The 144179-nt window shown below is 32.6% G+C and overlaps 2 protein-coding genes across 3 annotated transcripts; both read right to left on the bottom strand.

Annotated features, from left to right (window-relative positions):
* Nucleotides 1-23162: 23162 nt before the first annotated feature.
* On the bottom strand, nt 23163-33402 carry LOC118185227 (nucleoside diphosphate kinase 6, mitochondrial-like). The gene is made up of 6 exons (XM_035355054.2): nt 32960-33402; nt 30463-30565; nt 30246-30285; nt 27294-27377; nt 27139-27215; nt 23163-25113 (listed from the first exon to the last, which is right to left on the bottom strand). Exons 1-6 carry the CDS (start codon nt 33038-33040, stop codon nt 24950-24952), a joined length of 549 nt encoding a protein of 182 aa, XP_035210945.1. The 5' UTR covers nt 33041-33402; the 3' UTR covers nt 23163-24949.
* Nucleotides 33403-50432: 17030 nt separating this feature from the next.
* On the bottom strand, nt 50433-114602 carry Tgs1 (Trimethylguanosine synthase 1). Of its 2 annotated transcripts, XM_035355052.2 has the most exons (11): nt 114437-114602; nt 114179-114268; nt 110096-110270; nt 103353-104548; nt 98311-98400; nt 88673-88784; nt 85937-86147; nt 70108-70239; nt 59660-59873; nt 54527-54605; nt 50433-50670 (listed from the first exon to the last, which is right to left on the bottom strand). In XM_035355052.2, the coding sequence occupies exons 2-11, from the start codon at nt 114265-114267 to the stop codon at nt 50560-50562; spliced, it is 2409 nt and encodes an 802-aa protein (XP_035210943.1). In that variant the 5' UTR covers nt 114268; nt 114437-114602; the 3' UTR covers nt 50433-50559. The 2 variants fall into 2 exon arrangements, with proteins under 2 accessions (XP_035210943.1, XP_035210944.1); XM_035355053.1 differs by lacking the exon at nt 98311-98400.
* Between the last annotated feature and the right edge of the window lie 29577 nt (nt 114603-144179).

The raw sequence follows: 144179 nt of genomic DNA, 5'->3' as shown, positions 1-144179 counted from the left end.
ATTTCGTTATGGCATTTTGCGTTGATTCACTACAAGCGTTATTTCACTTTTCAAATTGTTGCCACCAAATATTACCGCGCTGCATAATATTTAAAGTAATCAAATAATGAAGAATCTGCATAAATATATGTATGTTTCTCGCATTGTGATAAAAGGACGGTACCTATAGCCACCCATTTTTGAATAACATAATCCTCCTGCGAATATGGGCATCAGGAAGCATAAATTTGGAATTCGGAATTTGTTTTATTATCTATTTCATATTTTGTAAAACTTTAAAGAATTTTTGATTAACAAACTCAGCAATTCAAATGCGAGCAATAGCAACACTCTACGGAAAAAAAAAAAAAGAAAAAGAAAAAGAAAAAAAAAAAAAACTTTTTATCTCCAGGGCGCGGAACTGTGTATCGGAAATTCTAAAGATATGCTAATTTTAAAATTATTTTGCGATATTGCTCTTGAACTTAATTTTAATATTTCAGTGCGAAGAACATGATATTGAATAAATAAAGGTAACACAAAAATGTTAAAAAAGCGCCCTGTAATTTAAAACCTTTCACATTTATTTTTTTTAAAGCAGGTGCCCTCGCCGGGATTCGAACCCTGAAACTCTCGAATACTCACCGAATATGTTTCCAATTACGCCACGGAGGTACGTAGAAAAGACGGAGAAAATACCTTATATATTCACCGTTTTAAAGCGCGACTGGGAATGAGGAGAGCCAATCGTTAAATACTTGTGGTGACGAATTATCGTCCACCACCTCTTAGTTCGGGTGTCAATGTAGAGACATCAGATTATTTTCAGCAGGAGATGTGAAAAATGTGCAGTGCTCTAGCCGGGACTCGAACCCTGCACCTCTCGAATATGCATCGAGTGTGCTACCATTATACCACGAAGGCATGTTGATAGGAGGAAGAAAATATCTTATAACATTAAATCCAATTCATAAACAAATTTTGCATTTTCCTAATCAACATGCTGTGAAAATACTTATTTATATGTTTCTTGTTGAATTTATATTGAATTAGTTGAAATCCATTGCTGTTCTGAAGAATAATTATTTCTAATCGTTTAATGCAATAATTTGGTCAATATTATCAAAAGAGCCGTGGATAAATGGGATCACATTAAGCAGCACCTATTATACCTCAAGACATATTACGAATCATCAGTTTTCGCTGTTTTCAAATTCTGACATAACAGAAAATAAAAATTTGGACTTTGGAATTTGTTGTGCATTAATAATTATTAACTAATAATAATTGTTAATAATAATTATAAATTATTGCTAATAATTATTATTATAAATAATAATTACTAAGGACTATTAGTCTCAAAACATTTTGCGTTGAATCACTAAAAGCTTTATATCACTTTTCAGACTGTTGACACCAAATGTTATCGCCCTGTATTATCTTTAAAGAAATTAAATGATGAAGAATCTGCGTGAATGTATGTATGTGTCTCGCATGTGAAAAATCAACAGTACCTAGAGCCAGTAAATTTTGAACAACGTAGTCCTCCACCCACATATGAGCCCCCTGGAAGCCCGAATCTTGAATTCGGATTTTTTTTTATTATTATTCATATCATATTTTTTAAGCTTTAACGTATTTTTGAGTAAGAAACACAATTTCAAAGAGAGCAATGGCAACACTCTGTGGAAAAAACATTATCCCCAGCGCGCGAAGATATCTATCTGAAATTCTAAAGATATGCTCTTTTTAAATATTTTCAGTCCAATGGGACAATAATCCAAATGGTCTCGAAACGTGTATATGTGCAAATGAAAAAATAGTAAATCTGAGATTCTTTTTTTTTTAATTTTTCCCCATTGTTTTCTTATTTATATCGAATTAATTTACTATAAAATTAGTTATTATCTTAACAAAATTTTGTTCATTATTATACTTACCGTTACCATTGTTTGGCAAACTGCCCGTAAAACTCCATTTTCTTTTAACTTTTAAAGTTTTTCTTCTTTAACTTTTACAGGTCTTTTTTTTAACCTTAAATAATTTAATACACTAGAGGTTCGTATAACAAATGTCCCCCATATCAAATACACTTATGGTTTAAAAAATATTTGACTTAAAAGACTTAGTGTTGTATAAACTCGGTGCTGCATTACGAATAGCATACGAATATTATCATAAATTATTAATACTTTAAAATTGTGCAGTCAAATTTTTTTTTTTTTTTTTTTTAAGTCCAAAGGGACTTGAGTCCCGAAGGACTATTGCTTTCGTTTTGGCATTTCGCGTCGGACTCATAAATGTCGGTTCACTTTTCAAACTGTTGCCACAAAATGTTAGAGTCCTGCATTATATTTGAAGAAATTAAATAATGAAAAATCTGCATAAATATATGTATATTTCTCGTATTGTGATAAAACAACGGTACATACAACAATCGAATTTTGAATGACGTAATCCTACTACGAATATGGGCATCTGGAATCCCAAATTTGAAATTTGGAATTTGTTTTATTATCGATTTCATATTTTGTAAAACTTTAACGAATTTTTGAGTAACAAACTCAACTATTTAAAAGCGAGCAATGGCAACGTTGTGCAGAAAAAACATTTATATCTCCAGCGCGTGAGTCTCTGTATCGGAAATTCTAAAGATATGTTCGTTTTAAAACTATTTTGCGATATTGGTGTTGCACTGGATCTTATGGTTTAAGTGCGAAGAACATGATATTTAATAAAGAAAGGTAACACACAAAATGTTAAAAAACGCCCCTTTGGACGTAATTTAAAATCTGAAACATTTCAGATTTTTTTTTTTTTTTTTTTTTTTTTTTTTTTTTTGTGTGTGTGTGTGTGTGTCTGATAAACATGACATAACGACACACTCATAATATCTGCACGTGAGTTTGATGCAATCAGGACTGATTCCTGATTAGAGACTTTTGTTTTTTATGAACAAAGATAGCAATTAAATGTTACTGCTATATTATTTCTTTCATTCTGGAAGTAAAAATTATTAAAATTTGTGACTTTCGTCCTTTATTTTCAAAGTTCTGGGATCCTAACATCCAAAAGAAATTCCGTGTTAATACTTATGATATGGTCAGCTAAATACGGCCAATAAAATAATAATAGACTGTAACAATTGGGAAGTTTTGCACATAGCCTTCTAGACATTACTTTCGGTAGAATGAGGGCTTAACATTATAGTTAAGAACAAGCAGAACGTAACAATAGTTGAAATAACACAGTAATCGAAAGTCTTCCACGAAGGCATCCCTTCCTTAGGCAGATAGCCCTCGAAACTTCTGAAGGTTTAGAAATGATACACACCAAACCAAACTTTCAGAATTCAACACGAATGATTCATGCAACTTTGGTGCGATCTCCACCAACTTTCATGGTTCGATGTTAGCCAAATTTTGCGGTTTGGTTTATGTGATTATGACAAAGCTTTGAGGGCTATCTGCCTAAGCAGAAGGATGCCTTTGTGGAGTACTTTCTAGGTGAAACTGTCTCGTATACACGTTACATATGGGGAAAACCACGAAAACGCCCATGCAGCCAGCCCGTTCGCGGGATTTGAACCTAGGACCGAACTACCAGTGTTCAGCGACTTTATCGCTCGGTCGCTGGTTGAGCCCAACTTTTACGATCAATGGAATAGTAAGTAAGTACCATCGACACTGCTTCCGAAAATTCGAAATCATTCTTATATAGGCAAGGCTGCTAATATCCTATGCATCTGTTGCAATATTCTCCATAATAAAATTTGCTACAAACAAACAAAACATTTGAGAACTCTTACTGTATTTGTGTATACTATCACCTGCTTTGAACATACAATTTAATTCTAATAATTAGATTTTATAGTGATTTATTGTAACTCTTTATTTGCATCTCTTTTTTTTATTTTATTGAAATGGTAAAATAATTTTTATTATTTTAATATATTCTTTTATATGTGATTTTACATTTTATTAAGAAATACAAAATCAAACGAAGCTTTTAAATTGAAATTCTTCTTCCCAGCTGAGTTTTAATTTTATTTGACAGTAGAGATTTAGTTTTATAAATTGTCAATTTCTATTATTTCTACTCAGTTTATGGCTTAATTGAAATTTTCAAAATGATTCCCCGAGTGCTGAAAGGAAAAAAAAAAAATTTGAAAGCTGTCAAATTTTTATATTACGTCCAAAGGGACTTTTTTTTTTTTTTTTTTTTTCCATTTACACCCACACATACACGTTTCGAAAGCATTTCTGCTAACGCCACATTGTGTTAAAAATATTTAAAAACAGCATATCTTTAGAATTTCCGATAGACAGTCTCAAGCGGTGGAGATAAAAAATGTTTTATTACCTACAGTGTTGCCATTTCTCGCTTTGAAATCGTTGAGTTTTTTTAATAAAAAAATTTTTAAAGTTTTACAAAATCTGAAGAGAAAACAAAACAAATTCAAAATTCAAAGGTCGAGCTTCTGGGTTCCCATATTCGGGTGGACGACTACGCTATTCAAAATTTGATGGCTCTAGATACTCTTGATTTTTCACAATACGAGAAACATACATACATTCATGTAGATTCTTCATTACTTAATTTCTTTAAATGTAATACAGGGCGATAATATTTGTTGGCAACAATATGAAAAGTCATTCAACGCTTTTCATAATTCAAAGCAAAATGCCAAATTCGAGACTAATTTTTGCAGTAAAATTTCAATAAAAGTATAAAAATATATTTTGCTTTAAACGTGGGTTTCATATTTTGACGAAAGCATAAATTCCAGTACAGAAGTTTCCTCATCTAGGTAAATGGCAGTCCTCATGTACCTAAGCGACTTCTTTAGTAGAGATAAAAGAACTGCGCCAGTATGTTACCTTGAGAATTAACCAAAACAGATTTCAGATGTCCAGCTTAAAACATAAAGAATCAGGTTAAAAGTTACTTTTTTTCGTCCTTCTGTCAAAGATTAAATTACTGGCAAATAATCCGGGTCAAGGAACTGCGTTAAACCATAGATAAATTTGATACTGACAAATCAGCTTATCTCAAAGAATTAATACACCATGCTATCAAAACTCTTAAAAGTACATGAAAGGTATTGAGATTTTTATCAATAATATTGTCAACAACTGAATTCAGAAATTCCTGTTGTGATAACACGGAAGTAGATACAGTAAACGTAAAATTAAGCTAACAAGACCACTTGAAATAGGAATACAAATGAATATTATCTAGACACAGAGATAAGTAAGTGAAGAACACATTATTTTCGATAAACAATCGCATCTGATAAATAAATAAAAGTTACTTTCCAAAAGCCTTTAACTTTTAGCAGATTTGCAACGACAAGCGTGTTTACTTAACTTTTTTAAGTTACCACACCCACTAGGGACCCACCAGTTGCTGAGCGGTAAAGTCACTGTACACTGGTTCAATCATGGATTCGATTCCAGGCGAACGGGCTGACTGCATGAGCGTTTTCGTGGTTTTCCGCATGTGTATCGAGTCAGTTGCCTTTAGAAAATTCTCCGCGAAGGCACCCTCCTCTTAGGCAGATAGCCCTCGCATGCTTTTCTATAATTAAATAAACCAAACCACACCCACTAGGGTTACAAATTACTAAGAAACAATGGTCAGCGGATTCGATACTCCACTGATTACAGCACCAAGTTGTGAAATGAAATGTGTGAATGCGTCCTGAGTTTGAACGCTTCTTGAAGAAATTCATTATAAGCTTTTGTGAACTGCAATAGAAGCACAATCAGTAACAAAAGGAATGAAAAACTTTAAATTTTTTTTATCTCATAATTGAACTTTTGCAGCTGTTTCAAAACGTGGGGAAAAAATAAATGAAATTTTTATGAAAATGTAACTTTCCATTTATTTACCTTATTAAAAAACATAAATTAGATATATGACGTCATCGAAAGTCATCAGAGGAGAACTGTTTAAAAGCAGTTACCTTTTGAATTTAATTTTTTTTTTTTTTTTTTTTTTTTTTTTTAAATGTCTTTGGAGGCTTAAAATGGGGCTTTGTCCCTGAGGGACTATTGTTTTTCTGTACTTTTCCGTTTCACCGCCGTTCGCAAATCTCGCCAAGCAGATTGGCGACAACATAAGAGTATACACATAAAAAATGTTGACAAATGTTAGTTCTTAAGAAATTTTTATTTTGAAGGCATAAACATTTTAAAATCGTTTAAAATTTAGTAAAAAATTCAATAAATAAAGACAATAAATTTGCAAAAAGATATTAATTTAAAAATTTACTATGCTTTTATGGTTCAACATCCTGATTCGCCGGTTCTTATCACATGACCCCCAAGTAATCTCAACTGACATAAACTACGCTACAAAAATCTAATTCTCTCAGTAATTATCTGCATTAATTTCAAGTTAAATCTCAATTTGGAATACAAGTTTAAATGAAAGAATTATTTCAATTCGTACGAATAGCTTACTCAGAAATTATGTAAAACCGCAGTGCTTTACTTCGCTAGTGTATTCTCATTAGAATTGATGAATTTAACCTTTGACTTTTTTATATTTTCGGCTTCGGGTGAACAGTGTGATTGCATCCTAATTGACTTAATTACCGCGAATGGCTTTAGGGCATAAAATTGAAATATCTGGTTAAAATTCTATGTAATTGTATACCAGTAGTGAAAGAAACAATCAGATGAAAAATGGCTGTGACTTGTTTTGAAAATGAGGCGTAAAAGGTTACTAGCGAGGACATTCCGTTTGGCATCAGTTGTACCATTATTGGCGACATTATCGCTTGCGCCGACAAAACGGAAAAGTACCTTGTTTTCGTCTTGCGATTTTGCACCGAATCACTCTGAATGTCCGTTTAACTAAATATTATCGTACTGCATTATATTCGAAGAAATTAAATAATGAAGAAGCTGCATAAATGTATGTATGTTTCTCGCACTGTGATAAAACAACGGTACTTAGGGCCATCCAATTTTGAATGATGTAATCCTACTGCGAATATGGGCATCTGGAAGCCCAAATTTGAGATTTGGAATTTTTTTATGATCGATTTCGTATTTTGTAGAACTTTAACGAATTTTTGATTAAAGAACTCAAGGATTTCAAAGCGAGCAATGGCAACGTTGTACAGAAAAAACATTTTTATCTCCAGCGTGCGAGACTCTGTATCGGAAATTCTACAGATATGCTCAATTTAAAACTATTTTGCGATATATTGCTCTTGAACTGAATTTTGTAGTTTAAGTGCGAAGAACGTGAGATTTAATAAATAAAGGTAACAGACAAAATGTTAAATAAACGCCCCTTTGGACGTAATTTAAAATCGGAAACCTTCCAGAGTTTTATCTTTTTTTTTTTTTTCAACGGTGAGTTCTGGCCTTTCGTAAGCGTTTGCCACTAGTGAGGGCGGAAGCGGTGGCCTCTTTATTATGGAGGCACCTGACAGTGGGCCATAATTGCCTCCTATGAAAGGATGGAAAAACTGCATCCGTGCATTCCCCGAGATTCGAACCCTGGCCCTTCGGTACGACAGTCAGAGTCACTAACAACTTTCTTATGTCAGCAGCTATCGTACTTATTTTCTAATTAGGAATTATACTGCTTTTCGAAGTGATTCAGCATTCTAAGTTATACTTATTTTTAAACAATAACTGCGTAACTCATTTTCCCTTACCTTTTAATTAAAAAAAGAGCTTAACTCTTTTAGTAAATTTCAAAAATACGTACACATAGAATGATTTACTTTTCTACTATAATCAAACAATCTAAAACTGCAGTTCTCAACCTTTTGTCTAACGCGAACCATCTAAACAAAATTCGAAAATCTTTAGTACCACTACTACGTTCTACATAATTACTTTTCAATTTCTCAATAGAAATATTAAAAATATATATATACTGGCATTTGCACAATCTGTTGGATAATTGCATTGAATATGCACACATAAAAGATATTAGATTAAAAATTGGTTACCATTTTAACTATCAAAATTTAAGTTATAATACTTTATTCTAAAATTTATTGTGAAATATGGGCCTGTTTAAGAGAGATCAATTTCTTCATGCCTGGTCATATTTTACTTAGCTTTAACCGTAAATTAAAATCCACTTTTAATTTTGTTCTGTATTTTTTTAATATAATATGGAAGAAAATCCTTGTTCAACAAATAGGTTGTGCAAAAATGGAATAAAAATTTAATAGCTTCATTTGAAATGCCTTTAAATTCTTTTTTTCAGTTCAGCCTAAAATAAACAAGTGTGTTATTTTTTAAATCTTCAGTTAGAGTTCAGTACGAAAAATTTCTATCAATTGTTCTTTTTCTTCACGAGATTTTTTAATTTTAACGGTTAAAAATTCTTTGTTTCTTTTGCTTATCACCTATTTCTCTCTTGCGTACCGCCGGTTGAGAATCGTTTGATATAAGCCATTAAAGACTTCTCTGAAAGCAGTTATTAAATGAAGACGACTTAAGTTCATGAAACGTTGCAAGCAAATGACGTTTTTGGTTTTTGAAGTTCTGCCTTTTGCTATGCATGTCCTTGAAAACGAAAACTTCCAAATTGAAGTAAACAAAGCAATGAAAGCGAATTATGCTATGTTTTCCCCTAACTGCTTACAACGAAAAAACATTTTTCCCGTGCATACGAACGAAGAACTGTTTTCTTACTCTGATTTATGTTATGCGACAGCTGTCCTATTATTAGCTTGCTGGCAATGACATAATGTTTTTCGCAATTTCAATGCCGTCTGGCAAACACTGAGTACATTCAGGTGAAATGATTCCAATTACAGAATTCAGAATCTTGTTTACAATCCTTTTGAGGAGTGATTCCAATAATTAAGTTGTCTAGATGGTATTTGTTTTGGTCTCAGAATTTTAGTCATCAGCAAGAACACGCATTCCCCGCGTGTTTCCTTCATCTCATACACACAATTTTCTCCATGTAACTGCAAGCAGAAAACACAAGTAAATCATTTGCATTTAATATTGTGTATCTAAATTTTATATTACACGTTTTCCCATTTTTAAAGATGACAACAAAAATGATGTAATATTTAGTTTAAAAGGTGACAAAAATAACATTTTCAGAGCAGTTTCAAACATTTTTTACGAATAAATTTTCTAAATTTTATAAATACTTTTTACATTATAAATTATTTTTACATTATTATTAAAATTTTAATTTTAATAATTTTTACTCCTATTTTCAGATGTCTTACAACATCTTTTTTGCTCGTCTTCAAGAAGTCAAGCAGTGTACGGATAATGATTTTTAAAAATAAAAGTTCCATTCTGTGAATTCTTAACAGATATTCTAATTTCTAAATTTAAAACTTTCATAAAATATCTTTTGTTATCACAATCCTTTTCAGAAGAAACATAAAATTTTCCAAAGATATGATATGTCTGCATTCACTCCTTTAAAGTTAATTATAATCAAATTTTTTTAACTTTATTTTGATTTTATCTTATATACAATGATAAGTGAAGGCACACTTCGCATTTTCTCAAAAAATGAAGGAAGAAATTATAAAATACTTTATTTTTATCAAAACGTGTATTATTTATATAATCTTCAGAATAAGATAACTACTATATGTTAAATTAAAATTAAAATTAATAAACTTGTAAAGATAAATAAATCTTTTCATCCTATCAAAATAAAAGGCAAAAGCGAAATCAAAGTGTTGAGTTTTATACAAAACTTAAGTTATACTGCCCCATTCAGTACGTACCAATCACAGTGATAGTTTAAGAGTGACAAGTAGTTGTTTTATTTATCTGAAGCAGAGCTGAAAACTTGACTATTTCTGTTTAGTTTGTCGAAATTTTGAAATGGCTAATAAGCCCATGATAACTACAACTGAAGAAAGAAAAATAATCATTTGTTAATATAATCAGAATAAATCACTTAAAAAGTGCTGAAATAGTGAATAGGAGTCAATATATAGTAAGAATTGTTATAAAAGAGTTTAAATTATATGTTAGGGTAGTAAATGCGCCAAGAAGTGGCTGCCCAAAAACGCTCACTCGTAGAAAAAAAGATAAAAGTTGTCAATATTGTTAAAGTGAATCCAAAAATTTTCTTCAAGTGCTTTTGCAACAACACTCAAAGAAGACTTCCAAGATTTCTGAGGATAATGTCCTCAGAAATCTTCATATGACTGGTCACAAATCTAATGTAAGCAGAAAAAAGCCATATATCAACCAAAATTAACAGAAAGGAAAGGCTTGCTTTTGCAAGGGACCATTTGAATAAAGTAGTGTATTTTGATCGAAGATACCGCCTTCCGTTGAAAGTAAATTCTTAATAATTCGTTGCAATGGAAGAAATTTTGTTTGGAGACAACCGAAAACTGAACTACAAGGAAAACATGTTCAAGCAGCAGTAAAACACTGGGCAAAAGTATAATGGTTATGGGGCTGCCTTGTTGGGTATATGTTTCAGCAATCTTGAATTCCTTGATGATACAATGGACCAACATGACTATCTGAATATCCTTGAACTTCAGCAAAGAAGCCATAAGTTTCATTTATGCAACAACTCCAAGAAGGCGTTGTCAGTAGATCAGAGGTTGTCACACTCGTTTTTCCCATGCACCTCTTCCATCATTGCTAGATGATCATCCCCCCTCTTTCTTTACAAACTTGAAAAATACATATATGTCTGTTTAAATTTATATGATTTTTTAATGCGTTTTGTAAATTAAACAAGAAAGCATACAAAATACTGACGAATACCAAAAACTTGGATAAAAGTAATTGTTTATATTGATAAACTAAATCTAAACATCTAAACTGAACAAATTTCCCCACCCCACCCTGAACTATAAATTTCCCCTCTAGGGTGGAATATCCCCTTAGTTCAGATAGTGGAGAACGAGGGATATAATACTTGCTTATAACTGATATCCACCAGGTATCCCCGCCCTTCGTTACCTGCCTATCTACTTCCGACGGGGCAATGATCTCAAACGTATGGCATATATTGTCGGTCTTTGGTTGGTTTTATCATAAACCAAACACTCTCAGTATTCCAGATTAATCCCTTGATTTAAAGCTCCTCGAACATTTACAGAAAGAATTCGCTACAACAGAGTAAGGAAACGCGATACACTGAATGTGGTCCTTCAGTACTTAACAACATTTATTGCAGGATATGGTCCCTTTCCCGAATAGGTACAGCGTCAGCAACACCGACCTCTGTGTCTGTGGAGGAATTGGTTACACTAATCTTACCAGACCACTATCTGTTCATTTACCAGAGAACACCATCTTAAAATCCCCAGTAATAATGCACAAGTTAATGGTAAAACATCTGTAAGTTAATGGCAAAACAACGCCACCTGGTGGCAAGATAGCCTAGATTATCGACAAGCTTGCAAAACCCGGAGCCTACCTATGCCTCGTTATGACTTTTTTTTTTTTTTTTTTTTATTATTATTTTTTATTTTTTATTTTACTCTTCTTTGTGGAAGGGGGTATAAAAAGAATAGTGCCTAGACTAAGGATATAATATTTACTCAGTTTGTTTCTAGAAGTTTGTTTCTCCGTACTACTACTGTATCTGATTGTCCCACGCTATACGTTTGTAAATTTCTGTAAAGTTTAAATTAGGAACAAACTCGAGGATTTGAAAGGGAGCAATGTCAACGTTGTACAGAAAAAAACATTTTTATCTCCAGCGCGCGAGACTCTCTATCGACAATTCTAAAGATATTCTCAATTTAAAACTATTTCACGACATTGTTCTTGAACTGAGTTTTATGGTTTAAGTGCGAAGAACGTGATATTTAATAAATAAAGGTAACAGACAAAATGTTTAAAAAACGCTCCTTTGGACGTAATTTAAAATCTGGAACCTTTCAGATTTTTTTCGTTGTTCTTTTTAGTCCAAAGGGGCGTTGTCCCTGAAGGACTATTGTTTTCGTTTTGCGATTTTGCGTTGAATCACTATAAACGGCGAATCATTTTCAAACTGTTCCCACCAATGTTAGAGTCCTGCATCATATTTAAAGAAGTTAAATAATGAAAAATCTGCATAAATGTGTATTTCTCGCATAGTGACAAAACAACGGTACATAGAGCCATCGAATATTCAATGACGTAATCCACCTACGAATATGGGCATGTGGAAGACCAAATTTGAAATTTGGAATTTGTTTTATTATCGATTTCATATTCTGTAAAACTTTAACGAATTTTTGAGTAACAAACTCCACGATTTAAAAGCGAGCAATGGCAACACTCTACGGAGGCGGGTGGGGGGGGACATTTTTACTTCCGGCGCGCGGAAATCGGAAATTCTAAAGATACGCTCATTTTAAAATTATTTTGCGACATTGCTATTGAACTGAATTTTATGGTTTATGTGCAAGGAACATGATATTTAATAAATAAAGGTAACACACAAAACGTTAAAAAAACGCCTCTTTGGATGTAATTTAAAATCTGAAACCTTTCAGATTTTTTTTTCCCCCATTTACAGACACACACATCTTTCGAGAACATTTGGACTAAAGATATTTATTAAAAACAGCACATCTTTACAATTTCCGCTAGACAGTTTCGCGCGCTGGAGACAAAAATATTTTATTCCGTACTGTGTGTTGCCTCTGCTTGCTTTGAAAATGTTGAGATTCTTAATAAATAATTTGTTAAAGTTTAAAAAATATGAAATGGATAATAAGACAAATTCGGAATTCAAGATTCGGGCTTCCAGGTGCCCATATTCGGGTGCAGGACTACGTTATTCAAAACTGGATAGTTCTAGGGATAGTTTTTTTTTTTTTTTTTTTTTTTTTTTTTTTTTTTTTTTTTTTATACAATGCGAGAAAAATATATATATTCTTCATTGTTTAGTTCCTTTAAATATAATACAGGACGATAATAATAATTTGAAAAGTGATTCGATGAAAAATGCTGTTTTGAGACTATAGCCTTTCTGGGCTAACGCCCAATTGGGCTAAAAAAAAAAAAAAAAAAAGAGTGAAAAGAGGAATTGTACTGTAATAATAAACGGCATTACGTAACATATTTTTTGTAAAATAAATAAACGCTTTAAATGCAATTAGTAACGGGTTTAATCTCAAAATCAAGATTTATTCTAAAACAGAAGTACTATTACATGGTTATCTTACTTCTACAATTACATCAGGTAATTATTTTCAGTTTTCGCTGAACACTGAATGTTTATCGCCAAAGAAATGGTCAAAAATAATGTGTAATAAATATTCGTGTTATGTATGTGTGTGTTATTGTCGTGTGGTGTTTTACAGGAACTTTTATGTATAAAATCTCTTTTATATATATACAAATAGCTCTTTGGATATTCGATAACGGTTTGTGTAATTTGGCGCTACGCAGATAAACTGGAGATTTTTCAGAAGTTAATGTATTTCAGATTTTTCACATCAGCTTGAACATTCAATAAGGTATAACTTGTATTTCATTTGCCATTTTCTAGAATCACATAAAACAATGCGCTCCATTTTGCGCCCAGTATATATTTCAGTCAAGTTTGTCTGCGCGAGGCCAGTGACCTCCTGAAAAAGAAAAGGGAAAGCTTCTTTCAGAGCGTATTAGTTTACAGCATTCACTTTCATAGCCTGCTTGAATTATTTTCAACATGTATTTTTTTGGGTATACTTCCCCTTGAGTAGATGAATCATAGTGCGCGCCGTGGAGCAAAAACAGCAACGTTACAATTTTCGGAGGGTTTCTCAACGACGGATGAAAACTTCAGTAATTGAAGGGCTAGCCGCTATATCTGCGTGCCAATAGTTTTAAGGATATACTCATTCATATATCTTTACATACTACACGATTTTACAAATTCAAATAAAAGTCAGCGTTCATATACAAGTCACGAGTTTACAAATGCCTACACTGTGATACAAAATAAGCTAACTTAAGTATAGTACAATCGCTGAGGATTGCGAAAGAGATACGTTTCCTGGTTATACGTTTATCTCGTTAGAATTTACACTAAAGTTAAGCATTCAGTTCAAATCTGAGCTTCGAAATTCACGTGTCAGATTTTGTGTGTGGAAATTATTGCGGTTAGAAAACAAAACATACTAACGTCATACTAAGGGACCAATTAAGATTTATTCTTCACAAATATGTAAATGGGGTAACTGGTTAAAGATGACGCTTGAATGTGTGAGGACTTGGGCAGAAGAAGAAATATAGAACAAGCCCATTAATATCATTGAACACCACGCCACAGAACTGGCAATTCAATCATGACTGTAGTTTAGTTAATCTGTAACACCAACCTACTTGTCTTTATTGGAGGTATTATTGCGGCTGTACGGTATTGTTTAGTCTTATGGACTAATATTCCATGTACAGTGTGAAAATATCACTCACATGAAGCCACATGTACAGTTTGTCTACCATAAGAAAAGCTCTCACCAGTTAGTCTGCAACTGTCTGTTGCCGCGGAAAAGAGTCTTAGCCTATTTTCCGTAGGGGTGTCTTGAAGACGAATGATAGCTCTTTTTCTTTCAGCCAACAGTCGCCAGATACAAAATAACAATAAAGCAACTCTTGGTTACCAACGAAACGAACGACGAAAACTTCAGTAATTGAAGGGCTAGCCGCTATATCTGCGTGCCAATAAATTTTAAGGATATATTCATTCATATATTTTTACATACTACACGATTTTACAAATTCAAATAAAAGTCAACGTTAATATTTCTATGTATGGCTAGTATATTTCAAATAGGGACGAACCCTTGGTTCATCCCTATTTGAAATATACTAGCCCTGTTGCTATAGCGACCGCCACCCGCGAGACACTGTTCTCGTAGACAGACAGTATGGCCACATGCTCACTATATTCGGCCGATCTCAATCCCATCGAACATCATTGGGATGGCCTTTTACATCTTTTACATCTTTGCTCGTAACTGTTTCGTGAGAGGAATGGCAGTTATTATCTTCTGGTGCTCTTGACCGTTTAATTAGAACGTCGTTACGGAGCTTGTATGAAGTCAGATGTGCTTACATCACTTATTAAGATTAGTTTGTTTGCATAAGTTTTATTTTGTTATTTTAAACAACATTAAAGTGAATTAAACACATTAAAGTGACAGAACATATATTCTATTCTCCTAATCTTGCTATGAATGACTTTTGGCTATTTTTTAACCTGAAACAAAATTTACGTGACAGTCGTTTTCATTCCGAAGATGATATTGATAAGAGTATAAAAGCATGAAGCACTTAATCTTCGGAAAATTAGCCTACAAAAATGCACTGATATTCTAGGGAAAAATTTGGTAAGTTTAAAATGTATCATCTAACTGTGTCTCAAAAATTTCAGAGTAAACCCTCCTATTAATGAATATAGCCTTAGATTGGCAGGTTTAAGACAGTGATAGTTTGATAGCCATGAAGAGCTTTACAACTGAGAAGCAGGGAATAAACAGTTTAACAGTTTAGCCAATTCAAAATCCATCACATTGCAACCACCTCGACTTTTGACAGTGGCGACAGACAAAAACTTTGTATGCAGTGACCATACGAATGAATTATGTACACATTTAATAAATAATCTATTATTTAGCTCTTCTGCATCTCAGTCTCCTAAAGTATTTCATTACCAAGTCTTCGATAACTGAACTTAAGTCTATTTAAGAGGTTAGATATTTAAACACATTTTATTTTTATTGTAATTTGGTATGATTTGTGATAGGTATCCTTTTAAATGCTGGGAAAATTAAAACTTTTCAGAAGTAAACAACGAGAACTGATACTTCGCTCTAAGCTATTTCGTCTTGCCAAATGTTTCACAGGAAAATTAATCTTTCGTAACGAAGAGGGTACCTGTATCGCTTCGTTTTACGTCTACTTTTCCTTAACATTTCATTGAAATAACATTTGCATTTTAAAACTGACACTTTGGGTGCAGTTTTCATGTCCAGCTCGTAATTTTTAAATTGCCGTATAATAAAAACATTTGCCATTTTATCAGCAAAATTCAGATACTTCATAATAAGTGTTCCAAAGCTAAAGCTTTGATCATTCACTGTACATGATGGCAACAGTCTGCGGTCGCACGATCAAAATAACTTCTTTAATGTAAAAAATAAATAAATAAAACTACAGTAAACTCAAGATTAACCAGAGACGACGTCCACGATTAACCTAAAACCACAGTTAATGCTACAGCTTTTAAAACACACACACACACACAGGAAAGTGGGTTGGTGTACTTAATTATGGCAAAGCACACTAGGGCTATCTGCCTAAGCGGAGGGATGCCTTCGTGGAGGACTTTCTATGGGAAACTGGCTCGTATACACGTTACACATGGGAAAACCACGAAAACACCCATGCAGCCAGCCCGTTCGCGGGATTCGAACCGAACTACCAGTGTTCAGCGACGTTACCGCTCGGCCGCTGGTGGGCCCACAGGAAAGTGGGAATAACTTGTATTATAATTAACATAAAATAATCATATTTATAATTTACCTGTAATTTTAATATTTGGAGAATATATTCCTTTTGTTATGAAAATTATATCAGCGCTTAAAAGAAGAATATATCTTTTTTAGTCCAAAGGGGCTTTGTCACTGAAGGACTATTGTTTTCGTTTTGCGATTTTGCGTTGAATCACTATAAATGCCCGTTTCACTTTTCAAACTGTTGCCACAAAATGTTAGAGTCCTGCAATTATATTTGAAGAAATTAAATAATGAAAAATCTGCATAAATGCATGTATATTTCTGACATTGTGATAAAACAACGGTACATACAGCCATCGAATTTTGAATGACGTAACCCTACTGCGAATATGGGCATGTGGAAGCCCATATTTAGTCCAAAGGGGCTTTGTCCCTGAAGGACTATTGTTTTCGTTTTGCGATTTTGCGTCGGACTCATAAACGTCGGTTCACTTTTCAAACTGTTGCCACAAAATGTTAGAGTCCTGCATTATATTTGAAGAAATTAAATAATGAAAAATCTGCATAAATGATTGTCTATTTCTCGCATTGTGATAAAACAATGGTACATAGAGCCATCGAATTTTGAATGACGAAATCCTACTGCGAATATGGGCATCTGAAATCCCAAATTTGGAATTTGTTTTATTATAGATTTTATATTTTGTAAAACTTTAACGAATTTTTGATTTACAAACTCAATGCTTTAAAAGCGAGAAATGGCAACGTTATATAGAAAAAAAATACTTTTATCTCCAGCTCGCGAGACTGTGTATATCGGAAATTCTAAAGATATGCTTAATTTAACATTATTTTGCGATATTGCTCTTGAACTGAATTTTATGGTTTAAGTGCAAAGAACATGATATTTAATAAATAAAGGTAACACTCAAAACGTTAAAAAAACGCCCCTTTGGACGTAATTTAAAATCTAAAACATTTCAGATTTTTTTTTTTTTTTTTTTCTTTTTTTGAATTTTTTTTTATTATCGATTTCATATTTTGTAAAACTTTAACGAATTTTTGAGTAACAAACTCAACGATTTGAAAGCGAGCAATGGCAACAATCTACGGGGGGGGGAGGGGAAGAAAAAAACTTTTTTATCTCCTGCGCGCGGAAATGTGTATCGGAAATTCTAAAGATAGGCTCATTTTAAAATTATTTTGCGACATTGCTATTGAAGTGATTTTTATGGTTTAAGTGCGAAGAACATGGTATTTAATAAATAAAAGTAACACACAAAACGTTAAAAAAAAAACGCCCCTTTGGACGTAATTTAAAATGTGAAACTTCTCAGACCTTTTTTTCTTGCGTGTGTGTTACTCTTGTATTTCAACAGTAAACAATAAGAAACAGAAGATCAATGGCTGTACGCTTCAATTTATCAACTTGTAAGTTTGCTATTATTTTTCACTAACCCGTTATTTTATATCTTGGATCTTTACAGTCACTTCTCCCTTCCGTTTCCTCCCCAGAATGCAAATTAGATGGACTATAGCTGATGTTGTTAGATTCTAAGACAGAGTGTGCTTTTGCCTCTCGAACCCACGTTACTAGGTTTCCGCTATCTCAGATAAGATTTTTTTTTTATTAACCTTTTGAAGACGGGATGGCCATTATAGTGGCTATAGAGTCCTCTCTTTGTAAAGACGGGGTTGTCCACTTTAGTGGCAATGTCTTTTCCCTCCATTTTCCAGGCTGAAAAGTGGGGTGAAATGTCAAATTTGACGTCCCTAGGATTTTAACCACTTATCTCTTTCAAAGGTCTTCCTTTTGCGACATAGATGCACCTCTCTGAGAATCCACTAAAATACACACAAGAATCTTTGTTGCAAATAGGAGGTGATTTCTCAAAGCGAGAAAGCATTCGGTTCAAGATTCCCCGTCATTTGGTAGCTTTTACTGCTACCAAAGCCCCGGCCTCAAAAGGTTAATCGGCTTTGCATTATAGTTGCCGACAGTTACATTGTTAAGCTGGTGAGAAGTTTGAGGGAACTTCGCGTTGAAACAATTGTGTAGCCTTCGGCTATTAGTCTTAGTTTTAATTTGAATTTTCAGTTTACTGTTAAGTTACAACACCACGAGCGTGAGAAGAGTCATTTATGTTCTTGGTTCTAATTAAATAAAAAGGTTTGTTAAACCTTCTCGAGACTCTGTAGTTCTGTCCAAACACAGAGATAATTCGCGTAACTTCTAGTACGAATTTGATATTTATGCTACCAAATCAAGTCAAAACTTTTATATTAATCTGATATTTATGCTACCAAATCAAGTCAAAACTTTATAAACTTATTTTTTAGCGGATGATTTAACAACGTTTATATAGTCGAGATTACGCACAATTAAATAATATACCTTTGCGGATAAAAAAATTTTAAAATATCGTGAAATCATCTGATTTCGCTGCTTTTATCCTAAGCATTTTTTTTTTACCATTTCCAATAGAAATTTTGTTTATTCTAATAGTAGTTTTTGCATCATTCCACAGTAAACAAACTTCCTTAAAAAAAAAAAAAAAAAAAAAAAAGGCTCGATTAATCCACCATCAGATAATCAAAAGTTAATTCTATAATTTATTCACTCTACTTCCCCCTCCCTCCTCAGAAAATACTAAGAGAAACCGATGAAAGCAATATACGCAACGAAATCCAGCTGCCAACTAAACAAATGTTCCTCAACTTATCAGTGCACTTAAACCGCAGCCATGAGAGGCCCCGTAAGGTTGTTCAGTTTAGCTCAAGGCTGGTGTTCTAAGCGAAATGATTACCACAGCCGTTTCCTTCTCTGTTTCTTGAACTTTGTTCTCTACTACACATCAACATTTTCCCGCCACAAAACGTTTGCCGTATCAATCGAAGACAGCGTGGTCGCCGAATGGATTTTTGCTAGAACCACTGCAATTGTATCTATCATAATAAAAAAAAATGTTAACGAAGTAAAAATTAATAGTTTCATTGTCAATCACAAAATCTTAAAATTTCACTCATGTATTAACTGTCCTCAAAGTTTTATAATTACCTTATGTTAAAAGGAGTTCTGAAAAGAAAATTACGTAAATGACGGTGATTCAGATGAAACTAATTTATAAATGAAACAGGAAAGTTTAGAAAGCAAGGAACTAAATAAATATTAATTTTTATTCCACTAGAAAATTAAACACTTGTCTATTTTATCGGCAGATTAAAAGCAAAAATGAGCAGGAAAGTGTATCTGTCTCAAAAATAAAACAAATAGGAATAACATAATCTAATTAACGTTAAAAAAATAAACTTGAAACGATCTTCTTTTAAAGAAGCTATTACATAACAGATATATTCTAATCTTTTGCTATAAATAAAGGGGAAACTTTCTACTTTAAAAATTAGAAAGAAACGTGCATTAGTGCTATAAAATGCATTCCTTTTGTCATCCACTCTTTTATTGCTTTAGAACTTCTGCCGTATAAATCCCCGTCTATCATCTATAACATTTCCTGATTTATCTTTCTTGATTTATCAAAGTAATAATTTCCTTTCTTTGAAAATTTTATGTAATCATAAATCATCAATACACCAGCAAAAGTTTAATAATTCATGCAAAACTTTTCATCATTCTAATACCTCAGTATGGGAGATAAATTACTGAAAAAATGCTTTAGAACAATGAGTTTACTGAAGCAAAAATCTGAACAATATTTGCTTTTTAAATCATAACTAAGTTATAATATGAATATACATAATCAGCATGTCTACTGAAGGTATATATTCAGTATGAATTCCAACTACCAAAGTAGTGCTTTTGTGAAAAAGATAAAAAAACTTGAAAATCATTTAAGCTCTGGATCAACCATCTGTAACTGATAATGTCATTTTTATATGCTAATTGCATCAGCCCTTCACTGTCTTCAACTCTTAATTCAAAAGTAATTGAATGTAATTATCACCATAAAAGAAATAATAAGGAAAGATAAAGAAATAAAGGGGGAAAATAAATAGATAAGACAAATGAAAACTGAAAATAAATTTATACAAGTCCCAAGTTATCAGTAGTTATCAAGAGGAGAATCTCCTGCAGCCAAGGAGATTAGTTGAATATGGCAAATCACTACTTTCTCAAAACAAAATTGTCTTGTATCCGTATTGCACTTGGGAAAAGTCAAGAAAACACCATGCAGCCACTTGTTTGCCGAAATTTCAAACTACCAGCACTCAGCAGTCTTAGTTAGTCACTTGCCTACTGGTGTGCCTCTTATCGCCAGAGTTGTTTCGGCTAGCTGTTTGTTTAGAAAGTGCCTGATATAGTGTATTATGAGCTAGCCATTAGACTGCAAAATCATTACCTCCGTGTAGAGTGTTCCAAAATATCAGACATACACCAAATTATGCAACAACAACTTGCATCAATGAATCTGAACTTCCTTCTAATGGACCATATCTCTAATCAAGGCAAAGAGCAACTTCTCACAGGACACAAGAACTGCATAAAAATATAGCAATCTACCAGGAAGGCTTTGTAGTGTAGTGGCCAAATCCACTACACAAAACCCCGGTTGTCATACTGGGTTGAAATAAACTTTTCTAACAAATAACATAAATTTTAATAAAATAAAAAAAAAAAACTTTAACAGGTGCAGTTTGAAGATGTGGGACTTAGATAAATTCAGTCACATAATTTCAGAAAATTGTTAAGCAAGAATGTGTGCGATCAACAGCATACACGAGGAGTCATAGTTCTAGCAGGCCAAAATGGCCATAGCCCGAGCAGGAAGGACCTAGCAGCTTTCAACAAACCACCTTCCTTTCTCGTTGCCAAAACTTTACTAACACACAGTGTCGTTACCTCCGCTGAATCTGGGGAAGGAGGAAATTTTCCACTGGTACATAACAAAGATGCCCATATTCCGATCCCGGTGAAAGATTTCTTTTAACCCTGGAACCCTTGGCGTGACCTTCAAGAGCGAAACCAGAATAATTAATAAAGGGACCTTGTTGTAGCAGGATGCCTCTACTCATGCGAAAGAGGCACCATTGCATTCGGAATTCTCCCCCCCCCCTCTATACAAGGTTGTATAGATGTTGTTTGGTTTCCGAACAAAACCAAAGAACATCTATACAACTTTGTCGCAGCTTTGTCCAATCCATCTTATTCTGTTAATGTTCTAACAAATTACCTCTTGTGCTCATTAAGTACCTATGTGCATGACACACAATTCTTTAACTATCAGATTCTTGAAAGAAAATTGGTCTTTCTCTAAACTAATTAATTCTGTAGTTTTTAATTAATTCAACTGAATTTTAATTAATTTTTAAATTAAGCTTTTAATTCAATTTAATTAGAATTTTTATGATTTTGGTATGATAAAAGGGGGATAAGCTATAAATTTGCAAGATCACATCATCATATATAAAGAATAAAACCAGAAGGAAAATAGGTAAGAAATCATATCTTATTAAAAAGAAAACAAATTCTACACAGCAGACATCCTAAAGAATTTGGCAGTATCTGTAACAAATGCTTTAAAGTATACCTTCTATAAATCATCTGGGAACTTTTATTCACATGATGGAAATTCTAAGCCAGCTTTTAAGAAATCACACCAATAAACACAATTTCACTTCATACATCTTCTTTCAATAGGCAGCAATGCTCTGAAATTCAAAATCTTCCTTACATACATTAGTTTACAACTCTGAATGCATAAAGATACATCTCCTTGAATATACAGTAATTTTAAGAAACAAGACTCATTTATTTTTAATCTGTGGATGCCTACATACTGTGCAAATGTAGAAGCTACCTGTGTGAAAATAACCTTTATCCTCCTCCAGAAATCATTTAACACCAATGGCTTTTCACTAATCGAAGTTCATGATTAATGCAAATGAAAGCTTTCAAATTAAAAGCCCTTCTACGTCTTCAAAGGAGAAGTTTTGAATATATTTTGACAAGAATATCACTGTCATCCCACACTTTCTCTCTAACAATGTAGCTACCAGTTCTCGGCTTCTGGTTGTCATTTCAAATCTGCTTCATCAAATAAAATAGACTGGTTCATCTCAGAATATTTTATACGGATGTGATCAACCATTTATGGTTAAAAACAATGACATAAAATTTTTTTAATGTATTTATTACAAAATAACAGAAATATCATTAATTAGTATTAAATAGATTTAACTAGTATATGAGCTAAAATGTCTAGCATTCGACAAAATAGTAAACAATTTTCTACTGCAGAATAAATAACTTTAACAAATCTCAAGTTATTAACAAGGAAGTATTTAAAAACTTGTTTTATCATAAAATTTTTTCTTGGCTACACCACCCCCATGATAATGCAATTCTCCTTGAAGGCCTATCTACTTGCATGAACTAAAGCAAATCCAGATCATCCTATCGATATTCGACAGTAAGAAAATCTGCAGATGCAAGAACAAATGCATTGGCTAATTACTGTAGTTACTTGTAATTTTTCCACTTGTTTTTTCAGCATGTGATTTAGAAATACCTGATTTATGGTAGCAGTGTAAAGCATATGCATAAATTGAAAAGTATTTTGTGTAAGTAAGAAGAATGTTATTGAAATTGATACGCCCTTTGAAATACAAAATAATATACACAGTGTATTTTCCTCCCTCTCGACTTTCATGCAATAAAATCAGTAAGAAAGGGGAGGGAATTTGCAAATAAATACATTTCCTTGTAAATTATATGTTTTGAGTCAGCAAATAATTCAGCTTTAGTAAACATAAATATATGATCCTTTATTTCATATATTAAAATAATAAAGATAATGAAGCAAAAATTTTATTTTCAAACATTAAGTACCTACATAAACTTGTCAACAAAGTGTCATATGAAAATGAATTAAATATACTCAACATGAATGAAAAATAAAATTCAAATATAGTACATCATCAGAGACTGAAATACTTATGAATGCAGATACTAAAAATAAGTCACAACTAGCAAATCAAAGAAGCTCATACACATACATACATATATATATATATTGAAATAAAAATAATAAATAAAAATGAAAACACACATGTTTTGGAAATCATAAAACTAGTATACAAATAGGAACTTCTTCTGTTTAATCCTACAAATACATTCTCCATAACATTATATACAACTCTTTACAAACTATCAGTTACAGGGCAAATATTTTAGCACAAATGAAAGTTTGACTGAACCTTTCATTGGGGTTTTAAAATTAAAAATAAATTTCACTTTATGTATAACCCTATTTTAAGAAATAGGAAAGAAACCAAAATATAAAGCCATAATAGATTTTCTTGTGATTTGAGATAAACCAAAATCAAATATACATATCATTTACATATACAACTCAGTACTTTTTCAGATCTTTTACTACAAATAAAAAACTTAATAGTAAAAATTTTTTGAAAAAGCAAAAGACACAAACAGAATATAATAAAACTAAATTTACAATGCAATTCTAAAAGCACAACTACACATAAATCAAAAACTTAAAAATGTGCATAAGGATTTAGATGGAAGTCCTTAATAGTTAAACAGGTAGTAAAAAGTCTCACTTTTAAAATTATTTTATATATAAAGGAAATGCAGAAAAACACTTTTAGAAAAAATATGATAAATAATAAATTTTTAACTTAGTAATGATTTTTTTTAATTCATTTCTAGGACGGAAGTGAATAGCTTTGTTTCCATGTCAATCCAAGGTAAATGTAAAGGCTGTTTTTTAATTAAATTCCAAAAGACATGAAAAATAAAAAAAAGAATGAAAAGAAGTGTAATATATACAAAAGTTAGATACATACTATGAAATATTATGAGCCCAGCAATTTTTGATTTAATTTATTACATTTAAGTAGCAGGCATATGAATATAAAACTGGCACTCCTGCCAAGTGCTATAATTGCTTTGTAATTAATTTATTCTAACTGAAGGGGTGAATGCAGTTAAAATTCATTGCAGATAGTGTGATATCTATCAAATAGACGTGATAATGCTATTCATAAATGAGGTTAAATGTTTCAAGATATAAAAAGAGATATCCATGATATAGAACACTAGGAAAAAAATCTCTGATGAATGGCAATATTATTGAAGTAGTTTGCAAAGCAGTTAGAATATGACAGTTTAGTTTCTGATCTGTCACCTGATGGCTGGCTCAGTGTTATACAGTACACATTTGTGACGTAAGGGCATTTGCATGTAGAAATGCCTTACACAGCTAATTTTTGAGTATATTAAGACATTTTTCTGAATTCATATTTTTATTTTCAAGCACTTAAGAATCTAATTAAGAAACAGGCCTTGTTTTTTTATATTCCAATGCATACTTTCTTGTACACCAAGCATTAATTACCAATACTAATTTACAGTTAACAAACATGAACATTTTAAAACCATCTTCTTTAGCTAAAATAAAAGTTGCCAAGTCCTACAATAATCTAACACTTGAGAAGAAATTAAAAGCTGAAATGAAAATATTAAAAATCTGACTATCATTTAAAGAAATAAGTGAACATATTATTTTATATTTTCTGAGCTTTAGCATCTTTAATCTTATGAACCCATCTTTCAGGATCAAAAACCACTTCATTATTACGAAAAGCTTCTTCATGATACTTGTAAAAATCATCCATGTTGAAATCTGGGAAAAAGAATGATATTTCTCGTCTTGCAGTATCAGGAGAATCTGAATTGGAAAATATTTAAAAAGAAATTTTGACATTTTTCACTTCAAAATGTAAACAATGTGAAAATTAAATAAAAAATATTAGAATGGGTTAAATAATGAAAATAATAGGAATGTAACAGATTTTAGTTTATTACATGCATAAAGTTACTTCATATTATAAAAAAAAATTTCCATTCCTAAATATTGATTAACTATAAAAATGTTTAGTTTTGTAAGAGTAATTTACAGATTTATATTTTAAATATTTTTAAACAGTATTTAAGACAACATATGTAATTAAAAATTCTATAAATAAATTATTTAAATGCTCATAATCTAAAAAATATAAATATTGTAAAATGATATGCTAACATCAAACTTAATCTTTTTTTTTTTTTTAATGTTCTTTTTCATAAGAAATACAAAATAAATAAAATTTATGTTAAGAAATAGCTTTAGATGCTACTAGTCATTCAAGATTAAGCAATACAGTTTAATTTTTTTTTTGGGGGGGGGGCATTATAACTTAAAAAAGAAAGAGGCTAATATTAAAACATATTTTTCACAGCACATAATGATAATATGCTTTCCTTATCTCTAAAGAAATGGCATAAGAAGTCCATTTATGCATCAAAAATTAATACAAATATATTATAAAGCAATTATTATACTAACACTGTTAAACTGTTTTAGAAATTGCTATTACATGTTTCTGATTATGATAAAATAACACACCGAACAAGTATTAATTTAGAAGTCAAACAACAAAAAACAGCATTATATTTGCAAATTTTCACAGGACTAGTTTCGATGGTTTTACCGAACCATCATCCTCAGCTGCTAAAATGCAAATGAATGAGATAACATATAATGATTATATAAGTTTAAAATCACTATCTTATCTAATCAGTATATATCATCTCATTCATTTGCACTTTGGCAGTTGAGGTTGATGGTTCGGTAAAACCATCAAAACTAGTCCTGTGAAAATTTGCAAATATAATGCTGATTTTTGCTATTTGACTTCTAAATTAATACATGTTCCTGATATTTAAATATATGAAACAATCATCTGTCATCATACTTTTTCAAAAAGTGTTGATTAAGTGACATTTTAAATAGATGCTAGTACATGACTACATAATATCTAGAATACATAACATCTAGAATACATAATCAGTACATAACATCTAGAAACATTTATAAAACATAAGAGTTTTGATCTTAAGCCTTCAGAAATTAAAATTTCCTACAAAACTGAAAATTTTAAAGAAAAATTAAATAAATTACATAGCTGCCAACTTATGCCTATAAATAAATAAAATTTACATGAACAGCAACATATCCCTTTAATTGTACAGTAAATCCACTGTGTTGGTACTTTATTTCTTACTGAAAATAATCTCAAAAGCAATAAATCCCATCTTTATTATGGTAAAAAAGTAAAATATACGCACAAATAGAAAATTATTTTGTGTAAATAAAAAGAATATTATTGAAATAAATCTTTCGAAATGCATAAATATAATAATACCAGTGTGTTTTTTATACGTGCATTTTAAATGTAATATGTTATAATTTATGCCACCTCTTTAGAAAGAATATAAACCACACATTTTCCCCGTCTTGGTTTTCAAGAGGTAAAATTAGTAGGAAAAGTCGGGAAATATGCGAGTAAATACAGCATATTTCTAAAAATATTGAAAGTTTACTTATTACATGTAACAGAATTTAAAAACTTGAGCAATAGTTATATGTTTTGATTTTATAAACACTTTTAGAAAATTGAAAGCAATTCAGTTTCATAGCATCATTCATCTTTAGTAGATGCATTATTTACCAGACCCAAATGAATATCATCCACAAGTCCATGCAAAATACAGTGTAGGATTTACAACCATATAATAGTTATCCAAAGCTTTATTAATTAACATTTCAGCTGAAGTAAACAGATTGAATATTGGTACTTCACATCATCTCAACAACACATCTTTTATCAACATATTTATTTCAAGTGAAGTTTTTCACAAATAAATCAATTACCTGAACCATGAGTAGCATTCCTAGTATCAGTAAGCCCAAAACGAGCTCTCAGTGAGTTAGGTGCTTCATATTGTGCCCTAAATGGAAACAAAACATTTAACTTTATGTTATAGTTTTGAGAAAATGCATCTACACTAATGTACAAAACAACTTACTTATAAACATGTGTTGGACCCATAAGCTCTCGCCAAGCTTTAATAGAATTTTCTCTTCCCAAAATATGTACAGACATTAAACCACTGAAAAAAATTTTTTTAATTACTTTTTTAAACCAGAAAGCATTAGTTTTCAGAATAGTTATCACAACAATTAGAATATTATAGAATGTTTTTTAATAAAAAAAAATTTTAACTTACTCAGCAACATGTAGATTAAAACGACTCCAGGAAACTTCATCAAATTTAATTTCTGACAGGACTTTTGATTATAATAATTTATTTATAAATATTAGGGAAATAAAAAGAAATGGTAAAATATTAGAACCACTTTAATATGCAGCCATAGCTGCATATTAAAGTGGTTCTAATATATAGCTGCTAGAATGCATTATGAGGTTTTCATAGAGTCTTGTAAGTTGCCAATCGGGTTTAAATACAGAAAATTTTGGGTTTTGTGGTGGCCACCTCAGCGCCCATTAAATCAGTTTTCAGCATTACTCATACACAATGGGGATGAACTGCACTTTCTGCTCTCATATAAATTATTACCTCTATGAAGCATTATATTCTTGAAATGATGCAAATGACTGATAATGAGAACTGTATGCCATTCCTGTCAAGAAAGACTCCACTGTATTAATACTCGCAAAAAGCATATTGTGCATAACAGAGTCACTAGTTAACTTACATACTCCTTTGTTGACAGAATAACTTAATTTTCATACTCTCTCGTTCTAAAATACAGGATAATTTATATGTAAGAAAATAAAGAATATGTAAAAGATTAAATTAGAAGAGGAAATTAATCCCCTTCTGTATTCTAAAAATAGTAACCTCTATTTGCACTGCTTCATTTCGAGAAAAATCTGTGTCATATAATTCTGATGATAGATTTCACTCTGAACATAATGCACTTGCTTTCAAGTATATTTATTTTGCTTTCACCCTTTTAGCTTAGCTGGAATGTTGTCTGTCTGCTCCTCTTTTTTACTGCAAATCTATCAAAAATGTAAGCTTTTTGGAATAGGCACAATAAATGTGCCAACTTGGTTGTGGCCACAACATGTTCACTGAAATAAAAGTTAAATTAAATATACTTTGACTGCCAAATTTATTATTCCTTGTGGATCGGCAACAAAATTCTAGCTGTTCATTGTGGATCCAACCACCTGCGTTCTACTATAGAAACTATTACATATATATATATATAAGATTTAAGAAAATATGATAGCTGCTTTAAAAATAATTGCAGACCTCAAAATTAACGATTCTAGATTTAGTGCTCTCCCCCTAAATTCATCCGTTCTCCAAAATTTGAGATCTCTCTATGTTATATAATGCTACTGGAAAAGGGCAACTAAAACTAATATTAATCATCACAGATTAGCTCTAATACCTCAGACTTGGTATAAATACCCTTGGCACAATAAACTACATCATTCTTCTCTTTCCTCATTGCTGCTCTGTCAACATCGTGTCGCTTTACCTTTGCTTAACTATGTCATTTCTTGTTAAAAACCAATATACATAGAAATTTATCATATTTAATTATGACTGAATAAGTGTCAGCCCAAGTAATTTGGATATGTGTGAAAATAAAGACTGGTAGTTTGTCGAAATTCAGTCTGTTGCCTTCATCTATATGCCTTAACCACAGCCATGACAGAAACTGAACGCTGTTGAGAGTTCCATCATGAGACTGTGCTTTGAAATTATGGCATATATATATATTCCTCATCTACATTTATTACTATTCGTATCTTTATCAACAATTTCATATAACGCTAGAATTTTAATTGTTTCTTGTAGTTTCAAATTATGTACAATATGACACATGTGATTTTAGCAGGCATAATTTGCAAGACATGAACATATATTTGTTTTTAGATCAATTTAATTTTTAACACAATTTTTTAACACAACACATTTATTTTTAGATCAATTTTATTTTCTGTTTTACTGCAAAATTTTACAGAAATGTTTTGAAAATTATTTTTGTCAAGGACAACAAAGCTGATTAAATTAAAAACTTTAAAATTTTACAGAAATTTTGTAGTAAAACAGAAAATATAAAATTTTAAAAAAATAAAAATTGGTCTTTCTTTATACTAAATTACATAAATATCAAAAAGAGAAATATTTAAAATGACAAAGCATTTTTAGTTATTTGTAAATATTACAAATTGTGTATATTGACCTTAGAAATAAAGCTAGCCCTGTTATTTTTACTCACTCATTATTATGCAAAGTTTTTATGTTGATAATATCTAAAGTATGGCTGCAAATATAATCCAACTTGACACTCTTCATACCTAATGCTCTTCATATATTTTCTTTCTATTTTTATCTTTCTCTGAGTAAAACATATTCATATTGAAATGAATCAAGGAAAAAATCTTCTTTTGCGATTTTCACGTGAACTGTAGAAGTGTAGCAACTTCATAATCCCACTCAAATCATGGGAGCTATACGTAGGGAGTTAAATGTCATGAAAACAATAAATATATTTAATCGGTATGATTTCTATAGAATTATCCTTAACTAGAAACAGTATGAATAATTGTTCAGAACAATCAGTGGCCTGAAAAAAGAAAACTTAAGAAATTTTTAATTTTGAAATAAAAGTAATTTGGCATTTTTTCGAAACTCAAAAAAGGTCAAGGACAACAAAGCTGATTAAAGGACTGTCCTTTCCAAAAAAAAGGCTGGAACTCTAATTACATATTACCAACAATAATTTTCTGATTTTTTTTCCCTTATTTGAACCTGAAAATTCAGAAGTAATTTTTATTCCAGTAATTTTAGACTTAGTAAATCCACCACAAGTGCAAAATAAAGAAAAATTCATTGAAGATAAAAGGTGAAAAGATTTAAAATTCAAACAAGGCAAATTTTGAGAATGATATTAAAAATAATTAAAGGAAAAGAAAAACACTAAATAAGACTTACCTTGACATAAATGTCACAAGTCGATTGAAGAAAAATTTATCTGAAAAATAAATTGATATACACTAAGATAAAGTACTTCAAAAATGCAATTAAGAACTTTAAAAAATGAAGCACAAATAAAGTAGATGGAAAGATACTTATACACATACATATATGTTATTTATATGAGAATTAGTTTTGATATTTTTGTAAACAAATAATATACAACATAAATTACTTTTGTGCTCAACATAAAACTTCTCAGCTTCAAGTTTGTTGAGTCGTGTGATTCTGGTATCGACGAAGTAGAAATTATTCTCCAAAATAATCTGTCTTATCAACTAAAACAAAAGCAAATAAATTAAAATATAACTAAAGAAACAATACAGAAAATTCTGCTATTGTTTCAATATTATGAATATGTTAAAAACCTTGAATGCTTAGATAGGAAGTATGACAGAGTATTATAATATTTTCTTATCTAGGTCATAAACATGGAGGGGGAAGAAAAGTCTGCAATCGAATGATATGAATTGGAACACTTTATCAAAGCTAAATGTAGATAACATTAAAAATACAAACACAAGATTATCTGAAAGATAATTCTACTACTCAAAAGATTCTCACGACTAAAGTACATGTGATATGCAAAAAATTTTCACCTAAAAATACATGAATTCAAGGCTTAGATCAAAAGTAATCTTTTACTGCATAAAGCTAGTTGGTAAGGTAACATGTTACTCAGTATCCTATGCTTTTCAACTAATTTGAGCTTTCTGATATGATAAAAAATTTCTGCATTTGTAATAATAAATTTATTCACATTTTGTGATGTTTAAAGCACAAAATATAAGAGACAAGACATCTCATTTAAAAAGACTACCTAATTTATTTTCATAATTTTCATTGCATAGCTGAGACTTTTAATTTTCATAATGAAGGTGAGGTGGATGGCATTAACATTAGTAACTGGTCAAAATATTTAAGACAGGGAACAATAAAAATTAATAGCAAAGCTATTATACATACTTACAAGCAAAATTGTAAGCAGTCATATGCATTTCAGGAAATCTCATCAGATCATCAACAATTAATGTGAAAAGCAGAGAAATTCAAATCTTCAAAGATTTGAAATAATCTTTTGGCAAAATTTTTATTTCAATAATTTTTTTAATTTATAATCACTGTACAAAATCATAAGCCATAATGTTAAAATCTGCAGGGCTTTATTACTGAACAAGCTGAATAATTTTTAAAAAATAAATTAAATAAGTAAATAATCTCCCTTTAAAAACGAAATACCATTGTGAATTACAAACTTGAGTCACTCTTTAATTAAAATCTGAAGAGCATGCAAATAATGAGTTAAACTAAATACTAATATAACAACAGGAGAAAAAATAGTTCTCACACAAGAAATTTATGTTAAATATTTAGTAAATGACAAATATAAGTATTAAGAACACATAGTTCCTACTTTCTTAATCCAGTATCATTTTGTTGCATGGATCATGTTAAAATATTACTTCAGTGCACAGAAATATCAATTAAATAAATAAGTAAATAATTTTAATGCATACTCTAACTAAACAATAAAAATTACGTTAATTAAACGCTTAGCTTAAAAGTACGTAATTACAATATTGTTATGCTAATATTAAATGATATGTGGAATATGGAAAATAACAAATGCGACAGGAGTTCTAAAGAAACATGTATTGTTACACTACTTCATAGTCATAACTAAACTTGCTTTAAAAAATTACAACTGTAAAATATATTACACTCTACTATCTTAGTATAAAACAGGCAGCATTACAATTATGATAAACATGTAGTAAGTTTGTACTATAAAATACTAACTTACATATATACATGTACAAAATAAACATGTAGTTAGTTTTCAGCATTTTACTAGAAAAAATGAGCTTGCATATAAGATGGCTTAACATACAAGAACTTCATACGTTAAATATATTTTAAAAGAAAATTAAATACCACAATGTTAAGTATGCTTGCTTTTAATGTAAAAGTTACAGAATAACACAACAAATTACCTTACCACATTTTTTACATACTACACTACACATATGAGCATAATTTTCGAACGGATATTTTAAATTAAAAATATAATCCAATTAGACATTAATGAAATCCTATAAAAAGGTTTCAAATACAACAAGCATAGTAGCTAAATTGCAGCGTATATTTGATTAACAAACATAAAACTGGAGAGGAAAAAGTGTTTGAAACACTAATTTCAAACATTCAGTTTTATATCTATGACTATGAATGAGAGTAATAAAACAAAATAATCTACCCTAATCACTATTATAGTCGATTCAAATTCTATTCGATGCCATAGTTAAACTTAGCTAACTAAAACACTCTCAAACATTTAGAGCCTAAAATCAAATGCCTTGCACTGCATAATACATTAAGCACTGTTTAAAGGAAGGATTATATATTATTGAATAAAGAAATAATTGACAATATGAAGCAAAAGAGGTTAACTAATCGGACATGTTAAATATACCTAAATATTAAGTTTGTTATTTATTGGTAAAGTCTATCGTTGTATTGTTTACTAATCATTACATATTACATCGAATGCTGAATGAAATTAAACTACGAAAATAGTTTCAATTTAATTAGAATATTTTCATTGTAAGAAATATTAATTGTTATACTTTCAAAATATAATTAAAGTAAATAAAAAATAACTGAAATCTTACTTGCAGACTGCACGGATTTCTGCAGACATCGGGTTTGATAATAGCAAGAGTAAGTTCAAAAGGTGCCAAAAACTTCGACATATTAAATATTTAAATGTAGATTGCTAAGTAAATTTACGTTTCGATATTCGTTGTAACATTTAACTCACTCGTTTTGGTTACCTAGAGAACGTTCGCGCACGTTTTATTCCCAGGACCAAACCATTATCTGTTCACATGGTTGCATCGTGAAATGTTTATCAACACATTGACCTGGCGCTGCAGGACTGATTCAAGAAAAGAAAAGACTGCGCGGCAAGCATGCTTATCACAATTTAAGCTCGGAAAATGATTTCAAATACTGTGCGAAGAAATAATAAATGCGTACATCCATAGATCAAATATGATTACAAATTAAAGATCTCATATTTATTGAAGTACAAAAAAAGCGCCATATTTAAAATTGACATATCTAAAAAAAAGAAAACGGAATTCAATGCGAGTGCATCTTCTTCTAATCTTGTTTACCGTTTGAGTATGGCTTGATTGCAGTGGATACGATTATATTATTATTTCTGAATAGTTAAAAAAAAAAGTCAGGCATTTTGTAGATTTTTATTTATAAATTCATATTTAAATTAAAGACAAGTAAAACATTCATTTTTAACACTTTCTAAATAAAAACAAAAATTACCATACTTCGAAAGGCCTCTTGAAAGCAACGACATCGCATGACACGTTTCTAACCTCTTTGACTTTACTGACCTTGATTCTCTTCTAAAATCTCTTGAAGAACAGATAAAAATATATTTTAACATAATTTGGTGCTCTTCAATGAATTCTATACTTCGTTAAAGAATGCAAATACTAGTTCACACACACAGATCTCTCGAATGTCAAGATGTAGAAATATCATTTTACTCAGCTTCTGATAACAATCTGGAAGAAAAAGAAAGAAGAATAGTGTAGTGGAAGGGGAAAGAGATAGTCAGGTCCGCGTAACGGCGGCGAATGAATGCGCAGTGGCTAATCGCACCGACGGTGCGAATAGCCAAAAGGCTATTCACACCACCTACGTTCGTGCCAGACCAGAGCCAGAGCGAAGTTAGTTCGTGCCAGACCAGAGCTACGTTCGGGCCAGAGCGAAGGTTGATAACTCTAACTCAGCAATAGAAAAGGTTGTTAATAGTTCACCAGCAAGAGAATAATTTGCGAGTAATAATTATCAATTACAAAGACGAGTTCAATCTATATACATGATAATGTTCGACGTGTAATTAGTTAAAAAATCTTTAATGTATTGACAAAAAAGCTACAGAAATTACTCAAATTCTTTTACTTAAAAAAGAAATTTTTATGTAAACTTAGACCCTAGTCTGTCAGAATTTATTGTTCAATAAGAAAACTTACTGAAAATTATGATATTCTTATATATTCATCACTTCTTCAGTATCCACACATGTTTATAGGTTCAAATGCCATATTTCAAAATCATTATTAAATATTTGATTTTTTCTTTTCAAAGCAGAGGATTATCAGTGAGAAATCTCTCTGAATATCTGAGCTACTTAAAGAAAGAATCAACAACAATAAAAAAATGTTATTGCAAAATAGTCTAGGAAAATCTAAGCCTTTTTTTTTTTTTTTTTTTTGTCTTTTTAGCTTTTTTATTAAGTATCATTTTCTACGCACTTATGCCATACACAATTCAACAAAAGTATTTACAAAAATTTTTAAATCAGCAGAGCAGTATACGTTAGAATTCCAGATGCAGCGTTAAGTGTTAGCATACATTTTCCTGCTTTTTTTTTCCTGCTTACTTCCTTTACGCTTATTCCTACTAAGTCTTTTTACTTCCTTGTACGAAGTAAAAAGGAATTACTGTAATCTCGAAAAGTTTCAGGCAGCATATTTCAACGAAAATATCCATTTTGACCGCTATCGAATGCATTTTTATAAACTAGAAGGTAAACGAGATCTTGGAGAGCTTATTATTTTTACTTCCCAAAAACGAATGGAGACTTTAGAGGGATTATGTCTAATTTCTTCGCAAATATTGCATCCTTTGACTGCATCTGTAATGTCACTCTCAATATTTAACTACCGTATGAAAGAATGTGAAAGTATTTTCATATCTTCGATCTCTGGATGAACTAAATACAATTCATTTAAAACAGGCTGAAAAGGAGACAGAATAATGACTCTCGTTCCCATAATAGATAAATTTTGTGTACAGATAAATGCTTTGTATAATATAAGTTCTGATAAAGTATTATTATTTTCATGTGATTACCTTAATACCTGGTTCAGCATACAAGATAATATAGATTTCAGCAAAGTTGATTCAGTTATTTCATCAGCATATACTGGAGGACCTTCAGGATTTTCTAGGAAGAGAGCTGTAACAAGGAGAAGAAGTTTCAAGGCTGGCTAAAATCTCGCTAATCTATTTAACACACAAATATTTTAATATTTTTTTACCAGGACAATGTAGCAGTATAAAACCATAAGCATTGTATAATATTATCTAGATCAGGCTTTCTTAAACTTTTTTCAGTCGCGACCCCTTTTTATCACTGAGATATTTTTGTGACCTCCAAGACCCCATAACAAAATTTACCCATTACACAAATTTTGTGGGACTCCATAAGTATCCCTTGAGTATTTTGTAGGACCCCATTGTACAAATCCGACACACGCGTGAGTGAAACTGTCAGTTTTTTCACTTGTACTGTAATATACTATTGCAGTTTTAGGTCATTAATATTCATAGAACAATGTGAACATTTTAAATAAGTAACAGACGAAATAAAAGTGTCACATACAAAGCAAGGAAAATGAACGTTTATATTATTAAAAAAAAAAATGTGCCGAAACTTTTTTTTTTCTTTGTCTGTATCGTCTTATCTTTTTCTATTTTCCGATACATTATGTAAAAATATTTGGTAATTGTAAAATTAATATAAGTTAAAGAAATTTCAAAACTGCTAAAATTTTTGGCGAATTCCTTGGAGTCGCCACCCACAGTTTAAGAAACCCTGATCTAGATTAATAAGCGAAATCATAACATCTGGATCTATCTCTAGTACAGAACGAAATTCCAAAGGAGGTTTATAATTAGTCACAATTTTGAATATGAGATCATATAAGAAACGGAGGAAATTTTTTATTTTATAAGAAATGAGGGAATTTTTTAATGAAGTGGAATCTCGGTTCACGAACATAATTCGCTCCCCAAAACCATTTGTGATCTGAAAAATCATTAATCGACACTATTTTCTCCATCTAAATTCTTGTTAAATAAATTACCGTATATACCCGCGTATAAGTCGATACCGCGTATAAGTCGACCCTCCCACTTCGACATAAAAAATTCGTAGAAAATAAGAAACCGGCGTATAAGTCGATCCCCCACTTCCGAAATCGATCGAGAAACTTCGAAAAAATTTTTTTAAGTACTACATTTATTCAAAATCATCTGAGGAAAAAAAGTAAATATACGATAAAAAATACCTTGGTAAATAAACAAAATCAAAATCCTTCAACATCCGATTCATGGTCAGATTCGCCAAACATTTCATAGAACTCTTCTGTCGTCATTGGCTCGTCATACATATTTTCAGTCTCGAACTCTGTATTGTTACAATCACTACTAGAGCCTTCGTCGTCATTTTCACTTTCAAAAATAGCATCCTCTTCCATGCCGTCTAGTTCGTTGCTAATACAACATCTTTTAAATGATTTTATAATCATTTCAGAGGGTATTTCGTTCCAAGCATCTTTAACCCACTGAGCAATTAATGTAATATCGGGCTTTTCAATGTTGCCTCCCTTTGTAAATGTTGGTCGACCGGAACTAATCCACTCTGCCCAATATTTTCTAACATTCACTTTGAAGGGCTTATTGAGGCAGACATCTAGGGGTTGAATGACGGATGTCAATCCTCCCGGAATTACGGCCACAGTCGTTTTTAGGTGTTTTGTCACTTCTTCAGAAAAGTGTTCACGAAAAATGATCGTATATAGTAACCTTCTAGAATTTGTTCCGGAAAAGATTCGCGTACGTAAAATCTATCTGCATTTTCCCTTTTTAAAAGTTAAAAGAAATATTCAAAACTGTTCAGTTATTGCGTGGGCTATTTTTTAAATTTTGACATGTACGCCTGTTAAGAAAAGTATTTTATGAATGAACAATAACTATTATAAAGACTTATACGTACGTAAAAACTATCTGCATTTCTCTTTTATTGGCGTGTTGGCGAAACTTTTTTATTGCTCGATATTGATCGGTTGTTCGGAGGCCGAAAATTCTTTGGTTTAATCGAAACTTATTCTAGTTAAAGTATGAAACTCTGTGATTAGTTCGTCACATAATTTAATTCATGAAATTACTTCAAGTAAGTGACTTATTTGATAAGTCGTCCAATTTGAGTGCGGGAAGAAAACAACTGCATTATATAAAGAAATTTTTGAACTTCCGATTCTTTTAATTTTTTATGGCCCCGCATATAAGTCGACCCCCCTACTTTGAAGTCTTTTTTTTTTTTTTTGTCCGAAATATCTGGACTTATACGCGGGTATATACGGTAGTTCTTTCTTGGCCACAGATAACTGCTTATTTAAACTTATCTATAGTACTCTGTATGCAAGTTCATAACACAAAATCAACGGAAATCCTTAAATCTAGCACAAAAAAGTTAACCCCAATATTAAAACAGATCAAATAGACAGGTACATAAATTTAGTTTTACAATATCTGTTAGAAGTGAAAAACATAAGTAAAAACAGATGAAGAAGAGATTGTCTAAGTTTATTTCTAAAGCGAGACTATCATTGAAAAGGCTTATGCTACTGCTTTGTTAGTATGATATGCTAAATGAAAGCTTTGCACATTTTCCCTTTTTCAAAATTTTCTCAAATCGACCACTTGGAATCAGCTTTTCTTTTTTCTTTTTCCGCTAAAGATACTGCATAATATTCATTATTAATTCCCAAACCCAAGCCTAGAAACACGTTACAGTAAGTAAAATAATAAAATGAAAATTAGAAAGGTTTTAGATTTTAGCAGTCGCTCAAAAGGATTTGTTAAGGTGTTTTTATGTTCTTGCTGAGCTAGCAGTCTACCAGTCTACTGTTCCGCTCACTCCTACTAAACCTTTTTTTTTTTTTTTTTTTTTTTTTGTCTTTTTAGCTTTTTTACTAAGTATCATTTTCTACGCACTTATGCCATACACAATTCAACAAAAATATTTACAAAAATTTTAAAATCAGCAGAGCAGTATACGTTTGAATTCCAGATGCAACATTAAGTGTTAGCATACATTTTTCTGCTTTTTATAGTCTCTCTTTTTTTTTTTTCAATTCATCATATCAATGCTCAGTTTTCTTACTAAGAAGGCTTTAATTTTTTTTAAATCTTTTTATTACTGACGTTTTGTGTGTTTACTTTATTTATTAAAAATTACATTCTTGAAGCTTACGCCACATAAAATTCGATTCAACAGCAAAATCACACAATATTTACAAAGAGCATATCTTTAGAATTTCCGATAGACAGACTCGAAAAAATGCTGGAGATATTTTTTCCCCCGTAAGTTCATTTTGAAATGTTTGAGTTTGTTAATGAAAAATTCGTTAAAGTTTAACAAAAAGTTAAATAAATAATAAAATAATTTCGAAATTCAAAATTCGGGTTTTCAGGTTCAAATGTTCAGGTGAAGGGCTGCATTATTAAAAATTCGATGCTTCTAGGTACCGTTGTTTTTTCACAAGGCGAGAAACATGCATACATTTATGCAGGTTCTTCATTATTTAATTTTTTTGAATACAATAGTGGGCGATAATATTTGGTGGCAAATAAGGATGTGAAGCTTTACAAACATCCATGCCTTATCCGAGATTTCAAATCCGCGCGCATCGATACGGCATTCTATGTGACTAACCATTACATAGTGATTTTGTAGTACGATTTACTTTGGAACATTTTTGAAAACCTTTTATTGCCCTCTGGATTGTTCATAACTCGAGACACGGTTCATTAACTGAAGACATTATCGTTCCGATAATTTGTTGTTCGTGATTCGAGGTCCTACAGGACCTGACATTAAATATGTAACATTTCCTTAGCCACTAAAGTGTGTAACGTGTATGCGAGCCAGTTCCCTTAGAAAGTCCTCCACGAAGGCATCCCTCTCTTTAGGCAAATAGCCCTTGAGGCTTTGCCATAATCATACACACACCTTAGCCACTAAAGCAAAGTGTTTAGCTTCGAATTGGTGTTAAATGGATGAATGCTAGACGCATCGTTTGATATTCGAATAATTTTATTTCTTTTACACCGAAAGAATACTTTTCGGTGTAAAAGAAACAAAATTTCGGTGTAAACAAACAAAGAATACTTTTCTTTCTCTGCATGCTAAGCTGTCTTTCTAAGGCACGGCAGAATTATTTGTAATCTAACTACTCATAAGATTTTTTTCAAAGATACAGCTTTCATAAGAATGTCGTCAAACTACGTAATAGCCTCTTTTAGTTTGACTATGCTAGCAATGAAATTTTTACATAATCTGAGAATAACTTTACTCCACATTACAAACGTTTATACCACCTCTGCGCATCACAATGGTTCAAGCGACTTTAATATCTACTAAAAGCAAAAGTTAGGCTTGAATTAAGTCAATGTTTGCAAACAAAACTCATTTTAAATTAGATAATAATTGATTTATACTGGGAACACGATAGGAAAGATCTTTTTTGCATTTGAAGTGATTTTAAATAAGTTACCGCTAAATAGTCACCACATAAAAGAATTTCACCCAGAAGTTTAAATATGGGAATAATCAGTATTGATCAAGGAGGGTTTTTCGATGAGTTTAATATGTCTTGCGAGAATGAATTTATAGAATACTTAAATATGTATATCATAAAAATCAGCAGCTAATATGCTTTGAATTATGAGAAAAGTCTTTTGATCAGTATTGATCTTAGAGTATCAATTCTTCATGATATGATCCTTTTTAACACTATTAACGAACAGAAATTTAAAATGTTCGAGCGATTACATCGGCGCCTGTGCGAAACGGGATCCTTTATCACCGGCATGCATGATACAGGGCGTGGCAGGAGTGTTAGGACCCCACGAGTTGTAGAGGACATTCTGTAAAGAGTGGAAGATCGTTCGGATATTAGCACGCGAGAGGATTTCCGCGCGCATAATTCAGAAGTGCACATCAGTATCGCCACTGAGGGAGGGGGTTTTTAAAATGGACCAATGAGCTTCTACTGTTCTTGTGAAGCTGAATCTTCGAAACTGTCCATATGAGCGCATTTTGTTGTTTACATTTTATTTTGCATTTGTTTCGCAGTTATAAATGCATGGTGTACAAAATGCTGCGAGAATTTTAGTAGAAAATCTCGTAGTGCTTTCATTTTATAAGTTCATTTAACTGTGAACATTTCACTTTCGTGAAACTTATCACGCACTGATATTCGGATTAAAGTTCGTGGCATATAATCGCTCTTTACATCGAGAAAATGACTCGAGTTACAATTAGCCTCGAATATTATGCATTTACTAACACCTGTGGATTAAGGGAATTCAAGTGCATAATTTTTTTTTATTAAGCTTAGAATTTACAATGAATTTTGTATTTTCTTATCTCAATGTTTACATTTCTTTGGTTTTGAAATGTAAGGCTCAGCATGTATATTGTGAATGATCTGATTATACCAACTGTTGACATTAAAAGTTATATATAAATAAATTAAATATATTCACTGAGAATAATACAAATTCAGTTTGTTTGAAGTCTTACGTAAAAGTCTTACGCAGGCAATGCATTAATGTGAAATTTAACATACTAAATGTATAGGAATGCAAATTAGAAAAGTTCACTTTGAATAAAACTATGCATTGGCTATTATTATAGTACATCTTTTTCATACGGACTGCAATAAAAAAATGCTAAGACTTCTACTATTTACACATATAATTATGCTTATATTTAATCTAACTTCGCACAGAAAATTTTCACAAGAAATCCCCGATGCATTATCTTGCCCAGGAAATTGCATGGAAAAACATTTTCAACCATATTGCTTAAAGCGTGGAAAAGGTCATGTGAATGATAGAAATATTATTGTGAATAATCCCATTGGACATTTACAAGTCAATTGGACCATTTTAGAAGCCACTCCCTCGGTGGCGATACAGATGTGCACTTATGAAATATACTTCCCGTGCTGTAAATGTGCCCCATTCAATTGTTTGGCGAGTATTACGGGACGAAGGCTTACACGCGTACAATGTACAGAAAGTGCAAGCCTTAATACCTGCAGATTATGTGCCACGTGTTTAGTTTGCACGTTGGTTTTTGCTACAGCTAGCAACGCAGCCTGATTTTAGTGCATATTTGTTATTCACGGATAAATACACCTTTACTCGTGAAGGCATTTCGGATACGGATCTTTATCACTCCTTAAATTTTTGCCCATGAGTTTCGAAACATCCTGTATACATGTGGGAAGGAAAGAATTCGACAAGAAAACCGTGCTTCCAAAGTCGCGATAACATTCAGTAATTCATGAAAACACATTCAAGTTTGAGTTTCCAGCATTTCTATCAGAATAAAACATGCTTGTTTTTTCCATTTTCTTAATTTCAGTATGAAATAATGACAAAAAAACGAAAGACACGCTACTCTGTAACTTGAGCTGGCTTTTGTTATAAGAAAAACATTTTTCTTTTTATTTTATTTATTTATTTATTTGTCTTACAACATGTCTAAATAGATTTAAATAATTTTCATAAATATTATCTAGTACCAGAATTAGAAATTTATTTTACTAATCAATTTGACCATAATTAACTTCAGTCAAGGAAACAAGAACGTAATACACAAATTCGATGGGACTCCACTCGTCCAAAAGTTGGGGGGGGGGAAGGCAGAAAAATGTAAAAGCTTTAAGAGGAAAAAGTGAAAAGAATTTTTGAAAAATTTCAAAGGCTAGAATGTACTAAAGAACCTCTTCCTATAAAAATTATGTCTCTGCAATGTGTTCCTTCAAAACAAAAGAACGATTTTCTTTATTACAAGAATGATTTTTGATCATTAGAGATAATTTTCAAATTTTTGAGAGTAATTTTAATACGTAGCATCTTTGAGAATGAAGGCTCAATGTGAAAACAAAAGTGAATTCTTAAAATGATACCATAGCAACTACTATCAGTGTAATTCTAATACAAGACAATCTTCTTATTTCTCAGTGTTTATAGTATTTTAAAAATATTAATGTTCCGTCTGCTTTTTCCATTGCAAAATATTTTTCTAGTTTTAATAGATAAAATATTTAAGGAAGAAGTATCTGAATCTCGCTTAAAGCCCATTCAAATGATATCTAAAACATCGATTTAAGGAATAAATATATGAATCTGAATCTTACTTTAATATTTTATAATTAATATTTTTTATATTTATTTGTTTAATTTGTAATTAATTTAATATTCATTCTTTGAAACAATCACGAAAATGATGATCAAATTCTTGATACATTTGTTAATTTCGGTCATCCTATATAAAAATTAATTTTATATAATGAATTTATTATATAAAATCATTATAAAGGTTTGTAATTAAGGTCATAGTGTAGCTTTAGCGTCAAAATACTCAAAATACATTTTTATTATATGACAGCTGGAGCACGATAGAAACTACGATTGAAAAATGTGTCGCAAATACTGAAAGTTGTGTCGCAAATACCAAAATATTAAATTCATATTTAACAGCTTTTTAAAAAATATTTCAATTGTAATTATTGTGCAAGGCAGTTGAAAGCATTAAAAGTGATTTTACATTTTATGCAAATATATATTAGCGTATGTATATAATACTACTTTAAAGAAGAATCAACATTTGTGAGTTTTACGCTCTCTGGACCCCCCTCCCCCCCATCGAAATAAAATCCTGTATATGCCGATGTAAGGGCATATGCAGGTAGGATACACTTTCAGAACATCACTTATACACAAACATTACAGTAAGACCCCGCTTAACGCGGGGGATACGTTCCATCAAAGTAGAGCGTAATGCGAAACAGCGCTAAACGAGGCTATCTTTACATGTAAATATTGGGGTTAGGGGAAGATGGCTAGGAAATTGGTTAGGTATTAAATTTAAAAAGTATGTTTTTTTAATAAAAATAAAACCAAACATTTATTTCTTAAAGCCCAAATTAATACCACATTATTATTTCTTGCAAAAATAAAAACAAAATATAAATAACAAAACGAATATTCTTAAAAAAAAAAAAAAACAAATAAAATTCTCAGTCATATTTAGTTAGCCTTCCGCGTTTTCAGTGTTCTGCCTTTTTGTGACAAAAGCATCTAATGTTGTTTGCCTTTTTCTTTTGCGTTGTTCTCTTAAAAGTTCTTCATAAACGGATAGAGCATCTCTAACACCACGCCTTACTTTTGAGCTCCTGTCAAAATTCGGATCATTTTCAATGAATTGATCCATTATTTCAGTTATGGTAGACAAACTCCTTTTTACAAACGCCATCGAAAGTTCTTTTTGCTCTTCTTCTGAATCACTGCTGTCAACATTTTTGTTTTCTTCTTGTTCAGTTAATTCCTTGAACTCATCATTAGAAAGACTAGCCGCTGCTTCTTGAATTATTTCTTCGACATCTTCCACATTTACCCCTACAAAATATGTCTGTACAATACCGCACCAAACAAGAAATACAAGTACACTCTTTCGGATATGTATTTGAAACCTATCGCTGCATAATATTTCGGGAAATCCCCGTATGCTGCGAGCGATTTCGTGGAATCCCCGGGTTGAAATAAAAGAGCGCTAAACCGAAACAGCGCTAAACGAAACAGCGTTAAGCGGGGTCTTACTGTACTTATTTTTTGAGGACAAAAATACCCATCGGTCTTCAGTTTCACTACTCTTAAACGTCAGCTTTGCCAGACCCAATTTATCTTCTTAGAGAGATTGTACTGTAGTCTAAAAGCAATTTACTTTATGCACTGAAGACTAAGAATCTTAGTTAAATGTATTCCGTAACAAATTTCCAATTTTCCCTTATATCCATCATTTAGTAAACTAATTATTTCATAGCATATCAATTTATCTAATACAATTAGTTCGAAAATTAAATTTGCAATTTAATATATTTTTTAAAGTTTTTTCAATTAGAATTATTCCACAAATGACTTGTAAACATTCAAAAAGAATTTTGCTTTCACAATATTTAAATATATCTGTATTAAATGTATATTAACATAATTCTGCTCAAAAGATGGACCATCATTTGTACGTTTTCCAGCTCACATCGAAAATAAATTCTATACATGTTCCATATGCAGTGAAGCAAGATTAAACTGGCGGAACACTATCAATACATATGCAAAAAATAATGCTGTGATGAGATTAATAATATCTCATTCCAAGGTCAGGATAAAAAATGTGTCAGTTTTATCTCACAATTCTGAATGAAGAGACTTAAATCAGAATTTTTAAATTTTAATCTGCTGTTTGCATAAGAGAAACATAAATGGAATAAAATGCGGAAATCAAGATAAAGGTAGCAAAAAATTTCATCATGCTATTTTAAAAAAAGTTTGCACACCAGAAATCAGATTGTTACTTGAGCATCAAGGTCACATTTAAAGCACGTGCTGTCAGTAAAAGCATCACATGTAAATTTTTTATCACTTTCTTTTCGTTTTCTATTTTAATATTTCTATTACAACTGTTATGCTGCCTTTTACTTTGTTCGAAATGCAAAATTTTTATCGGTACATTACTGGGCCATTAGCCGCAACATTCAACAGAATTGCGTTCCATTATATTATCAATAATATTGCTGCTATAATTAATCTATGTTAGTCACGTGGCGCACTGAGTACGCAACTTAGGGTAATTTTTTACATAATACGCTAAAAACAAGCATTAGTAATTGACTTACTGATCATTATTTGTAACATCCTATACATCATTCCTGAGCACATAACAGCAGGTAGCGTACATCCGACAGGTTGCAAACAAATTATTTCAGAACTTCGGACACAGACAGTTGTACGAAGGCCCGTAGCCAGTCGCCCAAGGGTTACAACCCCCGCTGAAGATCGATATATTGCTATTGTAGAAGCGGAATCTCAGAGCGACCTCCACAAGTGTGACATCTATGGTTACAACGTCCATTGGTAAGGCGATATCTGCAGCTACTGTACGTCGAAGATTACACATGAGTGGACTGTACACCCGGGTACCTCGAGTTTGTGTTCCTCTATCCGTCCAATCAAGAGGGGCACGATTACAGTGGTGCCGGGAACATGTCAATTGGAATGTGTCTGACTGGGGCAATGTCATGTTTACTGATGAGTCAAGATTTGCTTTGGAGCCAGATGATAAGCTTATAAGGATATGGCGTGAACAACGAACACGCAATCAGTCCCAAAACATCACTGAACATCATGCATTCCGAGGCGGAAGCATTATGGTATGGGCAGGGATTTCATTAGGATACCGCACCGACCAGCACATCTTTAAACGGGGTTCTTTTGACGGCTGTCCGGTATCGAGATGAAGTCCTAGAACCCATTGTGAGATTGTACGCTGCAACAGTTGGCCCTACTTTTGTTTTAATGGACGATAACGCACGTCCCCATAGAGCTGACATCGTCGATGACTACCTGGAGAGTGAAGGGATAGCGCGTATGGCCTGGCCAGCATATTCGCCCGACCTTAATAATCCCATTGAAAATCTTTGGGATGCTCTCGGCCGTGTTGTATCTTCACGTTTTCCACTTCCAGCCACTCTTATTGAGCTGGAAACTGCTCTACAAGAAGAATGGCGATTGTTTAATTATGCGGTGGTTGACCACCTAAATGAAAGCATAGTCACAAGGTGTAAACTTTGTATACAGATGAGGGGGGGGATCACGTACCCTATTAATGTTTTTTTTTTCATTTTATATCATTATTTGACAACTTACAAAAATTTAATATTGTTTTCATTTCTGTATATAATTATTGATTTTATTTCATGCATAAATATATATGCTACTTTCCTGCCAAACTGTGTGTCAATCAAAACAGTATTTGTTGATTTTTTTGCATTTTACATCTTTGTGCTTAACTTTTGAAAGTGAGTGTATATTTTTTCTAATTAATTATATAAAAAAACAAAGTGAATTAAAATTTTTAATTATATAAGCCAAGTGTAACCTATGACTTTTCTTCTTCTTGAAGCTTGGATTCCCTTTGGCGCCTTATGCTCCAACTCAATATGACTTTTTCTCTTTTGACAAAAATTACCTAAAAAATTTTGAACACTCCGTTTCCTTTTTCCTCCAAACTTTTCCTTACAGCCGTTCAGTGCATTATCAATCATACAGTGAACTCCAATACTTCTTTCAAAATGCGGATCAATAATTTGTGTTTTTAACACTTCAACAGTGCAAAATATTTTGTATAATTGCCCCAAATTCATTTTACTTATGGCAAGATTTTTTTCATCAATAATTATCCAAGGGCTCTGAGTTAAGAGTTCTCTCTTCTCTACTGTTATGGGAATATTTTTGGCATATTTGTGTTAGTAAATCTTCTCTTGTGCTCCCTGCAACTTATTTCACACAGACATATGAGCAGACATTTCCAAGACATAGAACTTGGAAAATATCTGTTGTTCAGTTGTAATTGTAACATCTAGAGAAATAAAATCCAAATCGTATTAAAAGATATCCTCTCTCCCCCGCCAATATAGAACATGTTATACTTATAAACAAATCAATCTAAAAATCATTTTTAAAGGAACAGAATAATATATACATAGGATTTTCTGGCTTCAGTTTGAGTTGTTTATTTATTATGAACCTATGTACCCTAAAATCATTTATTCAGCTTGTGTTTTCTTCAGCGCATGAAAAGCATACGAAACTTCACATTATCGCATTTTCATTTCATCTTCATAAAATTACTGTTTTAAAATATTTTTTTTTAATTGGCAGACTATGTGTCCCATGTGACTGTGACTACATCACTGTTTAAGAGTGCCGCTCAACCGGGATAGTGGTTCACAACGTTGACTGCCATACTGAAGGGCCCAGGTTCAAATTCCGGAGAAAGCATGGATATTTGTAAATGTACAGTGTCTGTGCGGCATGGAGGTACTCTAAATGTGTGGTGAGCCGAAAGTCCTCTCGAGAGGTTGGTGGTAGGGGAAGAGAGCTGCTGGGTGTCAGCACATATTGAGATTCAGGACAATGAGCAAGCAGACGAATTAGTTAAACAAACTGGGAACAATATCTCACAACAGGAATACCCGATAAAAATAACTGTGTCTTACCTGAAAAAAAATCACATCTGTAAAACTCAAAAGAATGTGGCAGAACAGGTGACACCACAACAGGACGTAGACCATTTAAGTTTTGCCCAAAAGTTAACTTCAAGCTTAATACTCGCAACTGCTACATAACTCAATTTCTTATGGGGAACAGCCCTTTTCCGAGGTAATTTAAAAGATTTAACCTCCGTACCTCGGATAACTGCAGCTGCGGGGAAGTGGGAGATCCAGAATTTTTTTTTTTTTTTTCTGTTTCATTGCAGAAATACTTCTCGCCCTCATTTGGGAGAAAAAAAAAAGGGGGAAATAACTAGAACATGTTGACTGAAATTTTATTAGAAAATAAAACCACACTTAACAAACTATCCCAGACCATTAAGTATTTGTGCAGCATAATATGCGGGTTAAGACTAAACTTTTTCTACCTTACTTTTCTTCGTCAAATCTGTAACGTACATATCTAATTGGAAATTCTGTTGTAGCATCTTGCGGTCCTGAGGAAGTATTATTTTAATGTACCTATATAATATATTCTAAATAATGTTTACAGTACTGTGATTGTGTTACATTGTGATTGATGTTACAATACTGTAATAGTATCATTGTATTTTTGTTTCTCTAAACAAATACATCTAGTTTTATTTATTTGTAATCTTGCATTTCGTAGCTTCTTTGGGCATATTTATTTCTATGCAATCAGTAATATACATGTTGTATTAATTAGATTATATTGTGATATTTTTTTAGCTTATATTAATTTTTAAATTAAATAGAATGGTTATCCTCTGCAAGTCCTGTAGGTAAAATTGCTATTCTCTCTTCAACAATTATGCATATAGTAACAGTATATTGAATCTAGATACATTTTCGTACTAGATACATTAGTGTAGAAAATACTATAATATGCAAAATACATTTAATCAATCTTATCATTTTATATTTTGTTTCTCTAGCATCCAATATATATATATTAATATCGTATCTAGTTTATAACTAGTAAATAATTTGTACCATATTTAACTATTGGAGTCATAGCTTCCTTGTGTGCATTTATTTCTATGTAATCAATAGTATATTTTTTGTATTATGGGAAATATATTGTAATATTTCCAACTATATTATTTGTTTTAAAGAAAGTAGACATGTTATCTTCTACAAACCCTGCAGAGAGTTTATTATTCTCTATTCAATAATTATGTAGCCTCTAATGTATGTAGCTATAGTTTTATAATAAGTACATTTACTTTGGTCATTTGATTATATTGAATTTAATCGATTCTATTGTAACTATTTGTTTGTATAAAAGTGTGAATTTTGTATTTAATTCAGAACGGATGATAACAGTAACATGCTCTGTTAACCTTTTTATCTCTTGAAACTATTTAATAAAATGAATCTTCAGTAATATCCAACAAATAGAATTACAACTGTTAAGCTAAGTACGTCTTAATATACAGCTGAATTTAATATCCTAGCTTTGAAAATGTATAGTATTATATGTAAAACTGTATGTATACATGGCAATGTAACCTTCTGGAGAATTGTTAAAAATGCCATCCTGCCCGCTGGCTGTAACCACGCAAAAAGCATGCATCAGGAAGATAAAAATGTGCCTGTCTAATTTTGATCTTTGACAAAATTCACATGATTTCAGCCAGTGTTTGGTATGACACTTCATTTCGGGCCATACATAATGTGAACAAATGAGTTTTATAGTAGTTGCAATTTCTGGATGTGAAAAGATTATATAAATGATTAAAGATGAGTCTGCAAACGAATTTGGACAGAGATGTCACAAAGAACATCACCATCAGAACTTTGGCAAATTCTAGCTTCAATGAATGATGTATTGTTTTGGAGAAGGTTTTTTTTTTTTTTTTAATTCCAGATCATGTTGCTGAGCTATGTAAAATTCTTTAAAATCCAAAAATGGATATTTTGTTATAGAGTATCAATTTCTATTCTCGAAGTGTATCGACTATTGACATTTCTTAAATCCTGCGTATGCCTAATGTCATTGGTAAAATCTATATGGTTTAAGTGAAGTGAGCATTTGGAAAGAGACCTGCATAAAAGTGTACATTAATAGTTTATAATCTGCACAAACTTGAAAATCTAACTCCCTAACATATACGGAATTTGTTAATCATGGAATGAACAGAAAATACATCCGGCACATGCGGACCATTTCCTTTGACTTTCATAGTGAAAAGTGCCATAGGTATCCATGTTTTCTGAAATTATTGCATAACAGTGTCACTGACTGCAACATCTGAAGTATTTAACCACATAAGATGTTTTATTGATATATCCTAACAATTCTATTAAAGGAGAAATAATGTGTGCTGCTTTAGGTATAAAAACATCTGTACAAGTATTAAACATGCTTAAAAATTGATAAAATTAAGTAAGGGTTTGGTTGAGGGAAATCTAAAATATGAAGAGGTCAATTCTGTTTTCCGTAAGATGAAAATCTACGAAATCAAATGATATTTGACCAAAGGTGCATTTTAAAACATTTACGCAAGCTCTGCATACAATCTTTTAAATCTCACATGACAAAAAGTCTAAAAGTTGCAATTGCACTGCAAAAGCCAAATTGCATATGGGTACTCTCAAATGAACCAAATGGCCTCCATACAGCCATCCTATGAATATCATCAGGGTTGATTTGATAGTACACCCTAATAACATGAACATACCTAAAAATTTTAGAACCATGTAATACAGTATTAATATCAGCTACTCCAATGGTTTTCTCTAAGTTCAGAAACAAGCTGCAACATCTATACCACAACTCTACTCCCATAAACTCTGTTGTGTGTCTGGTGGAATATTTCAGGCATAGTTACTTTTGAGATATTGAAACCTGTTTAGACTACCACTGAAGACTTCTAGCGTCAACAGCTTGAATCAAATTCTTTTAGCTATATATCCTACGCTAGCAACAGAATAGGTACTATCCTACACTAAGACAATGCAAAGTTTTAGACATTTTTATGAGTTATTTTCCAAGCTGCCAGAGTTGATAGCCACAAGGTGATGAAAGAAAAAAAAAAAAATTTTTTTTAAATGATTTACAAGTTGGCATCAGGGACATATTATTCAGTATGGTGAATTTCTAAAGTGAAAAGCAGTATTAAAAGCTTTTAAACATTTATTTGAATGAAATCAATACAAATTCAAACAATTACATTATTTTAAAACCTTGCATATGTACATGGGATTCAGATGAAAATATCATGAGAACAGTATGGATGCTAGATTCATTCATTTTGCACTAACTCTCCATAATAAGCTGTTATAGTTTTAACTTTCTTGTTCAAAACATTTTGCTCTATCTCAACATTATTGCCATCTCCAGCTAATCGAGCCAACTAAAAAATAAAATCTTATATTTAAACAAATAATAATACACAAGTGAAAATAAAAATATATGAGCACAGGTTTTTATAAAACAAATGAACATGCAAAAACATAAAAACAGACATGCCAAAAATTCAAAATCTTCAATTGCATTAAAATTACAATTGAAATATTTAAAATATATATTTTTAACCATCTGACTGGCAAGGGGTTTCACTAAGACAGCTCAAATTTCCAAAAACTGCCACGAGAAATTGGTTTTTTCTTGATTTCAATGCCAAAATGTTCCTGGTAGGTTATACCTGGATTTATGCATTTTTAACTCACTGTCTTAATTTCTTGAACATATACATACACTCTCACAGACATCACAAAAAATATTCTAGGGTGTATATATTATGGCTTTGCCAGTCAAAGGGTTGAACCCTTTTTGACACATTAAAATAATAAAATATTATGCATTTTTAACACACTGTCTTAATTTCTTGGACATATACATACGCTCTCACAGAGATCACAAAAAATATTCTAGGGTGTATATATTATGGATTTGCCAGTCAAAGGGTTGAACCCTTTCTGACACATGAAAATAATAAAACATTATACAATAAATATACAATGTATTATTTAGATAAAAATACATGAAAAAATATGATTCATGTTTCATTAAATCCCAAGATTATAAAATAGTAACTACATTAACAGTTTCTTTTTGATATGTTGTCATCATTAATTCAAGTATCATAATGATGCACTGGATGGGGGGGGGGAGAACTGAGCTTATAAGCTTTTGGAGAAAGGGGGTTAATAGTTTAGAATTAGTAATAATTTTTTTAATTTAAGTAATGAATAAACAATAAAGATAAAACATAATACATTTCTTAAAATAATCACCCTTTTGCAAAATCATATAGATTTAGTTGTGCCTGTCACAAGCTCTGAATAAATAAATGATCTTTCCGAAAAATTACAATTAAACCTATTTTTAAAACCTAGTATGATCGGTACATAAATTTCAATGCAATTACCAATAAGTATTTAAATCAAAATAATAAAATGCTTTGGTAACATACTCATTGATGTATGCCTACATTTATTCATTATAACAGTCTTCAGACAAAATCTTTATTCTACACTGCTGACCATTAAAATTATAATCATCTGATGAGTAAAAATCACATGAAAGGAAGAAGAGTTTGGGATATGCAAATGACTAGTATTTCAATGCATTTAGATGATGCAGAAGGGAGAAATGACATGTAAAAAATTGCATAAAAGAAGAGTTGTGTAGTGGATTTCTCATTCGGACAGTGCTTTAGAAGGTCAGAGTTTGCTCAGAATATTGTGTTATACCTTGAATAAGAAGAAACGCTTACCAGCAAATGTCAGAATTCGAAAGAGGCAGGATCATTGCCTATCAAGTGTGTGGATATCGCTCGTTGCACTGGTTGACATCCAGTCACTGTCACGCGAATATGGAACCAGTGGGTTGCTAAGGGTGATCATGTTGAACTGCACAAAGGATCTCAGTGCCCTCCCGTGACTATCACTAGAGAAGACATATTGTGAGGTTAGCCCTGAAAAACCGTGCAACCACATAATGGACCATTAGTCAGGAAATGGGCATCTTTACAGCTCGCTGAGTATCCATTCATTAGGTTGCCCGTTGCACTGGTCGACATTTGCAGAAGCATGGATTATCAGCAGACCGACAATTACTTCGGCTTCCCTTAACAATGCAGCATAGAGAGAGACAGCGACTCTGGTGGACCAAATTGACATAGCTGGATACAGGAGTGGCACAATGTCATCTTTACAAATGAGTCCCAGTTCTGCGTGAAGTATTCTAATTGCTGTATATGTGTCTGGAGACTCTGAGGAGATAGCACATCGTCTGCTTGTATTCGATATCAGCACAGCAACCCTGCACCTCATGTGATGGTTTGGGCAGCCATTCGGTACATGACACACACATCTCTAGTCCAGATCAATGGTAATTTGAAAACAGATCGGTACATTTCTGACATCTTACATCCAGTGGTTGCCCTATCTTCGAGGCCTGCCAAACACCATCTTCCAAAAAGATAATGCAAGACCACATGTTGCACGTCTTATTCTGATCTTACTTGATCCACAGGGTATTCATTTGCTGCCCTGGCCAGCACAGTCTCCAAATCTGTCTTCCATTGAAAACATCTGGCCATGGGTTGCTCAGAGACTGACCCGCCATTCCTCTCCAGCTAATATGGTTGATGAAGTGTGGCATAAATTTGAAGCAGCATGGAATGAGTTGCCTGTTTCTGCCATCAAAGCTCAGTTCGACTCCATGCCTAACCGGGTTAAGGTCTGTTTTAGCTGGGGTGGTAGCTGTTTCTACTGATCTCACACCCCTGTAAACTCCAAAACTGCTTACAAATTTAATCATTTTGTCTTTATGCCATACTGTTTACATACAATAAATATATTTTTTGTATTTGCTTTCCTTCATGGTGTTGCAATTTTAATGGACAGCAGTGTATTAATAAATGCAGCATTATTTCAATTAAAATTTCTTGCAAATTGACCATATACAAAGCAAATTATAAGCCATTTACATTATGTACTTAAAAGTATTTTGCGTCTTCACTACTTCTTGAAATACACTTCAAATTTGAAAAACATTTTGCATTCATTTTAAGTCTTTTGCTTCCTTGACAATAAAAGCAATGCAAGCAGAATTTAGAACATGCAATCAAACTGATTTATTTGCACAATTTTTTTTAATGCCGCTCATAATAAGTATGTGGAAATTTAAACTTTTTTATACATATAAATTCATAATTTTTCATCAAATACAATTTCTCTTGGAAAAACTGACTACTGATTATACAAAACATTTGTCTCAGAAATTTTCTCACGTTTTTATCCCAGACATGTTTGTATATTCAATTACAAGGTTTTAAAAATAAGATGCACTATTTTACAGAAACAGTTTCAACATCGCAAAAGGATACCTAGTAGAAAAAATAACTTTCATGTGCAAAAATTCCAATTAGCAAATAATCCTTATATTTGAATTAATTCACATCTTTATGTGCAAAACTTATTAAGATACAATGCAAACTTTTGACTCCCCCCCCCAAAAAAACTGTTGTTTATAAACCCCTTCAGATCTGAGTTATCGTCCATTCTGAATTGAACTTTTTTATGTTAGTAAGTGTGTAAGGCTTCCCACTTACTTTAAAATACAGACTGATCGAATAAATTTGCAGACACATACCAAACAATAAGACAACAGCACACAGTAAAGAATATTTCCACCACAATGAAGGCCTCTTTAGCAGTCATAAAACTGAAAGTGTGGTAAAATGATTGCAATGATAGCTCAGTGTTACAGTGGAATGTCTACATGAAAAATTACTACATTTATTACACTGAAAATGATGCACAACAGCTATTATATACCAGCATATTGAAATAAGACAACAACAAAACACTGACAAAAACAGAATAGTTACTCAAAGAAGAATACAGAAGATTATGTTGCATGAAATATTGCAAATCACATCAATGCTCTCTGCCTAAGAGGAAAGATGTTTTTATGAAAGACTTTCAATAAAAAATAGCTTGTTTTTATATTACACCTGTGGAAAACCATTAAAAACACCTATGCAGTCAACTAGTTCATCTGGGTTTGAATTACCAGTATTTAGCAGTTTTAACTACTCGGTCACTGATGGCATCTGAGAAACACAAAAGAGAATATACTTATCATAATAATAATAAAAAAATATTTTAATTTAAAATAGGAGGGGGCAATACACCTTTCTTACAAAAATTATTCAATATTTATGTGCAAAATTAGCTTCAAGGTAAAATGCTACATACCTGATTAACGATTGTGTTCCTTGGCACAAAAAGGGCAACATTTTTAGTAATCTTCTGAGCTGCTTCTATAGTTTTATATGTATGAAAAGTCAAGGAAAAGTAAACAAATATATAATGAGAAAATTTCTAAGTTTTATGATTGAAGATATTTTTATCTAACATATCGTTTAAAAATTTATTAATGGCAGTTTTAAGGATTTCAGATATTCTATTTTTAAATTTCACCCATTTCCTGTTCTTTCTTTCTAATGACCTAACAGCTGGCCAACAAACAGGAATTAAAAAAATTAAAGTAATTAATTACCTACACCCGTACTTCACTTTTGTAATATCATCTTAGAATTAGATAGATCTGTAAGTGGGATGTATTATTATTAAACATAAACTAACATTTAACTTAATTATAAAATAAATTCAAGAATAAAATCAAATTCATAAAAATTTTCAGGCAATTAGCATTAAACTATAAAATGTCTTGAAACTTTTATATCTTACACTTATAACAGTCACACATATTGTAAAGAAGATCAGTGACTTCTTTTTTTCACATACCATTATAAGTTTTACTAACAATAAGTTTAAAACTAATTCTTTCTTTTACGCCTCATTTTGTCATGCACATTATTTAGTTCAGAGGATTTATGCAGATTATATGTCAAAGGCATAGGTTAAACAGAGAAGTAAAATAACAATCAGCAGGATTTGCATCAGAAGCTTGGTTCTTGCCACTGCAACTGCTTGCTTAGAGAGAAAGCTGATGATCAGAAAAGAATAGAATGTCTGACAATGGCAAGTGCTGAAAGTTAGTTGCACTTTGTCTGCCTGACCCAGTTAGTGTTGTAGCAATTAACATACAGAATTTAATATCCAATAAACTACTGAAGCACCAAAAGTGATAAGTTGTTATCTATTGAATAGGTTTGTAAGAAACAAAATTTTATGTTATTTTTTACATTTTTGTGTTCTATCTTGCACCTACTGTAAAGATTACGGAAGGTGATCACTCACCTTAACACAAAAAGATAATGCCTAAGAGTGAGCAGTTAGTTATACAAAATTATATTATGTCAGTAGATAACCTGTAGTCATTATAGATGTACATGGTTACTATTACATTTTATTACTTTTAAAAAATATCCCTTTAAAAGCACTATTAAACCCACAATACAAGAACATGTTACAGTAGTTATAATTCATGATATTGGTTTTAAAATATTAGGAAAATCACATATTATCAGCTATAAAACATGCATGTTTTGTAGCAACAATACATAATAAAATACTTTTTATCTTTTTTAATTTGAAAATTTCCAAATATTTTTGTTACTTTACATAAATTTCCTTCTCTTAATTTTTTTTTAATTAAAGTTTATTTGGTTCAATAAGCAAATTAATGTTTCTACTATTCTCTGCTTCATCTCCTAATCTGTTAATGTTTTAGCAATACCTTTAATGATCAGTTGTCTTCTGCTTCATGTAATCAATTTTTCCTTCAATACGTTTCCTCTTCATTTCAGAATTTTCAGATTAAAGTAAAGATTTCTGTTACTATTTAATTAAAGAAATGCTTGTATTTAGAATGTATAGATGAAGCTGATAATTTTGTTTCTTTATTTAGAATAAATACAAAATGATACAAGGTCAGGGTCAGCAGAGCCTATTGAAAAAATATATGAAATGGTATAAGGTCAGGGACACAGCCATCATAGTATATCATAAGAGCAATTATGGCAGAATTTTTATAGCACCAAGTGAAGTGACCAAGTGAAGCACCAAGCAACAAAATCTAGGGGTGGAAAAATTTTTAGAATTTATGACAGGCACTGGACAACAGAATTTAGGACACCCAGAGACTACACCAGGTGACAAAATGGTTAGTGCTAGCTCTGTATATGGTGCACTAAGACATATAACATGAATCTTTTAAACTGTCAGTTTTCAGTTTCTTTATTAACAGAAAATTTTCCTTTCTACAGATACCAACCCATGTGACAAGATTAGAACAATTTTTGCAATTTTCTATGCTTTAGTGAAGAGAGACTTCTAGGGTTAAATGCAAAATAAAAATCAAATAATTTTGCTTTCATTAGATTTCTACAAATTGTGTAAAGGTTAAGAAATGCATCGCATAAAACTTGTCATTATGTGCTAGTATCATGAAGACACTTTTAATTTTGTCACATTTGTTTAGAATTGTAAGTCTATAAATCTTGCCTTAAAATCCTTCTAAATTTACTAAAGTGCAAGGTCTAAAATTTGAAAGAAAAGTTATACCTACCAACTTTGTAAGAACAAAAAGCCAAAAAAAAATTTCCAAAAAGAAAAACATAAAGTGAATTTTCAAAAGAAGCATATACTAATACATATTTGAATATTCTGATACGATTACAAGGGGAAAAAAATATGAAAGACGATAAATGAAATTAATTTAAAAATAATTACAGCAGCTTTTTTTGCTTTTTCTAAAAATTATTTCGAAAACTGAGCTCTACAGCATTCATCATCTTGTTTATTTTTCAGAATAAAAATATTCATAAGCAATAGAAATGGAAAGCAATGTCACTAATATAATTTTAATAAATTATCATTTTTATTATGTATCAATGTCATTATGATGGTTAAAAAAATCGTCAAAAGATTTGCTAATGACTGAATAAAAAATTGTGTGTGCAAACTGATCCTTGAAACCGACAAAATGTTGATAAGTCACCAAATTTAATGCTGCAAAAAAAAAAAAAAAAAAAAAAAACTTATATCCTAAAAAGGGGAAAAGTTGTTTTTTATTGTAATATTTTATGAACTCTTCATTAGGAAGGGGGGGGGAATTTTCAATACATTTTTGTTTCAGTTTACGCAGGGCTTAGTGTCCAAAAAATCGAGTATTCACCATTTAAATTAAATAGGAAAAAATTCAAAAGGTGACCCATCAAATATAAGTTCTTCAATGAATCGACAGAAAATATTGCACTAAAATGTTAATTTACACTCAAAATGGCAGTCGGGAGGAGAAAAAAAAAAGAACTGTTAGATGAGTAAAGTCGAGAACCTTTTGCCAATTTTGGCTGAAATTAAGCATTTCAAAAAAAAAAAAAAAAAAAAAAAAAAAAAAAAAAAAAAAAACCTAAGGACTTATAAGGACTGTATGAATCCTGAACAAAATATTAAAAATAAAATAAAATATACTTTGTAATGTATGGGAAACAATTTCTTTGCCGTTCTCAGTGCTAGACGTATTAATCCATACACAAGGAAAATTGCTACAGGTGAAGTGGCAGCCTTATGTTCTGGGATTATTTTTCCTGGGATGTCCCGCATACCATTCATTATAAGTAGAATTGTGAACAATGAGGTGTATTTGCATATCTTAGAGAACACAATGTTACCATGGGCAAGAGAACATGCCACTGAAGTAGTACTATCCACAAGATAGCTATCAGAAGTATTCAGAAAACTGGTAATAGGGCTGTTTCGAATGAAAAGGCTTGATGTTCTGCATGACCCTCTAAGTCACTGGACCTAAACCCAATTGAGAACTTATACAATAAACTAAAAAATAGAGATGAAGGCTATCACCCACCAAACTTGAAGGAACTTTGGAAAACTGTGCAAGATGCATAGATTTCTATTTCTGCTGAAAGATATGCAACAATCATAGTTGATTTTGCTAAACAGAATTAGTGCAGTCATTAAAAACAAAGGTTTTGCAACAAAATAAAGAAGTTTAAAATGTTTGTAACAAAGAAATCTCTTTATTCTCAATAATCAAGTACTTTTATTTTATTTATTTTTTGGGTTAAATGAATTTTTAAGATAGTTCAGAGAAAAATATTATGATATGATTACAGTTCAATAATCAAATAGAATATTTACAGAATCAATCAACTTTAAAACAGTTTCCTAACAATACACTGTGAATTAAAAAAGTTAAACAGACATTACTCATAAATGTGCAGAAAAGCAAAAGATGTTTCTTTCCTTTCTTCCCCCTTTTCTTTAATGGAAAACCCCTTGGTATTCCTATTAAAGAATGTAATTTGTAATAATCTGGTAGCATGCCTTACTTGTTGCTCAAACAACTGACGATATATATGTAGTAAACATAATGCATACTTTCAACATTTATTCATAAATCATTGAATTTTTTTTTAAAAAGGGATTTTAAACTATGCAAAACTGTTGCTATGATGGCAAGTTTTTTAAAATATGCTTTATATAAATTATTTGAAGGCTGTAATTTGTTCCCATTGCCTTTTATAAACAATACATTTAAAAAACTTATGTTATAATAAAATTGAATTTAAGATAATATTATATGCCAGAAGGTAATGATACAATTCTGAATCTTTTATTAATTAACTGAAGGTATTACCAAATGCTAGCAAGTCTGATTCAATTGGGGGGGGGTGAAAAATAAGTAAAATATTTTTTCACAGATATTACAGAAATTTTACAAAACAGTAAGTCTCATTGAACAGTCAACTCCTGTTCAATGAGAAATTACTGCTAATTAATGTATTGTTTAAAATAAGGAATTATATATCAAATTAATGATTCACATAAGAAGTAAAATTATTACAATTAAGGAATAATGGAGATGGAAAACATATATGTCTAAATTATAGTATTTTATTATTAAATGGTAGACATTTTTTAATCATTACAGATTTTTATTTAGACTTAATGTTACAGAAAATCAGAGAAAAACCTTGTAATTAATTATTTCCAGCTACTAAAATTCCCTGAGAAAAATTACTTGATAGAGAGAAATGGAATATCGTAAGCAGACCAATGCCTGAAACAGCTGTTACAACAGCTTATATTTTTACATATATGCTGAATAATTAATGCTTTGCAAAAAATTTCTTTTTTAAAATTATCTGTTAAAATAATGGTAAAAGGTGAAATAGATGCACTACTGTTATAATAAAATACAATTTCCAGAGATAAAGTATTTTGCAAAAGAACTTTAAGATTCTTTGAAAATTATGTAGTTCGAAGTGTGTATGTATACTGCTTGCAAATTTGGTGATAAAGGTTAAAAAAAATTAACAGATATTATAATTTAGAGTAAATATGAAAAAGTAGCACAAAAAATCCTACTTCAGTTAAAAACTAAAAAAATTAAAAGGATATATATCAGGCTCAATTCTGGAAATGTCATATTCTTGTTCATTTAAATATTCAGGGCCACCCCATGGTGGACTAAGGAATACAACATCAGCTTTCAAAGATGGTGCAATGCTGAAGAAATCTCCAACAATGAAATCAATATATTGATCAACTCCATAAACTTTAGCATTGTTCTTTGCCATCTCAACTTTCTTTGGATCGATATCAATGGCTATAACTGAAAAACATAATAGATATTCCCATATTAGTACACAATAGAATTCACACACACATAAAATATTATATACACATATAAAATTTAATTCTTATTTGCAATAGCCCCTAAATTCTACTTTTTAATTTAATTATTTCTCCTTTCCATCTTAAAAAATGATAAAATGCTTATGTCAAAAGTCTTTTTTAAAAGTATCATTCCAGAATTTAATGCTCTCATATGGTTTTTATAAAATACAAGTAACTCACATATTTACATAACAGCAAAAATTAATGTAAAATCATTTATCTAATGGCATTCAAATCAAAATTTTTAATTGATAATAACAAAGTAATACTAAACTGAAAGATAAAGCAACTTCATTTCTTAATCTACCACAGTAAGATAACCTTCCAATTAAAGAAATTTTTTTTGAAGTGTTTGTTTTTGTCTGACAAACAAATAATCTGCCAGCTGTAAAAATTGAAATAAGTACCTGTTTTGCTTTTTGGGCTAATCATTGTGATTCTTGTATGATCCTGATTTAATATGCTTTCTATAACAATTGGTCTGATAGAATGAAACACTTAAAAGGGGATTTGGATAGCATTATTTCTTGTTTGTAAAAAAGTGCCAGCTGTAAAAAATGAAATAAATACCTGTTTTGCCTTTTGGGCTAATCAATGTATGATCATGCCTAATATGCTTTCTATAACAATTGTTCTGATAGGATGAAACATAAAAAGGGATTTGGATCGCATTATCTTTTGTTGGGAAAAAATTGTCTCTTCAACACGATTCAAATCAAATCACTCTTCTTAAATACCTTTGCCATAACTATATTAGGAAGGGGGCCATAGAATGAATCTATCTGCAGATGTTTGGCTCTTGTATGATCATAAAAATAATTTATTTCAGTTGAATAAATGCTTCCAAAGATGCTGTGTTAGTGTGTCATTTCAATCAATTCAATATCTTTATTACAGTGTTTACACACATCAGAAATCATTTCTATCAAGTGATTCAATAGATCTAAATGGATCAATAATCAGTGCAACAGACACTGAATGATGTGTTTATTTATGCTCTAAAGTTTGCTTTTGCAGTTTTAAGTTGCGAAGTATACTCAGGGTACAGAACTCATCGAGTACTTCATTTTGATATAAAAACCTTACATGATGGAAATATTGAACTTTAAAAGATTAGTGGATTTAATAGTATCAACAGTGTACTACAATACATAATCCAGGTATAACTTTTGAATATCTTAGACATATTAATTTTGATAAATTTTTTGAACGAATTTTATGAAAACAGCTTTATTTTATGATATATGAATGTAGTAAAACTATATCTCCAGAACAGTATTAATTTTAAAACTTTCAAACTTTCAGCCACTATTATTTTATTGTCAAGCAAATAGTTTTTATATATTAGCACATTAATACATTGTCAGGTTCAGCAAATTACTCATTTCTAATAGCTAAATATATATATAATATATAATATTTTTCATTAATTGCAAACTAAATAAATAAGAATTTTAATTGCATACCAATATAAAGGCACAAAAAAACTTAAAACAGATTAATACCTCAAAAGACTTCCTTTCACAAGCAACCAAACGTATGGATTATTTAAATGCTTATTTAACAGAAGAAAGCATTTCTAAAGACTGTGATATTAAAATACATCACTTGCTCACTCATCTTCTCAATTTAATGGCTGAACAATACCTACAAATGGCTACTTTAGAAGAAAAGGCCAAACTTTCTAAAAACGTAGATGAGAAACTTCTAAATATAGCTCAGATGAGTAAGAAAGAGACTTATGCTGAAAAGGTAGCAAAACCAGTGTAAAAAGGAGCTAGATCCAAATCTATATTTTCTCATACTGTATAAAAGGTGAAGAAGAACATTTAGTTCTAGTTTACCCAAAGAATCAAAAATAAACTTTAGAAAACGTGAAAAATCACTTAGTTCAAAATATTGATCCGATGAAAATAAAAGGCAGTATTATGAGAGTAAGGAAAATGAAAAAGAGTGGAGTACTAATAAAAGTGGCCCGAAAGGGGATGATATGACACTTATTGAACAGGCAATTCAAGAAAATGAAAAGTTTGAGGAAACTGTGAAGGTTAAAAGGCATGCAAAAATTAATCCCAAAATTATAATATACAGTACAAAGTCTCTAATCCCGACGTCCACTATCCGGAATGATCTATAATCCTGACCTCAAAGCCACAAGTTTTTTTTTTTTTTTTAGATTTATGTATGCGTGTTTAATGTTTACGCATGCGTGTTTAGCACAAAAAATGAAGCAACTTAAACAACTTACATTGAAAGAAATGTTTAATATAGTAAACAAATAAATATTAAGCTTTTTTTTTTTTTGTAAATTTTGATACCCTTTAGATCATAATTGCTCTTTATTTCGTAAATTACAGTTTCATATTTTTAATTGCATAATTTCTGCATGCCATCTTATCAGATTTAAATTTATGATCTATAATCCGGAAAAACCCTTAATCCGGAATCACCGAAGTCCCGACAAGTGAGGATTACGGACTTTGTACTGTATAATGTAAATGAAGAACTTGTAAAACAGGTTTGTAGAACTTATAGATACTATACAGACACAAAATGATGTATATGGATTCTGTGTTGGATGTAAAATTTTCAATAAATGGAAAACTTGGTAATAGCTGCGTGCAGAGGGTAGATTCTGATTCTTTCAAACTTATGGTTCAGAATCAACATGTAAATCACAAATGCAGAAGGAATACAGTATGAGAATTCCTTAGAGTGACTCAGTATCAAATGCATCAATTACAGGCATACTAAAAAATATTCCAATGTTGAGTAAAGATGCTCTAAATGTGGAGACACCGGACACAGTGAGTACACTGTCCAACTGTGGAATCTTGTTGTATCAATTGTAAACAAGAAAATTAAAAGAAATCTCAGAACTATTTATGATGCTAAAGCCAAATAGTGTGGTTGTCTAAAATGAGAATTAGAATTATATGAAAGAAAAATAAATTATGGACAAATTCTGTATTGCTTAGTTGAATGTACAGAACAGCAATAGTGTGTGTCCACAATTTAGTGCAAATTTAGTGCAAATTTAGATTTAGAAAAATCCCTAATACCGGCTTGTATTCAAGAACCATATAGTATATATAAAGGGAAACTTTCAGGTTTCCCACTCAAATACAGACAGTACAAAAAAAGACTAAACCAAAAGCAGCAAAAAGTATATACTCCCGGTCTCTTGGTTTTGTACTATTGTACAGAGCACATTGTTGCCGTTCCAATAGCAGGACCCAATCCATTTATAGTCTGCTCTGTTCAGCAGCAGTCTTATAGCAGTCTATTATAATTCTGCAGAGTAATTAACAGAGAATGAAACTGTGTTGGACTGATTGTATACCTTTAAGAGAAAGTCTATTTACTAACTTTCAATACACAGAAGATTTAAATACAGAAAATAAAAAAAATAAAAAATAATAATAATTATACAGACTACAGAGGAGCTACATAATCTGTATAATAATACAAAAATTACAAATAAAATTGCCAAAACCCTTTTTTTAGTTCCATCCCTGGTAAATAAAAGAATAAACTATTCAAAGGAAAAGTTAAGGGCATTGAGAAGTAGATATCAGAGTGAGATTTGGAACAAGTTGGACAGAGACTACTATGCATCATTTACAGAAAAGAGGAAGCCCTTTATAAATGCATAAAAGTAAGCCAAGGTTAATTCTTGGAATAATTTTTGAGAAAATCTTTCTCCTAAGTTGGCATTTCGAACTTATTACAACTTGGCAAAAGGAAAAAGCATATCTCCTTTGCAACTTTATTAAATAAAGAAGGTGGTTCATATATAATGAATATCCAAGAAACAGTAGAATACATTATTTCCTATCCCTTTCCTCAGCAGATATTATAGAACAGATTCGATTAGAGAAAGAGTTGAGTCTACTAATAGAAATCAAAATGATCTCTACTTTACACATAATGAGAATAAAGATATCTTCAAATAAAGGTGGAACACCAGGTATCGATGGAATTACTTTAGAATTAGTTGAAGAACTTTATTTGGTAAATAGCAAACTTTTCTTACATACCATGAACTCTTGCCACAAATTAAGTTATTTTCCAGAGTCATGAAAAGTTGCTAATTTAGTGCTATTTCCCCAAAAAGCAAAAGCTAAAACAGATCCCAGTGCCTACCAACCAATCTGCTTTCTTTCTACCTGAGGAAAGGCTTCAGATAAACTACTAGCACAAAGACTCACATACTTCCTATTGAATAATAAACTATTACATCAGTAATTAAGACACAATAACACGCCGAATAAATACTAATTCAGAAGTCAAACAACAAAAATCAGCGTTAATTTACAAAATTTTCACAGGACTAATTTCGATGGTTTTACCGAACCATCATCTTCAGCTGCAAAACCGCAAATGAACAAGATAGGAAATAATGTTTAGATAAGATAAGAAAGCCTGGACAAGAATAAGCAAGTGGCGCCATCTGTTGGCGAAACCAGAACTAAAACATAATTTCTCAAAAAGCCGAAGGTAAATTTGGATTGGAATTAGGATCGTTAACTAGAACAGAAAGATTTTTATGAATGTGAAATGCCTCTAGAAAATCCAGTTCTCCAATGGAAGATGTTTTTTGAATAATTTTGGCAGCAGAAAAATTGAAAGTGTGATTTTCGGACCAACAATCTTGCGCATCAGAAGACTTCTGTGTTTCCTTTTTTCTAACATATGCCTCATGTTCCTTGACGCGAAATTTTAAGGCTCTCTTAGTTTGGCCAATGTAAATTAAACCGCACTGGCAAGGAATCTTATAAATACCCCAGGAATTCATATCCGGAATGGGGTCCTTGAGTATAGAAGTTGGAATTTTATTGATGGGAGAGTAAACAACCCGAAAGTTAAATTTCTGCAAAATATGTGCAACTTTATAACTAATTGATGGAAAGAAGGGAATGACAACAGAATTTTTATAATCTCCTAAAATAAGAGTGTGGCTTTTAGTGTGTTGAGATGAGAATTTTTTAACTGCTTGATTAATAATGTTGGGTGAAAAGCCCCTGTCAATAGCTATTGCTTTTAAATTATTTAGTTCTTCATCAAGGGCTAGTTTGGAGGAGCAAACTTGAAGAGCACGGAAAACATAGGAATAAAATGAAGCTAACTTTTGTTTAGTCGGATGACATGATTTAAAGTGTGGTGGAAGGCAAACCGATGAAGGTTTACGGTAAACTGTAGTACTGAAGTTGGATGTGTTACATGTGACCAGAATGTCGAGAAACGGAAGAGAATTGCAAGTCTCAAGTTCAAAAGTGAACTGAATAGCAGGATCAATAGAATTCATTGTTGAAAGAACTCTATTTAAATCATCTTTATTACCTTCAAACAGGGTAAAAGTATCGTCTACGTAGCGGAACCATGCCGGGAAGTTTAAAGTTTCAAACAATTTTGATTCATAATAATGCATGTAGATATCAGCCAGGATGGGACTGAGGGGGCTTCCCATGGCTAATCCCTCAGTTTGCTTGTAATATTTATTTTGGAAAACAAAATGTGTTTGTTTCAAACAGAGTTGAGTGAGAGAAATTAGCTCATCAATTTCGATGCAAGAGAAATGAAATTCGCGAAGTCTGGTTTCTAGACATCTTAATGCACCCTCCACTGGGACATTGGTGAATAATTATTTTACATCAAAAGAAACCATGAGTAAATTACGAGAAGAAATGTTTTTAACCTTTTTTACAAACTCTAAACTTTAATTTTTTATGGTGTAAATGTTATTGTCTAATAGAGTGGAAAATCTAGAAACTAAATATTTAGCTAATGGATACGAGGCAGTACCTAAATTTGATACAATAGGGCAGAAAGGAATACCACTTTTATGAATTTTGGGAAGAGCATATAATCTGGCACAATTCGCAACAGATGGGATAAGCGAATGTTTTAAGTTGCTTGAAATGATTTGCGAAGATTTGATCAGTACCAATATGGATTTACACCAAATAAAGGAACAGTGGATGCACAGGACAATCTAATAACTACCAGCAAAAACAATTATACTTGAAAACTTGTGTAATTTTTCTATATATGATGTCTGCCTTTAATAATCTCTGATGGCTAAGTCTACTCGCCACACTCAAAGTCCAGCAAACCTCTAAATGTATTCAAGAATTATTTTCATAATAGAAAAGTAAGCTATAAAAGAGACGGTGTCAAAGTCTTCAAAAATTGTTACAAAGGTACACCTCAAAAATCTTATTTTGGCCCAGTTTTTGTGAAATATTAAGGCTAATACGTCATTACAAATAGACTTAGGAAATGATCTCACTCTTCAAGCATATGCCAATATTTTCAGCATCATTGTTGGCAGCAGAAATCAAACAGACTTAGAAAGAAAAGCACAGCAATCATTAGAGAATACAGAAAAATGGAGTGCTAAATACATACAGTAAGACCCCGCTTAACGTGGGGGATACGTTCCATCAAAGTAGAGCGTAATGCGAAACAGCGCTAAACGAGGCTATCTTTACATGTAAATATTGGGGTTAGGGGAAGATGGCTAGGAAATTGGTTAGGTATTAAATTTAAAAAGTATGTTTTTTTAATAAAAATAAAACCAAACATTTATTTCTTAAAGCCCAAATTAATACCACATTATTATTTCTTGCAAAAATAAAAACAAAATATAAATAACAAAACGAATATTCTTAAAAAAAAAAAAACAAATAAAATTCTCAGTCATATTTAGTTAGCCTTCCGCGTTTTCAGTGTTCTGCCTTTTTGTGACAAAAGCATCTAATGTTGTTTGCCTTTTTCTTTTGCGTTGTTCTCTTAAAAGTTCTTCATAAACGGATAGAGCATCTCTAACACCACGCCTTACTTTTGAGCTCCTGTCAAAATTCGGATCATTTTCAATGAATTGATCCATTATTTCAGTTATGGTAGACAAACTCCTTTTTACAAACGCCATCGAAAGTTCTTTTTGCTCTTCTTCTGAATCACTGCTGTCAACATTTTTGTTTTCTTCTTGTTCAGTTAATTCCTTGAGCTCATCATTAGAAAGACTAGCCGCTACTTCTTGAATTATTTCTTCAACATCTTCCACATTTACCCCTTCAAAATATGTCTGTACAATACCGCACCAAACAAGAAATACAAGTATACTCTTTTGGATATGTATTTGAAACCTATCGCTGCATAATATTTCGGGGAATCCCCGTATGCTGCGAGCGATTTCGTGGAATCCCCGGGTTGAAATAAAAGAGCGCTAAAATGAAACAGCGCTAAACGAAACAGTGTTAAGCGGGGTCTTACTGGACTTTTAATACAAAAATTACAAATAAAATTGGTAACTAATTAATTAAAACTTAGTTTCAACAGCACTAAAAAATAGAAAGAAAGGAGGAGGGAAAAGAAAAAAAAAAAAAAAAAAAAAGAAAGAAAGAAAGAAAGAAAGAAAGAAAGAAAAACAACATATCTTTGAGTACAAAACTAGTTATATATATATATATATATATATATATAAAACCCCACCTCAAGATTATGATGGTAGAATGTCCCCATTTGAAATAGTAATACATTAAAATAGCTAGGGTTCATTCTTGGTAAAAAAATAATCTGGATTCTGCAACTCTCAGAATTGCAAGATCGAACAAATGTAATTATCAATTATTCAAATTGTCTTATGATCCACATATGGGGACTTAGATGGAAACTATGGAAATAATTGTATTTAAGAGCATTTGAAAGATTATGTTATATGGTTGTCCTACATGGTGGCATTACAGTGGTACGGTAACAGCAACAACTAGGTTGCTCAAATTCAGTGAATTGCACTACTACATTTAACTAAAGTTCTTGGTACTACAACAACAACTTCAATTTATAATAGTACTTTTCAAATTATATCCACAAACTTTTATTTGTTTTTTAAGAATTCATTTTTCAAACCAGTCATAATATTTCAAATACATTAGTGTGAAAACCTTAAGCTACTTTTCTGATGTTGGCTGTAATTCCATAAAAAATCAACTGAGAGACATGAAATTCATAAATTACAGAGGCATAATGTAGTATTTAAAGGATGAAGAAAGTAGAATAGGTAAAAAAAATTGAACAGGATGCATATAGTATAGAATGAACAGAAAAAGGCTTTATTAACTGAATGGTGTTGGCACCAAAAATTATCTGCCAAGAAGCAAAACAACAAACCAAAGAGGCTTAAGGAATATGACCTCCCCTAACTGCAATGGTTGCATTGCACCGTCTACTGATATTCAATACCAGATTATATCTAACAATTCTTGGGGTAAGCATTCCCATACTTAGAGAAGAATCTGTTCCAGTTGCCTGATGTTCTCCAGAGGGTAATATCGTGCTGCCAGGATTCTTTCTAAAGCAGTGTTTTTCAAAGTTTGGTACGCGTACCCTAGGGGTACGGGAAAAGTTTGGTGGAAGTATGCGTTGCACCAAAGTTTGGTGGAGATATGCACTGCACCGTGTTTGGCTGCATCTAATTCTATGTTCTCATGAGTCAAGACAGTCTTGTGAGGCATGAGATGGTCCGGTATGACATGGCGGGAATATATCACGTTTCGTTACAGAGACAATTTACTTTGTTAATAGGATGGCTTCTCCATGTGTCTGTATATTTTTCGATTTTGTGCAATTTTCCTTATAGGAAATGTTTGTTATGTGCTTTGGTAAGTCCCACTGATTTTGATTATTTTTATTCCTAACGTAGGTTATGGATCACTGTTTGAAATCTTTTATTATTATGTGTATGTCACAAAAAAGAAAAATAAATATATTTTCAAATATATTTTGTTATTAAAATAAATCCATTTTTTTACAAGGGGCATTCAGCATTACAAAAATTATAGAAGGGGTACACATATGTCAAAAGTTTGGGAAATACTGCTCTAAAGTATCTCACACACTTTATTGAGATTTAATCAGGGAAGTACACTGCCCAAATCATTCTGTGGATATCTTCACTTGCCAGCAGCTCTTCAACAGCGTGAGTCCTGTGTGGCCACACACTGTCATCCATAAAATCAAAGTTGGGACTAACAGTACTCCTGAAAAGATGAAAGCGGGAAAAGATAACTTCATCACAGTAATAATCTCCATAAGTGAACATCTGTAAAAAATGTGGTACTCTATCTGCTTGTCTATTATTGTGCCTTCCTATACAAGCACACTAGGACCACCCCAGTGGACTCTTTCCCAGATGTTAGTGGAATGAAAAAGTGTCTCTACCTCTCTTCACACTGACTGGTGCTGAGAGCTGTTTGTCAGACTGAAATGACTCTCATCAGACTCCATTGATGAGATTTCCAGTCTTTTTGTTCTCTACATCATTGTAAACAGTGTTGCATCATTGTAAACAGTGTTGCTTTTAATGGTATGTAGTGTTCATGATGGTCGGCATATAAACCGTCTTTATGAAATTGTCTGGCCACAGTAAACAGGACACTTATCATCTGGTTGTTGTGTGTAACTGCTGAACAATGCTGCCTGTTATCTGGTTTTGATCTCTTTTCACTTGCAGGGCGATATATCAGTCATCAATGTGTTCCTTGGTTCACCTACAGCCGTACCTGCCATTCGGAAGGCTTTCCAAGCTCGTGAAACAAGTTTTATCAATTCCAAACTCTTGGGAAAAGATGTCAAACTATACCTCTACTCATTCTATCTTTTCTTGTAGTCATAGTGCACATATCATCTTCCCTTTTACTTGCAAAAGAATACCTGGAAATAAGCATTTCTTCTTTTTAAATTGTCTTGCACAGTGTGCCCTGACTCCTCATGTTCTGCATTCCCTGATGCATTTTCTGATGTCATGGTGCTGATATTTGCATCACCTTTCTACTGACTTTACATTGTACTGATTATAAAAAGCCCATTTCAGCAGCTGCATGGTTGTACGTTGAAAAATGAATTTGTTGCTTAAGTTTTGCACACTAATGTGTATGGCAGCACTGGAACAACTCTTAAAATCAAAAATAAATTACTGCTTTACATAGACCAAAATTCATTTATTTAGCTAATTTAATTATGATACAGCATATTTTTATTATATGGTTTAAAAGGGATACCTTTAATGAAAGAAAATATTTTTTATGCTTTGGGAGGAGGGGGGGGCTCGTGCTATCCCACGTACTGCCAAGAAAAAACTAAATGTACACAATACTTAAACATACCATGATTACATGTATGAGCAAACTGAATTGTGTTGCCTCCAGCTCCACAGAAAGCATCTACTATAATACCACAGGCACACCTCTCAGCAATATGTTGAGCTATTTTTTCTGGGGTTACGGAAAACCATGACTCTGAAACGAAAAGAAAAGAAAAATTGTCATACAAACTAACTAGCAAAAGTGGTACAGCAAAATTTCGATCATCCACACACTTTGGTACCAAGGGTTGTGTGGATTAGAGAGTTTTTCAATTTCTAAGTTTTGTTTACATTTTCTCATATCTGATTTTTAAATTATATTTGGATGGATTACAAATAACTAACCAACTAAAGCATACTTATATCTTGATATATATATATATATATACAGTCAAACGTCATTAAATTCGGATACCCATAATCCGGAATGATCTATAATCCGGACCTCAAAGCTAAAAACTTTTTGCGCATGCACCGCATTGACACATGCGCATAGGTGTTTACGCGTGCGCGTAAGACCTTTACGACTGCGCATATGCGTGTGCACAAGTGCAGAATACGTTTTCGCTTGCGTGTTTAATGCATAACGGACGGTATAATCTAAAATTATCTAATTATCTATTTCAGTTAATGTTGATGATTGTGTTGTTCCTTAATCTTCGAATTGGATGCGGCTTATTATTTTTTGCAGACTGTAAGAGCAATTTTATAAAAGTAAACTTGCGATTATGTCAAATAGAATTCCCGATGCTGGAGCTCCCAAAGGATCTACAAAACGAAAGTATGTTTCAATGTCCATCAAACAAAAAGTGGAATTGCTGCAAAAAATGGATAAAGACATCAAGAAGGTGACAGAGAGGTTAGTGAGTGAGTGAGTGAGAGATTATGGCGCAAAACCAAAGTTGATTATAGTGCGCCAAACGCGAGATGGGGTGAGTACAATTGATGAAATTAAAATACAATAAATAAAAACAAGTAGACAAATGTGTCAAATCCAGAGGATGAAGTCATATAAAAACAAGTTAAAACCACACATTTAAAATTCAAGACACAATTTTCAAAACAAATTACATTAGGTGATAAAAGCCAGTCTCTTTTAAATAATAAAATAAATTACAATTCACCTCCTTTCCGATTAAACGGTCGAGAGGTAAGTCACAGCTATTAAAATACTTCTGACGAAGATTATTAAAATATGGACACTCAATTAAAATATGACGGACAGATAGACAAACATTACAATTTGAACAAACAGGCTCATTCTCTGCTTTTAAAAGGTAGCCATGTGTCACTCTTGTGTGACCAATTCTGAGGCGAGTCAAAAGAACTTCTTCTTTACGATTTCCAGCAAAATCCCAATGCTCAATTCTAGGCTTTACTTGTCTTAACTTGTTTTGACGCTGAACATCCCAAAATTGCTGCCATTTTTTTCGTATCTTCTTTTTCACAACACAACAGATGTCTCCAAAAGGGATGAGGCGATTGGACAGTTCAACAGCAGATTTGGCTGTGATATCTGCCAGCTCATTCCCTTTAATTCCCACATGACCGGGAACCCAGCAGTACAGAATTTCATATCCACGACTCGTTAGGTTTATATGTATCTTGAGAACATCCACTATGACTGGGTTTTGAGTGTTAGAAAAAGCTTCTAAAGATTTCAGTGCACTATAGGAGTCTGTATAAACTATAAACTTTTTGTGGCAGAGCCTAGAGATGTACAAAAGACAATAATATATTGCAGTTAATTCCAATGTTAAGACAGAGGAGGCATGGTGCAAGCGTCTGCCCTCCATGTAGTCTTCAATTACGAATGCCATCCCGACATGATCTGTTGACTTGGATCCATCTGTATAAACTGGAAGATAACTGCTATATTTGTGCCTGTGCTCAGCAAAGAGTTGTCTATAAATGATGTCATTGGTGCTTGCCTTGACGTGATGCTTGAAAACATCAAGAAGCTGAATCCGTGCATTTTCCCAAGGTGGGAATTCAAAATTCTGTACTGCTTGGGGACGCATATCAGAGAGGGAATATTCCTCAATGATAGGGCGAAGTCTTAAAGGAAAGGTAGGAATACAGGATGGACGTGTTTCAAATAATGTATTACACTCATTATCAAGTAAGCATAGCTTATTGGGATGTTCAGGTTGTGATAGAATATTAAAATATTGCAAAAGGGACAATTGCTCACGCCTCAGATAAAGTGATGGTTCGTTAGAGTCAACATACAGGCTCTGGACAGGAGAAGTCCTGAAAGCTCCTGAACAAATCCGCAAACCCTGATGGTGAACAGGATCCAGTTTTAACAAAACAGATGAGCGAGCGGATCCATAAACAGCTGAGCCATAGTCCAGTCTAGAGCGGATAAGCGCTCTGTAAATGCAAAGCATGGAGCAACGCTCTGCACCCCAGGAGGTGTTCGCCAACACTTTTAAAATATTTAGTGTTTTGAGACACTTCTTTCTCAGGTTTAAAACATGAGAAAGGAAAGTCAATTTCTGGTCGAACGTCACTCCTAAAAATTTTACTTCGGGCGCTACTGGAATAATTGTACCATTTAGATATAACTCAGGTTCAGCATGGAGACCTCGCTTCCTACAAAAGTGCACGCACACAGTTTTCTGTTTCGAAAAAGTAAATCCCTGTTTGTCTGACCATTCTTGGATCTTATTCAGAGCCATCTGCAATTGCCTCTCTATGTATCTCATGTCTGCTCCTCGACAGCTAATCTGTAAATCATCTACATATAGTGATCCCAAGATGGTAGGAGGAAGTTCTTTTAATACAGAATTTATTTTTAAACTGAACAGCGTTACACTAAGCACACAGCCTTGAGGCACACCCTCTTCCTGTTGAAAAACATCCGAAAAAACAGAGCCAATCCTTACTTGAAAAGTTCTAGCGTTCAAGAAATTCTGTATGAAAATTGGTAGGTTGCCGCGCAAGCCACTCTCGTGAAGATCCCGGAGTATACCGTATCTCCATGCCTTATCATAAGCTTTCTCAATGTCGAAGAATATTGAGACAAGGTGACTTCTTCTGACAAAGGCTTTTCGAATAGATGTCTCTAATAGAAGCATATTGTCTACGGTCGTTCTCCCCTTTCGAAAACCGCTCTGATAAGGCGACATAATATTATTCTTTTCCAAGAAGTAGACTAGGCGGCTGTTTACCATCTTTTCAAACAGTTTGCAAACACAACTGGTAAGGGCAATTGGCCGATAGTTCGAGGGATTCCTCGGGTCTTTCCCTGGCTTCGCAATAGGAATGACAACAGCTCTCCTCCATGCACTGGGAAATGTACGCTCCTTCCACACTCTATTGTAAAGTGTGAGAAGGGCACTCAGTGACTTATAGGACAGATGCTTTAGCATTTCATAATACACACCATCCAGACCCGGACAAGACCTATGTGTCTGCAACAAAGCTCTCTTTAATTCAACCATAGTAAAGTCTCTATTGTACGGCTCAAAGTTGGAAGAGTTGAAAGCGATGGGATTTTTCTCAGAGCGTTGCTTGATAGAAAGAAATGCAGGTGAGTAATTTCGGCTGGAAGAAACGGCAGCAAATGTCTCACCAATTGTATTTGCAATTTCTTCTATGGAGCTAATCACTCGGCCATCTTTTTCCAGAAAGGAAAGTGAGTGGTCTTTATACATTCCACATGCTTTTCGAACTCTTTCCCAAACCCGCTTACTAGGCGTAGAGGATGTTATTGAGGACACATATGAAATCCAGGAATCCCTCTGGCTCTGCCTTCTTACTTTCCGTGCATTTGCTTTGGCTCTTTTAAAAGCTATGAGGTTTCGCAGAGTAGGATATCTACGAAAAATACCCCATGCTTTTTTCTGTTTTTTCAGTGCTTCATGACAGTCGCGATTCCACCACGGTTTCGAATATTTTAGTGTTTTTCCTGATGTTTTAGGAATCGAAAGCATAGCTGCCTGAATAATAGTATTAATAACAGCTTCCACAGCGTCATCGATATGCACATCTTCTACCATTTCCTCTGTGAGGTCTGCGGAGGAAGAGAAGAGTTCCCAGTCTGCCCTGTCCAGGATAAAACGAGGGACTCTCGACACGGGGTTTGCTCCTCTTCGTGCAAGAGACACAAAAATAGGATAATGATCGCTGTTGTACAGGTCATTTCCGACACTAAAAGTGCAAAATGGCAACAGAGATGGTGAACAGATGGCAAGATCGAGAGCGTGGAATGTCCTTGAAGCCTCATGGAAGTACGTATCTTGCCCATTATTTAGGAGACAAAGGCTGTGATCTTCGATCATCTGCTCAATTTGTCTTCCTCGGCAATTTGTATCTTTGCAACCCCAGAGTGGACTATGGCCGTTAAAATCTCCTATTATGATAAAAGGCTCAGGCAGCTGCTCTATTAGATTATTTAAATCTTGCTGATAAATGTGCTCATTTGGAGGCAAATACAAAGAAACAAATGAAAGAACAATATCAAAATTTACTTGAGTAGCGACAACTTGGAGGGATGTCGTCAAAGGAAGTACATTTGAGGGATAATCCAGTGAGGAGAGGAGACCTACTCCTCCACTGGCACACTCACCTGCAAGGTTATCCTTCCTGACGAAAGAAAACCTCCGAAGTTTTGCATGGTGTTCTGGTTTCAGATTTGTTTCCTGTATTGCTAAGCACACAGGATGGTACACATTTATTATAGATTTGATGTCAAGCAAATTTCGGTGGAAACCGCGACAGTTCCATGACACGAGGGTGGCCATTATGAATGGTTTTTGTTTTTCCTGTGCTGTTCTTTTGTTTTTCGTGGAAGTAGATGCCTGGGAAATTCCAGACCCTCTTCCACTTCCATAAAGTCTGAATCCGCAGATTCAGAAATCATGTCATCAAGAGAGCTATTGCTGCGACTTCTACTTTTATTTGATATTTTTTGTGTGGCAGTTTTCGGCTTACTTTGAATAACTGTTTCTTTCTTTTGTACTATATGGGTTGCATTTTCTTTTTTCTTGTTGGATGTAGACGGTTGGGTTTTATTTGGTAGGGTCTGTGTGCCTATTGATGTTTGGGTGGCAACTGTACGATATGATTTAACAGCACTGGCGTATGATGAATTTGGTCGAAGCTGTGTGCTCTGGACTAGTCTTCTGGCTTCGGCGTAAGAGATGTTCCTAGTAACTTTTGTAGTCTGGATTTCTTTTTCCGATTTCCATTTTGGGCACAAGCGAGAAAATGCTGGGTGGTCACCCTTGCAATTTATACACAAAGGCGCAGCGGTACAATTATCAGAATCGTGGCCAATCTGTGAGCATCGGGCGCACGTGAGGCTGCCACGACAAGACGTCTTAGAATGGCCGAAACGCTGGCATTGGAAACATCGCATAGGGTTTGGAATATAAGGTCTTACAGGAATATTTAGATATCCGGTCTTAATATTCTTAGGCAGATCAGGCGTGTTGAAGGTAAGGATCACATGTTTCGTGTCTATCAACTTACCTTCTTTACGCATCTTGATCCGCCTTACACCGCAGACATTTTGTTCGGATAACTCAGAAGCGATCTCTTCTTCAGAAACATACAGAAGGTCGAATTCTGAGATTACACCATGACAATAGTTCAGTGACTTATGGGGTGTTACAGTGACATTCGCTTGCCCAAGTTGAGTAATCTGAAGTAAAGAAGCAGACTGGGTGGCTGAGTTTGTATCAATAAGCAAGTCTCCGGAGCAGAGACGCTTTATGTTTCTCGGCTCACCAATACAAGACTGGATGTATTTATTTATTACGAAAGGAGACATCTTATGCATTTCGCCAGAAGGACTAGAGATGACTAGGAAACGGGGACTATTGTGATGATTTTTTTATTTGCATCTGTCCGTAATTTTTTTGCAGAATTTTCAGAACTAGGTTGAGTGACAGGTTGAGTGACTGTTTTAGTAGTAGACGTTTCAGAACTAGGTTGAATGATTGGTTTATTAGTAGATGTTTCAGAACTAGGTTGAGTGACTGGTTTAGTAGTAGATGTTTCAGAGCTAGGTTGAGAGACTGGAGTGACTTGAGTAACTGGAGTGATCTCGAAATCTTTAATTAAATATATGTGTGAAGAAGCCATATTGAAGAGAAGAAAGATTCGGGTCCGACGGCCCCGCCCACCACGGAGCCCTACAAGGGAACACAGATTCCTGTGTTAGGGCTAGCCGGACCTATACGCAAACTGAAGCCCCACAGTCGGCTTTTCCGAAAGCAGGTACTCCCGAGAGCTTGACCCCAAGCCACTGACACAAGGACTAGTGACCAGCCGATTGACACCCGTGAGGACGACTAAGGTGCCTCCCGTTTAGCTGAAGCAGAGGCCAAAGTAGTGTGTTGGGGACAGTACCTCGCCCCTCAACTACCAGGACCCTCCTTTCCAGCGACACGGGTCTCCACGCACGGCAAACACGTGGGCAGTTTTCTCGCCATTTGAAAATTGGACGCAAGGGTTGTTCCAGTTTCTCGTGACGAGCCCCAAACTCCGTAGAGAGAAACCACAAGGGAGAAGGGAAGGGAAAAAGTTCCAGTTAAGAGGAGAGGAGACGGATAAGAGGATAGATCACTGGGGCTCCAGGATCGTGACACCCGTCTCATCAAGAAGATGATCCCCTGAAGGGCTAGGGTACCTCGGGATTGCCACACCCGTACTCACAGAAGTGAGCCCCCTGAGGGGGACAGAGAGGTTAGTGAAAACGAAAAAATTTTGATTGACAAGTTAGTCGGTATTCTCGGCACAGCAATTACGGGACTTGAACAACGGAACAAGAAAGTATGTCTGTTTATAGAATTAAAGAGAAAGTATTATCACATAAAACGAAGCAACTTAAACAACTTACATTGAAAGAAATGTTTAATAAAGTAAACAAATAAATATTAAGCTTTTTTTTTTTTTTTTTTTTTTTTTGTAAATTTTGATACCCTTTAGATCATAATTGTTCTTTATTTCATAAATTACGGTTTCATATTTTTAATTTTAGAATTTCTGCATGCCATTTACGAGATTTAAACTGATGATCTATAATCCGGAATTGCCGAAGTCCCGACGAGTCCGGATTAACGACTTTTGACTGTATATAAAAAGTAATTACATTTGGATGGATTACACCAATCACTACTCATACCTTGAGATATATATAGAGAGAGAGACAAATACAAATAAATAACTGACTAAAGCACACACTTATCCTGAGATATATATATACATACAAAAAGTAAGAAGTTTAAAACCAATTCCACAGAACCAAAAGAAGTGAAATTCAATATCAGTAAATTTTGAAATTTCCTATAAATACACTGCTCAACATTGAAAATGCAATACCATGAAGGAGTGGTCAGAAAGTGATGAAATTTGGAAAAAAGACAGAGACAGCAAGCAGCAATAAGTGATCTTTATTTCAAAATTATAGTCAGAATACAAAGCGAGAATGGCGTCGGCTCAGTAGGATGTAGAACCAACGCGGACAGCGATGTACGAAGAAACACGTCTAAGCATAGAGTAAATAAGCGTGCGGATGGTGTCCTGAAAGATGGCTCTCCATTCCCTTTCAACCATTTGCCACAGTTCGTCGTCTGAAGGAGGCAGAGGCAGAGTCTGCAAATGGCGTCTAATCACATCCCACACATGTTCGATTGTGACAGGTCAGGAGAGTACGGTGGCCAGGGAAGCATCTGTATACCTTGCAGAGCATGTTGGCAGATGCGAACACTGTGTGGTCGGGCGTTATCCTGCTGAAAAATTGCAATAGGCAGCCTCTGTAGGTAGGAGATTGCCACCGGTCGCAGTACATTATCCAAGTATCGTTGGGCCGTCGTAGTGCCCTGAATACGAACTAGAGGTGACGTGGAATTGTAGGCAATAGCGCCCCAAACCATTATGCCATGTTGTTGCATGGTGGGGCGTTCCACAGTTGCTGCCGCATTACATCTGTCTCCACAAATATATATGGCGACTGTCACTGGATAAACAGAAGCGTGACTCATCTGAGAACATGACGTTTTGCCATTCTGTAATCCACATTGCACCAGTCCGGCACCATTCTAAACGTTGGCGTCTATGCTGTGAGGTCAATGGCAATCTTCTTAATAGACGCCGTGAGTGCAGGCCACGTTCAACCAATCAACGGGAACTGGTTCTGGTCAACACGGGAACATCTAGGGTATCTTGCACATGCTGCAGAATCGCAGTACGACTTGCGGGACCACCACAGCTTGTCAGGGGATGCATCGATCCAAACATACTGACGTCACTCTAGCTGCACCTGCACCCCTCCTTCTTCCCACATTTCCTTGTTCCAACCATGCTCGCCATAGCCGATGCACCGTGCTCCCATCCATGTGGGTATCAGCTGCGATTTGATGTAAGGACAAACCTGCCTTCTCAGTCCGACCACTATGCTCCTCATAAAATCGTATATCTGCTGGAAGGGCCTTCATTGATGGCGGCCTGGCATTCTCTCCTATTACACGTATCCTGCGGGAGATAAACCAACTTTCTTTGATAATTCGTCTGGCAGAAATAACGACATGAATATTGCCCATTCTGCACGTTTCTTCCCTTATATCTTACTTCACGTGCGTCGGACAGCTGCGCATTTCAGGTCATTCGCATAACTCAGTGACGTGCGTCTACTCTAAAATTTGCATAAATTTCTGACCACTCCTCCTTGGTGTTGCATTTTCAATGTCGAGCAGTGTATGTAAAATGAACCAAAATCAGAAGAATTAAAGACGTGAAGTACTAAAACCTCAAAAAATACTAAAGCCAAAAATAAATAAATAAATAAAAATTCAAACAAAGGAAGACGAATATAATCAAATCTGATATCATGTTATCAACAGGAGGTACAACAGATTCAATTGAAAACCCCTCCTCTTTGAAAACCACTGCATTCCTGTTATCCAAAATTAGCTGATGAACCATTCTAAATTATTTAATTATAACATTTCACCTAAAAATTTTGAAAATCAGATCTGATTGCATTCCTTTTCCTTTGTTTGTATTTCTAATTATTTTTTGTGGTTTTTATATATTTTGAGGTTTTAGTATTTCACATTTCTTTAATTCTGATTTTCATTTATTTTAGATATTTATATGGAATTATGAAATTTACTGATATTAAATTTCACTTTTGGGTCTTTGTAGAATCGATTCTAAATTTCTCACTTTTTGTCTATACTGAGTAATTTTCAGCAGCATATTGCACAGAAATAATTTGGAATAATTTTGTTCTTAAATAAAAAAAATTGTGTTTATACACACACACACATATATATATAACATTTATTGAATAAAAACTGCTCATTTTTTCAATACAGTTACATTAAAAAAAAATCAGTACAAGGAAAAATCACTGTCAGTAAGAAGAAAACAACATAGAGGAGATAAAAGGGAATAAATGATAAGGAATTTTTCTCAGAAATAAAGAAACTTTTTGTATAAATATGTTAAAGTATTTCATGTAAAAAAAAAAAATGCATATCCAACAATGAAATTATTTTCAAAGTAATTTTATGTCAAATGAAAGAATAAACAAATACGTTTAGAAATACTGCAACAGCATCTTTTTTTTTTTTTTTTTTTCCTAAATTGAATCTCTATACAAATTTGATTATGTTTGGCTATATACAGTGGGATCAATAAATACTAAGAGTAGTTAAAAAATTCTAGCATTGAAATTTCTGTGCTCTTTAAGTACTTTTCTTTACCCTGTTTTCCATTTTCAATGAAAAAAAATCTCCAGAACTCGTATTTTTAAAAATTTACCCTATTTCACTTTTGATGCAAACAAGCACACTTGCTCACTTCACAGAACATATACAAAGTAGCTGGGATGCATTACAATTGGATTTCAGTATTTGAAAAACTGCAAATAAATAAATTCTTTATAGATGTTAACATTAACATTCTTTATGATGCTTGTACATAAAATTAATTTTAGAAGACAATGGAATATACATCCAAGAGTATGACTAATGAAAAGCGGAAAGAAAATGTGTAAAAATTCACAATTTATGTCTTCCATCAAAAGACAATAGACATGCACAGAAAATGCTAAATAATTGCAATGGTTACATAAACTGGATTCTACAATAAAGCTATGCAATAAATTTAATGCATTTTTGTTAAAAAATTATTCTCATACACGAAAAAAGAGTAATTAAATTTGCTATGTTAAAAAAAATGTGAATTAAACATTCACAAATTAAAAGAATTATATTTTAGGTTTTTGCAAAAATATTCAGACAGCTTTGCGATTACTTTTTAAAATAAGTTTTTGAAAAAGACATTTTATGATTAAAATACTCATTTAGAGTTTAAAGAGTTATAAATGAACATTTCAAACTTAAAATATATTTTACAAGTTAGCAAACTAAAGGAAATGAATGATAAATGCTCACAACCTCTGATCCTTCTCTTTGTAATTTCTTCCGCACAAAAAGCAAAACGAGCTCTAATGAAGGGGGGTGGAGGAAAAAAAGGGGAGGGAGAGACACAATACAGAACGAAACACTAGACTGGCACACTTTCATAAAAAATTATTGATTTCATAGGTGATTGACTTAGATACTCTCACTCAAGAATAATAATAAAAAAAAAAATAAATAAATAAATAAAAAACTGCAACTACTATAAAAATATTTACATACACATCTTCCTGGCAATGGCTAAACAGTTATACTTCGTATACGTTATTAACCATTCCAGTTATATGGACTTACTCCAAACTAGATGTGTATCGAATTATCTTTTTCCAGTAAGTAATAACAGGAAACAATATATTCTTATAAAAACAGACCTATCATTATTATTATCACATAACAGTTCCATACAAATTGAAAAACGGGACACCACCACATAAAAGAAACATTCATTGTGTGATGGATGACAGCAATTTGTACAGTTTAATGAGATTTATGCAAAAATCACAACTTTGTTATTTTTCTATAACTAATAACAGTGATTTTGATTTTGAATTTGTTTTATAAAATTCTAAGTTGCTGAACTACAAAAACACAGATTTTAGCAAAAATGTTATGCTTAAAGAATGAAAAATACCTTATGGTACCTTTAAAATTGTATACATCTCTCGATACCCCTGACAGAGTACTTTTATTTTATGTTCCAAATGCCAAAATGTTTTAAATAAAATTAATTTTTCTTGTCATCCACATATCATTGTAAAATTTACTTTTTAAAAATTTTTAGAGGAGAGGCTTTATAGTTGCTCATTTTAAACTCATCATTTTATTTTTATATAATTGAAAAATAATCACTTTTGGTTTGGAAAAAAAAACTTACCTTTGAGTGGTTACTAAAAGTAATGCATGTAAGTTTCATTCAAATTATATTTATACATATTTCTTACGTAAAAATTCCGGATATATGCTAAATTATTGTAAATTACTTTACTTGAAAAATATAATGAATGCACAGAAATTAAAGATTTGCATATGCCGGAAATGAAAATGTGAAATATGTATGGGTATTTATGCATATGCTTGCCAAAAAGCATGTATCTGACATTAACAAAATATGTAAATATTTATTAAATTATTTATAAATGTAGTTGAAATGAAGGATTTATTTATTCATAAAATCCTGTGAAAGTTACTGTGAAGAAATCTAATTATTAAATGTATCTAAATTTATAATGATTATAAATATTACCTAAATATACAATAATTTTAACATTGAATTGTAAACATAAGTTGAAATCCTGTTGACAAATACGTTTATAAAAGTATTTAAGCAAGAATAGTTTGTACTAGAAAGCAATTGGTTAAAAGGAGTTCAAAAGCAAATACTATGAGATGCATACTTAAGTAATAAAGATGAGTTTTAAAATATGTATTGGTGAAATTAAGGGTAAAAAAAAATCAGATATATATAATTAAAGGAATTATTCCCTTACATTTTATAATAACTCAGTTACAAGTTTTGAATAATATATTACAAAAAATCCTCTTTTTCTTCCCTTTCAGAAATATTCAGAGAAAGTTAAGTACATGGAAATGAGCATCAATATTTAATGTATTTCACGATTAACATAAAAGGTCCATTTCAAATATAATCTAATTTGAAATGGACCAAATAGAGCATTAATTATAAATTGACTTAGATGTTTCGATTTAAAAGATGCCTCAGAAGCTAAAAAATCATGTCATATTTGAGAAAGTATTTTACGAAAAAGCTCTATAAATAGAAAAGAAATAATGCTAACTTTAATATTAATAAAACAATAAACTTTGATCTTAATTTTTGTAATCCTTAACTGAATAAAATCAAATTACCTTAAAATTTCTTTCTAATGTAATTAACGAAAACTTGCGAAAATATTTCATTCAAATTAAACTGTTCTGAGCAAACTCTTCTGTGAAAAGTGTAACATTTAATTCCATTCAGAATGAAATTATGTTTAAAAATTTATTCTTTTCACATACTTAGGACTCTGAAATATTGTAGAAAAAGAAAATATATACATTTATATGTATATTTACGACGTAATTACAAAATGTTAACATCCGATAGTGTCAAAACCCATTGATCTCACCGGTAAGACACTGAATGTTTTGGTCACCACAAAGGGATGCCAGTGCTTCAAAGCAGTGTATGGGGAAAAATCTTTAGGGCCTCTCTTTCTTACTTCCTACCTCCATAGGTGACATGTCACAGGACTTTGCACGAATAAGTTGAAAATGTATATATGCAATTACTGTCTTCATTTTTACAAGGAATGCAATAGTACTTTTCAAAGTATGATTTGAAGTATCAGTTCTCCAGAACTAACTTGATATAGTCCCTTTTGTGAACACTTTAATAGGCATGGTGTCAGCAAAATCAACCTCTATGCCTTTAGAGAAATTAGTATCCCTTACAATTATCTTACCATCTGCCCACTTACCAGAGACCACCACCTTAAAATCTTCGATAACAACATACAAACCTTCTACACATTTACAGCAAAAAATCACCTGGTGGCAAGGATTGACAGATTATCAACAAGCTTAGGTTCTGAGCTAACCTATGCCTCATTATAAAATTGTTTCCAATTTTTTTTCTTAATTTGTTAACAGGAACAACGCCAAGAGAATTAATATTCACTCAATTTGTTCCTAAAAGTTTAACTCTCTATATTATTACTGAATTTGGATGTCCCACAATATACATTTGTAAAATTCTGTAAAGTGTATTTCTATTTGCACTATTCTAATTGTATGTTTATGCTGTTTTAATATATTGCCTTAAGTTCTTGGACATATTTCAAGATGCATAAACTGCTAGAACTGGTCATCACTAATTTTAGAAATTCTATCAGTAATATATATTGTATATTGTTTGTCAAAGAAATTTTTAAAATTTTATTCTCATATTTACAATTGCCTGTAAAGTATTTCTACCATTTTATTCACAACAGGTAATATGAGATTTTCTACTTTACGATGGTACTTTATTGTCTGTAAAGTATTTCTACCATTTTATTCACAACAGGATCTTCTCCATTGGTATACAGCTTTTATTTCAGCAAAAGATATGAAACGCATGACACTAATAAATATTTTTTGCTAACAGAAATTTCTCAAAATACTGTTTTTCTTTATTCAAAGATTTTAATAATCATTCGAAATAGTCTTTTCATTAATTGACACATGAAGGATGATGCTTGGATTATATATGACTTTTTTCTTATTTTACTGGTTTCATACTCTCCATAGCCAAATTATTATTGCAAATTAAATAAAGAGATTATTTACTACCATCACAGTTGTTAAAAGTAAAACTAAACTGGAGAAATGACTCGCTGTATTTTCCTTTTTGCATAATATATGCCTCTTTCTTTCCGATTACTAGATCTTGCTCGAAGAGACTCTGTTGCATTGCTCGAAGAGACTTCATTACCTTTGCTAATCAAGTTCAACCACTTAACCATGGGTTAAAAAATATTTTTACCTCAAATAATATCTTTTTATCAAATACTAACTTAACTCAAACACTAACTTTAGTTTAGTAAAACATTAAAATACAATATAGTATTGTTCTTGCAAATGTATTTGTTGTGATGAAACAGAAACAAGTAATTATACTGGAAAACTGTATTTATTATACTAGTTGCAGCAGCACTGATTTTACTCACAGCATGCCTGTGTGGTTTAGCATGTCACCTGCATTTGTGGTATTTTTTTGAGTCTGGAATAACTCATATGACAATAACTTATGAAACTGCAATGCCACGCAGCTATTATGCTGCATTTAATAATATTTTTTTATATGTTAATATAATTTACAGCTGAATTTGCACAAGTATTATCCAGTATTATGATTTTATAACTGCACTTTATAGAAACTATAATTAAGCTAAAGAGAATGAAAGGACTGGGATTAATATTTCTTTAAATTGCTATATCTGAATTAATTTTTTACAATGCCAAAGTGTACATCATACATATATTCAAATACCAAAAATCAAGGGAAAGCAGTTTGCAAATTTTCAAATATGATGAGCATTGTGTAAAAGTTTTATAAATAACAACAGTATATAAGTTTTGGTCTTGTAAGCCTATTAGGAAGGCACACATGGGGAAGTGCAATAATTCCTTATATTCTCCCTTCTTAAAAGGTGGCTGAGGAGTGATGAAATTCAGTCAGCCAAATCCACGTCGTGATGAATTATTGCATACCACATTTTAGTTGAGCACTATTGTAAAGTTCATTACATTATTAGGAGTAGAAGAACTGAGAAAAGGGCTCTTCGATCACTGGGATTTGAAACAAGGATTCTTCGAATGCCAGCTTGACGTGTTATCGCTTACACCAGAAAGCAATAACTGATTATAAACTGATATGAATTATCTGATTTTATTGTGGAATGATTGCTGAACCCCTAATGAATAGGATATTCAATTTCTAAAATTGTTTGAACATTTAACATTATCAACCATATCATCACAACTGTTATATATCTTGTGGTACCTGCTTTGCTCATGAAAACATTAACTGAACTCCAAAGAGGTAGAACACAATCAGATTTGCTGAGCCACACTAATTGCTATGATCTGATGCAAGATTCAGACATGAACCCATTGACCTAAATTATAAAAATGGCATTCTTCAACCTGCTAGTAGCTTCATAATTGTATAAAATATGTTTTTAGGATGTAATCTGAAAGCTTCGATCCTGCTAAATATGTGATGAAATGAGAACTCAGCTGCCTGGTGATCATTTTTAGCCATTCATAAACTTAACCTATCTGAAGAACAATAGAATTTACCACATATACGGCCAAGATTGCTAATGATTGGTTTCAGAAGGATACCAAACAATTCTGATGAATTATTTGGCCATCATTGTTCACTAAACAATCCCAATGGAATGCTTACATAATTGAAAGATCCATCTGTGCATACGATTCAGAAACTACAATAACATGTCAATTAGGGATAGCCATTCAGATAGTCCAAAGTCATTCCACATGACATCACCTGGCTAGATGCAAGCCTTGCACAATAGTAAACGTGTATCCCATGATTTTTTTTATCACTTGAATATATATGAAAAGCAAAGGCAAATAATATTTATTGATACCTGTAAGTATGTACATGTCTATAACTAACTTTAACCAAGAAATGGTAATCTTAAACCTATATCTAAAAAAAAAATATTCATATATAACACACTGATAATGAATCTATAAAAAATTGCATATTAAAAAGAAATTTTTTGCATAAAATATTAAACAATCAGGTATCTACTGAACAGAATACCTACTTGAAAAAAAAAATAATAATAATAGAGTACCTCCAAATAACATCTATAAAAAGAAAAATGGAATTATTACCTTCATCTAACTGTATTCCTTCATCATATAGGCTAAACAAACGGTATCGTTGATGCCAGTATTTATTAAGGGCCTTGTTACTGCTATCAGGCATACATTCTTCATTTTCACATGCTTCAGGCATGGGACCTTGAAGCTGCTCTTTTTCATCCTGAGATGAGCTGATGTCTTCATTCACATACCTTTTCATCTCTTCTGATTCATGTTCATCCTAAACATAGTACAGTTTAAAAGCAAAAGGAACAGATAAACTGCAAAAATCACTATATATATACAAAACAAATAGAATACTCGCTATAAATTGGAGGAAAACATCATTAGCAATGCTTAAATAAAACACTGGTAACACACGAAAAGTTAAAACACATAATAAGTTAGATTCATTATTCTAACAAAACAAAAAATTAAATAAAACCAGAAAAAATAAGGTGAAAACTTCAAAATTACAATTTCACAGAGTAAAAGCTTGACAATTCGGAAAGCTCAAGAAATGTCGAATTCTGGATAGTTGATTGTGTATATAAAAATAGGAATTTGCATTAGAAAAGTCAAATCAGTGGGGAAATTTTCCATTGTAAAATTATAAAAACTGTCATCTGATTTGATAACCACCTGAATATCAAAACACTATATTTAAAACACGATTTTTTTGAGGGGAACACAAATTGCCTTTTAGACATCAAAGCCAATACATTCAAAGGTCTTAAACATAACGTAAAACAGCTGATCCAATTTGCAAAATCCTGCTGAACATGAAAGTTGGCAAAGATGTCATTAAGCATTCCAGCAGAAGTTTAAACAAGCAAATTATTCTTTATTTAGTTAGATAATAAAGATATACAAATTACAGATATAGCATATAAAAAAAACTTAAATCACTTCGGAATTTTCATATTCCACTGCCACTATTTATTTGTTTTCAAACGCGCATATATATTTTTTATTGATGCCCAGATTCTGTAACTTTGAAATTACTTATGCATACTAAAACACTTTCAAAATGTGAGGATAAAATAGAACTTATATTCATCTTTACAAAAATTAATTCGGCTTGTCAAGAATTTACATTAAACCAAAACGAACTTCTTACAATTGTGTTTTGATGTTCTGCTTATTCATTACTGGCTCGAAATCACACTGTTTGATGACAATGTATATGTGTTAATACTTTTGCGAGCTCTATGATGGGGTTACTAATCTCTCATTTACTAATTTATTTATTTATTTATTTATTTATTTATTTACATTTCCTCAACTTCTACAAGTAATTTTTTTTTCATATATATATATATATAGCCTTGGCTACTAATGTTCAAAATTAAATTATGATTAGCAACAGCATGAATTATAAACAAATAGCTAAGGTTATTGCTTTTTATTTTCCAGCTATAGAAATATGACGCTACTAGAATAGCAACGTTTGGAAACCAAAATCAAGCAATCATGAATCAGAACTCATTGCCATTCAGCATTAAGAAATGTAAATATAAATATGAAATACATATTGTTGCCATTTTATAAAATAATTAAACACATGAAAAAATATAAAATACTTGTAATAAAAAATAATTATTTCTCATGTAATAACTGGGCCACTACAGTCTGAGCATTCTAGTTAGTTGAATGCTGGATAGTTGGGCTTTTACTGAACTATTACGTTTGTGAACTATTACGTTTGTGATCATCTTGAAGAGGATAAGGTGAAAAAATTCCAATTGCTGGTGATTTATTATGACAAAATATTTGGAACATGTAAGTCACTAAAAACATTGCAACAGCCAATCTAGAGCAAGTATGAAACCCGGCTGTCCACCATTACTTCAAGGAATGACAAGAGCACTTCAGGAAAATTTTGATGGGTATGACAAGTGTCCTATCAAAATTATATATTATTGTTACATATATTTAATTTTATATTTATATATATATTATATATATATTTTAGATACATCAAAATTATATCTAACAAAGAGTTTCCATGAACATTTCCAAATTAGAAAACAAAGGCTAAATTCGTAAACTTTGAAGAATGTGATAAACAGATCATCACTTATTGTAAAACAGAGATTAATGAAATTCTACATAATAAAAGTGCATAAAGAATGATTGAAATGATGGAAAACAGGTGCAGAAAGTATTTTTCTCACACTTACATTTAACAATGGGAGCAGCAACTTTATCTTCAGTTATTTAACGCATTTCGTAATTTTTGTTAAAACTCAGCTCTAGAAGTATTTATTGTTTTTCTTAAAAAATGCAAGACATGAGTTCTATTTGTTAAAGAATCTATATTATTGCATTTTTCTTAAGCTAATCAACATGTAAATACATTTTAGAAAAAAGTTTACCTCACACAAAATGAGGATTCAGAAAAGAACAAGTTTTCTATTTTCCTCTATGGAAGATTTAGCATAAGTAGATTCATTAGAAAATGGTCATTTAATTGCAGTACAGCAACAATACAATTTCCATTGAAAACTGCTACTTTTTATTTTTTGAAAAATGTACTCTCTTTCTCCTCAACTTATTTAGAACTTATAACATATTGTAGGATTTGGACTTCTTGATCAGGCAATATTTTAACAATATGTGGGCAAAATGTTTTGCTATAAGATTTTAAGTAGAAATCTGAAATTTCAAATTTGTTTGTTAAACATGAATTTTAAAAGTTTGAAAAGAAATGTTAAGGAACAATTCAAACAAAAATGAATAAAAATCATATCAGTAAAATCTTACCTCCAAAAAAGATTTGTTAAAACCTTGTGGATCATGGAGAATATTTGTCTGTGAAGGATGTTTCACATTAAATTTACGCTTATGCCTCCGCTTTTTATGAGCTTTTTTTATCCTATATTTAGAAAGGAAAATATCTTTCCTTAATATAAATTGAACATGACACTGAAGTATATTATACATCAGTGAAACAAATTAAAACTATATGATTAGCATTACAAAGTTTCACCACATCAGTATGTTTATGAGATAAATGCTACATACTTTTTCTTAAAGATATTTAAATGAAATGATAAAAGAAAAACTTATCAGTGTAGAATAGCAATATTTTTACTATATTTATAAGTATTTCGAGTTTGATAAATTCGTCAATATCGATTATTCATAAATTATATAACTAGAACATGCTAAGTGACATTCCGCTGCTCAGAAATTCAAAAGTATGATGCATAGGACTAAGCATATCTTCAAAATCCAGGGATGCCAAACAGAAGCATAAGCCACTGATTTCAATATTTAAAAAAAAAATATGAAAGGTTTCAGATTTTAAATTACATCCAAAGGTGCTTTTTTAACATTTTGCATGTTACCTTTATTTATTAAATATCATGTTATTTGCATTTAAACCATAAAATTCAGTTCAATAGCAATGTCGCAAAATAATTTTAAAATGAGCATATCTTTAGAATTTCCGATACACAGTTCTGTGCGCTGGAGATAAAAAGAGTTTTTTCTGTACAATGTTGCCTTTCTTGCCTTGAAATCCTTGAGTTTGTTAATCAAAAATTCTTTAAAGTTTTATAAAATAGGAAATTGATAATAAAACAAATTCCAAATATCAAATTTGGTCTTCCACATACCCATATTTGTAGAAGGATTACGTCATTCAAAATTCACTGGCTCTATGTACCATTGTTTTATCACAATGCAAGAAATATACATACATTTATGCAGATTTTTCATAAATTAATTTCTTTAAATAGAACACAGGGTGATGTTTGTGGCAACAGTTTGAAAAGTGATTCGTCGTTTGTAGTGAATCAACGCAAAATCACAAAATGAAAACAATAGTCCTTCAAGGACAAAGCCCGTTTGGACTAAATATTCATGAATCAGAAAAATTATAGAAGTTATTTTTATTCTAACTACGTATATGCAATAAATGGTATCTTCAGTAACAGGATGTGCTTGATAGATTTTGTAAAACACTATGTAGTGATTATATGCACTTCTTAGTGAATTTAGCAAATCAAAACAAGAAACCTGAAGGAGCCTTGACTGCAGGTACCAGTGATGAATCACCTCACCTATGAAACTGTATTCAAAGTTCAGGTTTAGAAGTACTACAGTTTCAAGCACGTATCATGACTACAAAATTTCATGGAAAATACCTACACATATAGCTTGATTAGAAATATGGATGATCACAGACAACACTCTGACAAATTCTAAACATTGAAAAATTTAAATTAACTGCCTGACAAAACTAACAGAGATAATAGCGAAATTCGGTGCAGGCCATAAGTGAAATCAGCATTCATTACCTTTCTTACAAGATATTGACAGAAAAATTTACAATCAAATAACAGCTTAACACCTGAAAACTTTTCAAAATATTACATTTTAAGAAACAAGAAATATGAAAAATCAAGTGTCACTTGCAGGATTCGAAACGGGGATCTTTCATTTGCTACGAATTGAACATGCTAACTACCTACATCTGTGGTCTCAAACTGACAGGTAACATTTGGTGTCCAAAGCAATTTTATGCAGCCTGCCAATACAGTTTAATCACATATTTAATAATACAAATACGGTGCTTACAGTTTTAGAGATAAAGATATGGACTGAGCTTATGTGCACAACTGCTACTGAAGATGGGAAAATAGAATGAGTAGGCTTGGGGCTGCTCCATACTTGTAACTTTATCGTTTAGCTGATGGAGCACTTTCCCATTGCAATTTTGTGTTTATGCATTTATTATATTATTCCATTAAATGTAAAATCTGGCAACTGGAAATAACGTATAGTTTTTGAGAATTGAGGCCTGATGTATTCCACTACGCGAAGAACGCTTACTTGCAAAATGTACTCGCTGAACTAACTGTTCCTACTCTCATTAAAAGAATAAATAAATAAACGATATTGTTAATAAAAGCATCTTACTTTTTACTACGCTAAACTAGCATATTTTGGTCTGCTGCAACTGCAGAAGAACCTAAACCTATGGATTCAATGCTATCAGTTTGGAATAAAAAGTAAAGAATGACTATGGATATCACAAATGTGAAAACCTCGAAGGACAATTAACAAGGATTTCAAATGCTAACAGAAGCAGAAAAGCAAAATGAACCGGATATCGTGCAGCTACAAGCTCATATGCATACGGTGGTAAATATTCAGGAAAAGTTTGAATTGCTGAAAAACGATTATTACAGAATACTCGAGTTTGAAGAAGCAGAAGTTTTGCTGTCTCAAGTGGATGAGGATATTCAAAAATTAGAGATAAGTCTAAAAACCACTATTAATAAACTTATGACTCTGTAACAAATCAAAATATTGACAGCCTTACACAAGAAAATTATTCTGTATGTAATGATCAATTTAAAAGCGCTTTAGTAAAACTGCCAAATTTCCTCTTCCGAATTTTAGTGGAAAATTTGAAGTATGGAATTTGTTTAAGACTCAATTTTAATAGTTTAATAAAAGAAAATCCAGTACTTTCTGAAAATGGAAAGCTTCATTATTTATGGCTTTAAAGGGAGAAGCCAAATGATTAGAAACATCAAACGATAACTTTCCTTCACTTTTAAAAGCTTTAGCCATAATGGATCAAGACTCCATCAAGTTTGTTCAAGACATTTGTAAGCAACCAAGTATCACAAATCCAGCAGATATTTAAAGCCTTCGAATGACATCATATTCCTTCAGAATTCAACCCAGCATACATGATCTCCAGACGACTGGAAGTTAAAGCACTTGGTGCTAGTGAACTTTGATGGAAACGACCAGACTTTTTTCAAAATTAAATTTACCTATTCCTGAGACTGTGCAAAATCCCAGTAGTTCAACTGACGAACTTTATACTGATGAACTCAAGACTGTTTCTTAAGTAATATTAAGTTTAAACAATGACTCCTTTTTTGATAGCTTATTTAATACCAGTAACAATTTTCATATAAGCAAACTAAACTAAAGCTAAGCTAACTTTCATAACTAAACTCATAAACTAAGCTAACATTCATAACTAAAATAAAGCTTTGTTTTTAGATTTTGCAGAAGGTGCAAGTCTCCTAAAACACATACCGGAGAACTTGCATGTGAAGAATATGAAAGAGCTGAAAATTATTTGTTAAAACACCTACAGGTAAAGTATTTTCCTGCAGAAATATCAGCTTTAGAAATGGGATCTTCAGTTCCAAATATGAGTAAGCTTTTAAATATTTGAACACTTTTTTACATCCATCTAACGGATTAACAAGAGTTGACGATAGACTTTTACATTCAGATTTAAATTTCAGTTGTAACATCCAGTTGTTCTGCTGGCTGGAAATAAACTAGTAACTTTAGTATTTCAAAAATTTGCATTTTACCTATTATGGATAATGATATTTCCACTGTTGGTTAATTTATTTTGTTCTCATTGAATTATTAATTAGTATATTTGTTGTAAATTGTGTCATTGTAAGTTTATATTCATACTTTGTTTCTTTAATTTTGAAATAATGTAATATTTCAACATTGGGTGGGATGTTCCGTACTTGTAACTTTATCGTTTGGCTGATGGAGCACTTTCCCATTGCATGTTTGTTAGTATGCATTTATCATATTAATCTATTAAATGTAAAATCTGGCAACTGGAAATAATGTATAGTTTCTGAGAATCAGCAACTGATATATTCCACTATATGAAGAATGCTTACTCGCAAAATGTACTCGCTGCACTAACTGTTTCTATTCGCTTTAAAAGAATAAATAAATAAACAATATTAATAAACGCATCTTATTTCTTACTATGCTAAACTATGCATGCTATCTAAGAACAGGGGTTTTGTCACTGCTTGTTGACTAGGGTTCTCACATTATCCTAGTTATTACCCAAACTTTTGTTCTACTCAGTAATTTTGGTTTGCTAGCTGACAACTAAAATTTCTGTTTTTCCAGTTAATGTTAAAAGAAGTTATTTACTAATTAATTCAACATATTTTAATTACTTGAAATAAAAATCAGTTTAAAATTCCATAATTAGCTGTCAGTGTGTTTGAATTACAAAGTCTAACTAAAAATCTAAATTAAAGTCAATTCTACTACAATAGTTCACCATCTGGACTATACGGATCCTATTTTGGGATATAGCTGCAGCGATTATTTATAGCCAATCTCATTAGCATCAGGAAGGTTTGAAACAATGATAGGTTAGGTTAGGTTATTTAATTATGGCAAAGCCTCGAGGGCTATCTGCCTAAGGGGAAGGATGTCTTCCTGGAGGACTTTCTAAGGGAAACTGGCTCATATACACGTTACACATGGGGAAAACCATGAAAGCACCTATGCAGCCAGCCCGTTCATGAGATTCAAATCTCTGACCGAACTACTAGTGTTCAGCGACTTTACCACTTGGTCGCTGGTGGGCTTAAAACAATGAAAAAGTACGACTATACAGAAAGATTCCATAGCCTTCAACATGACAACAGTGTCAGAATCCACAACAAAAAGTTGTGGCTTATCATTTATCAGTGCATCTGAATCTCTTTTCACCATTTCATGGTGTTTGTAGAGGTAGAGGCATTAATTTCAGTTTCCAGATTCATGAATCATCACAGACTGAAATCACTTTAGTAATAAATCTTATTTTAGCATGGCTGCAAATTACAGTTGCATTCAGGTATGGAAACAATCATAACATCAGGTTCAAACTAACTATTTTTCAGTGGCATACAATGATTATTCTGCCCTGAAATGTTATTTTCTACAACAGCAAATCACCCATTACTATTATTCATACCATCATACAAATGGCATCTTGCAAGTAATGATGTCACCTTTCATATCATAATTGTAGGATGACATTTTTCGAAGGGATAATTGCATGACCCCATATGATATCTACTTCTCTGCAAACTCTTCTTTGGCCATCAACATCACCAGATTTCTTGCTAGTTGAGCACATCAGCACATACAAGACATGCTGAACCATTACAGAATATCTAATTACACAGCAATTGTAAAATGATGATTAACATTTTTGAGAGGATATCAAGAATTTGTCTCTCTCCCTACTAAGCTATCTAGTGACATACATCACAGCTAGAGCAGGCTTTATAACATATTGATCAATATCAAGTACATTGCTAAATAATAAAACTGTCCAAAGAAGTTATTTGTTTAATAAATTTTCATACTTGCACTTGATTAAACACCGATAGATGCTTTCTGAATTTGATAATTTTTGCAAAAGAGTTCGTTAAAATTGCATTTTTATAACAGCATAAAAAGTGTTACATAAAAACATTTAAAAATAAAAGATTTAAATTAAAAATACAGTACAATAAGAGCATGACTATCGGGAAAGCTAACAAAATGCTGATTTCTGGAAACATGAAAATTCCAGACAGTTGAACATATAAAAAGTGGAAATCACATTAGAAAGCCAAATAAATGGAGAAAAGTTTTCACTCTGAAATTATAAAAAACTATCCTATTATATGTATTACCACTTGAACATAAAACATCTACATTTAAAATTGGGAGGGGGTTGTAATTCATTCAGACATATAACATTCAACACATTTCATAGGCCTTAAACATAAAAGTAAAACATGAGATTCAGTTCTGAAACATGAGAAAGATGGAATTTTGCCAGTCATTCTGGCAGAAGTTTAAATGAACATAACATATTCTTAATTTAGTTACACAATAAATAGATACAAATTACAGATATAACATATAAATAAATTTAAATCATGTAAATTAGAAGATATTCCACCAAATGCTAGCTCAAACATTAATCCAGAGGTCCCCAATCTTTGTGTGCCTAAAAGCACATTCTATAATATTTGTTGGACAGCAGGCACCATGTACTTATTTAGAGTTAATTCATAGGAGTGAACAGAGTTAATAATATATGCACATAAAAAAAAAAAAAAAGAGAGAGAGAGAGAGATTAGTCGAATTTCACTTTGTGCTGGACGGAATTTCTATTTCATTAAAAATGAGAAAACTTTCAGATAGAATTTTATTGAAAACATTTTTATTGTGATTGCACTGCGGCGGGCACACGTTAAACGATTGGCGGGCGCAGGGTTGGGAACCCCTGTAATCAGTTTTTTTTCAAATTGGGAGGACAAAATGCAACTTATATTATTCTTCACAAAAATTAAACTAGCTTATCAAGAACTAACCGAATTTAGATTAACCCTCTGTGTGGCATGACCAGCTTTATCCAGTCAATGAGATTTTTTATCACTTAATACATATTAGAGTATAACTTAAAATATTTTGCTTTCTTACTTTCTTTAATAATATAAATGGGTATTATTCCGTTTTGAGGACCGCGAAAAATCGCCAAACCATTGTTGATGCCAGTGCTGAAAAAAATAATCGTGGCAACCCTAACGCAAGAAAGGAAGTATAATAGTAAATAACTATTTAAAGATTATTGTTTTAATTTATATGAAAGGTTAATTTCATATAACCAAAGTAGCACCATACTTTTTATTATTATAATTTATATAAAAAAAGGCTAAACATAACTGAATGGAAGCATAAGAGTAAATAACTATTTCAGATCATTATTATAATTTATATAAAAAACAGCTAAACATAACTGAATGGATTTTGCATCGCTATTTAGCTACCGAGTTATCGCTAAAGCAATTTCATCTCATTAGTTGTTCAAACATAATTTTCTATAATGAATGATGCCTTTTCTTTGAAAAAATTCTATTGCAGACTTTTCGTCATGGGCAAATCTCAAACCTATAGGATGATTTAAAATCAAATAAAGGATTTAAAAATTAAACTAGTATTTCAATGGCATCTCTAAACTTACGCAATTTGAAATCAGTGCGTAAGCTAGATTTGGCACGCTGTTAAATGGGTGCATTTGCAAGATTTAGCGCTTTTGCGCATACATTTTCGCAGCAATTTTTTACGGTCCTCAAAACAGAATAGTACCTGTAAATGTGATCTTAATGAATGTAAATTTATGAAAATAGATGCAGAAATAAGTAATTATATAAATTTAGCGAATAAATGCTGCATAAATACAGGTCATCAGAACAAATCCAAAAACCTATGCCACTCAGAGGGTTAAACCAAAAAATGAACTTCTTATGATTGTGTTATGACATTATGCTTATCTATTATTGGTTATTATATTAAATTATACTGCTTGGCAGCAACATATATGTATATACACTGGTGAAATAAATTAAGAGAATTTTCATATTTGGTCTACGATCTCCAGAATTACTGGACAGATTTTTAAAAAATTTGGTGTGAACATAGGTTGATAGAATACACACAAAATAAACATTCAACTGTTATAATAGACACATATGTTCATGTGTAACACTCATGGGAGTCTGAAGGTCTGAAACAGCAGTTGCAGAAGACATAAAAGAAATGGGTCAATAGGGGGTATGGTCCCTTCTTACAGCCATACAGGCCTCACAGTATGATGTCATACTGGAAATAGTACTGGACATAAGTTTATCAGTGCCTGTGGCAATTGGTCTCACTCATTCAGCAACACCATTTTCAGTTCCTGGATTGTTCTGGGGGGTTGCGAGTTGCAATTGTGCTCCCCACAGCATCCCTGACATGCTGTATAGGGTTGAGGTCTGGAGACCTGGCTGGCCAATCCATCCGGCGAATATCCTCACTTTTGAGAAATTCGTCAATCAGAAGAGCTCTATGTGGCCTCACATTATCGTCCTGTAAGATGAACTCGGGGCCCACTGCACCCCGGTAAAGGCAAACATAGGGCTCCAAGACCTCATCCCTATACCACACATCAGTCACAGAGTCTCTGTCAAAAACGTGGAGAGGTGTGCAGCCATCCAACATGAATGCCTGCCCAGACCATTACACTGCCACTACCATAATTGTTGACTTTGCGGATATTGGAGGGTAGTTAGCGGGTCCTGGGTCTCTCCATATAAAGTATGGCGAGAATCGTGTTTAAGCTAAAACGGGACTTGTCGGTGAACAGAATGTTCGCCCATAGCTTTGTATTCCAATCACTATGCTGCCCGCACCATGCTAATTGGACTCTCCTGTTTGTAGACTTGAGCGGAACGCAAACAGCCGGTCTTCTGGCAAACAACCCTCTCTTATTCAATCTTTTGGAAATAGTCACCCTTGTTACACGGGTCCCTGTCACTGCATACAGGTCCCAAGAGAGCTGAGAAGCTGTAGCCCATTATGCCTCGCTAAAATGGACAAAAAGCGATCTTCTCTGGCCGTCGTGGATCTTGGTCAACCTTGCCCAGGCTTTCTCTCGATGGATCCAGTATCCTGGAACTGTTTCCATAGGTTACATATGGCACTGGGTGTTAAATTAAACTTTCTACATATCTGGACTTGTGATTGGCCTGCCTCTAGCCTCACCACTATTCGCCACCTCATTCCATCATCTAAACGTTGGTGGTTATTCCTTTTTACTGTTCTAATGTGAATTTAGCCGATTGCTGCAAGATAATACCAAGAAAATTGCCAAGGTGTGCTAGCAAACGCAACTCACCTTACCCTCCCCGTGCTTATAAAGCCTGTTTTTCTGCTGGCTCCGCCTATACACACACGTACGCTTACATATTTGCTGTACAAGATTTGCATTTTTATCTAGAAGCAGTGGTTTTTCCTTCAGTTCAGATCTTTTCATGCAATTCGATAAAATATGCAAATTCACTAAATTTACTTCACCAGTGTACTCATAAGAAGCTAAATAATGCCATTACAAATCTCTCTCATTTACTAAATTTTTGGGGCAAATTTTTTTATTTTTCTAAAATTCTAAAATATTCTGATTATTTGAGCTTTTTGATTAGTCATGCTTATACCAAATAGTCATGCTTTTACTGTATTATTATTATTAATGAAATAGATTTTTTTAAAAATAAGTGAAATCGGATTAGATTTAAAAAGTTAGGTATTTCATAATTATCCGCATAATCCATCAAAAAGTTGCAAACTCATTGGTGACTTAGGAGAACATTTGTGGATTAGTTTTTGGCCTAATTTATGCTAATGCACAAATGGCAAGAGCTGTTTTCAAATAGGCAGTGCATTAAATGAGCAATAAAATAAAATAAAATAAAAAACTTAAAAAAACCATGGAACATGGATCATAAAACACTTATCTTTTTCTAAAAAAAAACCCTCTTTTTTCGGAGGGTACTGTTGTTCTCATCACATACACAGTAATCTGTTTTTGCTTAAAAAAATCAGAGAATTGCACAAATCTGATACTGTGCAATAAGAAAAATGAACACATACTATGCACATGACTGTGCTGCCATAGAATTATTCTGACAACATATTGTTTAACCTCATGAAATACTTTTGCATGACTTTTCAGCGGGGGTGCGGATAATCAGAAAGTCCAACAGTTATTAAAATACCAAATGACTGAAAGTTACCTTAATGATTCATTTGGTCTTATAACTAATCCCAAGTCCTTCAAATAATCTATAGGTTCATTTGTACTTTCATCACTCTCACTTTCACATCTAAAATAATAAAGAAATATTTTCTAAATGTAGAACTCTTTCACCATAAGCAAGTATCTCAAATGAAAAATCAGGTAAGCAGCACATGCATTGCTTACCTGATTTTTTTATCTTAATTATATTGGTAATTATCTTACTGCATAAAAAAAATTAACAGGTTATAGAATAAAGGTTATTTGTTATTCCTTCATTCTTCAACAAACATTTAAAGGCAAAAGCAGAAGCATTTGCAGGACGATAATCCCCCAAGGAAAGTTGCCCCCGCAGTTCTTTTTGTTATGGTTATCGTTTACATTCTCTAGTGATATTCTTTTAGATTTTTTTTTAGGGGGGGTTACTATTTCTTAGAGAATTGCATAAAATTTTTTTATAAATGTCATCAATTTTTATATTGCATACTTTAATATAAGTCAAAAATTGAAAAGAAATCATTAACACAGTTTTCTATAGTCTGTTATATTTTTTCACATAGCAGGTTTTATTTTTAACTAGCGGGCAAGCCCACCAGATGAGTGGGCTGTGGTCAAAGCAAAATTTTTAAGTTCTATATACACCTGAAAAGAAAATGTATAAAAACATTTCAATATGAATGAAATTAGTTCATTCTTTCCAAGCAACAACCAATTTGTAAATAATTTTTTCCCTGCCAACTAGAAAACAAACACTTTTGACATATGTGTACGATATCATGATTTAAATTTAATGTAATATAACAGCTTTTTCTCAATATGATTAAAAGAATTAACATGGCAATAACATATCATATTAATCATCCTAACCTGAAGCAAAAAGGTTACTAATGGCAGATATTTATTTAAAATGACGACATTGACGAAAAATTGTTGGCGTATGATGTCACATTCTTTCTAACTAAGACATTTTTTATTAACAAACTCTATGATTTGAAAGGGAGCAGTGGCAACACTTTTCGAAATAAAGATTTTTATTTCCATAACGAAACTGTTGCCACTCAGAAAAATTAGTGTGAAAATTAGAGTTTTCAGAGTTTTTAATATCTCAGATGATTAAAGACATAAGAATATGAGAATGGTCGAACTAGCTTTCTACGAATTTTTGGAATCCACGAGTACCTCTCTTAAGACTCAACTCCTGCCGTTCTGGAGAAGATGATAGCCACAAACAAACAGACACGCACAAATTTTAATAGTATAGATGACAGAAAAATTAAAAGAAAGAATAATACAGGAAAATTTAAAAGTAGAAATAATATTTAGTAATATTTAGAGAAGAAAAACATAAGATACCAGGCAATAACAATCAAGAAGCGAGTCATTTTTACTTCCCCAAACACACCCTGCTTTCTGCATTTGAGCATGAAGATAATTATATAATGCTTTAAGCAAAATTAAATATAAATTCTTTACAATTAACTTGACGATTATATAATTTAGAAGGACAATGCATAGCAGTTACGAAAAAAGCCCATTCCAAAATATTAGGAAAAAAATTGTTTAATCCATAACCATCCAAAAGTATATCAAGGAGAAAATATACTCAAAATACATATTTTGCACAAAGGTCTCTTGAGTGGTTGTCATTAGGGAGTGCAGGGAGATCCTCAAACTGCATCCTAAGGTGTTCTCCTCAAAACTGACAGCTGCATATAGGACAATTAATGCCATAGTACCAAATTAACTATTTTAGAAAATTATTTTAAAGCCAGTAAGTAGTAGGACACCAATTTTTAATAATAAAGAAAACTGCAACATTTTTCACAGAATCAGTTTGTCTTAAATGGCATACAAGATGTATCTAATAAGTAACTGGATTGAGTATTTTCTGCAGTGTGGCTCACTGTGTGTGATTTCGATATAGCAAATTGAATATGCAATTAGCAATTTTTTTTTTTTTTTTTTTTTTTTTTTTGCGTGTAGTATTTTGTTTAGCAATAAGCTTTGTCTAAAGTGGTATATACAATACAAAGTCTGAAATCCGGATGTCCATTATCCAGAATAATCTAAAATCCGGACCTCAAAGACACAAACATTTTTTTTATTAATGCTTTACACATGCGCATTTGATTTTTCTTTCCATAATAAAACATGTGGAGATTTTCACTTAAAAATTCAGATTTTTAATTTTAGTTAGGCACTAAATAAAATACCTCGTTATGGAAAAACAATAATGTAAGCATAAATTTGTGAGATTAATAATTTAGCTCCATAGCTGAGTATCTACTTGGCATACATCTCAAACCGAAACATTCACCTATTTTAAATCCCTGACGCCGACCTGGCGAGTCATTATTTATTATACTTTGCTTGCATCAACGCATGTTTATCAATACATGACAGCTTCAGTAATAACTCATGCTGTACTAACTTTTTTTATAACTTTAAACTAAACTTTTTTTATATTAGTAATTGAATCACAAGAGTATGGCAACCTTTTATGCTAACATTATGCTTGGCAATGATTATAGATTTTTAAATGTTTTAAGAAATGTTGACGAGGAAAAATTCAACAAAAATTTCTTTTCGTATGCTAAAAATGGATTTTGTTAATGAAATGCATAGGCCTAAAGATCACATTTAGTGCTACTTTAATTAAGAATAACTGATATATTATTCACCTTAAACCCAGAAGCGGCAGCAGAATATGTCGGCACCGGATGGCAGAATTTAGAAAAGACAAAATTTTTGGAATTTGGGGAAGCACCGAGTGGCAAATTTAAGGGATGAGAAGTTTTTATGATTTAGGGAAAGCACTGGGATCCAAAGTTTAGACACGGTGAAAATTTAGAACTTAGGAAAGCATTTTGTAGCAGAATTTAGGACCCGTAGAGACTGCACCATGCGGTATTTAGCGCGGGCCCTAGATAAAGCATTAAGTATATTATATGTGTGAGTTTATTTATTCAGGACTCGAATCAGTTTGAAGCATGTGCAAGAAAAACATAGGTACAGTAAATAACTAAACTAATACAATTCAGGTTTAATTCAGTACGCAATAGGAGCAAGACAAAATTTAGCGAAATAACTTGACTTTTGTCGCCAATCTTGTGATACACAACCAATAATGTATAATGGATGCTATTAAGCTAGGCTAAAATTATCTTTACTGATTCTAAGGCATTTTAATTAATGTAGCAGACTGTGCTGCTAATTTGATCCACCTTATTATGTTTTGAAGACTGTTATTATTATGGCAAAAATAAAAACTAAGTTAACTTTTTATAAAACTTTAAGTAAACTTTTTATAAAAATAAAGTATAACAATAAAAATAAATATAAAAATAAAAATAAAGTATAATAATAATTATACTTTATTTTTATTTATTATAATATTATTATTATATTATTATATTTTATTAATAAATATTTTAAATATAAAAATAAAGTATAATAATAAGTATTTTATAAAAATAAAGTATAAATAAAGTATTATTATAAAAATAAAGTATAAATAAGTAAACTTTTTATAAAAATAAAAACTAAGCTTGAACTTTCGATTATGTCAAAAAGAGTTTCCAATTCTGGAGTTGCCAAAGGATCTACAAAGCAGTCGATGCCCATTAAACAAAAAGTGGAATTGCTGCAAAAAATGGATAAAGGCATATTTGTCTCAAAATTATGCGAGGAGTATGACATTGGAAAGTCCACTGTATACGACACAAGAAAAAAGAAAGAACTTTTTGAATTTTTTGTGGAAGCATCTTAAACAACTTATATTGAAAGAAATGTTTAATAAATTTAAAAAATAAGTATTACGCTTTCTTTGTAAATGTTGATACCCTTTAGATCATAATTGTTCTTTATTTCATAAATTACGATTTCATATTTTTAATTGTTTAATTCCTGCATGCCATCTTACCAGATTTATATCGATGATCTATTATCTGGAAAAACCTAAAATCTGGAATTGCCAAAGTCCCGACTAGTTCAGATTTCGGACTTTGTACTGAATTTTGGTCTCTGTTTGGAATAATTATAAATATTCTTTTGTAAGAACCATAAATGTCAAATTCTGCACAAAAATTGGTAAATCTGCTACAGAAACATATCAGTTTTGTTGAAAAAAAAACATATATTCATATACAACTATCATTTTATGAAAGTTTTTTATAGATAAGTAATGATTTTTTAGTATTTTTTCAGCTTATAAAATGAGTGTGTGTGGAGGGGGAGGAAATTGCTCAGCTTTTGATGCCGAAATAACTAGCCAAGAATAGATACTTCTTTACAGTAAGTCTTCACTTAGTACACTGTATTAATGATTAAAAATAATACAACAGCATATAATAAATTATGAGAAATAGAAAAAATATTCCTTGTTGGAGTTTAGAAATTAGTAAAATTTTGCACACACACTAAATTTCAGAAGGCCAGAATTAATAAAGTCTTGCTTATAAAGGTAACACTTAAGCATCTATGAAATAAAAGAATTTTATATTACATAAATAAAAGCATTTTGTATTATTTTGTTTGCAATTTATTTCTGAAATAACACTTTGCTAAACCTTCTTTCCAAAATCTTCACATATACTAATTTTTAAGAATTATTCAGCAAAAATACCAGATGTTCAGAAGTTGTTTCAACTTCTGAAAAACCATTGTGTTATTTTAGAAAAGAAAAACATTGTGTTTAGCATAAAAAAAGCACACAGACATAAAATGCAGCAATTTAAATAAGCAGTTGGTTAGAAAAGGTATTTTGGTACTGTTCTGTTATCAGGACTGGATCCAGAAATGTATAGATGTACACGTTAAATGTATGCATGTATAGACGTACATGTTCAATGTATGCATGTATTGATGTACACATTCAATGTATGCATGTATTGATGTATACGTTCAATGTATGCATGTATATATGTAAGCATGAACGCAACTGAGTGTATACATGCATAGATATGCACATACATACATACACACATGCAAATACATTTATGAATTTGGTCCTGAACAGAACAGCACCATTACTTTACTTACTTTCTCTTGATTTTTGTCGGAATTTCTAAAGGCCCATCATCACTATCATCTGCAGTTCTTGTGATTTCAAGTGATTCACCTGAAATGCTTCCTGTAAATATAGGCTTATCTGATATAAGATTACTTTCAGGTGGAATTAAATCTTTTTCGTGCAAATCCATGCTTTGGTTTGTTTCACAATCAGAATTAGGTAAATCTAATACAATGTTATTAATATCATTTGCAACATCTTGATTTAAAGGTAATTCATAACAGTCATCATAGTATTGTTCACAGTCACGTGGAATACAAAAATCACAATTCTGTTTCCCACAAAAGTCACATTTATTAATGTAGTACTTCTCATCACATACATTACACATCTCGGAATTACAGTTCTCTTCGACAGCATGAAAGTCTTCAGTTATGCCATCAATATAATTTTTGTTCAAATACTCATCTTTAAATAGTTTATAATGATAATCATGTTGTTCCTGATTATGCTTATCCCATAACTCAGCCCACATTGCTTCTGAAATAGAGTCGGCATCTTTGACATCTTCTAATGGCTTTGTTATTTTAAACATGTTGTCATATTCTTTTCCATTACTGTTGCCATATTCTTTTTCTTCCATATAAGGATTCATTAATTTAAGTGAGTTTATTACTTCTAAAAATTCAGAGTCATTATTCATAATTGAATTACAAAATTCATTACTTATTCCATTTGAATCAGAGTTTTTAGTGTCATCTCTGTGTTCACTGCCATTTAAAGTGTCTCCAGAACTATTTTTATTTTCACTAACATCAGTTTTAATATTAGCCTGCACAGAATCTATATCCTCTTTCACCAAACTACTTCTAAGACTACAGTGCTCATCATTAACATTTTCAGAAGTTTCAACAATGTTATCATTGAATGTCATTGCTTGAAACTGATCACTCATGTTATTGAGATTAAAAGGAATGCTAGCATTCTTAAAATAATCTGGATTCAAATAATCTTTATACTTTTGAATCCAGCTATTTAAAACTATTGTTTCACCATGCAGAGCCCAATACTTTTCCCACTCAGCGTCAATATTGTCAGATGAAATATCACGTGCAGGAATCATGCAATCCATATCGCTATTTTTTAAACTATTTTCAATATTACTGTCTGAGGTATAAATATCTGAAGAATCTCTCTGTTTCTCTTTCTTTTGCTTTTTTCTTCCCTAAACAAACAAAAAATTTAAATAATCATGGATTAAAGTTTACATAATATAAAATACATACTGCAATAAGCAATGGAATTTTATAAACTCACAAAACAAGTTTGATGACACACAGAAACTCAAAAATCATTTTTGCTACCTTAATGTCATAGTACCGTATTTGACAGCATATAAGACGCACTTTTTTTCCTAAATTTGGTCTCAAAAAAGTTACCTGCATCTTATACGTGAAGGACACAGTCTTATACGTGAAGGTAATTGCATTCAATAATTGTTTATTTGGCTTTTACGAAACATGAGAACTAAAAGAAACCACGCTATTGAAACTTTTTTTCTTTGTGTGTGGCCGTCTAAATAAGGGTGCGTCTTATATGCCGTCAAATACGGTAATTTATTTCCCTTCCAAAGGCAAGTTCACATCTCTCCAAAGGACTCAAAAATATTGTTCATTTTACTGTCCTTGGAGCCAGTAATCATAAGCGGAAAATGGGGGTTATTTGTTTATGCCTATACTTGCTTACAAAACAGATGCTAACATCATAAATGCAGAGTTAGCAATTTGCAAGGTGCATTCTAATGAAATAATACCTAATAATGGAAGGAGGAAGAAACTGGGTTTTAGAATTAATAGCTTGTCAAGAAGAATTAGGAATACAGTCAAAAGTTGTTAATTCGGACACCCATAATCCAGAATGATCTATAATCCGGACCTCAAAGCTAAAATCTTTCTGCGCATGCGCATAGGCGTTTACGCGTGCGCGCAAGACCTTTACGGCTGCGCATATGCGTGTGCGCAAGTGCAGAATACGTTTTCGCGTGTGCGTTTAATGCATAACGGACGGTATAAACTAAAATTATCTAATTATCTATTTCAGTTAATGTTGGTGATTGCGTTGTTCCTTAATCTTCGAATTGGATCCGGCTTATTATTTTTTGCAGACTGTAAGAGCAATTTTATAAAAGTAAGCTTGAACTTTCGATTATGTCAAATAGAATTTCCGATGCTGGAGCTCCCAAAGGATTTACAAAACAAAAACGAACGATGTCCATCAAACAAAAAGTGGAATTGCTACAAAAAATGGATAATGGCATATCCTTTGTTTATCTAACCGTTCCGAAATCTGTTTATAAATTTCACGCTGCTCTGCGCGGTGGGGGGATGTCGCGGCACGGCACGCAATGAACTGGAAGTTGATCTGTCAGCACTATTGTTATCTTCAGGGCAGATGTTTTTATTTTATTTGGCTTATAATTCCTTAATAAATGTAGTATTTCATCTCGATGTACTCCGTCTCTGATATGATTTAAATCAAATTCCTCGTCATTATAAATATCACGAATACAAATCAAATAGTTTTCTGGTTGCAATTTTCTAATTTCGACTATGCGTAATGTATGCTTTACGCATGCGCGCGTTGAAAGAAATGTTTAATAAAGTAAACAAATAAATATTAAGCTTCTTTTTTTGTAAATTTTGATACCCTTTAGACCATAATTGCACATTATTTTATAAATTACAGTTTCATATTTTTAATTTTATAATTTCTGCATGCCATCTCACCAGATTTAAAACTGATGATCTATAATCCGGAATCGCCGAAGTCCCGACGAGTCCGGATTAAAGACTTTTGACTGTATTAGTTAAATTCTAAAGTATTCAACTATGTTCAGAAACCTTTCTTTTTTTGGAAAACTATTTAAATGAGCAATATTTTGAAAATTTTGATAAAAAAAAAGGTAAAAGAATCTTTATAAATGTTTAACTTGATTGTTTCAATAGAATTTAGATTTTTGAACTAAAAATTTATAAAATTGGGGCATTTTCTAAATACTGATATTTTCCCACTTTTATCTATTTTATTTTATTCTTAAAAGAAGCATTTACTAATACATCTAAGTGTGAAAATGGTTAAATTTTTATCACATTTCCTGTCATCAGAGATATATTACACAGCTCCTTTTTTATGTTTTTTAATGTAATAGTCGTAACTCTTATAAATTTCTAAGTTTTTTCCATCACTATTTGTTCTTATGATTGATTTTATGAATTCTGTCAGAAATGGTGAACAGGCAGGGAAGTGAAACTTTTGCAAAAGTTACTTCTTTGTATACTATTATTTTATTGTCAACAAACTTTCATTTAACAGTAGAGATGAAATTAATATGCAATGTTAATGCCCTTTTGTTGTATACATATTTGTGTTGAGAACAATAAATACCAAATTAGGGATAATGGTAACTTCTAAAAGTGTTTAACTAACAGAAATTGTTTGTTATTAAAAGTCTAATGGTCGACTTTAAGAAGTTAACTCTAATAGTTGTTAAGTTGTCACCTCTCTAAATGCTTACTATGAAACACAAGATAAAATTCAGAAGTGAAATCTAACACAGAACTTTGATATCCCTTACTTGCGGTAATATAACTAAAAGTGATAATATATAAATATTGCAAATTCTTGTTGACTCACAAATACAGCAACCAGCTGATAAGCGATAATTATGGCCTGAATTACTATCCAATAAACTCTGTACAAAGTTGCAACACTATGAAATGAGATGGAAAAAAACAACTAGTTTCCTAGCACTTATTGAACGCAACTTTGTACAGTCAAAAGTCGTTAATCCGGACTCGTCGGGACTTCGGCGATTCCGGATTATCGATTTTTCCGGATTATAGATCATCAGTTTAAATATGGTAAGATGGCATGCAGAAATCACAAAATTAAAAATATGAAACGTAATTTATGAAATAAAGAACAATTATGATCTAAAGGGTATCAAAATTTACAAAAAGAAAAAGCTTAATATTTATTTGTTTACTTTATTAAAAATTTCCTTCAATGTAAGTTGCTTTGTTTCATGTGATAATACTTTCTCTTTAATTCTATTAAACAGACATAATTTCTTCTTTATTTACAAAGTTCCGCTGTTCAAGTCCTATAATTGCTGTGTTGAGAATACCGACTAATTTGTCAATCGAAATGTTTTCGTTTTCAATAACCTCTGGGTCACTTTCTTCACTATCGGAAGCGAATTATAATGACGATGAACTTGATTTAAATCATATCAAAGACAGAATGAAATACTACACTTAGTATGGAATTATAAACCAAATAAAAAACATCTGCCCTGAAGATAAGGATAGTGCTGACAGATCAACTTCCAATCCGCTGCGTGAAATTGATAAACAGATTTCGGATCTCAAAACATACTTTCGCTTTGTAGATACAAATTACATATTAGTAAATATATATCGGAAATTCTATTTGACATAATCTTTATAATCTATCATAATCTAATAATGACGTTTCTGCCCCCCCCCCCTCTGCCGCAGAGCAGCGTGAAACTGATAAACAGATTTCGGATTTCAAAACATACTTTCGCTTTGTAGTAAATATATATCGGAAATTCTATTTGACATAATCGAAAGTTCAAGCTTACTTTTATAAAATTGCTCTAACAGTCTGCAAAAAATAATAAGCCGGATCCAATTCGAAGATTAAGGAACAACGCAATCGGCAACATTAACTGAATTAGATAACTTTAGCTTAGCGTATAACTCCGTTACAATTTAATTGCGCATGCGCACAAACATATTCGCAGCCGTAAGGGTCTTACGCGCTCTCGTAAATGCCTGTGCGCATGCGTGAACGCGACGCATGCGCAGAAAGTTTGTAGCTTTGAGGTCCGGATTATAGATCATTCCGGATTATGGGTGTCCGAATTAACGACTTTTGACTGTATCTCTATTTCAATTCTCACTGTAGACCATTTTTACTTTAGAAGAAATTCTCCAAATTACACATTCAATAGTGATTTAAGCCAAGTAAGATTAAATTTAGACTTTCTGCGTCATAAATATTCTAAAAGAGGGGAAAAGCAGCACCAAGGTCTGGTAGCAACAAGAGGAGAAAACAGTCTCTGATGCAAAATGGCATGAATTCTTCATTTATAGGAGTGATTACATAACATGCTCGAAAATACTGGTCTAGGGGGAAGATCCTGAAATTGCGGAAAGTTAATTAGAGGTTGTCTGTTCGAGTAGAGCAAAGCCATCATATTTCTTATCTTTTGCATATATATACATATGTTTATATACTTTTGGCGCTGCCGATTGCAACCAAAATACGAGGTGCACATCTACACATTATAGCGGTCCTATATACAAAATTTCAACGCTCTGAGGCTACTCGTTTTTAAGTTATGTGATATACATACGTACGTACGCACAGATGCCTCGAAAAATTCTCTTAAAAATTCATTTTAAATCATTTTTTTTTTTTTTTTTTTTTAAGGGAAAAAGAGTCCTTTATTTTGTCCTTATGTACAGATGTCATGCAAAAACATCATTAAATTGCATTCGATAGTGGTGAAAATGGATATTTTCGTTGAAATATGATGCCTGAAACTTTTCACGATTACAATACTTCCTTTTTATTTCGTACAAAGAAATAAAAGAGGATGCAGACTTATTTGTAGTCCCGGTAATTTTATGCAAAAATTACATTCATTTTTGTATTTAATATAAAAAATTTTAAAATCAATTTGAACTATACAATTACAAATCCTAGTTCTTTTCTGTTAAAAAGCCATCGCTTAACACCAAACATTGCAAACCACAAACATGTTGATGCAAGATTTAACTTATGGCAGCAACCATAACAATACATGGGCTTCTCGAAAGGAATAACTTTTTAACATTATCATGAATATAATGTTTAATGTATGCAATGCCAAACTGTGCAATTCTCTGATTTTCTTTGAAGCAAAAATAGGCTAATCTTTGGAATATGGTAACAGGTAGTTTGGCGACAATTTGGTAAGGCGATAAAGGTTACTAGCTAGGACTTTAGCAGTGTACATGGATAAAGTCAAAAGTGTGCGCAATGCCATTTTTGTGCAATTCTGGGGTGTTTTTTTAAGTGAAAATAGGTCGACGTGTACATGGATGATACCGTGTATTTGCAATTCTTAAAAACGCAACAAGCAGTGGGCGATTCTGCACTTTGTCCCAACTTCGCACCTAATCTTCATCATGATTAAGCACTTTTGTTCCATAAAAGTTCTAGCATAAGCATAATTCGGCTAGCAGATTGTTGGAAAAAAATGTTGAGTTAAAAAAAAAAAAAAAAAAAGCATGCCTTTACTTTGTGAAAAGAAAATGGCGTCCAAACAAAAACTAGCAGATTGCTGTAGCAGGGTTGGTCGCCAAATTTTCGCCAAGTTCGCATAATCCAAAGATTAACCCAAATATACACCACTGTGTATGTGAGGCAAACAAAGCTTTTGTTCCACGTACACAGTAATGTGTTTTCGCTTACACAACACTATTGCCAATATGATGTAAACAGGCTGCCACATTTGATGAATGGTTCTCCATTAACAAAAAAGCATCCAAATACTTTGCCATTTCTTAAACATAATAAAAAGGATTTAAAAAAATATCCCCAAACACTTTAAACTAAATAATTACTTTTATTAAATTTAAGTCACATATTGTATACTAAGTATGATATTTACTTTCTCAACAGCAGACACTTTACTTACAAAACTTAGAGGTAAGCCCATACTCTTCATAATTTCCATATCATCTTGAAATTCCCCTTCAAATGGCATAATGGGGTCTTCTCCAGAAGTGTATTCTTCTTCAGAATAGTTGTACTCATATTCATTAAAATTCTCATTATATGATTCCTGATTATTGTATCTATACGGATAATCCCTTGAAAGAAAAAATATATATATATATATATATATATATAAAATGAAAACACAATTTTACATACTATATACAAAGTGCAATATTTAACTTCATAAAAAAAATTGCCTTATATTATTAAAAAAATAAAAATATTTTCCAATGAAAAAAATTGTATATATAAAGTTTGCTAAAAACTGATACACAAATGAAGTATCTCACAATTATTCCAGCATCATTTTTATAAGCATTTGCATCATCTTCTGAAACAGCAACATGCACTGAAAATTATCTTAAAATAATGCAGCAACAACTATTTTGTCAAACATGCATTTCTGAACGCATTAAAAAAATTGATTTTTTAATACAATTTTAGGGGTAGAGTAGACTTTAAGGTACCCCTTGTATAACCCTTATCTGTTATTACCAAGGAGGTTAGCATAGAAGGAGGGAGGTTCGCAGTTTCCTCCACTATCGGGGAATGAAACTCCACCGAACAAGCGGCGTCCATGTTTGTAACTTCAAAACATTGCATTACGGCAGTGAAACATGCGTGTTTTTAAGCTGTTCCGTGCATGTATTTTCCACTAAAAATATATAAAATTTATAATGAAATACTTCACTATTGTTAGTTTTTTGTTTTAAAGTTATAAAGATGATATCCTTTGATGATACGTACAGAAAATCATTAAGAAATAGTTCGAAATCTAAATCCATGTGCATAACATTAAAGCCTTTAAAAATAATGTTTCTGCATATTTCAAGAATTTGTTTAGGCTTTATTAGCAACCTGTTGGATTGGATGTACTTTCCAATTTTTCTTTAAGAAGTGATATTTCTGATTTATTCACAATATTGTAATTTATTAAAGAATCATTTAAAATAATTTTAACCTGAAATTAATACCACATAATTATCTAAAAAAATAGTCACAGGTTGCATTTTTTTTAAAATGAAAGTTTTATATAAATTCTTTTCACAACCAACAACCTTATAACAACAAGAAAATAAATATTAATAAAATAAAACAGATTTATGTAAATTCAGTGATTTCAGTTTATGCACATTTCATATTTATGAATCTCAAAGAATTCTGTAATTCAGCCTTGAATTAAGCTGATTTACAGAAATATACCTATACCTAATTAAATTATATAATAATATACCTATATTTTTGGATACATCTTTCCACACGTTCAGTTGTGTAAAGATTGCTATACTGCCTACAAATTTGTAAATTTATGCAAAAAAAAATTTAACAACAGAAAAGATAGTTTATCTTGATCAAATGCACAAATTATATTCCTAACAGTTCACAAAACTTAAATAATAATGAATACATAAAGGAAAGCATTACTTTATTTAACACCTTTACAATTCATAAAAATAGTAACAATTGGTGTCTTTCTTTTCATGAAAATTATCAAACGAATTACCTAAAACATTGAAATTATACAGTTTAAATCCTAGCATACATCATTGTATGTTAAGGAACAAAGATGCCAGCTATAAAGAGAAACATTAAAATGTATTTAACATATTTTGATTATTATTAAGTCCTTTTGTTCACATCTGGAAAGAAAACAACATGACATTGTGATATTTTTTAGCATAGTTATCAAATTACATAAAAAAAAAAGAAAATCAATACTTACGCGTGAAAAGTAATCCCAGGAATCTTTTTCGAAAATCTGTTTGTACATCCATATACAATACAAGCTGACATGCTTCAAAAAGAAAAGAAAAAAAATATTGCAATTACAGACTTGCTTGCACAAGTAACAGGAACATGGCCGCCAAGCTTCACCGTTTGAGTTGAACCTTCCCTCCTTCTCTTCTAACCTCCTTGGTTATTACAAGCAAAGATAAGAAAATTATGGGATATTGTTGGCATTCCTAAGATAACACCTTTAGGCTGATCTTTAGAATATGGTAACTGGTAGTTTGGCGACATTTTGGAGGCGATAAAGGTTACTACCTGGGACTTTGGTAATAATGTGAGCAGTACTCAGTTCCGATTACGCATTATTTTGTGTGAGGGAAATGAGAGATCATGGGATATGTCATGTGATATTAATGGACGAATTACGGTTTTTTAATCGGAAAAGGGGGGAAATCGGGAAAAAATCTGGAAATTTTGTATTTGGCTTTATTCTGTGTTGTGTGAAATAGTGTTCGTTAATTTTTGGATCCCATGGCCCTAACTAAAGTGAATTCAAAATGGGTATTTAGTGGGATTGAAAGGGATAGTAATAAGTGTTTCTTTAAGGTTGTGCGAGATAGAAGTAAAGATGTTTTATTAAGTTATTTATTTTACCTGGTACCTTGCTGTGAACTATAAGTATGATTTTAAAGATCCTGAAACAGGCGCACATACGCTTGCTTTTTATTTAGCGGAGGAAATAAGAAAAGTTTATCGGACACGTAATCAAGATTCTGAAGAAGATTAGGTAAGTTAGTATTTATAATTATTTGAGGTTATTATTTTTATGCATTGTTCTAAATGTAAGGTGGAAGTAAAGTAATTTGGTATTATTGGGAAAATTGTTATTAGCAATGATTTAGTTTAAAGTAATTAGGATTGTAAGCTAATTTTTATTAATTTAATGTATGTGCTTTTTTATATTTTAAGTAGTGTTTTTGAATTTAATTATATTTTAATTAAATGATAGTTATTTTGTGAATTTTATGTTTGTAGGAATTTGGTATATGTTTTAGTTGAAGTAAACGTGCATGGAAATAATTTAAATATTTGACACTAAGTATTTGTAATGTTTGCGGCATGAATTCGTTGGTGACGTTTATAATATAATAGATAATTTAGAGGTAAAAGTTTTGGATATTTTATTTATTTTATACGTAGAAATGTTCATATTTGGAAAGGGTATATACTTTTTCACGATCAGGTAATTTCATATAAGTTCTTTTTACTGGGTTTAAAGATTCAGAAAATTGTCATGTATTTTCGTGAAATTTTTCTAATTTATGAGAAAAAGCAGTGTACATGGATATAGTGAAGAGTGTGCACAATGCCATTTTTGTGTAATTCTGGGATGTTTTTTTAAGTAAAAATAAGTCGACGTGTACATGGTTTATGTGTATGTGTTATTTTGAAAAATGCGTAAGGAGTATGGTATTGTGCACTTTTTCCCAATTTTGCAGTGAATATTTGTCATGATTAAGCAGTTTTGTTAGATAAAATTTCTAGCATAAGTGTAATTCGGCTAGTAGATTGTTGGAAGAAGTGTTCAGTAGATAAAAAGAAAAGAAACATGTCTTTACTTCATGAAGACAAAATGGCGGCAGGGAAAAAAAAATAGAGGGTTGCTGTAGGAGAGTTGGTCGCCAAAAAATCGCCAAGTTACCATAATCTAAAGATCAACCCACCTTTATCTTTGATATTATGGAAGTGCATTGCACATCAATATAATAATAATTTTATTCAAACTGCTAAGCAACACTTCCTGTAGGTGGATTAAAAAAAATTATTGCAACTCTCAAAAATATTAGTATTCTATGTGAATTAGAGAAAACACATATAAGCATAATGTAAACTTAAGTATAAGAATACCAATATTTATTTTTTAAATGAATTTTTACTTCCCGTTGCGTTTAATGTATTGTTTTCTGTGCTAACTTGAATTTAATACAAATTATTTTTCATATATCACGTTTAACCGGTTACTTTTACATCCACATGCTTACTATCTGTAAATTTTTACTACCATATGCTTAATATATTGTTTCAGCTAACTTTAATTTACATACACTAAAAATCACGTTTACAAAATAGAACGTTTACGGCTCGGCTCATCGGCAAGTAAAAATGCAACGGCGCCAACGGGTTCTCTGCGGATGAAAACCCAAATTAACTAATAAAATTAATTTAGGCAAATAAGAAATTCACAGGAAATAAAATTTTAAGCTTTTACCTTAACTGGACACGAGTACATATACACACATTATCAGTATCTTCAAAAACAGCTTCAAGGTGCACGTTAAGGCGGGAATACACATCCATTCTGAAACCATAATTTTTCGAGCATTAAAAATACTTGTTTTTAACAAGATGTAATTTTTATAAGCATTTACATCATCAATATAAACATAAGTGAATTTATACAAAAATATATTTGCGGATTTGCCTTAAACTACACAGAAATGATTAACGTCATGAAAGAAACTTTCACCTGTTACTGAGAATCAAATATCAGAAGCAGCTTCAAGTAAATAACATTATATTTACATACATATTTTAAGAAATATCCGCTGAACTATAACTTAGATGCCGGTTTGTGAACAACAGCAGAAAAAGAGGTTTGCAGATATATGCGACGGCAAACGCTGAGAGTTTACGGAAGTTAGCGGGTCTCACGTGACCGATGGCAACACTAAGAGGTTACCTTAATTTGCGCCAAAATTGAAAAATGAAGCCAAATGTAATTTTTCGAAGTAAGCAATACACGTTTTCGCCATTTTGCTTGCACGTGCTGCTGTGGGGGAAGCAAGGTACGTAGTATTAGCGCTGATATTTTGTGTTTTAATTATCTTATTTTAGTTATGTGTTTGTCTAAGCAATCTGAAAAGATGAAAATACTCATAATCGGGGATTCTATGATTAAATATTTACAAGAATATTTGTCTGCGAATTTACCTGATTACGAAGTTGATTTTCGTTGCTTTCCAGGAGCTAGGATTGAAAAGTTGACACGTGAGATTGCCTTTATGAACAACCATTTTCATTTAGTTTTTGTCCACGTTGGTACCAATAATTCAAATGACGATTCAGATGAAATTCATCGTAAATATGGTTGTCTATATAAGGGAATTGAACGATTAAACCCGAAGGTCATTCTGTTTTCAGGTGTTCTCCCACGATGCCCGGATTTATATCGAGATTGTAACACGTATCACCTACAAGAACTTAATAGGAAGATACTAAACATAAATTCAAGATTTCTCGCAACATACGAAGGTAAAGATGGGTTTTTCTTTTGCAGCTCTTTTGACTATTCTTGGAGTACTTGTTTATCCAGAGACTGTTTACACCTAAATCGGAGAGGTAATCAGCAGCTGGGAAAAATTTTTGTAAAAGATATCAGGATAAGTTTGACTGCTGCAGAGGTAAGTGCACCATTTTGTTCTACATCCCTTAGCAGTTTCCCAGCATTAACCAGTATTCCTTCTGTTCTGAGTACTCATTTGGGTAGTAATCTTGGTGCTTCTGTTTCCAAACCACTCTTTTCAGATGTTGTGAAACGTTCTTTAGTTTCCAATGTTCGGGTTTGTAATTCTAGAGATTTTTTGTGCCATGTTTCTTCTTCTAAACCGCTTTATTCAGATGTTTTAAAGCATGATTGTTTTACTAGCTCTGTTTTGAATACTAATCCCTGTATTCCGAGTTTATCAGATTTTCCACTTCTTGAATATTCACTTGGCACTAGTGTAAATGTTTTGGATCCACCTCCTAAGCCACTTTACTCAGATGTTTTAAAACATGGATTTTCTAGTATTATCATCTCAACCTGCAGGCTCTTCGGATTCCAATTCATCATCATCTCATCTTGGTATCAGTTTCAATTCTTGTACTTCCATGTCAAATTTTCCAGTTTTTAAGGGTTCATTTGTTTGCTCTGATTCAGATTTGCAGAAGGCTACTATATCTGTATCTAAATTTTCTTTTATGTCGTTAGTCACTTCTCAGCCTACTGGCTTTTGAGGCTCTGTTTCATCTACTCAGCTTGTCACCAATTCCAATACTTGCCCATCAGTTGTTGGTTCTTGTGCAAATTTTAATTCTTACCATCCATATTTTCATTTTAACAAGTTTTCTATTCTTAAAAATTATTCAGAATGCTCTAACATTAAGTTTGGGAGTGCAAATGATTCTAATCAGGGTGAAAGTAATGTACAGAAATCTGAAAATGGGTATGTTCAAAAAAACTGCAAAGTTATTACCTCTGTTAACTCAGATATAAAGACTATAATTTGTCCATGTTGTAAGAAAGATTTCTCTTGTAAAGAAACTTTATCAAGACACAAACGTAACAGTAAAATTTTAAATAAGGATAATTTATGTACTACCATAAAGAATGATGAAATAGAAAATAAATATCAAAAAACGTGCGAGGTATGCATGAAGTCATATGCTTCAAGACGGTCATTTTTTAATCATAAAAAAAGGTGTAAATCTGTGTCTTCTGAAATTGATTCAAAATCATATATTTGTGACAACTGTGAAATAGACTGTAAAACCCACAGTAACCTTTTTCATCATAAGAAGTTTTGCTGTTCTAAAAATAATTTAATTATTCGTAAACCGTGTGTTTTTCCTGATTGCAAGGCATCCTTCCAGTTTATTAGTGATCATAATAAACATTTGGCTGAATTTCACAATTCTGAGATGGATGTGAAGGAGCTTACATTTTCATCAATGGTGGAGTTTCAGCTGTGGTTAGAATGTCATTCTAAGGAAACATTCAGTTCTTTTAAGAAGTGTTCTGGGAGTAAACATAAAGTTAATAAAGCATACCATTATTATTGTTGTCACTTCACTGTAACACAAAAAAAAAAACAGTGCCAATTTCAAGTAGAAAGTACCATTAGGCTTCAGATGTCCATCCAGAATTTTAGTTTCTGAGGAACGAGATCTTGCGACAGCTATTTTTTATTCAGATCACAATCATGAGCTGTCGTTTGAAAATACCAAATTTCAACAGCTTAGTCAGAATTGTCGTGATCAAATCAAAACTTATGCTCAGTTAGGTGTTTCCACCGATCAAATTCAAGAATTTATCTGAGATGGAAGTGGATCACGTGATAATAGAGAGAGCTTAAGTATTAAAGATAATTTTGTAACATGTAGGACTATAAATTACTATGTAAAGCGTGTAATGATTTCTTCTCTTAGTGATGATTCACTTTCTGTTGCTGCCATAGTTGAGAAACTTAGGCAGGAATTGTATGACCCTATTCTTATTTACAAACCTCAAGGAAAACCAACATTGTATGGTCCGAAAGGCCTTGGCACTCTGTCTTTTGCACTAGGATTACAGACAAAGGAGCAAAAAGAAATGATGATTAAAGGTTGTAGCAGGATTTTATGTATAGATTCTACTCACAAAACAAATCAGTATGATTTTTATTTGCTAAATTTAATTGTCCCGGATGAATTTGGTAGTGGTTACCCCCTAGCACATTTTATTTCAAATCAGTTGGATCAGGATACGATGTACAATTTATTTCTTAGTATCAAATGTGTAATACCTGAGCTTAATATTAATTGTTTAATGACAGATGATGATAAAACTACACATCCTGCATTTGAAAAACCATTTGGTCCAGGTATTAAACATATACTATGTAAATGGCATGTACATCGTGCATGGCAACGTAGTTTATTTCGAATGGTTTCAAGTCAAAAACTTAGGGATGAAATTTATTTTAATTTAGTTATATTGCTTGAAGAAACTAATTCTTCTTTATTTATTTCTATGATGGATAATTTCTTTCAAAAGTTTCGAGCTGTTGCACCATCGTTTGTAAATTATTTTGAGGAGTATTATTATTGCCGAGCAAGTCTGTGGTCAATGGCATACAGAAACTTCCCTCATGCATTCACAGATACTAACATGTATTGCGAGTCATTTCACAATAAATTGAAAACTATGTACTTAAAACGTAAATTTAACAGACGCCTCGATAATTTCATTAATGTGCTTTTAAAAATTGAAGAAGATATTTACATGGATTATAAGTATAATAAATGACATGAATCTGGAATGAAAATACCTGATAGTGATGTAACAGAAACACATCCTTGTTTGTGGTCTATAAAATCAGACACGTAAAAATATTCAATATACAGTTAAGCGGTTGCATGAACTATGTTCAGAAACAGATCATTGTTATTCAAAGTGTATTAACCTCTCCTGTCTAAATCTGTGTCATCATTTATATAATTGTAATTGTCCAGACTTCAGCACACTATGTAAACACGTACATAAAATACACTCAATTACATGCAGGCAACCAAGTCCTTCTGTAATTGCAACAGATATCCTTAAAGCAGAAAACTCCTCCCCTCTAGAATTGATTAAAAAATCTAATGCTATTTCAGATACTGTTGTGTGTAACACTGAACCTAAAATTAACACTTGTAAGACTTTAATGTCTGAATTATTAGTTATGTTGCCGCATCCGACAATCCAAAAGATATTAATACCTAGTATAACAAAGAATTTAAAAGATATAGTTTCTAATTGTAAAGGTGCAATAAAATCAAACCATTTTAAAGATTTTTCTGATAAAATGCCATTTACTCAGGTTGCTCCAAATTTAAAATTATCACGTCAAACTCTGTTTCGTACAACATCTGTGAAAGGTATAAAACGTAAAATTCTAGATTATCCCGATACTTATAATAAAAAAAATGTCAAGCAAGGTTTGTTAGGGTTATCAAATAATAATAATGTGAATGATCATAAATCATCACAGGATACCACAATTAAGGTTAAGGGTAGCAATTTACTTAAATATAATTCTTTTACCTCTGAGCTTAATGTATCCGATATTTCAAAATGTGTTCTGCGAGCTGGGGAAACACTTCTAACATTTCTCGATATAAAATCTCTTGATCCTTATATTTCAAATGAAGAAATTTTAGCCCTGAAGGCTGTAAATAATAATTTTCAGCTTGGCTGGCTTAGTGACAATATTATTGATGCTTTTGTTTTTACCATTCTTCATAATACTTCTTCCATAGCTGCGAAATGTTACCATACACCATTTTTTCAGTCAGGTAATAGAACTCAAAATGTATGGAAAAAAGCTGATTTTGCATCTGTTGATTTCTTTTTTATTCCAGCTCTTATCAATAATAATCATTGGGTTTTACTTAAGATTAAAGATAGAATGTTTCAGTTTTATGATCCACTTGGTTTTAATGCTGTTCAAAATTCTGTGTATTCATTAATTCATTTGTGGCAAAGTATCCTTAATAATGTTTTAGATATATGTGATAATTGGTATTGTTTGTTTCCCAGTCACGCTATTCAGAATGATGGCATGAGTTGTGGAGTATTCATTTGTTATTATGCCTATCACATTAGCAGAAATTTAGATGTTAAACAGGCTTTCAATTCATATGAATTTAGGAAGTTTATTTTTACACAATTAGGTGGAGAGATTGTGAAAATATAGATGTTAAATATATAATTCATTTGTTTTAAATATTATTTAATTTTTGTTTTCTGACCTATTGATGTAGCATTAAACTCACGTAGGTAGTATTTTATCTTGTGTTTCCTGTGCCCTAAGCTTTTTTATATATTTTACTGTCGTAACTTGTAAATTCAAAGACTGCATTTAGTATGAATTTTCTTGCTTTAAACCTTGAATTGAGTGTTTGTAAAATTTAATTCCGAAATGTATTTCCCGTATTAAATTGGTCTTGTCTTGTTATTTTTAGTAACACTTGATGGTACTTAGCTTCAAAATTGGCTGTTTAAAGCCTTGGGTTGATCTTTACAATATGGTAACTGGTAGTTTGGCGACATTTTGGAGGCGATAAAGGTTACTACCTGGGACTTTGGTAATAATAGTTCCGATTACGCATTATTTTGCGTGAGGGAAATCAGAGATCATGGTATATGTCATGTGATATTAATGGACGAATTACGGTTCTTTAATCGGGAAAAATTGTGGAAATTTTGTATTTAGCTTTATTCTGTGTTGTGTGAAACAGTGTTGTGTAATTTTTGGATCCCATGGCCCTAACTAAAGTGAATTCGAAATGGGTATTTAGGCATTGTGATAAAGAGAAGTTTGCTTTTTATTTAGCGGAGGAAGTATGGAGGAAAAATTCGCAGAAAAAATCTTTCAATAATTTTATTGAATGAATTAGAAAAGTGTATCCGCCACGTAATCAAGATTCTGAAGAAGATTAGGTAAGTTAGTATTTTTAATTATTTGAGGATATTATTTTTATGCATTGTTCTAAATGTAAGGTGGAAAGGAATTTGGTATTATTGGGAAAATTGTTATTAGCAATGATTTAGTTTAAAGTAATTAGGATTGTAAGGTAATTTTTATTAATTTAATGTATGTGCTCATTTATATTTTAAGTAGTGTTTTTGAATTTAATTATATTTTAATGAAATGATAGTTATTTTGTGAATTTTATGTTTGTAGGAATTTGGTATACGTTTAAGTTGAAATAAACGTGCATGGAAATAATTTAAATATTTGATACTAAGTATTTGTAATACTTGCGGTATGAATTCGTTGGTGATGTGTATAATGTAATAGATGATTTAGAGGTAAAAGTTTTTGAATATTTTATTTATTTTATATGTGGAAATGTTCATATTTGTAAAAAGTAAATGCTTTTTCGCGATCAGGTAATTTCATATATGTTCTTTTTACCGGGTGTAAAGATTGAGAAAATTGTCATGTATTTTCGTGAAATTTTTCTAATTTATGAGAAAAAAGCAGTGTACGTGGATATAGTGAAGAGTGCGCAATGCCATTTTTGTGCAATTCTGGGATGTTTTTTTAAGTAAAAATAAGTCGACGTGTACATGGTTTAGTGATATTTTAATTAAATGATAGTTATTTTGTGAATTTTATGTTTGTAGGAATTTGGTATACGTTTAAGTTGAAATAAACGTGCATGGAAATAATTTAAATATTTGATACTAAGTATTTGTAATACTTGCGGTATGAATTCGTTGGTGACGTGTATAATGTAATAGATGATTTAGAGGTAAAAGTTTTTGGATATTTTATTTATTTTATATGTGGAAATGTTCATATTTGTAAAGGGTAAATACTTTTTCGCGATCAGGTAATTTCATATATGTTCTTTTTACCGGGTGTAAAGATTGAGAAAATTGTCATGTATTTTCGTGAAATTTTTCTAATTTATGAGAAAAAAGCAGTGTACATGGATATAGTGAAGAGTGTGCGCAATGTCATTTTTGTGTAATTCTGGGATGTTTTTTTAAGTAAAAAGTCGGCGTGTACATGGTTTATGTGTATGTGTTATTTTGAGAAACGCGTAAGGAGTATGGTATTGTGCACTTTTTCCCAATTTTGCAGTGAATATTTGTCATGATTAAGCAGTTCGTGAAGAGAAAATGGCGGCGGGGGGAAAAAATAGAGGGTTGCTGTAGGAGAGTTGGTTGCCAAATTTTCGCCAAAAAATCGCCAAGTTACCATAATGTAAAGATCAACCAAAGCCTTGTAACATAGTTTTTATATAGGCCTTAAATTATCATTTTTCTTTCAACTAGCTGATATAATTTTCTTTGAATGTTCAGAATTGACGTTAACCGAAAGAGCAGCTATGTAAAAATGTTAGTTTAGGGGAACCAGCATGGTAACGAGCTTGCACAGTACCTCTTGGGTGGCATGGAAACCTGTGTATTTTTATATTGTCTCAATGGATTTGAAAAAAAAAAAAAAATTTTAAGTATTCTTTATAGTTAATAAGTGATACTTCGGTTCATTTGCAAAGTAGTATAAACACAAAGTAAAGATCCAGTTGTAATTCAAAAAGTAAAAACTCAAAATATATGAAATACTAATTAAGAAAATTAAAAAATGGTGAAAGCTTAACTTGATTCAAAGTTTAAAGTTTATATGTATGTAGAATAAAGTTTAAGCTATCTCAAAACATATTAGAAAAAATACTACAAAAAATGGTGAAAAACAAAAACTACTACTAAGCAGCGGTAAATGGGAAAATGCAAGGCGACGCTGCTTAGCTGTAGTTTTTTGGGGGGGTAGTATTTTTTCTAATGTGTTTCGAGATAGCTTAAACTTTATTCTACATATTAACTTTTAAGTTTAAATCAAGTTAAGCTTTCTAATTTTCTTAACTATTATTTCATATATTTTATGTTTTTACTTTTTGAATTAGAATTGAATCTTTACTTTGTGTTCATACTACTTAGCAAAGGAACCAAAGTATCACTTTAGCACATAGGCAATAGCTAGAAGAATTTACTTTTTAAATTTTATTTACATAAATATATTTAATGTACATGTAAAATTTCTTTTTCATACATTCTTAATGTTAAATTTTCATTTTTGTCTTATGAGAATATGTTTTTGTACACTTGTTTTTACAAAGTTTGCATTGTTTTTAAATAATCAAAGGCAGAAGTGTCATAAAGCAATTTTTTCAGGTAAGAAAATAAAACTTGCTCTTATAAGAATTATATATTCCGATTTGAAGATTGCATTTCAAGTTTGATAGAATGACCAGTTTCTGTTTTTTTATGAGCAATTTGAATAATTTTACCAAACAGCTTTTTAAATCTTGATTTTTACTGGAGAAAAAGATGAAACTCTTTCGCATCTATTAATTATAAAAGTCAACTAATTTCTAGTCAGGACAATAATTACTTGGTTTGTTGATTGCACTTCGCTTTTAATTCCATTTTAAATATGTTAATGAGTAAATTCATTCCTTTTAATAGAATTCTATTTTTATTTTTCAAAGAAGAAAATGTATTCAATGCACCTATAAACTGATGAAAGGGAACAGAACAATGTCTCCCTTCAGACAACTATAAGAGGAACAAAAACTTGAGTTTGTTTTGTTGCTGCTGGTCACTTTCTTTCTGAGAATTCGTTAAGAAATGCTCTGTCCATGGGAACTTTCAAAGCCACCATTCTTTTTCTCAGAATGTTGTGGTGGTCGATACAATAGCTTAAGCCGTTACAATGCCCTGTTCTGTTAATCAATTAAACATTAACTTTTGCAAAGTTCGAACATAGATAGATTTTTTTTTTTTAACAGATCAGTGCATATTTTGCTGATTGGAGATTTTTCTCTCTGGGAGCTATAGAAAAAGTTATTTTTTTAATCAAAATCCTCAATGTCTTGGAGTCAGTCTTCATCTTATTTTGAAAAATTCCATAAGTGGAAGAATGTATATTGGATCAGTTTTTAAGCTAATAAATCAGTTCATGTATACATAGGGTATGAAGAAATATGCTCTGTGTAAGTAAACTGAAAACATTTTCCCAAATAACTTTAAAATAAGAATCGCAAAAAAACGCTTCTTGAAGTGTTACATAGCAATAGGTAATAAAGAAGAAATATTAAGAATTATTTCCTTCAAGATTGAGCCAACTTGAATAAAATGTAAAATTATTTACTTCCAGGCATTCTTCCTTTCAAAATAAATCTGAGCATGTAACTTAAGTGAAGATTGAAATATCAAAAAATTCAGTACATAAATGAAATAAAATTTGTATATTCAGTAAGCATTAGGGATGTAATTTTTAAGTTTTCTCTTTTATGTAGGCAACAAAAAAAATCTATCCCTAACTAAAATATTTTGTGAAAATAATTAAATTTCAATGAAATGGTAAAATTTGGTTTAACTGCAGTAATTAAGTTTGTATGATTTTATTGCTATTTTATTTGCACATTTACTAAAAATTTGTATATTCAGTAAGCGTCAGGGATGCAATTTTTAAGATTTCTCTTTTATCTATCCCTAACTAAGGAACAAAAAAAATCTATCCCTAACTAAAGGAATATGTGAAAATGATAATAAAATTTCAATGAAATGGTAAAAATCGGTTTAACTGCAGTAATTAAGTTTATGATTTTATTGCTATTTCATTAGCACATTTACTACTATAATAATACATATTTTGACTCTCGTATATATTACACAGTTAGAGATGGACTATGAAATGCTTGGGATATGCAAATTCTTGATATATAAAATGCAATTGGCAAAAAGTTCTGTTAATGGAGAAAGAAATTTCAGGTCTAATACTATAAAAACTGTCTTCTTATTTGTTATCAGCTTCTAATCAAAAGCCTACAATTAATTATGTAACGTTTAAAAAAAAACTTCACACATAAATTTGTATGTATTTGCTATGCTTTTGGCATATGAAATTAAAATATCTTCGTATTAAATGTCATCATGAAAATTAAAGGAGATGTTGCCAAATTTGCACCATTCATTCCAGTGGGAGCTTAAAGAAAATGGCCAATTTTTATTTAATATCATGATTCAAGTTAAGGATATAGCATATCAAAAACTTAAATTTTGTATGATAATTTTGCACTTTGTATCACCATTGTTCATTCATTTTTTCCCAGTTTAACGTCATAAATTATAATTAATCCAATGCTAAAGTCTTTCATTAAATTTTGCTTGTTTTCACCTTTTTCAAAACTTAATTATTTTGCTTTTTATATGTTGAAGAATCTTCCATTTTTGCAGTCAAGTTCTGGCAAAGATTTTCAGTCAGTAGATGGATAATTAATCAAAATAGATACAATATTAATTTCCTGTCACACTAAAAGATGTTTAGAAATTGTTACCTATAGCCTATTCAACTTGAGGACCAATTTAATGAAAAATCTGTTAGTAAAACAGGTGAAAACAATTTCTGATAGAACACCTGTGTTCAAGTGCACTTCCAAATTCCACTCTATGCAGTGACCTTGGTCCTTTTTGCTCACCACAAGAAATCTATGTTCCCCTCTAGTAGTAACAAAGGACTTCTAATGGGAACTGAACTGTGTAACTTCCCACAACTGGTGAGAAGAATCAGAGCCAACAATAAGGACTATTATAGTTACTGTTAGCCTTGGGTGAGGCCTATTCTCTGGAGGAATTCTTAGAACAGTATGATGTATGAACAGATGGATGATAACAGTGGGGAAGAGGGAATGTAAGAAAGGTGTGTAAATGTAAATCTGTTCACAATTTAGAAGTTATCAGCAGGGTTTCTGGAGGCCTGTCCCTGCTTTATATGTCACTTAAATTTTCTGAAATTAAAAACTTTCCAGTTAGTTGATAGTCCAGCTTTTACTGTATTTTAACATTTAAGTGTTATGGATATATAATATTGCTGTATTTAATAATTATTTAAGTAAATTATATTCATAAGTGTGTCACTGGCTGCTATCAACATAGGTATTTGTTGCACGGGCAAGTATCACAATATCCAGTGGTCTTTTATCCGGGAACCTATTTTAACTTGTTCTGGAATTTTCAAGTATATTTTAGAAAATGACTGAAAAGAATTAAGCATAATTTCCTGCTTTTTATATGAAAACCAGATTTCTATTTTTCGGTAACTTATTGGGAATTTCTTCTTGTATGACTGGTTTCATAAAGGCTGATTACATATAAAATATACAGATGATTGATGAATTAGATATTAATGAAGTTTTTAATGTAACAGGATATTTAATCTTGATTGTGCTGTTATTAAGGATTTAAATTTTGTGTAACATTAAAAGTGAAATTATAAATTTAAGTTTTATTGTCTTTATGTAACATTTATTTTTATGCTTTAAAACACTTTTTTGTTGAAATAATTTTTTTTTTTAGTTGCATGGTAGCTGAATGATCTCTTATATGGATGGATGCCATGCCAGTATAAGAAGAGATTAAGTCCCAATGGCAATTGTTTTTGTGATTGACTGTGCAATATATTTGTAAAGCTTTCAGAAAATAATTGCTTTTAGGACATATAAAAATATGTTCCCCATATAGAATTTAAAGAACATCTGGTAAAGTTACATTTGAATTCTTGTTAATTGTTAAAAAAGCAGATTGTATATTTCACAGAAGATGGATGATATGTTTCACTTGTTTTTATTCCAGATTTCTGTTATTTTCGAATATTGCAACTAAATATTCCTCAGATTTAAGAAATGTGGCCAGCACATCTCTAACCATTTTGAGACGTGGAATTGACAGAATAGTAACGAGCTTTAAGTGAACTATCAGTATCTAGTTGATCATTTATAAATGAAATCTAATTAATTTGTTAACTTTATGGCTCAGTCTTAATTAAAAACACTAGTCATATCCTGTGGTCATATATGGTTTCGGATTCACAAATCAATGACTTAATCATATATTTTTTTAAATCTCTAGAATTCTCAATATAGTGTCAACTATGTCAGTCTATTTCTTTGTATAGTTGCTAAATTGTATCCTTAAAAATAACACATAACAGTAACATTTGGTGGAAGCATTTTTATTGGGAAAGTGAAATAAATATGAAATTATGGACTAAGGCTAATACATTTAATTGCTTCATAGTGAATTTATTCTCATAGCATTTAGCACAATTCCAAAATACATTTAACGCTTATAAATATAATATGTTGTTCTCAATCACGTACGATCGAGTCCCAGGAGAGAGGCAGTATCAGTCGCACGTGAAGGTTGTCTTAGCACGGCTCTCGGTTTTACCAAATCGATTTGATTTTTCTTCTGCGATCAGTTGTTAGCACATAAAAGGTTGCTCACCGGTCTTAAGTGACCAAAGAGTAGTAAAAAGGCCTTAGTGCGATTTTACTGATTCTTTGCATCTATTTTTCCCTGATGACTGAACTGGTTTAAGGACTTGATCAACATGTCACTGGTCAAACTAATTTTCGCTCGATATGCGGAATTAACTTCCAAAGAGAAAGATTTACCATTGACTAAGGATGAAAGAATTGATCTGGATTTTCTGTTAAAGCTTCTCCCTAACCTATCGGATAAAGTACGTGCAAGTCTGAACTCTGCACGTGGCTCTGAACTAGGCTTAGCGCAAGTCGGCTCTAACCTGTTAGCGTCTAATGATATTGATTCCCATCATGCTGATGTCTCACAACACGATATGCATTGGGCTGCTGTTACCAAAAGTACGAAACGTACTCTGAGCGATACTGAATCGGACCCTCCTGAGGTGCAAAACAAATTTGATGTTCTTGCGAACATAGCTGATGATGACTCCGCACTTACTGTCGAACAGTACACGCACAGTACCAGACATGAAGGTGATGTTAGCTTGAAACGAAATCCCAAACCGAAGGCTCCCAAAAGCTTAAAAATCTCGCCTAGTCAGGACATAGGTAGTAAAATTACACAAACACCGAGTTCTGAGTTTGCGGTCAGCAGCCACAATAATGTGGCGCCATCTCGTGAAGGAACTGAGAAACAGGCTGCAGCGAGTAGGTCTGGAACCGAAAACGCAGCGCGACCACTGAGTTATCCAGATGAGGTCACGTGCCCGACCAACACCACCTAGAACTAACTCAAGGCCACGGCGCGCAGTTCGTGACGTCACTGCAGTAGGGATACTTTCGTCCTCGCCAACTTTAAGGGTGCCTTCTTAAATATCCATTTGACAGGCTTATATAAAAACTGAAATTTTTATATTTAATTCTTATCGTTTATAAATATGGAAAATACCTTGCTTTCATTAGAATGTGAAGAACCGAGATTTTTATTTTTAGAATGTTTTCGATACGAATAACTAGAATTTTTAATTCCATTAAAAGTTATTACTGATGTTACTAAATTTAATCGCTGAGAAACTCTTGTTAACGAAAGAAACTTCACACTTAATGAATCGGAATTTTATTTGTACGCAATAATTAAACAGAAAGACAATTTAAGACATGAAGGCAGGATATAGATCCTAAAAAATTGAGATAAATTCTAACTGATTTAAAATATGAAGCTAATTTACCTGGAATCATGTAGCAACATAAAATTGTTAGTTGAAAACAAATATAATTAATCAGAGATGTTTATTGGTCAAGGGTCGTATTAATTATACTTACAACAATTTATGCCTTGACTAATAAACATCTTTGATAAGTATAAATAATATATCTTATTTTTGACATATGTTACCGAATAATAATAAATACTCATGTTTGAAACAAATAACGCTAAGCTTGCAACGATTTAAATAAGTTTTTATAATTATTTGAGACATTAGGTGCACAGAGAGAATTGCATATTATTTTGCATTTTAAATGGCAAATATCAAATCTCTGATAGAGGTCTGATATAGATCTAAATAGCTAACCTCTGATCTTTACAGGGAAATTTTATAACATGGTTTAGCAGTATTGTGTGGAAGGCAAATGTAACAAATCCTAAACTGGGATATTGAACACAACAAATGAAAAACACAACTATCATTGCATTATTACTGCCGAATAAAATTACTAACATATAAATGCCCTTAGGATGCACTAAATTATACATTACAATTCGAAACAATTTATACAGAAATACTTTAGATAATATGTATATGCTTATTTTCAATCAGTCAACTAAAAAGAGGAAGGATAGAGGAAAAGAAGAAAATCATCGAAATTGTCTTTGCAGTCAATTCAGAATTATTCAAAACTGTCTGTAAACGGGGAACGATAAATATTGCTTTTTTTTTTATCACAGACTGCATTTCATCAAATAAAAATGTATGGCATAATATTTCATAAAGACTACATTTCTATCTTTAGAAAGAATTTAAATTGTAGTCTTTATGAAATATCATGCCATACATTTTTATTTCCATACGTATGTATATGCATGCGTATATATGTATGACAATATATTCGATTTCTTTGGAAAAAAAAAATTGCTTCGACATACTGATATACAAAATATACAATTAGCTACCAAAGATGATCATAACCTTTGAATTGTCCGAGGGTGAGGAGCCAAAATACACCCAGAACTCCTTAAAAATTTATAAGCATGGGGTGAAATTGTACATAAAATACTGAATAGTATCATACTCTCTGGAGAATACCGTAAGTTTTCTTTGGATGTATTAATTAATGTTAATTGCTCCCTAATGAATTGTATGGCTTTCTGCTTATTTTCATCGTATTGTTCTTCAATATTTTCTAAAGTTTCACAAACAGAATTTATTCTTAAATTCTGCACATCACTTTTAAATTCATACGACAACAAAGCGTTTAAAATAGAAATTACCTCATCTACATTGCCAACAGATGCTGGCAAAGTTAAATTATTAAATTTTTTAAGTTCAGTTTACCCAATGTAAACTGAAAGTTCAAGTTTTTCGTTTATTAATGCTGAAATATTTATTTCAGGGCACGGTGTTAGCTCAATAATTAAAAAGATAGCTTCCCGTGCTCTTTTAATACAGTTCCACAAGCCAGGTAGCTTTCCTTTTCCCATCTTATCTAAAAATTCAGAAAAAGAAGAAAAGGATTTTTCTTTTTCATTCGTCTGAAACTGGGATATACTTTCAGTTACAGCCCACTGAAGATTTTTATTTTCTAGCCTTTTACGACGTTCATCTGGGCTTTCTCTCACGATAAATTCCCTTGAAATATATTTTGGGCAGTTTGGGAAAATACTAGGAATCGCAAAACGTTTTAATTTGTACCTCGATAAGGGAGCAGTCACCTTCCTTCCAGTCCTTTCATCAACGAATTCTGTACATTTTGAAATGTCCTCAGGGTGAAAATGAAGGGCACAAACCTATCAGCAAGAATTTGTATACATTAAGTTTTTCGGCTTTAAACTGAGCATACATTATTAAATTTCAAGCATAAAATAATACAGGTTAAGTTATTTTAATTATGGCAAAGCCTCGAGGGCTGTCTGCCTAAGGGGAGGGATGCCTTCATGGAGGACTTTCTAAGGGAAACTGGCTCGTATATACGTTACACATGGGGAAAAGCCCGAAAACACCCATGCAGTCAGCCCGTTGGCGGGATTCGAACCTCGGACCGAACTACCAGTGTTCAGCGACTTAACCGCTCGGCCGCTGGTCGGTCACTAAAATAATATAAGTTAATGTTTATTCACGACTAATAGAAAGAAAATCATACTTATCTATTAATTGTATAAAGTGAAACAGGTACTAGTTTTGAAGAATAATGTCTAATTAGATAGAAAAATCTTTTGTCAAATAAAGTGTTGCATAAATTTAATTATTTACTTACAAAAAATACGAAACACTTGCATGCAAAGATTGTTATAATCGGATTTAATTATCTAAACTAGAATTAAATACAAGATTTTGTAAAACTTCATATTTAATGATTTATGTTATATTAAGTGAATTTTGAGAATATCAGGCATGAACTCACAAAAATTTAAATGGCGTATTTTTTCGCATTAACATCAGAAACAAAATTGGTATTAGTTACAGAGATATTATCAAGATTTTTCAAGGTCTTCGGATTTTAATAAATACGCTGTTCCTGTGACAAATGTATCGAGATATTTAAATGCAAGCATTTTGCAACATACAAAATGTATTTACAATTTTGAATTTTTATTAATCCTACATTTAATCTAATTCTACTTTTAGGTCACACATTTGTTTAATTTACTTAACTTGGTAAATGATGCTATTTACTACAAATTGACTAGCATGACGATAAAGAATGCCATCTGCTATGGATTGAACGATTAGCATGATGATAAACAGTACTATCTGCTATAAATTAAATTAATAGTATGATTAAATCATCATACTTATATAATCACTATTAGACTTACAATAAGATTAAATATGTTTACTTTCTATAAATGTATGTACTCGCTTTAGTTTATGATAATTATAACATACTTAACACAGAAGCACTTTTTAAAGCACAGATAAGTATAAACTTATTCATTAAAAAAAAAAAAAAAAAACGCAACTTACCTTCGAAAATTTTGTTGGCTTGAAATTGCTTCTATGAATCGCCTTTATCCATTTATTTAAGAATTCTTTCTCTTTCGGAAAAGAGAAAACCTGTACTTTTGGACCATTTGGACAGTTCCCTTTACAGTTAGGTACACAGCATGTGTAAACCATATCAAAAATTTGAAAAACAAATAATAAAGTGGAATACTTATAATATAGAAATATCTGAAAAAAGAAAGAAAATGTCGACTGTTCTTATGGACGATTTCTGACCAAGTGACCGTCAAAACTCCGGAAATCCACCCACCACAGTCCTGGGTGGGGAGAGTTAAATGAAATACAATCCCTACTGACACTGACGTCACACCTCCTCCTGGGAAACGCGCCGTGGCCTTCAGTTAGTTCTAGGAGGTGTTGGCCCGACTGGGCGAACTGACGCTCATATTCCCCAGGCTGGCGCAACTCAAATGAACACCATGGAGGAGAGACTTAGTGAAAATGCCACTAATGGTGAGGATAACAATAGTATGGACACGGACGCTAGTACGTCTAAACAAAATACAAGCTCAGATGAAAACATAGAAACGGAATTTGTGAAAAAGTCACGGATACCACCCATAACTATTAAAGTAGATTACCCTACTTGGAAAAACATAGCTAGGGCACTTAAACAGAGAAACATTGAGTTTAACTCTAATAAGAATAATAAAGGGATTAAAATTTTCATCAGAAACCCTGAACATTACAGGCAGACTGTTACTTATTTAAAAGACACGAAAGTGGAACATCACTCTTTCACGCTTCCTGAGGATAAAGACATAAAAGTTGTGATAAGAGGTCTTTTAAGAGATACAGATACGGTCGAAATACAAGAGGAGTTAGAGGATTTAGGATACAAAGTTGAATCAGTTAAACAACTTACGCGCAGAAGAAAAGGGGAGGTTATTAAACTTCCGCTATTTTTAGTTACTCTGCCTAAGAAACCCAAATCCAAAGATATACACAACGAAACTCACTTATGTGACCTAGGAATTAAAGTCGAAAATTATAAAGGTAGATCGGGCACGCTACAATGCTATAGGTGCCAAGGATTTCATCATACGCAAACTGGCTGTAACTATGCACCCAAGTGCGTGAGATGCGGAGAGGGACATTTGTCCTTTGAATGCCCTAATAAAAACTCTGACTTGCCACCATGTTGTGCGAACTGTAAACAATCTCACACCTCGAACTTTAGGGGTTGTGAGATGTTCCCTAAAAAGAAACAAGATAAGCGAAAAGTCTATACTAGTAGGGTTATAGAAAATAAATCATTTGCACAAGCCTTGTCTACTGGTTTGTATGCAGACACGATCAAGGAAGCAAAAACTGTTTTTGCACACCTGGCCGAGCTTGTATCGGTCATTAAGAGCTCCGGCTTTATTTTAACACAGCAAATAGGACAAAATGCACCTACTCATAAGGACAAAACTACCATAAATCAAGATCTTAATGGATAGGTACACCACACAAGGAGATCCCATAAAATTAGCATTCTGGAATGCTCATGCCATTCAGAACAAGTTAACGGAATTTTTAAACTTCCTTAACAATCACAATATTGATATTGCCCTTGTAACAGAGACTTTTGCCACGCCATGCGTGCGTATAAATTTGCCTAATTACCGCACATATAGGTGCGATCGTTTGAGTCACCGTGGTGGGGGGGCCGCAATTTATGTGCGAAACTCGCTACAGTCCTGTTTGATTAGCCAAGATAGAAACGACGGACATGAGATGGTCGCAGTCTCAGTGTACTTACCGCAATATGGTAATTTGAATTTCATTTCATTTTATAATCCGCCCAGGAAACTACTGACGGAAAGTGTTCTTTCCAAACTTCTTTCTGACACTAATAAGTATATCCTAACGGGTGATCTCAACGCAAAGCACTCCGAGTGGGGGTGCCGTAAAACTAACCAAAATGGTAAGGTCCTCTATGAATTTATAAATAATCACCCAGTTGCCTTGCATGTTACTGAGGAGTATACGTATAGACCACAGAACCCAAGAAATGCAGACCTTCTTGATATTCTTCTGACAAATACTTCAATCCCTATTTATACTGAAGTAAAGCACGAATTGAGCTCTGACCATATACCGGTCATTGCTTACCTAGGCACTACTAAAGAGGCAGAAAATGAAATGATCCGCACGACTGACTGGAATAAGTTCCAGAAGTTTCTCAGTCAGAATCCGCCCATCTTTGATTCTCTGAACTCGCGGAAAGATATAGATGATGCAGTTGATATCCTCACTGATTCAATCAATAATGCTATTGAAAATGCCTCTAGACACGTGAGAAGAAATAATAACGCTGGCATTCTGCCACAGGAAATTAGAGAGATGATTAAGGACCGGAATAGGATGAGGAAAACGTGGCACCTTACATGGAGCCCTCACGTTAAAAGAGATATGAACAAATTAAATAAATTAATTAAAAAGAAAATAGATGAGCATAAGAGAGATGTATGGGAAGAAAAAATTCAGAATCTTAGTCCGAATGATGGCACCCTCTGGACGTTCATGCGTAACTTGAAAAGGCAGCGTACATGCAATAAGCCGATTTATACTGAAAACTCTGTTGCTCTCAACAATAAAGACAAATCGACGGTCCTTGTGGACCATTTAGAAGAGCAGTTCAGACCTAACATGACGCCCATGGACATTAATTTTGTCAATGAGGCATGCTACTTTGTTAGGGATTGGCTTAATGCCCACACTGCTAAGAGGTACATGGCCACTGCTACCCCCAGTGAGATCAAAGAAATCATAAAGAAGCTTAAAGTCAAAAAGGCCCCTGGCATAGACGGTATTAATAATCACGCACTTAGAAATCTGCCCTGCAATGTTGTGACAAAATTCACGAGTATTATCAATGCGTGTCTTAGTCAATGCTATTTTCCCACAAAATGGAAAATCGCAAAAGTTATTTTATTGCCTAAACCCGGCAAGGATAACACTAAGCCAGATGGGTACAGGCCCATTAGCTTGCTTCCGGGACTGGGAAAGGTCTTTGAGAGATTAATCTACAGCAGATTGAAAAACTATATTGAATTACTGCCTCCGGAACAATTTGGTTTCCGGAGAAAGCTTTCAACAACGAAGCAGCTGGTTCGGCTCGTCGAGTTTTGTGGGGATGCGCTTCACAAGAAACAAAATGTCGCCTTACTCATGCTAGACGTGGCGAAGGCATTCGACCGCGTCTGGCATGAGGGGCTTATTTATAAACTTATAAATCTCCCTATGGATAGAGAGCTGATTCAGCTAATTATGTCTTTCATCACTAATAGGAAATTCACTGTGGCTATTGGAAAGGACATCTCCAGTTTACGCACCATGAATGCAGGCGTCCCACAGGGGTCCATTTTAGGGCCCGTCCTGTATTTATTTTATGTTCATGACTTTTCTAGGGCTCACATTGGCAGAAATTACTTTCTTGGGTGCTATGCGGACGATACGGCATTAGCCGTAAAGTCCGCAAACGCACACCATGCAATCAAGAAATTACAGGAGCTTCTACCAGTGGTAGAAAAGTGGTGTAAGACTTGGAGAATTGCTATAAATGCCAGCAAATCGCAATTATTATTGATAAGAAGGAAAAATACACAGTTGACTATTAACAGTAAGCTCTTCTTATTCTCTGAAGAGATTCCTAGAGTTAGTAAGGCGAAATATTTAGGAGTAATGCTAAATGAAAGATTAAAATGGGGAGATCATATAACAGAGGTCAGAAGAAAAATTTTCACTGTTGTAAATAGTCTCATCCCTATATTGGGTAATTATTCTAGCTTAGACCTCAGGAAAAAGAGGCTAGTTTATATCACGGCAATTAGGCCATTGATGACTTATGCGTCGCCGGCCTGGTGCACGGCTACCAAGGAGGATATAAAGAGACTTCAAATCATGCAAAACAAAGTCTTAAGGCTTATCACCCATGCTCACTTTTTTGTGAGCAATGCTACACTACACTGTGACTTAAAACTGGACACTCTAGAAGAGCACCTGAATAAGATCAACAGGAAATTCTTCACGAAAGCTCTGAACTGTGACCATATGAGAAATTTTGATATCTTTACCTACGAAATATTGAATGAGGACGCCAAACTGCGCCCACTTGCGGCCCACTTTATCAGGGACCCGAACTTTCCCACCTAGTGCCCACCTGTAAATGATGTACCCAATGTGTTTATTAGCATTCTTAATTTTGTATTTTACTCATTTATTGTACTGTGTATTTCTTAAATTCTCTAGTTTTATTCACATTCTACACTCATTTTATGACTCCCACTTAGTCACGCCTTTACCGGGCCGGTTACTTGCTTGTGAGCTCTTGCGTTGCTGGTCTTCCTATTCTTTATCCGTCTTTCTCCTCCTTACTGCGGACATTATGTGAAGATAGTTCTGTGTTATTGTGCCCATCCGGCATGAATTTGATTGAGCCAGATAAACTACTGATCTCAGTGGTATTCTGGCTATAAGTTATCAGTCAGTCAGTCAATCACGTACCTATTTTAAATACCAAATTTCAGAAGTTTCTCTTGTCTTTTTACAAAAGCTTGTTCCAAGTGTTAAAAGTATCACTTCCAGTGTATTAATATTAAGAAAAATCTAGTTGTTCCCATTGATATAAGTCTTAAATGCCAAAATTGGAAAGTAAGAAGATGCAGATTTGATATAGTATGGAAAAAAACTGTAAAATTAAAAAAGATATGAATGGGTGCATTAAATACAAAGTGGTGGTTTTTGCTTATTATTAAAGCAAAAAGCATTACTTTGTATTTAATGCACCCATTCATATCTTTTTTTTACTTTATATCTTTTTTTATACTAAGTTCCAATACAGCTTGCAAAAGAATTTTTTTCCATTAAAAGAAAAAAAAGATAAGACCGGATTTTAACCATATTTAGGCATATTAAAACTCTTGAAGCAGTTCTAATTGAAAAGTTAAATATAATGGGAAAAGAAACTTTATTTAAAAAATTCCATAATTTAGAGCTTAATCTTACTAAGCATACTACCTATAAATATTTATATTCATTATTTGTAAAGAAATTATAAGTAATTTTATGATCATTATATGTACTATTCTTCTGTATCTAAAATTCAATTTTTTTTTAAATTTTATTTTTCTGTAGAAATCAGAATTCAGAAATCTAAATATATATGATTTATGGATTCTAATTTTCTCTATGATTATTTGTGATTTAAAATATTTGCATCAATAATGTTTTAGTAAATTTTGATATTTCTGCTTTAATAAAAGGAAAATTTCTAATAAAATATGCATATAATTTATAAGATTTTTATTTATTCAATTTTATATAGAGAGATATTTTAAGCTAATCTAATTAAATGGATTACAATTAATGATTTAATTAAAAATTAATAAATGGGTAATAAAAATATGCTTTATATGCACATTTTCAAATTTGTAAAAATGTCATTCACACATTGACTGCTGACAAGTTTTGCTCTTGGTTGGAGTATAAGTAGTGTAAACAGGCCTTATGAGCTTCAAGCAAAGTACCACTTCTAGTTGTCCAATTTTGCCCAAAATCTAATCAACTCTTTATGTATGAATGTAGAAAGCTTAAATATGGAAAATGGGAATTTTTGGAAGTTTCAGCAAGCGTTATTGTTGATGAAAAAATTTTCACACACAAACAGACATCATTCTAAAAACAGCTGAAACATGTTGTTGAGTTCCCTAATTCGCGCTTTTTCGTGGAAAACATCCTTTAGAACAGCGAAAAAAAGGTTGTAAAGCCCTTTAGAAAGGCATGATCCAAATCACTTTTCTGCGCTCCTTTATTACTGTTCCCTAATGAGAAGAGTCATTATAGGGGCCCACCAGCGGCCGAGCGCTAACGCCGCTGAACACTGGTAGTTCGGTCCGAGGTTCGAATCCCGCGAACGGGCTGGCTGCATGGGCGTTTTCGTGGTTTTCCCCATGTGTAACGTGTATACGAGCTAGTTTCCCATAAAAAGTCCTCCATGAAGGCATCCTTTCCTTAAGGCAGATAGCCCTCGAGTGCTTTGCCGTAATCTAATAAACCAAACCATTATAGTGGTTATTTGTGCTCTCCCCATGAAAGTAGTAAAATTTACAGAATGAAAAACATTCTAAAATTTCGTAACATCAGTTTGACACCTGAAGAGATATGTAGCTAGCCACTGCTCAGAAAAATGAAATGTAAGTGAAATATAAACGCATAAGCATAGGGCCCGTACGCACCTGGGACTATAGTGCGTATGCACTTGAGGTTACGCATGTGTCCGCTGAGGAACACATGCGTTAAGACGGCCTTGGCATAACTACACTGAAGTGCAAAATTAAGAAAATTTGCAAATTATGTCTATTTTTACAAAAAGTATTGAACCAAAGATACTAATTATGGCTCTAAATAATTATGATGAAACATGTCGAATATAAAGCGTACGCATATCTGCGGAGGGTACCTAGGCCGCACGAAGGGTTTTCGGCGATTTGTGTACTTGTACTTCTTCACAACATTTGCTGTGTTTCTCGCAAGAGTGGGGGTAAATTTTATGACGTATCAGGTAAAATTAGTAGCCAAGAATGTATAGATGGTGGAATAAGGGGGGGATTATCAGTAGATTGGAGATAGGACAGTCAAAAACGCAGATGGCTGCAATGTAAAGTCCAGTGTCATTTGCAATTTCCGGAAGTAGTTTCAGTACAATGGATCTATATCGTTCCTATTTTATATGCACTTCCGAGAAGTACACAATGGATCTATATCAAGAAGACCTGGACAAGGTCCACAAACATTTAAAACGATGAAAGAATCATAATTTAGCACATTCAGGGTGGCGACACAGGACCGCTACAGCTGTTACGTGAGATGTGTGCTGTCAATGTAACTCGGGGTTTACGGTCTGCAGTTGCCTCAAAGCTTCGTGAGATAGGGCTGTATGCCAGGAAAATCTCTGGTTGCGTTCTGCTCACTGCAGCACGGAAGACAGCATGTTTAGCATAGTATAGATGACACGTGCCTTGAGCCAGATTTCAGCGGAGCAGCGTGCTTTTTCACAGGTGAGCCGCGATTCATCCTGGGGCACTGATTCTTAGCGTATCTTTATCTGGAGAGAGTATGCAACAAAATACCACCCCCTCTTCATCAGAAAAAAGATCATTATGGTTGTGGAAGTGTAATGGTTTGAACAGGCATTATGTTGAATAGCCACACACCCTGCATGTGTTTGACAAATGCTTCCGGACTATTACAAGATACAGAGAGACCTTAGAGCTCTCTTTTCGACTTTCCAGGAGAGCAGTTGGTGGTGGGTTCCTGTTAATAAACGATAACGGTCGTCTATAAAGGGCTCAGCTAGTCAACCATTACTTGTAAAGTAAAGTAAGTATATTTGTCAACATGGACTGGCCAGCTAGATGTCCTCACCTTAATCCTATAAAACATGTCTTCGACGACGCTTTTGGTAGTCCAGTTTAATCTCGCCATTTCCCCCTCCAAGAACTAAAGCGAAGTTGAAAACTGCCTTGCTGTAGAAGTGGGATCGCCTGACACAGGGATTCCTTAACTGCCTCATGTCCAGTATGGCGTCACCTTGCGCGACCTGTCTGGCTGTGAGAGGGACACATAGCCCATATTACACTTATTTTTAGTTCGATATCACAACGTGGATTTTCGACATCCTTGCATCGTGAACTTTATTGACAATCGCGCATATATGATATGATTTTTGAATAGTACATCTCTTTCTCTGTTATAAATGTATATTCATAACAAATTTCGTTAAAATCTGCTCATTAGTTTTCAGAAGTTCATTGCTAGTTGCCTAAAATATGGATACTTTTGTGGAGGAACCCACCAGCGAAAGAGTGGTAAGATCGCTGAACACTGGTAGGTCAACCGGGGTTAAAATTCAGGCGAACATGAAAGGTTTTATGGCTTTCCTCATATAAAACGTGAATGTGTGCCTGCTTTCCTTAGGAAGTCTTCTACGATGGCATCTCTTCCCACACAGATAGTTCTCGAATTTCTTTAATTAATTAATTTAACTTTTAAGTTCGTCGAAGACTTCGAGAGAAAGCGGCTTATAAATCACGTTAGACACGAGGGAAAAGCGACAAGCTGCAATTTCGAGTTTTGACTTCCCAGCAGCTACACTGACTACCAATAAGTATTTGGACTCCTGTGATAGAAAAGAAAAAATAATTTTATTCAAAATCAATAATTGGTAGAGCCTCCACGAGAGGTAATTACAGCGTGGACCCTCCAGGGCATACTTTTCACAAGTCTTTGTATGACAGCTAGTGGTATATTCTTCCACTCGGCTTGGAGAAGACATAGAAGTTCCTTCGCCAATTTTGCACGGGTATTGCACCCCTGAATTCGGCGATGCAACTCTTCCCAGAGGTTTTCGATAGGGTTCAGGTCTGGACTCTTGGCAGGCCAGTCCATTCGATGAACTCCATTGGCACCATACCAAGCCTTGGTTAACGTCGAAACATGACAACTGGCATTGTCGTCCTGAAAGTAACAGGGGTCCAACCCGTAAAACTGCCACAACGTAGGAAGCACATTATCATCCAAAATAGTGCAGTAGGCATCGGAGTTGAGCTTACCATGAATGGGGACCAAGGGTCCCAGCCCATACCAGGAGAAACACCCCCAGACCATAATTCCACCTCCGCCGAACTTGACTGTTGGCACAATGCATTCTGGCAGGAGACGTTCTCCAGGTAGACGCCAGACCCAGACCCTGCCATCCGAACGGTAAAGGGTGAACCTTGATTCGTCACTCCAAAGAACCCGTTTCCACTGATCTACGGTTCAATTTCGATGTGCTTTGCACCAACCGAACAGCGCAGTTGGACTTTGTGATCAAAGGCTTATGGGCAGCATCACGACCATTAAAACCAAGCAAACGTGCTTCCTTACGGATGGTATTCATTGAAACAATACTCCCGGATGCCTGTAGAAACTCCTCGCGGATGAGAGACATTGGTTGGGTGTGGTTCTTCCGAATTTCTCTGGACAGCACTCGTCGGTCTCTATCTTCCAGTTTCGTTGGTCTGCCGACTCGGGGCACGTTCCGACAATCATCGCACACCTTGCACTTCTTAATCACATAGGCCACTGTCTATATACTTCAGATCATTAGATATGTCCCTTAAGGATCGGCCACATTTGTGATACCCGATAATTATACCTTTCTCGAAATCAGAGAGCTCCGAACTGCAAGGCATCTTGCACGCGACTAAAGCCGATGCTGTTTCCTACACGATATATACCTGCGGAGTCCGTGACGTACCTTAGGACCGCAGATATTGTCATTTGCATAGGTGTCCAAATACTTATTGGTATTCAGTGTATAACCACAAAATTATGCATATGAATCAACATGAAAATATCAAGCTTATTTTTCCAGCGTAGAGTTGTCATCCCATTTGTGAAACGCACTGTTCGTTTCTCCTCTATTCAGATATTTTTTTCCTTATATCATTTTGGATATGCTTCCTATACAGAATAATAGTTCAATATGCACTTGTTTTATTTTCATTTAATAAATTTTAAAGAAAGTTTGGGGGATGAAAAGAAATTACCCATCAATAATTTATAGCCTTTGTTTTTAAGTGCCACTCCTTTCTTTCACGACATTATAAGATACCAACAAAATGCTTCGTAACTTGCCCAGAAATATTATCAGTAAATTTGCCAGCATACTTAACGCCTATTTCACACTAAATTACTTTCCTGATCTCTGTTATCAAGCAAAGACCTTTCTTCTCCCCAAACCTGACGGATATCGACCTATCAGTCTGTTATCCAGCCTAGGAAAAATTTAGGAACGAATTATACTTACAAGAATCGAGCCATATTTTTCATCTTTTACCTAACGATCAATAAGGCTTCAGAAAAAATCTTAGCATGACTTGCCAACTCGTGAGAATTGTTGAATTCGTCGGATCTGCATTTCACAATAAGTGTTGCGCTCCTTATGCTGGACGTGGCAAAAGCATTTGACCGCCTCTGCCATGAGAGGCTCATCTTCAAGCTTATCAAACTAGGACTTCCTAGAGAACTTATTCTTCTGATCTTCTCCTTTTTGCAAAACTGTACATTCTTCGTTGCACAAGGAAATGAAAAGTCAACTCCAAGACCTATAAGATCCAGTATCCCTCAAGGCAGTATCCTTGGTTCTGAGCTTTACCGCCGAATTTCGTGTTTTTTTAGGGATGCATGCCGCTCCAAATCTGCAAGAGTAACGATGATTTTCGCCAGCTAAACGCTTTTACTTACTGCTCAACAACGGCCTGTATCCCCTCAAAGCACACATATTCCATTACAAAATCTCTTTATTTCATCCCCTCTCTCTGCCTTTCATTTTTGGCTGATATTTTTTAATCACTTTGTATATGTGTATGTTTGTATAAGATAAAAATTCTATTTTTATTTCAGGCCTTTTAATTTTTAATATGGAAATTCTTCCTTTTTGAATTGCGTTATATACAAGGCTCTGTTTTATTTCAAATAAAATTTAAGAAGTAAACATTATTTGCCGATAGCTTTGAGGGAACGCTTTGATGATTAAAAATGTCTTATTGCAACATAATCTCTCTCCAAAAATTCAAAATATTTTAAAACGTGGCAAACTCTTCCAAGCCCGCATCTGTTAACATAATTAGTACCTAATTTACCTGCTGAAATCTACATGTGTGTGCAAATTAAATGCCCATCACTTGAAACTGTACGTTGCTAAAAACGAAAGATCAAATATTTCGAATCATAAATTCGTCACAATCAAGAATAACGCCATAATAAAAAAAACTGAATGATTTTTTTTTTAAAGTACAAATTTGGTAAATTACTTTAGAAGTTCCAAAAACTCTTGATTTGGAATATTATTTTTCGTCCTATCTAACGGTACAAAAATCGAAATTCTGCACTGTTTAAAACAAGGATATGAGAGAAAATACATTACCCAACATTGGAAAATGCAGCACCAAGCAGGACAGGCCTAAAAATTACGCAAATGTCAGGGTAGACGCACCTCACCGAATTATGCGAATGATGTGAAATGTGCAGCTCTCCAACGCACGTTGAAAAAGATATAAGGGAAGGAACCTGCAGAATGTTCAACTTTAGTGCCGTTATTTCTGCTAGGGAAATCATCGTACAAAATCTGTTCTTATCTTAGAGGACGCGTCTAATAGCAGAGAATGCCAGGCCGTCAACGGAGGCAGTTACAGCAGAATTTAAGAGGGGCATGGTGATCGGACTGAGAAAGGCAGGTTGGTCCATACGGCAAATCTCAGCTGACACACACCTTGATGCGTCCACAGTACCAGCTGTGGCAACGATGGTTGGAACAAGGAAATGAGCCAAGTTCGACGGGTGCTGATGCAGCCAGAGTGACGTCAGCACGTATGGACCGACGCATTCGACGACAGGAGGTGGTGCACTCGCAAGTCACTTCTACCTCCATTCTGCAGCATGTTCAAGTCAACCTGCATGCTCCAATATCGACCAGAGCTATTTGCCGTCGATTGGTGGCTAGTGGCCTGCATTCGTGGCGTCCGCTAAGAAACTGCAATTGACCCCACATCATACACTCCAACGTCTGCAATGGTGCCGTGCTCGAGCGATGTGGACGACGGAGTGGCACAAAGGTCGTGTTCTCAGGATGAGACAAGCTTCTGTTTCTCCAATGATAGTCTCCGCGTACGAGTGTGGCGTCGATGTGGAGACAGGTTCAATCCCGGCAGCAATTGTGGAACGCTCCACTGCGCGACATCATGGTTTGGGGGCCAACTGCTTACGATTCCAGGTCACCTCTAGTTTGTATTCAAGGCACTATGACGGCCCAATGATGCGTGGATCATGTGCTGCGGCTGCTGACACTTCTGTACCTTCAGGGAGTGGCCAATGCCCTCTGTCAGCAGTACAACGCCCGACCACACACTGCTCGCATGAGCCAACGTATTCTGGAAGGTATCTTTTTGTTAGTCAAATTGCGCTTTGCGACGTTGCCAACGGGCTCACAGGCCACAGAACAACCCTCTTTTCGGCCTGTGTTATTAAAGTAAATCCACTTTTCATCACAAGTGACGATCCGGTCCAGAATTTTGTCCTTGCGTTGATATTCGAGCAGATTAGTGCAGCCCGAACACGTATATCCTTATCTTTTTTAGACAGTTCATGTGGCACCCAGCGATTGAACTTATACGTCAAGTTTATGCGACGTATAGCGCGGCTAATGGATATGGGACTAACGTCTAACTCCTTAGCAAGCTCTCGATGCTGATTTTCTTTGCTATACTTGCTATACTGATTTTCTTCTACAAGTTCTCGCAAGCGGGCCTCATCAACGTCAGTAGGCCTGCCAGAGCGCTCTGCTTTTAAGTCCAGTTCTTGTTTTTGAACTTTCGGTTCCAAACCTTCACAGTGTCATATGTTACGACATTAGTACCTAAAGCTGTAGCACATGATTTGGTGACATTTTGTAGCTGATTTTTTTTTCTATTTCAGACACCTTGTACTTAATAAATAATAACGATAATTTTTTACAAATTTCACAACACAGTGTATAAGCTAGTTCTCCCGCCTTATTAGCATGCATTCGCTGTTTAGTGGTCAGCACGCTGGGCGCGTATTCCATAGGTCCGTGGTTCGATTACCGGCGAAGGTGTTGCTCATTTTTAACTTCTCTTGCTCCCAAAACATACCTAATATCTCTACAGTGGCGCCCGAACTAAAAGGGTGGTTGATGATGATTCTCCACACCCAGGATTTGGCGATTGGGTCCCCTAAAACCCCAGACGCCCTTTAAAAGGGAGAGCATATAAAGAATTTCTCCTGCCTTCGTAGTGTAGTGGTCAGCACACTCGGCGAGTATTCTAGAGGTCTGTGGTTTGATTCCCGGCCGAGATGCTTGCTAATTTTTCCCTTGTTCTGCTTCCAAAAATACCTAATATCTCTATGAGTGTTCTAAAACAAATCTCTTTTTTTCAAATGCCAAAAACCATTTGACAAAATATGATTAAACACGCCAGCGTATTATGTTTGCGAAGACGATATTTGCGGTGGCGGGAAAGTTTCGTTAAAACCCAATATATATGTATGTTATTATGATTCTCCTTAAAAAGTCGGGATCTGTCCATGGAATCAGCAATAATTCTTCTGCTTTACTCTACTATTTAGTTTTTATTTACACTGCTGTACCTTTATTTATAATCTGGTAGCTTATATTCAAATCTAAAAATGCTTTCTTAATTGCCAATTATTACCACAATAGCCCACTTTTGCATTCTAAATTTCATTTCGAATTTCCCAGGAGAAAATTTCCTTTATTTTGCTTTGTTATTCTCCCTCCTTTCAGCATGCCTTCGTGATGTAACGGTTAGCACACTCGTTTCGTATTCGAAAGGACGAGGGTATTTCTCATTT

The sequence above is a fragment of the Stegodyphus dumicola genome, chromosome 1, assembly GCF_044657685.1.
Source record: "Stegodyphus dumicola isolate Sdum_Otavi_A_Nest chromosome 1, ASM4465768v1".
Taxonomy (NCBI): domain Eukaryota; kingdom Metazoa; phylum Arthropoda; class Arachnida; order Araneae; family Eresidae; genus Stegodyphus; species Stegodyphus dumicola.
Note: the sequence above shows the minus strand (reverse complement) of the source record. Positions and strands in the feature narration are given on the sequence as shown.

Coding starts and splice junctions, on each gene's coding strand:
- LOC118185227 (XM_035355054.2), bottom strand. CDS start 33,040: ATGTCGAAGTTTTTGGCACCTTTTGAACTTACTCTTGCTATTATCAAA. Junction 27,216..27,293: donor GGTCCAACACATGTTTATAA/GTAAGTTGTTTT, acceptor GTTTCCATTTAG/GGCACAATATGAAGCACCTA. Junction 25,114..27,138: donor GAATGCTACTCATGGTTCAG/GTAATTGATTTA, acceptor TTTCCAATTCAG/ATTCTCCTGATACTGCAAGA.
- Tgs1 (XM_035355052.2), bottom strand. CDS start 114,267: ATGGATGTGTATTCCCGCCTTAACGTGCACCTTGAAGCTGTTTTTGAA. Junction 98,401..103,352: donor CCGACAAAAATCAAGAGAAA/GTAAGTAAAGTA, acceptor TTATTATTTTAG/ATGTGAAAGTGAGAGTGATG. Junction 88,785..98,310: donor AGACCAAATGAATCATTAAG/GTAACTTTCAGT, acceptor TTCTAAATATAG/GATAAAAAAAGCTCATAAAA.